This window comes from Vidua macroura, chromosome 19, assembly GCF_024509145.1.
Source record: "Vidua macroura isolate BioBank_ID:100142 chromosome 19, ASM2450914v1, whole genome shotgun sequence".
In the NCBI taxonomy this organism is placed as follows: domain Eukaryota; kingdom Metazoa; phylum Chordata; class Aves; order Passeriformes; family Viduidae; genus Vidua; species Vidua macroura.
Genome location: NC_071589.1, coordinates 4,005,494 through 4,129,710, shown reverse-complemented (window position 1 = coordinate 4,129,710; position 124,217 = coordinate 4,005,494). Strand labels below are relative to the sequence as shown.

Below are 124,217 nucleotides of genomic sequence, written 5' to 3'. Positions count from 1 at the left end.
AGGATGGTACTGGAAGGGACTGGGTTGCTCCTCTCCATGCAATGGGCAGGCTGGAATGGCAGAGTCAGCTCTGGGAAATGAAATCCTGGGGGGTTCTATCTCTTGTATCTGTATTTATTGTGCTCATGGGGTTCTTTCTCCCTGTCCATGCCAAGAAAGTGCTTCCCCAGTGTGAGCCTGCCCCCAGAGCCCCCAGCACAGCCCCTGTTTCTGGAATCACAGGCTGGTTCGGGTGGGAAGGAATCTCAAAGTTCATCTAGATCCAGCCCTCTGCCAAGGGCAGGAACACCTTCTGCAGACCAGGTTTCTCCTGGAATTTGCCTCTCTGATCCTCCCCAAGCTGGAACAGATTTCCCAGAGGTGCCAGTGCTGAGTGTGGACCAGGAAACCAGTACAGAGCTGGTCCAGCAGGTCACCCCTCCTGCCCCCAGCAGGTCTGAGGGATCAGACATCACTGAGGGATGTTGGGGGGCACTGAGGAACATTGAGGGGCAGTGGGGTCCAGCTCCTGGGGACATGTCTCCACTGCAGCCCAGAGAACAGCTAGCATTTTGCAGGTTTGCACTTTTACCTGCAGAGAAGCTGCTTCTGGAGGGGGGGGCACAGCAGTGCTTTGCCCTCCTTGCTTCAGTTTACCTTGTGAAGACAAATCTCAGCTCTGTGCACATGCAGAGGTTTGCCCTTGCTCTCGCAGAGGTTCTTAGCAGCTCCCTGCCCAGCCTGCAGCACTCGGCCAGAGGGATGGAGCTCAGGAACTCGAGCTGTGGATTGATTGTTGATTTTCCCTTCCCACATTCCTGCTGTGAGAGCAGAAGGAACTTGGCCAGCACCAGCACCAGCAGCCACATCCATCAGCACTGGGTAAATACAGCCAATTGTTCCCAGCCCTGCAGGAAGGGACAGGAGGGGAGCACAGGAGCACCCACACGGGTCACTGCACGAGGAAAACACTGCAGCGACATTGGGAGGGCCTGGCTGACCCGTGGCCCTGCTTGGGACATGGGAAGAGGTATCCAGGTCTTGGTGTTAGAGCAGCATCCCCTCCCCTCGTGGTGCAACTTGGGGCCACGCTGGTCTTGACAGAAATGAGACCTGAATTTGAGCATGAAGCAGCTGCACAGGGTAACTCACCCCAGCCAGTTCTCTCTGTTTCACACCACTGCTGCAGAAGGCTGATGGAAGTGCACATCATTCCCATCTTCAGAGCCAGGGAAGAGCCACAGAGCTGTGCTCAGGCACCTAGGAACAGCTCTGATGCAGCTCGCAGCCATTCCCTCCAGCCCTGCAGGGAGGGGACACTGAGCCCCCATTTCCTGCCATGTCCCCAGGCTGGCAATGTCCCCTGCTCTCCAACCCCCTCCTGCAATTTTACTCTGGGTTCTTCATCTTTTAGTCCCAGAACATCACCTGCTCAACCTGATCTAGTGGGTGGCCATGGCAGGAGGTTAGAACGAGATGATCTGTAAGGTTCCTACCCACCCAACCCATTCTGTAACCCCATGGTTCTGTGATTCCGTGGTCCTGTGATTCTGTGGTCACTCCTGGCTCAGCTGACAGCCTGTCCTGCTGGGGACAGTCCCCAATGTCTCTGCTCGCAGAGGGACGCCCTTGCTCAGTTCCCAGTCACGGGAGGGGACTGGAGCAGGTTTACAGGTGACTGCAGTGTCCTGCAAACCTGAGACATGGCACAGCTCATCCTTCAGGGCAGGGAGAGCCCCAGCCCCAGGCAGGCAGGGCAAGGTGCCATTTATGTGCTCACCAGCACCACTTTGATTCCTCCCAAGCAAAAACCTGGGGAAACCAAAAGCTCCAGAGCTGTGTGCATGCCAGAAGTCGGGAGCCAGCTTGGAGCCGGGCTCAGCAGGGTAGTGCCCCTGGGCACGGCCAGGCCTGGCTGCTGCTGATCCTCCCCGACAGGAAATATGTCACAAACATGAGATGTCCTGACAGGCGGCGGCTGCGCCGGAGCCCCCGGCAGAGGCTGCGGAGCCGCGACGGCGCTGCCCGAGCGGGGCTGTCAGGAGCTCTTAGGGTGACAGTGGCTCCACTGAGGGGCTGGTGGGGACTGGGGGTGGGCAGAGACTTCCTCCTCTGAACCCAAAAGAGGAGAGGTTTTGGGGGTGGGCAGAGGTTTCTTCCTCTGAACCCAAAAGAGGAGAGGTTTTGGGGGCAGCCAGACCAAAATGCTGAGACTCCACAGCTGAAGGAGCAGTCAAGGACCTGCCACCCTGTCCCCCACACTGTGGGGCCTGGCACATTCACAGGGAGCATCAAACTTGCTGTAAAATGAATGCAAGCCTCATTTTATTTTAACCTTGCTTTTGGCTAGAGCCGTCCTTTGCTCCTGCCCTGAGAAGGAAGGAGCAGTTTGACCATGAATGTGTCTACGGCAATAATCAGCTCAGATCCAGGACAGACTGAGGTCACTTCTGCCCCATCATGTGAAGTTTATTTGGTTATTTAAGGACAAGAAGTCACTGGGGAAAGAGTTGGGAGCTGTGCATGAAAGCCCAGGGAGTCAAGGCCATGCAGTGAGTGGGGAAGGGCCCCACGGGCAGTGACAGGCAGCCCTGAGCAGGCAGAGCACTGGGGGATGTTTACAAAATGACATTTTCATACACTCTGGAAAGGGAAAAAAAAAAAAAAAAAACAGCAGTTTGTTTTCAGGGTGAGAGCATTGTGTCTGCCTGGCTTTGCATGGCATGGAGCAGTGCTCCCAGCAGGACACGGGCAGGGGAGGCTCAGCTGCCAGCATTGCCCTGGGCAGGGGCACAGCCCGGCTGCTGGGAGCTTGGCTGGGCCGTGGGGATGGGAGCAGTGTCCCTGACAGCCTCGGTGACAGCCTGGCAGAGAGGGATCCTGGCTCAGTCCGGGCTGCAGAGTACCTTGGATGAGTGAAGAACCACTTCTGTGCTCCTGTCTCCCAAATCTGGGGTGCTGGGCATCTCCTGCCAGCACCAGACTCCCCCCCTGCACCTTCTGTTAATGCTGTGGATCTGCTGAAGGTCCCATCTCCATCTGACACTGCCATGAGAAGCCACACACCCACTCCTGGCCCCCAAATCCCTCCCAGCCATCCCTCGAGGGTGCCAGGCTTTCTCTGAGCCTTGGAGTAGCTCCTCTTCTGTCTTCATATTTAAGTTTCTTGGACCCCATAGTGTATGTCAGGGATGTTCTTACCTAATTTGCCATTTTTTTTTCTCCTGGAAATCCCTTGCCTTTAGGACTTGCGTCAGTCATCCAGAGATGCACGGCCAAGTGCGTCCTGCAACCTGGCCCTGGTGAAAGCTGTTACACTTTGCACATTTCTTTTCATGCCTCTCACATTCAGCCCCACTGATCCTTCAGCATCCCTGTTCCCCTGCCTGCTCCTGGCTCTCCTCCCTCCCCTCTCCCCACTGGACAGCAAGGTCTTGATTTGGGGTTTTCATGCCTACAGTAGCACCAGCCAGACAGCCCAGAGCTTCCTGTCCCTGCCTGCACTGATTTAATCTCAGTGGCCAAGGGTGAATGGAGGGGTGCTGCACTGCCTAGGGGCTGCAGCCCCACGAGGAGGAGGCTCAGGTTTAAATCCCCCATGGAGGAGGCTCAATCCCACATGGAGGAGGCTCAGGGTTCAATCCCAAGTGGAGGAGGCTCAGTCTGGCTTGGAGCAGCGTACAGAAAAACAGCTAAAACTGGCTGTCCGTGTACCTGGTAACATCCCATCAGTCTTTACTGGCTCTACTGGCTCTCCGAGCAGATCAGCACTAATATTTAACCTTATCTTGTGCCTGGAGAGGTTAAGGCACCTGTCAGGTCTGGGCTTCCCTCCTCGATGCCGCTGCAGTGGGCAAAGCCAGGCAGAGCCAGGCACTGGGACCAGTGCAGCCTGCTGCAGAGTGGGGTGCTCTGGGGCTCTGCTCCCCCTTGGCACCTCAGGGCTGCAGGAGACCTCGGCATCACACATTTCATCTCCTGATGGCTTGAGAGCTCTCTCTGTCACCCCACGTCACCCAAGGAAAAGCTGTGCTGGTGGCCTGAAGAGAGAGCTCTTTTCTCCAGCCAATAATCCAGCCAGAGCGAGATAAGAGATGTTATAGGAACTCCTCTGAGCCTGAGAACAGCTACACTAAATCCCTTTAGTCCCTGGCAGGATATTTGTTTACGGGGAGACCGGGTTCTGTTACCCGAGGTGGTTCAGTACAGGCTGTCCGTGGTTCCCTGCCCTCCCCCGGGGCTGTGACAGGGGCTGGGGTCAGGGAAGGGTTCCAAACCCCAGATGGCATGGAAGAGGTCATCTGGAGGAGGGAAGAGGGGCAGAGCACCCATGCCAGGGTCAGCTCCCAGTGCCCCTATGCCTAAAAGTGGGTGCCACAGCTGTGACCCCGGGGCCTGAGCTCCTGTGCTGGTGGCAGCACAGGTGACACTGATCTCCATGAGCACACCAGCAGGATGTGCCGTGAGGATTCAGTTCCCCGAAGTGATGAGTGATGCCAGCAGGGATCTCCTCCCACACGTCCCTTCAAGGAGGACCCCAAACCCAGCCCCACTCTCCTCCCTCCCCACTGACACCAAACCTCAGCCCTCACCTCTCCCAACCAGCTGCTCTGAGCCCAGCTGGCACTGGGCTCACCAGGCAGGAGTTTGTGTGGCCCTCTCTAGGGCCGGCAGCCCCGGTGCCCCCCGAGCGGGGCTGTCCCCCCTCGCAGTGGCAGGTGGCCCTTGCTGGGAACAGGAACAGGTCCGCGCTGTTCCAGACAGGAGCGGCACGTATGGCTGGTCCATCCGTGCATCCGGGAGGGCTACCGGCCCCTCCGAGGGGGGGGCAGCCATGGGGCTCGGATTTCTCCTCTCACCTGTCGCTGAATCAAAGGCCATTTGGATTTAATCTCCGGAGAGGCAGGTTTAACCCTCTCGGGTGCAGCTTGTGGCCACGCCGGGGGAGGACCTGCCTCACTGACCCTGTCTCCTCTTCTGCCTCACACAGCCCAGGCTGGCCCTTTGCTCTCCCACACCAGGCAGCAGCTTCTCCTCCTCTCCTGTTTTCACCTGGCTCCCACCCAGGGCTCATTCCAGGCGGGAGAAGCCATGATCCACCCCACGGCTGCTGCTTGGCCACGGCCTGCGGTGAGGGGCAGCAGCTGGGGGCACAGCAGCAGTGCAGGTGGGGTTCCCATTGCTGCCACTTCCTTCCTGGCACCTCAGCTGGGAAACCCAGCTGGAAACACAGCCAGCCTCACGTCCACCATGAATTCATGGCTGCTGAGGGGCTTGGAGCACAAGCCCTGTGAGGAACGACTGAGGGAGCTGGGGGTGCTCAGCCAGGAGAAAAGGAGACTCAGGGGTGACCTCATCACTCTCTGCAGCTCCTGAAAGGTGGCTGTGCTCAGGTGGGGTTGGGCTCTTTCTCCAGGAACTGACAGAACCAGAGGACACAGCCTCAAGCTGCACCAAGGGAAATACAGGTTGGGTATCAGGAAAAAGTTTTTCACAGAAAGGTGATAAAGTTCTGGAATGGCTGTCCGGGGAGGTGGTGCAGTCACCATCCCTGGGTGTGTTTAACACAGACTGGATGTGGCACTGGGTGCCAGGGTTTAGTTGAGGTGTTGGGGCTGGGTTGGACTCGATGATCTTGAAGGTCTCTTCCAACCCAGTGATTCTGTGAATTCTCCAAGGAGAGAAGCAGAGGCAGGGGCACGAGTGGGGTGGGGTGGGAGCATCCACCCAGGCTGTGCTCACTGCCTGTGTGCTGCTGTGGGGTGCAAAGGCTGCTGAGGCACTGCAGCAGGACTCAGCCCTGCAGCAGCTCCAGAAGCTGGCTCAGGCTCCTGGGAACGCCCCACGGTACTGCAGACTGCTCAGCAGCACACTCACAGTGATGCTTCACTGCCTGTGAGCAATGGGCCAGGCCAGGGCTCTGTCACCCCGTGTGTGACCAGCAGTGCTGATCTGGGGCTGGAGCAGTGCCCAGCACCAGCAGCTCTGTGCTGAGAACATCAGAGCTGCTGTTCCCTCTGACCAGGACAGCCGGGCACCAAGGAGGAGCTCCCCAGAGCACATCCAGGCACAGCATGGGCTGTTTCTGAGGGTGCAAATTGTCTGGGAGCAGCAGCAGAGCTGGGGAGCACTTGGCCCGTGGGAAGGGGTGCTGTGCTCTGCTGGCTTTCCCCTCACTCAGTCACTTTCAGGCACCAGACATGAACTGAAAAGTGAGACAAAATGAATGTTTGTAAAAGATGTCGCAAACCTTGTCAGGACATCAGGGTGTTTGTTGGGAGAGCTTCACTCACACCTCTCCAGCTCTGTGGGCTGGTTCAGGGACAGAAGAGGCACCACACTGTTCCACATTCCCGCTGGCAAACAGCCCTGTGAGGGGAGCAGATCCAGGGCTTCTCCTGGACTGAGTGCTGCTGGCTTTTCCCAGGAGCAGGGGTTCAGCCCCTTCCTCTGTGCCTGTGCTCCCCGGCCCCTGCACCAGCTCTCTCCCAGCAGCACACGGTGGGAAGCAGCAGCCCACACGCCATTTCCCAGCGTTCTGACCCAAACTGCCTTCTCCTGACTGCCAAAGGCTGCCCAGCCCACGGGGGCTTCGCTCAGGCAGGAACCATCCAGCACCCCAGGCTTGGCTGACGGCTCTGCCTGAGCCCTGGCACTGACTGGGACCCTGGGGACCATCCCTCTCCTCCCACGGGGTACCCCCCTGCTCCACGGCTGTCAGCCCTGCAGAGGGTTGGCTTTTTTGGGGTAAGGATGACCACAGGCACCCCTTGCTCCAGACCTGCCTGTGAACATTGGGGGTGTGACTCCACCCGCCCCAAACCCACCCCACATCTGACCCCTGCTCCATCCCAGCTCCTGCCCAACTCTGCTGTCATCCCTCCACCCTTCCTCCTGCTGCCTGCCCTCCTCCCTGCCCTGCTCAGGGCTCCTTCCCCCTCTGCTCCCTTGCAGGCAGGTTGCTGCCTCCCTCCCTCATTCCCTCTGTCCCTGGGGCATCACGGTCCCCTCTCCCTTGGGGACAGCCCAGGGCACGCTCTGGCTCAGCACTGGCAGAGGCTTTGCCCCTGGCATGCTCCAGTTCCTGTGGGTGCAGTATGTGCCCTGGCTGCAGGATCCAAACTCCACCTGGATTACAAAATGCCACAGATGGATCCTGGGCACTCCCAGAGCCATCTCAGCCCCACTGGGCAGGATACAGGGCTCTTCTGTGTGCTCATCCATCACTGTCCCCATCTCCAAGTGCCCATAAGTGCCATAAAGTCTTTCCCTGGGGGAAACACAGACTGAAATGATTTTTTTTTGGGGGGGGGGGCAATACCTGACCCAAGCTGGCCAGCCTTGGAAAATTCAGAATTTAGGGACATTTCTGTGAGCACAAAGGGCCACAGTGGAAAACAAGTCACTGTGTTCATCCTTCCCTGCTCAGTCCCCCGTGCTTTGCTTTCCCTGCTGTCAGGGGCCATAAGCTCATAGGGAACGAGCTATCCATGCAAAAGGCCTTTGGAAATATTCATTGCTCATCTCCTAACAAGATTACCCTGAAATCCTCCATTGCTCTGAGGGAGATTTAAAACCTCTCAGGCTCTCGGTAACCATAGCAGCACAGATGTGAGAACCGAGGGGAGACAAGTGATGTGAAAAATCATGGGGGCTGCAGAGCCTGGCTCTGTGTGACTGTGTGTGACTCTGGGTGTGACTCTGTGCCCACAGTGCCACGCTCTTTGTCTCAGAGCCCAGGCTGGCCCTTCACCCTGCCCACACCTGGCAGGACACTTCCACCTCTGCAGGAATGACCCAGACCAAGGACAGCAGTCGTGATGTGACCCAGTCCTGGCTCCCACAGTGCCAGGGTCCCCTTCCCAAGCCCAGCTCTGGAAGCCCTCCATGGACGGCATTGCTGCCTGGCATCCTTCCCTGGATGCCAGCAATAAAGGGGACGGTTTAGAGTCAGGATGGGGTGCTTGGAGCCTGGGGATCCCATTCCCTCCTGCCATGGGTTCCTCCTTTAACCTGGGCATCATTTCTACAGCTGTGAGAGAGATGCTGGATGTTGTGAGATTGAACAGATCTATGTTTTGAGGTCCTTTGGAATGAAATGCTGGGAAAACGAGCAGCAGCAAGGGCACCACAGCCCCCCAGCACACCCTGAGAGCCTGCAGAGTTTTGCTGTAGCAGCTGGGAGGGACTGTGGAAAACCCTTTTCATCTCTCTTGAAAACCAAACACAAAGAGGAATTAACCAAATTCTTTCCTATTAAAAAAAAAATAGGGGTTTGGCTTTAAACAGCTTCGAAGGGCTGGCTTGAGATTACTTGTCCTGCCCTGCTGCCTTCAGTTCAGTTCCTCGTTTCCACTGGCACCAAACCCCCATCACTGCTTCCTTCATGCACCCTCTGCTCCTACTTCTGGTTTTCAGCCTGCCATCAATCCTTCTGCATCCCCAGCTCCTTCCAGCTCCCACAGCTCAGTCCTTGACATTTGGGATCTCCTCATGGCTCAGGAAGTGTCCCCAGAGAGAGCTTCATGTTGGTGAGGGAAGGTGCATCACCAGGGGATGCTGTGGGGCACTGGACACCAATCCCACTGTCAGTCCTGCTGGGGACCCAACCTTTCCCTTCTCCCAGGGCAGGCTGACACAGGGCAGGACTCTGCTCATCCTGATATAATCTCTTGGCTCTCTTGATAATAAGATTAGCTGGGAAAGCTCCTAACATGGCTAAAATGTACAATAACTGGAGAATTAAAAGGCAGGAATAATTCCAGTGAAAAGGGTTTTGGAATCAACAGAACAAATTCATCCAGAACTAAATTCTAGAACTGGTACTTGGCTATGGAAGGAAAACCTGTGTTAAAGCTCCAAAAACCCACAGATCCACAAATTTAGGTTAGAAACTTGTTTGAACTTCTGTGCAAGTTCCCTTTGTGTTTGCACTTTGCATGAATCACCTTCTGAGACAGCTCCAGCATGGGATGGAAGGTGAGTGCTGAGCAAACACACCTGGATGGGGCAGCCTGCACCTCCAGAGCAACCCCGCTCCTGGGTCAGGGCCACTGCTCCCCGTGGCTCCCGGCATCTGCTCCCGGAGAGCGCCGTGCATCGTCTTCATGGAGATTTTATTTCCCCCTGTGGTTAAATATTTCACAAAAATCACTGGTAACTGACAGCTGAATGAGGAGGTTATGACAGACGGGAGAGCTTATTTTCCCCCTCCAGCCAAATATTTCATCGCTTCACTGGAGACTTGGGCACGTTCGCAGTGACCCCGTCTGCAAACGAGTGCCCAGCCCCGGGCAGGCGCAGGAAACGCCGCGGGTGCCACTGTCCAGCCCCTGGCCACGAGCCACGCCACGGGTGGGGATGGCCACTGAGTGTCCCCCTGCCAGCGAGCCCACGCCAAGCAGCTCCCGTGGCTCTGTGGGGAGCTGGCGGTGCCGCACGGCCGCGGTGCCGGCGGCTCCCCGCGCTACCGGCAGCAATGCAGCGCTGCTGCTGCAACTCCAGGGCTGGAGTGGCTTCCCAGGACTGAACTCTGCGGATTGGCCCGGAGCACCCCGCTCTCCTCCCTCCCTGCCCTCCCTCCTCCAGCACCCACAACCCACAGAGATTGGACAGCTTGGTGCCACATGGCAGAGAGGAACCAGGATAAAAAAATGAGCCGGACTTGGGGATTGTAGAGTCCGCGGCAAAGCAGGCGGGAGAAGTTTGTGGAGCGGTGGCACCGGGCTGCAGTCACCCAGGGACACCTGCGGGGTGAGCACCGGCTGCGGAGCATCCTGTCCCCTCCGTGCCAGCCATGTCCCTGGTGGTGAAGGAGAAGAACCACGTCCGGTTGGTTTTCCTGGGAGCTGCCGGCGTGGGCAAGACCTCGCTCATCCGCCGCTTCCTGATGGACACCTTCGAGCCCAAGCACCGGCGCACGGTGGAGGAGCTGCACAGCAAGGAGTACGAGGTGTGCGGGGCCACGGTCAAGGTGGAGATCCTGGACACCAGCGGCAGCTACTCCTTCCCGGCCATGAGGAAGCTCTCGATCCAGAACAGCGACGCCTTCGCCCTGGTCTACGCCGTGGATGACGCCGAGTCCTTTGAGAGCGTCAAGAGCCTGCGGGAGGAGATCCTGGAGGTGAAGGAGGACAAGTTCCCTCCCATCGTGGTGGTCGGCAACAAGGCGGAGAGCGGCGGCGAGCGGCAGGTGCCGGTGGAGGACGCGCTGTCGCTGGTGGAGCTGGACTGGAACAGCCGCTTCGTGGAGACGTCGGCCAAGGACAACGAGAACGTCCTGGAGGTGTTCAGGGAGCTGCTGCAGCAGGTCAACCTGCCCAGCAGGCTCAGCCCCGCGCTCTGCAAGAGGAGGGAGACGCTGCCCAAGGAGCAGGCGCTCAGGCCGCCCATGAACAAGACCAACAGCTGCTCCGTGTGCTGAGCCGGCCGCCCGGGGCCCCGGGGAAGGCACCGGCACCGGCTGGAAACTCAGGTGGGCTGGGTGGGAGAGGCACTGCCTCGGCCAAAACCTCCCCTGCTGCCTCCCACCCCTTCCCTCCTCTTCCCCACCCAGCCCACAGGAGGGTTGACAAGAAGGTGGGATGCTGGAAGGGATGCTGGTTGCTGGATGGGCGTGGGGAATTCCCAAAAAAGCAGGAGGCTCACCTGGGGAGCAGCCGTGGGTCAGCCGGGGCACTGAGGGGGAGCTGGCAGGCACGGGCGGGGGGACAAACGCCAGGGCTCTGACAGATGTGGGCACCAGCCCTGCCAGTGCCGCTGTCCCAGGGCACTCAGGTCCGGTGTCACCTCGTCCCAAGAACCTCCAACCTCCTGGCATGGCTCTGGCACCCACAGCACATCCAGTGTCCGAGCAGTCCTGAGTCTGTACCTGGTGTAGAGCATGTGATGGGGTGGTCTGTGCATCAGTTTGGTTTTCTCTGTTCTCTTTCTGTTTGGGTTTTTTTTAAGCATTCCCAATAAATTGTTGCAAAGTGGAGCTGGAAAATGTCTCGGTTTCTTTCTCCTGTATTTCAGGTGCTGCAGTGCCTGCCATCAGTGTTTTATGCTCTTATCACTGCATTTTGTCTTCCCTCCTTTGTGCTCCAGCCTCATGTGGAGTGTCCTGGCACTGGAGGAGCCTCCCCTGGCAGTGCCAGGACATTCAGGGTTATAATTTTACTAATAATTTACCCACACTGAAGTCTTTACCAAGCAGCAGAGACCAACAATAAAACACCTTCTCACCTCTGAGTACAGAAAATAACACCCAGCCATTAAAAGACAGCTGATCCACTGAAATAAAAACACAAACATGTTAAAAGGAGATAATAAATGGCACAGGGGGAGGCACAGAAGAGCCGTGTTTGCTGTTCCGAGTGTGCCATGAACTGATTTACCCTCCCCTCACACAGCCCAGCCTGGCTGTAATGAGCACTTAACCTCAGCAGCCACACACACACACCAGAAATAAGAGATATCAAAGCTTGATGGATTAAAGAGCCACCCCCCAGATCCAGACCCAAGGGGGATGGGCACTTTGGGGTCTGCAGCTTTCAGAAGCCCAGCCCTACAGGATGGTGGGTCCCTGATCAGCTGGGGAGGCACCTGGGGATTCCAGCCCCTTCCCAGAGGAGCAGGTGCCAGCAGGGAGAGCCCAGCCTCCCCGTGGGCATCACTTGCTGGGACACCCTGCTGCCACCTCTCCCGTGGGCACTGGAGCCACGACAGCGACCTCCAGGCAGGCAAAACCCTCCTCCTGGGGTCTGGCGTGGGACGAGGCTGGGGACAGCCAGTGCAGGGACAGGTCGGGGGGGACAGGCAGCAGAGGGGACAGGCAGGTGCCACCAGGACCTGCTGTGGTGGCTCAGGTTGCCCTCACCTCTGTCTCAGAGCCGTGTACCTCGTGCTGCCACCATGACTCTGCCCAGGTGTGTGGCTGTCCCTGCCCAGTGTCTCAAGGACACGCAGAGCTGCTCAGGATGGAGCCTTTCCTGGGGAAAGGGGGCTCCTGCCTGCGGGAATGAACAGCAGCAGCTCACTCTGGGCAGCTGACCCGGCGTGGTGCCCCCCGCCCGCAGCGGGGCTGGGCGTGACGGATGCACAGGGATGTGCCCACGAGGAGACACCTGCCAGGGCTGTCCCTGCCAGCCCCGGCCAGGGGTGCCACAGCCACGCCGTGAGCCCACCTCTGACTGACCAGCCGGCCCTGCAGCAGTCCCGCACCTCCCAGGCCGGGTTTTGGTTCGGGTGATGCACAATCAGGAGCACAGGGCCCTTCGGTTCACAGCATTGTGCTGAAAACAGAAGGAAAATCTCTCTGCAGGGTGAAAAGAGGAAGCTGGGATGGGCAAGGCTGGCTGCCAGCCCCTCCTGTGAGGTCCATGGTATGGCCTGGAAACTGTTCCTCTTGGGGGTCCCAGCGGCCTCCCCAGGCTCAGGCTGGCAGAGCCCCCCGAGCTTCTCCCCCACGCCCCATCTCTGCCTCCCCTGGGCACAGCAGGAACCCCCGGGGGCTCCAGGACCCCAACTCCCAGCCAGCCCCAGCCCAAGACCTGCGGGGTACAGCAGCCACTGCTCTGCAGATGGGATCCTGACCGAGATGCTGCAGCTGCAACAGATGCAGCAACAGGGACGCTGGAGGTGCGGGAGATGCACAGGGAGGTGCAGGAGGTGCCGGAGCTGCAGGAGGAGGTGGTGGAGCTGCTGCTGAAGGCGCAGGAGCTGCAGAGGGACATGCAGGAGATGCTGGAGGTGCAGAGGGACACGCACGAGGCGCAGGAGCTTCGCACGCAGGTACTGGACCCTCTCCACGGGCCCACCTCCTGCCCCGCAGCGCCGGGCTCCAGCAAAGAGCGGAGCCATTGGAGGAGCTCTCCAGCGCCCATTGCCCCTCGCCCAATGCCTGCCAGCCTTGTACAGCCCCTCCCGCCCGCTCCCGGGCCCCCCAGGGCCGCCCCCAGCCCCATTTCCTCCGGCCGGGCAGGGGCTCGGGGCAGCGCACGGGGACGGTGCAGGGATAAAGAGATGGTGTAGGGGTAGAGGGATGGTGCAGGGATAAAGGGATGGTGTAGGGGTAGAGGGATGGTGCAGGGATAAAGGGACGGTGCAGGGACACAGGGACGGTGCAGGGATGGTGCAGGGACACAGGGATGGTGCAGGGGTATAGAGATGATGCAGGGATGCTGTAGGGGTGCAGGGGGAATGGGGTGCAGGGATCCCCAGCCCTTCAGCCCCCACCTGCACAGCCCCTCTCTGGGCATTGTGGGTTTGGGAGAGGGGGTTTCATCACTCCCATGAAACGCTGTGGCAGGGGTGGCTCTGCTGGGGTTGTGCTCAGCTTGCTTGGACCTTGGGTCAGGCAGCTCTGGCCGTGCAGGGCCATGGTGTGGGGCTGGGGTTGGCCATGGCAGGACAGGAGCCTCGGGATGCCTCATCCCCAAGGCTCTGTGTGAGGTGCAGGGTGAGGCTGGGCTGCAGAGGGCTTGGAGAGCAGCTCCAATATCACAATGCCCCCAGAGCAGTGCCTGGGGCCCATCCCAGAGGATCTGTGCCAGGCTCAGCGAGTGTCAGCCCTGTCCCAGCCTCTGCCTGTGCCCATCGCACTGCTGGGGCTCCTTCTCTTGGCAAGAGGTGGCCCTGCTGAGTGGGGATAAAATCAGGCAGGTCTGATGTCTCCTGGCCCGAGGGGTCTGTGTGTGACCTGTGCTCAGGCTCTGCTTTAGCAGGAAAGTGCAGATGAGGGAGGCCCTGGGGTGACAAGGAGGGTAAATCCCCTCTGGGGTGTGGAGCCAGCTGTGCTGTGTGTCTGTCCTGGAGTGTGCTGAAGGGCTGAACACCTGCAGTTCCTGTTTCCACAAATGGCAACAGGTGAAATGGCTTTTCCTTCCCAGCACAGCTGCAGCCCAGGGCATGGAGGGGTGGCAGCTGAGCCCTGCACTCACAGCTGTCCCTGCTGACATCACACAGCCACAGGCCTAAGAGAGGAGCAATATTTGCCCTTCTGCTTGCCCCAGGAGGAGAGGGCAGCTGGGATTTTGGGGGAAAGCCTGGGGAGAGCAGGATCCATCCAGACACCCAGCCAGGCTCCCCCTGGCTCAGCTCTGCCCTGAAGCACTCGGTTGTCCAGAGGAGTTCTCTGTAACCCTGGGTGCTCAGGGTTACAGATAACCCAGGGGCATTCCCCTGGGGTCTCTCCAAGTTTTGGAGGACGCAGCCTCCTTTTTATCCCAATTTCCTGCATTTCCCTTCTCTCTTTCCCCATTGCCTGAGGTACTTGAGAGGTACAGACTTCCCAGAATGTCTGATACCAAAGATTTCCCTCTAATGTATAACCCTCCCTTTTAATTGTTAATTTTTATGGAATTTAGGGTTTCCCCCATTGTTTCTTTCATTTCACAGTATCCAAATTGGCTTCCCAGAACACCTGATGCCAAAGATTTCCCTCTAATGTATAACCCTCCCTTTAAATTTTTAATTCTTATGGAATTTATGGGTTTTCCCTATTGTTTCTTTCATCTTTCAATATCCAATCCCATTTATCAGCAAACCTACAGTTTGTTTGTAAAGCCAAATATCTTTTTTTCCATTCATCACTCAGTGGAATCCTTCCCGCTGTTTCTTTTATCTCTCCGTGCTGGTTTTATCTACCAGCCTTGTTTGTGGAGACGAATCCCTCATTCCTCTCAACGTCGTGTAGCACATCCCATCGAAGGGCCGCGAGATGCTCGCGCTTCGTTTGTGTGCACAAACAATCGTGGGGACGGGGCCGGGCCCGGCCGAGGCAGGGAGCAGCTGCCGCCCGGGCTCTGCCCGCTGCACTTTGCTCAGCCCCTGATTGATGGGCGGCCTCGGCACCGACACCCACGCCGAGGACACCCGAGGGCAGAGCAAAACATTTTAAAGCCCAAAGCGGCACTTACTCGTTGAGGGGGTGATTAAGGGTGTTTGTCTTTAGGAGATTTGGCCGAGCGAGGCGCAGCGCCGGGGAAACGCTGAGTGCTCTGCAGAGAGCAAACCTCATCACATGAGCCCCATTAGGGCTCTCCCGGCGGGCTGGGATTCGGGGAATTGTGGAGTTGTTTAGGTTGGAAAAGGCCTGGAAGGTCGCCGAGTTCCCTGCGCTGGAGGGGGCAGCGGGAGCATCCCGAGCTGCAGCCCGGACATGCAGCACCTCCCGGCTTCAGCCTGAGGAACGCCCCCGAAGAGGCTGGGGCCGGGGGAATCGGCCTCTTCTGCCAGGTAACAAGTGAAGGATGAGAGGGAACAGCCTCAAGTTTCTCCAGCGGAGGATTGCTCACCTCAATTCTGAATTTTAGGTGGGGTATTGGGGAAAATCTCTCCTCCAAAAGGTTTGTCCAGCCCTGGCACAGCTGCCCAGGGCAGCGGTGGAGTCACCATGGCCGGAGGGATTTAAAGGATGGGTGGATGTGGCACTTGGGGACACGGGTTAGAGGTGGGTTTGGCAGGGCTGGGTTGACCGTTGGACTTCATGGCCTTGGAGGTCTTTTCCAGCTCTGATTCCATGAGTGGATCCAAACACGGCTCACGGCCCGGGCTTGCCCCACTCTCCTCAGCTCGCCCTCTGCTTGCCGTGGAACCAGCCCGGAGCAGCGCGGCCCCAGCACCCCCTGCTCTGCACCCCTGCGGCAGAGCAGCCTCCAGCACACGGAACTCCCCCGACACCAGCCCGGAATCCACCCGGAATTGTGTCCAAGCGAAGAATTTTATAAAGAACCGCCCCAAAAACCGGGCCGGGGCTCGGAGCGGCTCCCTGGCACCACCCTGTGGGCACACCGGGAATTGCAGCCGGGGACAGCGGCGGGGGCGGGACTCGGCGACCCCGCGGGCCTCGCGACAGTGGCTCCTGTGACCACCGAGCCCTGCGACAGTGGCTCCTGTGACCACCGAGCCCTGCGACAGTGGCTCCTGTGACCACCGAGCCCTGCGGCCACCGAGCCCTGCGACAGTGGCTCCTGTGACCACCGAGCCCTGCGGCCACCGAGCCCTGCGACAGTGGCTCCTGTGACCACCGAGCCCTGCGACAGTGGCTCCTGTGACCACCGAGCCCTGCGGCCACCGAGCCCTGCGACAGTGGCTCCTGTGACCACCGAGCCCTGCGGCCACCGAGCCCTGCGACAGTGGGCTTCTGTGACCACCGAGCCTCGCGACAGTGGCTCCTGTGACCACTGAACCCTCTGTGGCCACCAAGCCCTGCGACAGTGGGCTCCTGTGACCACCAAGCCCTGTGACCCCTGACCTCGGTGACCACTGATCCCTGGTACTCCTGACCCTTGCCACCATCAATCCCCTGGGACTGCTGACCCCTGGGACCACTGACCCCTCTCATCAATGACCCCTGCCACCACTGACCACAAGATCATCAATCCCCTATGACCACCGACCCATGTGACCACTAATCCTTGTGGCCCCTCTGACCACCAACCCCTGTGACAATTGGATCCTGTGACCACCAATCCTTGTGGCCTCTCTGACCACCAACCCCTGTGACAATTGGATCCTGTGACCACTGATCCCTGTGACCACTGATCCCTGTGACCACTGATCCCTGTGACCGCTGATCCCTGTGACCGCTGATCCCTGTGAACACTGATCCCGTGAACACCAGCCCCTCTGACTGACTCCTGTGGCTGCCAGCCCCTCTGACCACCAGCCCCTGTGACCACTGAGCCCTGTGACCACTGACCCCTGTGACCACTGAGCCCTGTGACGTGCCTCAGGCCTGGGGCCACTGCAGATTTCTTCCCCAGACAGAACAGATTGCAGGAGCTCAGGGAACCACCCACTGCAGGGCTCGAAGTGTTTGCAAAGAGGATTTACAGTCCTTCGCCTTTTAATTGACAGCTCAAAGCTCAGCATGCTGAGCTTTGCTTGACACAAAGGCTTTTCAAAACCAAGAGGCTCCAGTGAGGAGCCCCAGCTGCTCTGCAAACACCTGTGCTCATGCCCTGCATCCTTCAAAATATCCAGGCAGCCCTCAGGAGAGCTCTGGTCCTGTAGCTCATGGTTGTGCCTTCGTAGAACAGGGCTGCTGCAGAGAAAGAGAGGAAAAGTGAGGTTTGTTCCCCTGGTACAAAGCTGTGCCTTGAGCTGTGGAAGGGCAGTGCCCCTCTGAGCCTCAGTGGGCAGAGTGGCTCCTGGGGCTGGGCAACACCACCAAAACCACAGGAATCTCCACTCCAAGCAGTGACTGCCCAGCTTTTCACTGCAGAGCTGATCATCCCCATTCTGGCTCTGGCCTTAATCCCAGGGCAGCAGAATCCAGCGTTGTCTGCGCTGTAGAAACCCTGATGTCCCTCATGCTGCAGCCTTGGAACCCATGGGACATGCCAAGGTGCTGGTAACCATTTCTTGTTTTGCAGTCCATGAACTTTCAGAGATTTCCATGACAAATATGTAAAAGAAAAAAAAAAAAAAAAGAAAAAAAGTAAAAGACTTGCTAAACTCTCTGATTTAGGACACACAGCTGATCCCTCTGTGGTGACAATGAAACCAGCAGAGCACTTTTAGGAATGCATCAACTCTTGCTATGCCAGGGCAGTGCTGCACTTTAGATGTCTTGTATGGACAAGAACGCTAGGAATAACCCCATTTGAAAAATGTGGTATTTGGCCTCCTAACTTTGTTGAAGGTCCAAATAGAAAAGGAGGCTTCAACCAATTCCCTTTAGACTCACTTCAGAAAGTTTTCCTTTCTCATCTAAAGACAGTGCCCACAGTGGGTTCCAATGTCCTAGAATACCTGAATTCTCTAAAACAGATCAAAAATCAGTGTTTGAGCTGCAAGGGCATAAGGATCACTATCTCTGCCGTGAGATGTCTGTACTTGATGAAACAACCTCTCACCTTTGTACTGGGTCCTGTTATTTTTTAATAACTTTGCTTTTCCTTCTGTCCTGCCCCAATTAAGGACAGAAGCAAAAATTACCTACACTGTGTCTTAAATTTCATATTAGGAGGGTTTGGTGTTTTGTGCTTAACTCCCACTAAATAAAAAAAAAAATAGTTTTGTGCGGCAGACAGAGTTTTAAAGCTTTATTCTCCATTAAACCCAGTTTGAGTCTCTGAATGTCTGTGCTCAAAAGCAGCACCAAGGGGTGTCCAAAGACTTCTCCTAGGCTGCATTCACTGCTGGTCCCAAGTGCCCAACTTTGTGTCTTGTGTTTCAGAAGAGCCCCCAGAAAAGGGATTTTTCCAAGAAAGGTGCTGAAGCAGCCTGGGGAAATGATTTTGAAACTACTCCCAGCTGTGCTCCCAGCCAGGTTACTGTGGAACCCATCATTCACAAACCAAGAGGCACAGAAAGCTGAGGAGCAAGAAATAAAGGATGAGAGTCCAACAGTGAGCTGGACACAGCTCCAGCACCACCTCACTGCATGCTCATGTTTACATTGTGATGCTGTAGGGAAATGCATCACTCAGCCAACAGGGAAACAAATGCTTTTGTTTTCTTGTGGGTTTTGCTGTTTTTTTGTTTTGTTTTTTGTTTTGGTTTTTTTTTTTTTTTTTTTGTTGTTTTTTTTTTGGTTTTTTTTTTTTTTAGTTTTTTTAATTTGAATAATTTTTAATTCTTTCAGAAACGAGACTTCCCTATAAATCAGGCAATCCCTGTGCAGTTCCCTCCAGCCCTGTCCCTGGGCTCTGCATCCCCCTTTGGATGCTGCAGGCTCAGGCAGCTGGGGAAGTGTGCTGGGAAACCCAATCCTGGCAGTTTTTTGGAAAATACTCATCAATAAAGGCATCACAGGGTGATCAGAGCTATTTGCAATCTTTTCCTTCAGGATTTGTGATTATCCCAGCAAAGACCTGAGGGTTGCTGAGCTGTGGGGGCTGATGTCAGTCCCCTCCTCTCTCTTTCAGGTATTTTCTGCTTCTGCTCAATCTCCCACTGGGATTACAGTTCTAATTAGGCAACTTCCAGACTTCACACAGGCAGAAGCTGCCATTCTTTACCTGTGGAATAATCACCTCCTCTGCCTTTATCAGAAGTTCCCTGGCACCTGTAGGTAGGGAAGAGATGGGAGGGAGAGAGACAAGCGACAGGAAAAGGCAGAAAAGTGGGTCCCGCTTGAAATGGGATAAAATAATGAAAAAACGTGAGCTTTTCCTGCCCTTGTGGGGTATTCCTGTGAGTAAAACATAATTGTAAAGCCTGAATATTGCAACCACAACAAGGAGGCCTACTGCAAAAATGGAAAGAGGATCTGCTCTTTTCCAACAGTCACACAAGTCTGCAGCCTGCCTGAATATGTTTTCAGTATAAAGGACGAATAAATTCAGATAAATTAAGAAGTGGACAAAGGATGCAGGAGGTGGAACAACAGAAAAATTACAGAGGAATCTGCCACAGTTGTGAATATTATCAAGACCGTCCCTTGAACAAAATGAACATTTAAAATCATGAAGTATTGACTCAGGACAGACAGACGGGACACACACACCTCTCCCAGGAGTCAGCAGCCCCACAGGTAGGTCAAGGCACACCCCTTTACTAACAACCACATTTATTGAAAGCAAAGCAGCTTATCATGTTTTATACCATTTTAATAACCCTGAAATCATGACTGCACCGGGACCACGTTTCCATTTACAAGCGACTCGTTTCCAACGCATGGGACAGCAAAGAACGAACACGGGGGGCACACACAGGACACAAATCATCTCCTCTCGATGGAGCATCCTCCCGCAGAGCGGGGCCGGTGCGGGCACCGCGGGCTGCCCGTGCTGGGGCCGGGGCTGGCACAGAAACCTGAGCGATCGGTGCCACCGCGGGGAGGGAAAACACCTGGAGCCCGCTGGAACGTGGGCGTGAGTCCGTCCTCCCCCAGCGGAGCTGCGGCGGGTGGTGCTGGGTCTCTCCCGAGCTGCGGGCCACACGGAGGGCGTTCCTGGCAGCGGGCTCGGGCAGGGGGAGCTGAGGGCACAGCACAGCTCCCGCAGGTGAGCGTTCAGGAGGCGACACAAGGACGAGGGGGTGACAGTCCCGGCGCCCGCGGGGAGCTGCCGGTGCCGCGGGAGCCGCGGGCGCTTCCAGCGCTGCCGCAGCCGCGGTGGCCCCGGGCGGGTGACACCGGGTGGGTGACACCGGGTGGGTGACACCGGGCGGGTGACACCGAGAGGTCCTCGAGCTCCGCTCTGCAGAGCTGCCCGGCCCCGGAGCGGACATTCAGAGCAGCACAGCCGCACGGGGCTCGGCAGCAGCTCAGGTGCGACATCGGGGGATGCTCGGCTCACCCCGCCTCCGCTGGCACAGGTGAGCTCCGCGCTGTAGCTGCCCACAACCCAAATCCTAAAATGTTTTCCAATTCCATTTCCAGACTCTTCCAACTCCAGTAATTCTTAACATATACAGATAGCCATATACATTTTTTTTTGTTGTTTTTAATTAAAAAGCTCCTTCACATACACAATCATATATTGAATTAGCAAGAACAATAATATATTTCTTGGAGAATAGCAAAACATCTGCTCTGCCAGTGCCACCCACAAACTAGACAAAGAACTAAGAAATCTGACAGTTTCAGATCACTTAGGAAAGAGAAATTCTCTTGGCCTAAAGACAGGGAGCCATGCGGTGAAGGTGCCATGGAGGGTACAGCAGACGCAATATACAGAAAAGCACAAAGTGTTAAAAATGTTTTCTGGTAAAGATTCTGCAGCCAGAGGGTGAATCCTGATCATCAGGAGCTTTCTTTACAATTTAAATTTAAGAAATACTGGATGGCATTGAAGCAGAAGAATGACACTGAAAAAAATAGAGCTACACAAACACTGAAAGATTGATTTTGGCCAGGAGCTGAAATTTCCTTTAATGTGTCAGGAGGGGGTTTCTGAATTTTAAGAGTGCATCTGGTTTAAAAAAACTTGTTGCTGCCAACCTCATGGAAGAATAAAACATCTGACTCCGTAAGGGACCTAAGTGTCTTGGCAACAAAGCCCAGAGACACCAAAACTGAAAGCCCTCCTTGCCAAGGACAACATGCCCAACAAAACACAAACCCAAGAAAGAATCCGAGAAGGAAAAGAAAAGGCAACTCTCTTTTAAGTTTCATTACAAACACCTGGAAGAGAGGGAAAAAAAAAAAAAAAAAAAAAAAAAAAAAAGGAGGTGGGAGGGGAAGCAGCTTCCAGTAAAAAACAGCTGTGTGATTTTGGGGCCAGATCAATCCAATTGGCAGAGCAGGCTCCAGACTGGGAGTTTTTGCTGTTTCCACAACTGAAGTTACCACCAAAGCTGGATTGGAGTATTTTAACTGTATTATATCAGCCAGCACAACTCAGACCCAACTGCCCACTGGGTCTTTCCTATGGAATTCCAGCTCATGGAGAATCTCAGTAACAGTGTGGGTGGTGCTCCAGGGCTGGAACAACTCTCAGTAACCCAGCTGTTCATGCCAGATTCTCCTTCCCAAATGGATGGGGGGGAATGAGCTCCTCTGGACAACCTCACACCCCTGAGACCTGGGGCCAGCCCTGCTGAGCATCACCCCCAGCACCAGCGGCCCCAGTGCCAGCGAGGGCTCAGGGACTGGTCTGGGGGAGGCAGGAAAACCCAGGGAATGGAGCAAGGCTGGGATCTCTCCATGAACCCCAGATGGTTCTCTGTGCCTCAGCTTGGCATCTCTGGGGTAAAAGAACCTTCTTCCTAAACATCTTCCTAAACTCAAACCCTGCAAGGCCAAACATTAAAACATTTTGCTGTTTCTCTCCTTTTTAAGGGCTATTGCTCACCTCAAAAAGATCAGTGAACTGGCACTTTAGAAACTGGCCAGAAACTGGGGTGGGGCTGGGGGAGCCCCCAGCCTGGCTGGAAGGGGTAACAAACTCACCTACTGTGTTACTGAAGACATGGATAAATGAGAAAAAAAAACAGAATCTGAAGGCAAAAATGGGTTCTGCTGCTCCTGGATGAGATGTGCAAAGCGTTGATGGAAAGCTCATGAGTGTCACCAGCAGAGAGCAGAGGGGTGACCACAACAGGAGGGGTTTGCCTGTCTGTACACGGCAATTCTCATTCAAAATTAAAATCCTTCCATGAAATAGCTTCACAGATTTAACAATATATATATATATTTAGTATCCCCTGCATAAAAGAAAAATACACATTATTTCAACAGCCAAGAAAAAACTGCAATTTATTAAGTTTCAAAGAATCTTCGTACTCTTGAAAGCAACTTTCGGTGCATGTTCTTTTAACAATCACATTCTATGAGGAGAATAAACATTAAAAGCCACAATTGTTGGTTTTCTTTTTAATCTCAGAGTTACAGACATCTTTAATTCAAAAGGAAAGGCAAAAAAAAAAAAAAGCCCCTAAAAACAAAACCCACCCGTTCCCCACCCCCCCAACCCCTCCAACAGAAATTTTCATTCCCAATTTGAAAATATCAGGAGTTTTTCTACAACTCAATGCTAAACTTCAGCATGGAAAATTGTATGTAAACACGCACATACACACATACATATTTTATATAAGTGTGTGTGTGTATATATATGTATATATAAAATATATATGTAGGAGGCGTGTAATGGCAATGAGATGCAATTACTCTGAGGAAAGGTTATTCAGCTAAATACACTACTAAAACTTGAGGAAAAAAAAAAAAAAACAAAAACAAGTCTTGAACCCAGTTTGTGCATAGTTCATGATCCTCTATAAAACCAGCTTTTGTTAATTTGCAATCTTGCAGGACCCTTTAAATCTGATAAAACCATTAAAAAGCTAATCTTCCAAAAAAAAAAAAAAAATGTAATGCACAAGTTTCCTGATCCAAGCAGGCAGGGAGCACAATGTTCATATAATTTTTAAAACATACTTGAAGTGTATGTTATTCCATTGTCTTTCTTCCTTTCAAAACAATCAAAAACATTGATCTTTTTTTAAACATAAAGCGATTTTTTAATATATAAAGCACTCTTCAAACATCTATTTCTTTTGAGTCCATTATTTGGTAAATATGTAACTGCTACACATTAGATTAGGTATTTTCTTCTTTCTTACTGTCTTTTTTTTTTTATTTTATTTTGTTTTTTAATAATATCTTCAGTGCTAGGAGTTGGGTTTTAAAAATACATGAAATGGTGTGGAGTTGCTCCTCGGGAAACCCGGCTTTCCTGAGACATCTTCCACCATGTGCAAGATAGTGATCACAAAGTTTTCGCCACTTTGACGAAGAGGAGGAAAACAACAACAAAAATAGTACACAGCAATGGCCAAAGAAAAGGATAATACAACAACACTGTTCAATCCCAGAGCTCTGAAGTAGCATATCTTCATTCTGAAAATAGTTTTCTTTACGATGGAAGTCTTTTTTTTTTTGTTTTGTTTTTTTTTTCTTTTTTTTTTTTTTTTTTTTAAATTCCTTTTTTTATTTTAAAGTTTGAAGGAGAAAAAAAGGTCTGTAAACAGGTGGGAGCCAAAACTCCTGGCTCCTCCAAAAGCAGTCAAAACTTATGTCCAAGTGCTTGTTTCTGTTCCTGCTTGCAAGGGAACTATCAACTCTTTACAATTATCTATGGCCACAGTTCAACAAGAGTATTTTTTTTTTAAACTTTATATTCCGAATGGAAAAATGGTGCAATACTCCGGTAATAATTTTCTTGCATTAGTCCACAATAAAAAGCCGCTAAAGGTAGATATACATATTATTCTCCAGAGATACACACTGTAATTTTTAAAATGCAATAAGAGTCCTTGAGTAAACATTTACACGTGAATTGTCGCCGGCCCCTTCTATCAGTTTCTTTCCTTTTTTTTTTTTTCTTTTTTTTTTTTTTCTTTTTTTGTTTTTTGTGTGTTTTTACCATTACAGGATTAGCTACAAGAAGGGCTGCGGACACTCAGTGCAAAGTTAGAAGCTAATAACAATTAAACATTTGACCAATGAGCAAATAAAAAGCATATACTGAACCAAAGGAAAAAACTTCACACGTTGAGTTAAACCACACGTGGGCACACGCACGCACACACACACTCACATCTGTCCCAACAAAAACATAGAGTCTGAACTTTTAAAAGACAAAATTCTTAGAGCCTGTTTTTTGTGTACTGATGCTGACCTGGAAGTGTAATAATTCAACTTAGAAAGTGTTCACATTTTGTTATTGGCCTGCTGGATTCAAGTATTTGCATGTTGATATGGTTTGTTGCTTTTTTTTTTTTTTTAAGTATTTTTTTTCTTTCTTTGTTGATTTTTTTATTCTTTTTTTTTTTTTTTACTTTTTATATTTTTTGGGATTAAAAAAATGACATGAAAAAGTAATGAAACAAGGGTAATGTGCATAGGCAGATCCATGGGAGTAGTGGACACAGAGATACCCCAACCCTGCCCTCCCTCCCCCCCTCTCAACCTGTACAGTCCAGAGTTGCCACTCGGAATCGTCACTTTTCTGTACCAATGGTAAAATATCACACTTCACCCTTTCTGATTATTGGGTCCGCCTCTGTAATGTGCATAATAGTCACAGGCTCATTTAAATAGGCTTTCATTTCCCCTTCCCACCCCCCCCAGTTGATAAAATAACCCTTTCCAGCCCAAATTCTGAAAAGTGCCCTTCATGATAGACCTATTCTAAGCAGCTTTTATACTTGGTTTTGAAAAATCACAATACAAACATAAAAAGACGACACAAAACAAAACAAAAAAAAAAAAAGCCATGAAAAAAGTAAAACCTGTCATTAGCATGTGACACTGACCAAAGGAGCCCATACTGTTTCAGGAACAGTTCACAAGGACTTCTGCAGTTTCGGATTCAATATTGGACAGAGGTACTAAGGAGGGCTGCCAGTCTCATGGGTTAAAGCTGGATTCTTCATCAAGCCCGGGACTGGAAAGGGTTACCGTTTGTTTGTTTTTTTGTTTTGTTTTTTTGTTTTTTTTTTTTAATTTTTTTTTTTTTTTTAATTTTTTGTTATCCTTTAGTGCTGATGATTGTTACTTCCACTGTGTCTCCTAGATGGACTCCCCGCTGAGCAGATCCCCCGGCAGGAGGGTGTTGAGGGGCGTGGGGCTCCCGATGACTCTGCCGTCGTCGGCGCTGGGGGGTCCCCAAAGGCTGCTGGAGTACTGGGGCACCCCCCCCCAGAGCAGGTCGCTGCTGCCCTTGCCCCCCAGGCACGGGGGGTTCCAGTGGCCGGCGTCGGGGCGCACCAGCCCGTGGGAGCTGCCCGAGGAGCCCAGGCGGCTCGGGGTGGATCCAGTGTTGGACTGCCAGCTGGAGGTGGGCGGCAGCGCCTGCCCCTGCGCCAGGAAACGGTTCACCTCCTCCTCACCAGCAAACTCCGCCAGGATGGTGGTGTTGCCCAGGACGCACCTGAGGGCACGAGCAAGATGTGAGGTGTGGGGTGTAAAGGGTGGCTTTTGGTGGGTGTTGTGTCAGGGAAGGCTGAGGGAATTGGGATTGGCCAGCCTGACCTAACTGCAGCCTTCCAGTGCCTGAAGGAGCCTCCAGAGAACGTGGACAGAGACTATGGACAAAGGGGGATGGCTTCAGCCTGACACAGAGCAGGGTTAGGTGGGGTATGAGGAAAATATTCTTCACTGTCAGGGTGGGGAGGGCCTGGCACAGGGCGCCCAGAGAAGCTGTGGCTGCCCCTGGATCCCTGGAAGTGTCCAAGGTCAGGCTGGATGGGGCTTGGAGCAGCCTGGGATAGTGGGAGGTGTCCCTGTCCACGGCAGGGGCGGCACTGGATGGGCTTTAGCATCCTTCCCAACACAAGCAATTCTGTGACAGGGATCCACCTCCCCCCAAGCTGCAATCAAGGTGAACATTTCCACCACATCCACTCACTTTGAGCAATCCCCATCTCTTCAACCAAGCCTGCTCTGTCCTGCTGTCTATCCACCTTTCTACATCCACACATGTGGAGACCACCTCCCCTAACTGACACGTCCTGGAGCCTCAATTCTCTTCAGGAATAAGGACAGAAGCTCTCCACCCAAATGATGCCCCCGCTGCCTCAGTACTTTCATTATGCTCATGCTATAACCTCTTGATAAAGGGAATTGCTTTCCAACTCTAAATACCCAAGTAATTCTCCTGAAACATCCCTCTCTGTATTCTTCATCCTGCCCAGTGGCACTGATTTTACCACTTATGCCCTTATGCCAATTAGTTCCACTGATTTTAAAGCTCCTAAAGAGCAGATTTTGTTCTCATACACTTCTCTCATAACTCCTTTAAAAAAAAAGTTGACCACCATGAATGAACACATTCCTTATTTAGCATTTAGCATAGAGTTTTACCCTCTCTGTTTCTCTCTAAAGCTAAAACCTTGTCCTGTGCTCTCCCTGAGCTTTCTTTGGAATCCTTATCAAGTCCTACAACTTCTTTGTGGCCTTACAAGTGACATGTCCTAACTGAGGATATTATTTATGCTGAATAAAGTTTTCTAATGGCCTCTTATTCAATATCTACCCACAGTCAACTTTTTCCTCTCTCATTAGGTAATCTTGAAAATCAAGACTGAAGTAACTAGTGGTCAGTTATGCATAAGAAAATATTTTCTGAGCTAGAACTGGCTTTGTAACAAAAGAAAGAGGGAGCAGGAACGTACATGTGCAGAGACTTCTGGGCCTTGGCTGCTTCCTCCTTGGAACTGTATCGGACCACAGCATTCCCTTGGGTCAGGTTCAAGTGGAATGTGATGAGAGGGCCGTGCTGCAAACACAGTGTCCGCAGTGTGGAACCATCGATCTGCGAGGAGGCAAGGGCAGCAAAGGTTACCTGTGCTGCTGTCATCTTACCTTAAATGCTTCCTTAACAACTGTTCAAAAGCTAAAGAGTGAGCACAAGTGAAAGGAAAAAAGAAGTACTTAATGACACACTTATTGCTGTCTTCATTGAGGGAGATATCCTGTCTTTTTAAGAATTCCCTACAGTCCAGAGCACAAATTTTCTCCATTTAGGTTATACAAATTATATTTATCATTAGACATCCATAGAAATCAAGAAATAAGTCAAAGGGAAAACACACTTCATGAATGTAATTATATTTTCCCCAAGATTAATTTGGATGTCTGCATCCAAGGCTTTGTGGCTAATGCTCTTCCTTTGGAATGACACTGTAGAGGACAAGTAGAGGATGTGACAGACAGATGAGAAGAACCCAAAAAACCCATAGGAAAATCAGATTTTACATCTCTGTCTGTGCTTTACAACATCATTCACCTCCAAACCTCCACACACAGAAATGGTGCCCACCGAATGACTAATTACAGGCTTGAAAGTTCACACTTGATTTGACAGCACTTTGAAAGCTTAGCAAATTCCCTGTAGAAGACAGATACTTGCAATAAATGCAGAATACTTATTCTTCTTTCAAATGAATCAAATGGCCAAGGCTGCTAAATGTTGTTCTCGTCATCTCTTAAATTCAAGTGTTTTTTTCCTGCCCAGTTTTGTACAACTGCAGTTACCTGGGGGGTGAGGTTCCGAAGAACCAGCCAGCTGCTTGTTCTCCCTGAGCTGTCAGTACTCCATGCAGAACCTGCAACACAAATTCCACAACAAAACATTTGATCACAGTCTCTGGAGAGCGCCTTACAGGCAAATTTATCTGGAATCACAACACACTAACAAGCCTCAGTGCTGCTGAAAACAAATCCTACAGCAGTTTCCTCACATCTTGATTTACTGCCTCCCTTGGAAGGAAAGGTTGCTGAATGAAAAGCTGCTCTTGTTACATTTCAAAGATCTGTGGCATTTTTCATACTCCCACAGTAACTATTAGGGGACTGACAGATGCAGGTATGGCACTGCAACAACCTGGATCCTCAGGATGCATTAGAATTAATCTGGAAGAGACATTTTCAAAGCAGTTCTGATGTCCAAGCTCAGACTGCTGCCTGCTAATAAAGATTTTTATAGCACTGCAGCACTCTGCTCTCTTGTCAGTGACAGATTAATGTGTATGACTTATTCAAAACAGGTATTTCTGCACCGACAGTGTCCTGACTGAAGATACAAGGACATAACCAACAAAACCTGCCCTAACAACCTCAGCCTGGTGGTTTACAGTAAGAAGCTGCACAAGCTTGGTATTTGTGAGTGGCATTTGAGAATCACAGTGCATCCTGAGTGCTCCAGAGAGAATCCTGGGAGCAGCTTTATCTGCCCTCCCAGGAGGGGGTTTGGTGAAGAAACATTCAAAATAAATGGCAGGAAGAGGGAAGAACATTTAATTCTCAACTTAGTGTAAGCAGATTATAAAAACAGCTTTGTAAAAAAGCAGTACTATCTGCATATATATATATCTATATTTATATTGATAGAGATATCTAAATATAGATATATATATATTTAGCCAGATCCATGGCTTCTCATATTTGTATTAAAGCGAACAAAAGCATATGAAAAAATGGGCCTGCATGAAAAAATTCAGGCACTCCCTGAGGACCCTGCAATGCCATCACATCCTTAATGCTTCACATCCATGTGTTCCATATTAAATTCCATGGGCTCCTTTTGGAGTCTTAGATCACACCACAGAACAGGACACATGTTTGAAAGACATTTTTAGAAATTAAGGAACTGGGGAAAAAAATCCTAATTGGGAGTTAAAGAAATTGGGAAATTCCTATGTAAAATCACTACCATGACCAGCTGAAAGATGCTTCATTTACAACTTATTCAAAGTGAAATAAAGACACAGGAGATGCATCCCCAGCACAGAACCATTCCAGCTGTGTTAAAGCTCTGGTTTCTGGAGCCTCACAGGCAGAGTGGAAGCAAACAATGCTGAAAAGAAAGCAGAAGAGAGAGCTGTGAGTACCAGAGGAGTAAGAGCTGGTCCAGCCCAGGGGACTGGCACCCCACGTGGAGGATGGCTTGGTGTTGGTTAAGCCTGGAGGAGGTCTGGTCGGAGCTGTAGTGTTTCTGGGTACCTTCCAGAGCTCGTGGGACAGAGAGGCTTGGGTGTGAGAGATCGGGCCAGAGGACCACGTGGACTTGATGTCTGACAGTTTACCTGCAACAGAAAAGCAGTACATTTGGGTGTTCTTCACTAATGGGCATCATGGGCTACATCCCCCCAGCTTCTCAGGAGGAAAAGAACAACTTTCTGTACCACCCAGTGCTATAAATCCTACATTCTTTGAACCTACTTAAACTACTGTTCACAATTTTCAGTACATTTGTGTTTAGTGAACCTCACACTACCTGCTACATACAAGTTCCCTTTTGAAAATCTACTGTTTTGTTTTCTTGTAAAAGATGATACATGGAAAGAAGTCCAGAAAATGGATGTAGGTATTTGAAATCTGATTTCACCAAGATTATAATGAAACACTTCAAGATTGTCTCTCTCAAAGGTTTAACAGGACTTAAACACTTCTTCTTGCACAACTCATTTTACCTAATATAAAGAATTCAGTATATCCATATGTTCTTCTGATGTATTATTAAAATTCTAAAGATCAAAGACCAAGAAAAACTTTATTTCTGAATATTTGAAGTAACCTATATTCTTTTTTCCAAGTATCTTTGAGAAAAACTAAGTCTTCAGAAGATCAGACCACACCACAACCCTTCAGTCTTTATAACTTTCTGCTGTTGCTTGTTCTTTCCCTGATCAGTTTTCAAACTCTTACTGCTGTTCCAGCCAATTCAAAGTTTTATAAAATAACACAAACCCAAGAACAGCAGACATATTACAGCATTCAGAGGGGAAGACTGAATTGATTTAAATAATAAATAAACAAAACAAATCTTCATTCACCTTTAGCCTTTCCCCTTGATACCAACATGTGCTGTGCAATTAGAGCCCAATTTCCCAGTCACAGCTGCTGCTGTTACCAACACTGGCAGCACAGGGAGGGCTGGAATGGACTGAAAGGGATACAGTCCTGCATCTGCTGCCCCAGCAAATGATGCTGTGACTGTGCTGCCCTAATGTTTTAATGCTGATTGCAGAGAATAAGAAAACATTTGGTCTGATAAAGTCCAAGATGCAAAGATCTTGTGAGTTTTTCTAAAACTAGAACTGGCAGATTTAAGTTTATACTGGAGCAGTGCTTTAAGACATCAGGCAGGCACTGAGTGATGAGTCCCAAAGCCAAATTTACCAGTTGCAAAATCCCAGACTCAGTTACATACACACACATTCCCCAAATTGCCTCCATTTATCTAAATCATTTAACTCAATTATTTCATATTGAATCATAGCAATTTATGTGAAAGGGCAACCACTCTCCCATCTTCTGGCAGATTGTAGCAACAAAAATAATTTGACAATGACAATATTAATGAGTGTAAAATGCTGAGAAGAGAGGAGGAAGTCTGAGTTAGAGAGCTCAGAGCAGCCCAGCCTGTGATGGGGCACCCAATGCAGGCACAGCACCACAGGCCAGGTGTTGCTATGTCACTACTTCTCATGGGGGTAACACAAACATTAGATGACACTGCAAAAACAACAACAACAAAAAGGCAGAAAATAAAGCAGAAATGCATGGCAGATAAAGAAAAGCAGGCCACTCCTTTCTTTTCCTTTCACTGGAGGAAAACATCCCAAACAAGTCCTTTTTGTTTTGCATTCTACAGCCTTACCCAGAGGCTGCACCTTCAGAGGAGTGGAGGAGTTTCAGTGGATCAGCATTTTCTTATCTAATCCACCTATACAGCCCAACACAATTTTATAATGGGACAAACTGCATATTTAGGCAACTAGTTTTCAAGCAAAGTTTCCATGTTTTGCAAAAAGAAGCTCCAGAATTTAGAGCTCAGTAAAGAAAATGGGGTAATTATTTAGCTCACCCACAAGCTCAGCCATATAGGGGAGCATGAGGCTTTGGCTTGACTATTAAAAGACACTGAAGAGCCCCAAACCCAAGCCCCAGAGCCATGCAAAAAGTACCCCTTGGAGGTCCTAATGAAGCTTTTTCTGAGCTGAAGGTGTTTCACTTTTAACAGTGAGTACTTTTACACAAATTTCACATCAGCTCTTCCTAGAAGGGTCTGTTCCTGCTGAGGCCCTGGACAGTGTTCCTCCCCCAAAGATCTCGATGCCAGCATTGAGTGACACCAAGTGGAATAAATCCATTTTTCCTCAGCACAATCCCAGGCTCACCATCCACCACTCCCCACCGCAGAGCTGCCAGGAGAGCTGCCACCTAGCACAGGGCTCCAAACGCACTTCTGCCTGGGGCAGCACTCCTGGGAGCACTGGGAGAGCACTCCCTAGGGCCTTTTCCTGGGAATGCAGAAGCTGTGGAAGCAGAAAGGCCGTACCTGCAATGCTAGGTGCAGATGCAATGCTGCTGAAAGAGCTACTGTAGCCGGAGGCACTAAGCGGCCAGGCACTCGATGAAGGCAGCGTGGCATTCTGAGATGATGTTGGGGATGACCCTGCAGAACCAGCAGAGAAGCAACTAAGAAAGATGGGCATAATGATGTTTGGTGTGACATAAGCAAATCTGTTATGTGCAAATACAAACCATGCAAGGCATTCTCCTTAATTAGCCTGGTCTCTGAAGTCTAGGAATGAAATGTTGCTGGAAGAGTGATAAAGTGAGGCAGAAGTCTTTAGAAGGAAAGAGAAGAAAGCTGGCACAGGAACAATTGTAGTGCAGAAGGTAAATTCTGCATTTCCTTTAAGATACATGACTCAAAAAGTCAGTGTTAAAGTGTTTAGTCTCAGAGGAACAGGCTTCATTTATAAAGGTTCTCTGCCAGCTAACTTAGGCAATGGCAACTGTAGATGAGCAGAGATGTGTATGATAAACTAACCTCTTACCACGGGTGATCTGTCCTAAATTACTCAAGGTAAACACTTCCCCTACATCCTAATGCCCACAAGTATCTTTAAATTTTTGCAGACTTTCAGTAAAAGCAAGGATATATTTCAGCAATCTCTTCTCAAACTGATAACATAAATGAAATAGCACAAAACCACCTCAGTAAATCATTTACAATCTGAGCAGCTATCTAAGCACACGTACAATTTCCTTACTGGCAGCAAATGAAAGAAACTGAACATAAAATCAAAAATCTTCATTGCAAAGACCAGGAGAGCTGGAAATATTCTCTCTAGCCACCAACAAAATTAAGCGTGTATCCTGGGTGATTTATCATTCCTGACACACAGCGATGGGCTGTGATACTGAAACATCTTTAACTGACTAATAAAAACAGGTGAGCTCTGTAGCAAAAAGCACTGTGTTGAGCTAGAAGGGAGGAAGTAAAAGGACAATCTCATCCCTCACAGCTCAATAAAAAACACAAGCTTTGTTTTCAACTGGAACAGCAACCAACCAAACTTCACCTTAACCAGACTCCCTGTGCTCCAAGGGACACTGATACTGACATCAGTTTCGAGCAACACAACTCTCTATCAGACCCTGTCTGGAAATAATCTATTCCCCAGGCAGGAACTGTGGAATTATAGCAGATTCAAAAGCCCACAGAACTGAAGATGGTCCTGATTCCTCATGGCTACAGCTCTCAGCTCATAGAAGCTGACCCTCCAAAACTTCATTAGCAAACAGGGTGAAGCAAAAATTGTCCCTAAAGCTTAAGTTTTACCTGCTTTTAAGTGCACAGGGCAATGACAGCACACCCCACAGCCTGACCCTCTACCTGGGGAGCAGCTGTGTCTGTCAGCACAAGCTCTGTGCTTCAGGCTGCAGTTATACAAGCATAAAGAAACAGATTCTGCAACTATAGTTTTTTTTAAATTTTATTATTACCAAGCTAAAAAGCTAATGAGGAAAAGAAGCACACACTGACCCCCACAGGCACTGCTTTTCAGAAGGTCTGACCTCTTGAGAGCCTGTTTACTTAGGCTAAAATCATCTCTGCAGACCTTCTCTAAGGAGAGGAGTTATTCCTTCATTCCACAGGCAGATTATGCACCAACAGAGCTAATGTTCCTTCTCTAAAGCAGCAAGACCTGTAGTGGATATCATCTGATTTTACAGGTAAAGCTCTGGAGGTTTAGGCTCCTGGCCTGAGGAGTATTTATTGTGTGCACTGGATCTGAAGTGTCACTGAACTGCATCTTACAGCTCTTCTTTTTATAACTTCAAACCTGCCTGTCACCTTGGAAGCACTTTGGAGTCACTAGAAGTTAATTCAACCTTACTCATTACCCAAATACTTCATGTTTCAGCTGAAAGAAAAGCTACTTCTTGCTAAGAGACAACTAAAATCACTGCAGGCAATCAGCACTCTGCATTCCTTTCCCTTATGTTTCACATCCCTTACCTGAGGTAACAATCCCAGAGCTGGACCCCCACTTCAAGGATAGCCCTGATTTACAATCTGTGCTGGTATCACAGATGTAACTGTTAAAACAAACCCCACATTTTTAATCCTGACAGGTCCTTCTGAACAGCCTGGTAGTGCTATTCCTGTGCCAACTGCAGTGCTCTGGCAGAGTGCAGATAACTTGGCTATTTTGGCACTCAGATCACAATTAACCAAGCCACCTTTCCCTTGATCCACTTCCAGCACGTGTAGCTAACAAGCAGCACAGTCAGAATGCTTTCTTGTTTTACAGACTTTCCTTTTTGTTCTGAAGTAAGCACTGCCGAGACAAAAGGAATGGAAATAGCACTGGGAAATAGTACTTTACTAGTCAATTCCCAATTTTTTTCTGTTATGGTTTTGGAGATAAACTAGTTCTAATTTATTTTGCTTATTGATCTTCTAACAAAGCTACAATTAATTAGTGTGCCAGAAGCCTGCTGTCTCAGCAACAACTGTGGAACTCTTGTATTCAGTCTTCTGAGAATCTCATGAAGTGTATGGAGGAGGGTGGGCAATGTGGAGAGCAAAATCTTGTTCAAAACCTTGTGATACAGGTCAGAAAAACTTTCAGTGACCGAAGAAGTTTAAATTACATCTCACAGCCTTTTCCAATATAAAAGTATTTACATTCCCATGGAAAACAAGACACTTCTTAATCCCTTCTTTTAAAACAATTATTTCTTGATATTCAGTGACAGTTCTGAGCAGATACATCATTAGATTAGGAGCACATGAAAAAAATATATCTGTAACAAATGAGGTCAACCCTTTTTTGGAAGGGAAAAGAAAGAATGCACAGATGTGGAAGCAGTTTGTGTGTTTACCTCCACTCTTGAGCAGATAGCGATTCACATCCTGGATTGTGGTGTTTATGGTAGGCCCAGTTGGAACACTGCCAGGAGTAACATCGGGGTCATTTTCAGGATCAATATTCTGCAGTCCTTTCCATGGCACTCCTGGGTGAAACTCTGTTTCCAACACAATAAAGAGGGAAGTGTGTGAGGTTGTAATTCTCCAAAGCTCCTGTGCATCAGAAGGACTCAACAATGCTTTTGAGGGACACCAGCCCAACACCCAGGCTTTGAGGGACACCAGCCCAACACCCAGGCTTTGAGGGACACCAGCCCAACACCAAGGCTTTGAGGAACACCAGCCCAACACCCAGGCTTTGAGGAACACCAGCCCAATACCAAGGCTTTGAGGAACACCAGCCCAACACCCAGGCTTTGAGGAACACCAGCCCAACACCAAGGCTTTGAGGGACACCAGCCCAACACCAAGGCTCTGAGGCAACACCAAGGCTTTGAGGAACACCAGCCCAACACCCAGGCTTTGAGGAACACCAGCCCAACACCAAGGCTTTGAGGGACACCAGCCCAACACCAAGGCTTTGCACTGAGTTACCTGGTGGCCAGTTGATGCTGGAGCCATTGGAAATCTTATCACTATCGGATTTGGCACGTGACCAGCTGTGAGGAACAGCTACGGGTGGGCTGGCAGGAGACTCGCTGTTCTGGATCAGATCATAGCGGCCGTAGGAGTCATCGAGGGAGGACTTTCCCGGAGGACCAATACTCAAACCTCCAGGGATAGCACCTGCAAGCAGTGAAATGGGGATTGTGGGGTTGAAATTTCAGCACGATGTATTTTGTTATTATTTGCTTTTTTTTTTTTTTTTCTTTCTGTATTACAAAGATAAAAAGAAAACTAAAATGCAAACACAGTAAGCCAAGCTTCCTGGCATCTGAAGCCTTAGCAGGTATTACAGCTGAGAGACACGTTGCTGGTACAATCTAGACACTCAAGTTAAAGAATTCTGCATTAAATTCCTGCCAAAAAGAGACTGAGTAATTCAAATCATCACACTGTTGGTAAATAGGAACTTGCTGAGACAGCATACCAAGGAGTATCCCTCATCTCATCCTGCCCATGGCATTCAGTGCTGACAGGATGGATGATTTGAAATGACTGCTCTTATGTTCCTACAAACTATCAAACAACAATTTGGCATCAGCAGTGCAGCTACTTGCAGAATAAAAAACTGCTGTAGAAGAAGTAATTCATGCTGCTCAGAATAAAATCCAGGATATAATAAAGTTAACAGAGCCCCATGTTCTAACAGAATAAATTTGATACAGGAGATAAAGGAATAACTGGCTCAGGATACTGGATAGGGATAAAGGTGTTCAAACAGATTAGCAATCACTTCTGGAAAAGTAAGAAGTTTTTGCCCCTAACTCCAGGCTGAGTAACTGTGTAATCCATCATACCTTTGTACAGGGAGAGGTTGATGATACTGGAAAAACTGTGGGAGAAAGCCAATGTAAAGTTTTTTTGGATTGAAGGCATGCAGGTCTGGAATAAGGGGAAGATTGTGGGACTTGTTTTGCCAACACTAAAGGCTTGTTTTACTTGAACTCCATGTTCTCAGCAACAAAATCCAACACATGAAAAAAACATTCCTACACTGCATGCAGGGAGTAACAGCTGCAAGCCCTTCATTGCAGAAATCACCTATAAAATCTCACGGGCTCAGAGGTGCTCGGTACCAACCATTTGTGAGCACTTACACAAAAAAAAGGAACATGAGAGAAATAATTGCAATTGCACTGTGGCTGGAGTCACCAAAAGCCAGGCAGGCAGGGCGTGCCAGGGGACATTACCGTGCTTGCTGGAGTTCTGGTCAAGAGAAGAAGCAGCACTAGACAGATTATCCATTGAGTTGGGGTGTGTCCACTGAGGAAGGCGAGACTGGGACTGAGAAGTGTCCTTCACTGACAAACCACCAGTAATGTCCATGTTATTTACATTCATGTTCGGGTTCAGTCCAGCTGCGGGGGGAAAGAGATTCTTAGATATCCATCATATATTGAGGGATTGAAAAGCTGGGTTTGAAATCCAGCCACAGGAATTACTCAACATTGATTTACAGGTTTCTGTATGCATGTGTGGCATTTTCAATGCACATTTTCAAGAACTTTTGCTTTTATGGAACACCAATAGAACTCCCATGAATTCAGAAAAAGTTAAAACCTTGCTAAAAAAAGGGGGGAAACAAGATATAGGGATAATATTTTAAAGCTGTCAGTGTTTCTACTTGCAGTCTCTTCACTTGTCTCAGAAGAATGCACTGGAATGTTGAGTTTAAACCAGTTTGCACCATTCCATGGCTAAGCCAAAATATTCCTAATGTCTGCCACTTCATTTTGCTAAAAATCCCCCTAAAAAAGAACCAATTAAAGGTCAGACAAACAGCTGCTGTTTATCAGAGCAGGTTCTGCACTAACTGGGCTTCTATTTTGTATACACAGAACACAATCACTCATACTGTTATTAAGGGAATGATTTTGAAATGCTTCTGTGACATGAATCTGGGTTTTTCTTGATATATAATCCCGAATGTTAGCAGATCACAGAAAGCTGAGATATCATAAGAACCTCTCAGACATAGGCCTTTAATTCACAAATTTTTTTGCATTCTAATGCTCCCAGCCACAACAGCTCACCACAGCAGTCAGAATTACCTTCTTAACTGCTGCATGGCAGATAAAGCTTGGCAATACTATTGTATTCAGCATAAAGAGAGTCACAAAGAGATTAAATTAATTCCTTTATGTCAGAAAGGAAGCCTGTAGCATATATCAAACAATCACAGAGCAAACAGGTCTGAAAGGTTGCTCTGTTCACACTGTATCCAGGCCCAATCAATTATTTTGAGTTCAATCATATTTGACAGATCTATGTCTCACCTACCATAAAATGCTGGTGAAGATTTCAGGAACTTCCTAGGTAATTTATTCCAGTACTCTACTCTGCTTAAGCCAAGTGATCCTTAATGCCTAACTAGATCTTTTAATAAACTTAAGTTTATTACCTCTTGCATTAGGAAATGCAAAAAAAGTCTTCCTAGCTCTCCTTTACATTTTTGAAGATTCTTGCATGTGTCTTAAATCTTCTCTTTAGACTACTGAGCAGAGGATTTCACTTCTTCCTTACCAGTTGTGTTTTTGAAACGTTTAATCACCCCTACAATCTTTCTGCATTCCTTCAAACCGATCCACATATTTCTTGAAATACATTGACCAAAACTGATGTCTCACCAGTGCTGATTACAGCAGAAAGATGACTTTGCACAACTTTTACCAGATGATATTCCTGTTTATCAATAGGACATTTGTGAATTTTACAACATGACACTGTTTATATTTCGTTCATAAACAGCAGCATACATAAATAGTTAATGAGGCAAATTTGTTCTGATGTTTGTAGGCAGAACACAGGTGAGTAGGTAGGTACAGCTACCAGATAGGCACGATTTTGTTCTGTGATTTCAGCACTATTTAATACATAAACAAACAAATATATAGATATAAAATAATTATAATTAAATATGTTTCTCTCTCTCGATATCTATATATATATATATATAGAGAGAGAGAGAGAGAGAGAGAGAGAGAGAGATTAGATATATATATACATATATCTGTATTTGTTACACTGTGGAGCAAAATATTGAGGTGTGAATCAAGGAGATGGACTCCCTGTGTGGAGCTGCTGCAGGAGGACACTCACCAAGAGGGTAAGGAGCAAAGGTGTTCGGTGAAGACTGTTGCTCTTTGGTCTGCAGGTCAGGAAGGCCGGGAGCCTGGGGATGGGGTGAAAAGCTATCCATGGCTGATTTGCCTGCAGAGGGGTGCAAAGATAGATGTGGAGGGGGAGGCTGCTGCTTCATAAGCAGGGCCTGGGCCAGCTGGCGCTGGTGCTGCTGGATCTGCTGCTGCATGTTATTGATTGTACGTGCAACCTGCAGGGAGAGAGCCAACACACACCTGTCAGTGGTCAATCCACAGAAACACACTGCATTTCTCTGCCTTTCTCACAGTGAAACAACACACTGCATCTCCTTACAAGTACAAACTGGCTGTGTAAAGGGCTGAAGAGCTTTCCTCCAGCAAGGCTGTGGATCAGCTTTATTTTTTATTTTATTTTTACTCAGCACCTTCCCTGTCCAGACCTCAAGCCATGCACCGCATTCCTGATTTAAGGATGCTTTAGCTGCTTTGCTGTAATTTCACTGAGCCTCTCCAAGCTACTGAAACCAAACCCTAAAGCAGAGATTGAGCTGGCAGGGACACCTACTTGCTGCTCCTGTTGTCTCATGGGTCCGGAAACGTTACGCTGAGCCTGTAACATCTGCTGCTGGATTTGTAAACGTTGGTACGCCTGCGGGGACAGGGACAGGGACAGTCAGACACAGCACACACAGCAAGCTCAACACGCTCCTTCAACTGCTCTGCTGCACCACAACACAGAAAAAGCCAGCACTGCAGTGTTCTGAAAACACTCCACGAAACAACAGTAATAATCCTGTTGCAAATGCACTTTATAATACATTTGCTTAAGTCCCATGTTAATTTAAAAAAAAAAAAAAACAGTACTACCTCCACGTGGCAAAAAGTGGTCATTAATAAAAGATAGGAACCTACTTTTTTTCTGAAATAACTGTAACATAATGCAAAAATTAAAATAGAAGTTTGTGATATCATACAAATACTATAAATACCAATTGTTATTTTTGGTTTGGCCATTTTGAGATCTGCCAACACTTTCTAGTTAAATCACTTGTGCTGCTTTATTCCTGAAAACAAAAATCCACATTTTTCAAGTAGCTGGCTCGACAGCAAATTCTTTTGCAAGGTAAGTTTCTCTGAAACACTTTGATGAATTCATCAACATTTGGATGAATTCAAAATCCAAATACAGGTATTTTTCAAGTAGCTGGGTACCGTTCAATTAGTATGAGAATAATGTTGTGCTCCTCAAAACTAGAGAAAATAATCAGAAATGAGTAATAGTATCAAACACTGAATAAAAAGAGTTTGACTAGCACACTGAGATCAGCAACTGAAATAATCTGTCATCTGTAATTTTATGTTTAACCCTGGCCAATACTGAGTTCACAGTATTTCTTTTTAAAATACTCTTAAAATCCAACTAAGTATTTTCATATACATTAAAATTATAGATGCAAAATTTGCAAGCACAGCAAAAGTACACAGAAGAAAGCAGTTCTTATCACATGATGTGTTTAATATACACCCCATTAATTAAAGGAAATTCACCCTACACTTTATTTTTCAGTGAGGCAAGTGAAGAAGTTCTGTAGGTAACTCAGGTGACCAGCACTGCCAAGATCTCTCTGTTTTTGTTGTGACACGTGTCCAGTTTAATCTTTACTGACATATAACACACAGGCCAGTGCTGTTTGAGAACACCCTGTGTTATTCATACCAGTATGAAGACAGCTGATTTTTAGTTCCACTGATCAGCTGTAAAGGATAATTATTCCACAAATGATTATTTATAAAGCCTGAGGCAAAAAAAAAAAAAAAAAGACTGTGTTTCTTTAAAAAGAAACTTTATCAAAGAAATCAGCGGCTGATTGTTTTGAAGATCTGTCATGTCATTTAAAAATTTAGTCATTCTCCTATTTTATCTTCATGCCTTCAATTCTGATTTAGAGCTTATCTGCCACATCTTTTAACTTACCAGCTGCAGCTGATAGAGCTGGTTCAACATCGTCATATGCTGAGGATTATTAATTGGCGAGGTTAACTGTGCAGGGCTGAGACCAATGTTTTTTGCTGCAAACTGCAAAAGCTGTGCTTGAACCTAAAGAAGAGAAGAGTGTTAAACACTGTACATTTACTTTTAACAATGGCAACTTTGTGAGCCATTAATAAGAGTCACATCAGCTGGAAAATGTTATTATCACCAGAAGTAATACCATGAACTATCAAAAAAATTAGCAAGAGGCTTTAATAAAATCATAATAATACTCAAGTGTTCATTTATAAAAAAAGAGATGAGAACAAACGCCTCAGAAACACCACTGTGCAAAAAGGAGCACGAGAACGTGCTCCCAGAGGTAATTATATGATATGCATGTGAGAACACCTCAGCCATGCCACATCTTCCTGCCTAGGAAACAAACAAATAACACAGACACAGCCAGGCAGCAGCAGCTGCAAAGCCTCAGGAGCATGACAGAGCACATGGGAAGAGTTCCAGGGAAAGGGAAAACGTATGAGTGCGGTGTTGTCTGACCTGAGGGGATAGAAACTGAGGCACTTGAGCACGAAGACTAGGCTGGGATGAATTAAGAGGTTGCACTGGCGGTTGCTGCGGCTGTTGCATGGTCCTGGCTTGTGCTGCTCCGCTATTGCCAAACATACCCAGATTGCCACTCGGTATCTGCAGCAGGACAAGAGTGACACAGGCACTTAGTGACACCCCTCAGCACATAACCTGCGTGTTACCTATCTCTGCAGGCTTTGTTCTTAGTGATTATGACAGGCACAAATCAAGAGACCAGCACATGCAAAGTTTAGAATTGGGCAGGGCAAAGATTGCCGTGTACCCAACATCCCACACCCCCCAAACTTTGTAGAGTTGCCTGAACAAAAGGCAGCTGAAGATGGCTTTTATAAGGATGCAGAACCCTAGAGGGTCACAAGAGGAACAATCAAAAGTACTTGCCAAAAATGTTTGTATTTGTATAGCAAGGGACAGCAGAATGGATGCATTAAACTCCCAGTAACCCCATCCTCCAGCTGGCTAAGCAGTTTTTTTACTTAGTCATTTTACAAAGCTACTGATAATGGACATGCTATTAGTGGAGACTGCTTTGGAAAGATGTGCTTAATGGGCTGTAAGTGCTGGACAAGTATTGCCTTAAGAAAACTGACTTTAAAAGAATATACATAATAAAGAGCCACAACAGAATGATGAAGTTTTTCTGTGTTGTTATTTCGTATCTTTGCTGGGACTTCAGTTTGATGGCAAAAATAACCTTGCCACAATCAACAGTATTTAATGGCTTCTCACTCTCATGGTGGTTATCAGTTATCACCCCCCTTCATCTCTTCTCCTTTTCTTTCCCTCTCAGCCTGTTCTACACAGGGGCCAAAACACCCCCTTAATGGGATGCTCTACCTGACCCAGGTGCTGGAAGCCCAGTTTCTTTCTTGCCACTTGTTAAAACTCTGAGATGCTTTGACACTTGGGGCAGGAATAAAACAGCCCCCATCACTTCTCCTCCATCTCATCACAGAATAATTATACCAGCCAGGAAAGATGAATTAGAGCAATCTCACTGCCTTACAGTCTGGGACAATTAGCAATGCCTCAGAAAAAGAGATTTCTCATCAACGAAGGCAGAGCCACACCAGGGTTCAGGGGTATAAATCCACAACACTACAGTTTCTCTGGATGGATTTGTGTCATCAGCAGGCTAATTACAACTACACAGTTCTTTTATGTCCTGTAAGGTGAAATGTTTACACAGCAGATAGCTCCTCGTCTGATATTTCACATGAACAAAGCTGTTGCACTTCCAGTTTAAACCAGCTTTTCCTGGGGAAGAGGCTGACAGGCACTAGCAGCTACTCCAAGAGAGCCAAATTCCCCTCGGGATCTCCCCCAACAGCCTTACCTGTCTAGAAGAATTCAAGTTTTGCATGCCCAGCCCTGAGGCAATCCCGCCCAGGGTCTGATTAGGGAGTGCACTGTTTGAAAGGGGGAGCTTCAGGCTTGGTGAAGGCAAAAATGGTGAAGTAGTGGGCTCTTCCACTAGGCCGCCATCCTGATTGGAGAAAGAAAGGGTGAGCTGCGTGCGGTGCCAGGAGCCCACAGCCACAACACAGAGTCCCATGGAGACAGAGAAGGGTGTGGATGAGTAAAAAGAGATATATAAAAAAAGGGATGAATAACAGGGAATGGAAAGCATGGAGTGAAGGGAGAAGAAAGAGAGAAACAGGATTAAGGTACTGTTTTTGGCAACTTTGTTGTACTTAATCCCCAAATGCACAATCACCCTCACCCATCTTTCCAGAGGAAAGGAAGGATTTTAGCAGCTGACTGCAGAGCTATCATGTGGCCACTGCCTCCTCCCCACTTAGATTTTCTGCTTTCTTCTCCACCAGACTGAAAGGTGGAAGGGGGAGAGGCCCAGCACATTTCAGGGAAGCCCCTCTGTCTGTCTGGAAAACTCCAGCAGCAGAGCACAGACATAAACCAGCACTTTAACAAACCCAAAACTTGGGAAAGGCCACATCAGCTTATTTGACACCAGTCTGGATTTGGTTCCACATCACAGCTCTGCTCTTAAAAAAGCATTTTTGCATTAATCCCCTTTCCTAACTGAGACACACAAGCCTCTTTTAATATTCACATAGCGCTGAGTTATTAATACCCCGCTCTGAAACATTACACTGCAAGGCAGCCAATGAACACAAACCATCAAAGCCAGTAATGACAATATCAGCTGGGCAGCCTTGCTGAACATCCCCAGGAGGAGGCAGATTTTAGCAAGGCAGGAGGAGCCCTCTCTGCTAACTGGGCTGTGAGGAAGCACAGCTGAGTGTGGATCTGCTGCACAGGAGGCAGCTCCCACGGGGGGCAAACAGCAAGGCAGAAAATAAAATAAATTAGAGAACCCCCAACCAAACAGGTAGATCTCTGCTCATGTTTCAGTGGGGCACTGAGTTCTATCTCAAACTGTGCTTTGATGTCTGGGAAGCCTGTGGTAAGCATGATCAAATAACACTGTGCACAAAGTAGGGCTCCAAAAAAACAGGCAGAGAGAAAAAGCTTTAATTTGCAATGTGCTGGGTTGGTGTTTTTCAGGCAGTATGATCATTGTAAGGAAAGGTTTTTTAAAGAGATGATGAGGAGCTAGGTTATTTCAAGCAATAAATTCAGTACCCCAAAAGACTATGAGATATTGGTGAACCTCCTTTGTTGAAAAAGAAGCCCAGTCTGCTTGCCACATACCCAAACAGATGACCTAATGCAGCAAGCATGCTCAGTGAATTGTAAGTTTTAAGTCAATCCTGAAAAATGCATTTTCTACAGCTCTCCTTTGATTCAAAGGAAAAGTTTCTTTACCATCAGGCAAAGTGACACTTGACATCCTATCTGACTATCCTGAGGGGGACACTGACATTTTCTAATGATATCCCCAAGGCCTTTCAGCTTGAGATATTTTACATTCTACTGGACATCAGTCACACTCCACAAACAACTGCAGCTTGCATGACAGTAACAGGTTCAAGGATTTCTCTTTAGATCACAGACACATGTTTACAATTCTACCCTTCCCCCTTCAAAGTGAAAATAATTTCAAGCTTGGTGCTCGCTCTCCCCTTCAGATGCCATTGTTCCCTATGTGAACAGACCTACTGACCATGAAAGACCCTCCCTGCCCCCAAATTTATTCAAGTCTTGCCTTACAGACACTTTTTTCCCAATTTGGAAATAGGCAGTGCCAAGGATGGTGAAGGACAAGCACACTGGAGACTCAGGCATTTCATTTCCAGACTCCTTCACAAGTGTGTTCCTTGGCTGAATTGCATCAAATGGCTTTGTGTAAGTTTGTAACATTTTATTCATATTCACCTGGTTCTATTTCATTTAATTTGAACTTGTTGCACTGTGCTGCACAAATCCGTGCTCTATAACTGAACTAAAATCAATTCATTTAACATGAAGTATTTTAGTTGGTCAAATTAAAGCACCCTTTAGCCATTTTCAAGCCAGACTAGAGGACAATTTTACTGCTCACAGTGGTTTCTGACCCATTATTTCTCAGGATCTTTTATGTAATAATTGTTTCCTGAAGAACAATCTTTTCTACCTAACCTTCCCTCTTCAGTTATTTTCTTACAAATTTATGCTACACTTCTTCCTCAGGCTACACAATTAAAAATTGAATCATAACATTAATGCTCAATCCAGCACTGCTTTCAACTTTTTTGAAGGGACTTGACACACCCATAAAATCCTACTGGTAACAGTGTTTCCTACTACAGTTATCTTACTCTAAGCACCACACTGGTGTTTTTTAGGATTTTGGGAAGCCTCTCACAATAGTCTCACATATCAAATGTGACAGAATGCAAGTGGAATTACTCAAAGGTTTTTAGTTCTATGAGATATGGACAATTTAGCAGAGGATGCCTGGACACTTTGGCAGTCACCTGCCAACAATTGCCACTTCATGAATCAAAATGTCTCAACGGGCAGATGAGAGGCTGATGAATCTGCCAGATTCTTTGTATAAAGACAAAATCAGTTACAGAACTACCTGGCAGAAAATACACACTGACTTCTTAAAAAAAAGATTGAAAAAAAATCCTTTCCTAAAATAGGAAGTTAAAGTAATAAAATCTCATCTAAAAAAAAAGTTATCTTCAAATCAAACAGGAATTAGGCAAAAGAAACCTGGAGGAAGTGCAATACTCAAAGAAGTGCTCATCATACAAGGGGTGATGAAAATGGTTTCAGTCATTGGATCACAGGTGGCAGAGGTGGAGGAAAGAAGAATTTTAAAGATAACTTTAAAATCCTAGTGATCATTATCTAATTGTGACATCTAAAAAAAAATTCTCCATATTAATACAATATCCTCCTTGTTGTCCCAAAGATGAAAACCAGTCTCAGCCTCCAGAGATTACTGGGCTCAGAATGTGAAGGAAGAGGCTGAAAAAACCCAACACACACTACGTTCAAATCAGGACCAAGGAAAAGTTCTAGTGAGAAGATTTTTGGAAGAACAGGATTGCAGCTAAGAGGAATCAAGGCTTGTAGAGCTGGATTTTGCAGTAGTAGAGAAGAGGAGCTGATCACTGACTATGAGGGTAGGGGGAAAGGACACTCCCTTTGCAAGGTGAGAATTTCAGAATCCCAAGCCAAACTCTATACTTGAATAAAAGATCCCTTCTCTAGGCTTATTTCTGGTATTTTAAGGATGCTTACAGGAAAATCTGACATGTTTTTCTAACAAATCTGATGGCTCCAAAAGGCACCAGGTAACATCTTCAGGCAAACCTGACACCTAAGCACAGCATGTCTGCCACCAAGTGTGACATAATGTGGCTGAGATCACGTATCAGGGCTGCATCTTTATTCCCTCAAGGCCACTGGATATTCTCCCTTGTCCTTTTATGGTGCTACAGGTCAAGATAACATCCTGAGAAATAATAAATTAACAAAGCACCGAGTGCTGAAGATTGACTCAAGAGTGACACGGAATAAAGAGCACCTGCAGCAAGCAGAGAAAGCAAACACTCAAAGGTGATGTTGAATTGCACAGACCATTTCTGATGCAGACAGAACAGGGAGTTCAGTGGGTCCAGAGGCAAATGTCAGGGTTGGGAAATTTCCCTCCTCAAATATATAAAGTTAAAAAAATATTAAGTGCTGGCTTTAGCTGTTTAGAGAAAAATGATGGTGTTTCAATGCAGGCGAGCTGAGAGTGTGGAAACAATGAGCACACCACCTCAAACTACAACTTCATGAAGAGGAACTTTGCAGAACTTATTGAACACTCAGCAAAGCCAGCAAAAGGATGATGACTTGATAAAGCAGTAAGTAAAACAAGGAATGCTGGCTGGAGTGCTCTGTCCAGCCATGTGGAGAGCTTGTTCCTCACTGAGGATGACCTAAGCAGAAACAAGACAGCTCCAGACTCATGCCCTGAAACAGCACCTCAAAGGGCAAAAAGGTTTTGGAAGAATTGCTTAACTAGCATGAGCTGTAAATCTGGAAAGAATTTCTTTGGAGGAATAAAAACTCTCTGTTCTTAGAGTAGAAACTGTATTTATTTAATTCACTTAGCAAGTTGCTCAACACTGTGATAGCTAACAAATACAGTGTGGGATTATTTCCTTTGTTAGAGCCAAGTCACTGTGACAGATTATGCCTAGACTGATAGATTTTACTTACTGTATGAATATTAATGATTTTAGTACTCCCTTCTCAATAGTTGTGTTTAACATATGTTTCCAGAATTATGCATCATGCTGCACATAATGCACCTCTCTCTCTGGCAAGAATTTTACTGCTGAAGGTATTGTTTTCCAAGAAAAGGAAAGGTTAACTGGCATGCATGCATCTTTTGTGGCCTTCAATTAACACATTCTTTAAAGTCTGCCATGGCAAAAAATGAGCTTTATATGAGTGGATATCATTACTGCCTCACAACCTGTACACAGCTCATGTGAAATGAATTGGTTTCAGCACAGTTTCAAAGCACTGATTTCTGTGGTCAGAATCCTCCACCACCCATCTGTATGAACCTTTAAATACCCTGTGAAATACAGAATGACATCTGAGATTCTTCTTTACTTATCAATAATTTTCAGGGGGATTCTTAGGTGATTTGGTAAATTTCTGCAGGATTTTTTGTCAAGGCTGTAAATCTCATTTCCTACTGAAGATTTGGCTGCACTTTTCCATATATTCTTTTCTTTAGTCACATTGAATCCTGAACATCACAAACTTCTGGAGCCTTTTCCTCAGTCATTAAATAGTGCTGGAAAATTTGTCATATGTGATCACAGAAAGGGAAGCTCTTTGGAGAAGCTATTTATGACTGTGCATGTCTGCTCTGAGACTTAACAAAAATACCTGAACTCCTCCTTTGTATTTAGGTACTGAACTTCCACTGAAATTTCTTAGAAGCTCAAAACTAGAAGAAGAGAAATTAAGAGCCTAATTCTTGGAAGATTTTGGCCTTGGGCCTGCCTGATTGTGAATTTGGGCAAGGGTCATTGGCTGCACTCTCACAGATTGCTGTGCTTAATTTTTTTTCTCTTTTTTTTTTTTTTCCATTTCTAGTTCCACTGTGTTACTGATTCCTTAGAAAGTTTTCAAGTGTAAAACTGGGGATGATCATTCTTTATTTCTATGTGAGAATCAAATCATTGCTCCTTTCCACAAGGACTGAAATCCCCACAAGACTGAAAAAAATACAAGCAAAGGAACAAAGCCATATCCATCACATTTCTTTCTACGCTTTCTAAGCAGACAGTGAAAATCATCAGCATTTCTACACTGTGCACACTCTGACTTGTGCACCATGCTCCTGTTGCTGAACTCACCTTGTCAAGGAAGGTGGGGCGGTCCATGGAAGACTCTTTGGAGATTGGTGGTGGGCGGCAGCCAAGGGGTTTGGTGACCATTCCATTATAGTCGGTCACTCCCATTCCACGCTTGTCCATTTCCACCTTCTTTTCCAGCAGAGCACCTGCACAGAAAAGGGAAATATATTGGAAAAGGTGAGGCAGAGGGAGTAAAGTTGCCAACAGCAGTTCAGAGAAATTCATCTTGCTTACAAAAGCAAGGCAAGAAAAGAAATATTATCCAATTGGTCTGAGTATAATCAAATGCTTATAATCATGCAGGGTTCCTGTGTTGCTTTAAAGACAAAAAAGTTACTTACACAGATACTTACTCATGGCCTGATCAAGATTCATACTGTTGCTCTTCAAGGCCTCTTCCGCTGGCTCTCTCTGTCAAAAACAGGAATTATGTTAAGAGGAAAAGTAATCACATTCATGTGATTTCAAAGTAACCTGAGAAAACAGACACATCTCTTAAATCCTGGGTTTAATGTTTACTCAGCAGCCTAAGTAATGTCTTTGTGTGTTTTTTTCTGCTCTCAGCAATCCCCACAATTCAGGTGTTTCAGTTTGTCAAGGAAGTACTGGCTCTACAAGGTGAAACACATTGTTCTGTTTAAACACCTTCCTGTTTTCCATTAACAACTCAAATATCACAATGATAAGACTTTCTCTAAGACACAACCCAGCTATACTCTCATTTCACCTGTTTAATGAAAAAAAGAGGAATGGGAGGGGATTATTACTGCAGTTCAAAGTAATACCTGTTGTTATAAAACTATGAAGGTCAAAATATTATCCCAATTAATCTCAGAGCATTCTATAGGTTTAGAGCAGATTTCTGAAATCACAGTATGTGTTCAAATGCTGGTCAGAGCTACTTCTTGGCCTGGAGACTGAAGATCTTGGTGTAGCTACAGTCTGAAACAGCCACAGTCAGAAATACAAGCTAAAAGCTAAGGCACAGTGTGCTGGCTGAGCACTACTCACAGGGAAGCCCATGTCTGTGAGCTGTTTTATCAGACGGTTCATGATCCAGGCCTCATCCTGCTTGCTAGATGTCTTCATGCCCTTAGTAAATAAATGGGAGATTCCATTAATGGGCTGGTTGCCACGTTCATTGTAGTGAGATGTACATAAAAGAAATGGTAAGTGGTTTTTATTAATAGCACATGCTACTGAAAGATGTATTAGTACATTAATTCAGAAAGTATTGAAGAACCCTCCGAGCAACGCAACTACGATTCTCTTCCCCCAAAAGTGTAAAAATTTATCTCAGCTGAATAGGTGTTCAGTGTACTATTTAGTATTTGATTTGCTGGCCACTGAATTAAAGCCACCTTTGAATTTACGTATTTCATTTTAATCCTTGGCAGAAAAATTATAATGAAATAAAAGCTGAAATAGTACAACACTTCCTGAAAAACATTCCCAAAAACAAGTTTGCAACCTTGAAGTTAAGAATGTTACTCAGTGTATTTTCTTAAAAACAAACAAGAGCGTCTAGATAAACACCTTTAAAAGATCTCTGTGCAGCTTTTCTATCACAAAATCCTTAAGAAGTCTCTTCCTTTCAGTTCTCCAGAAAGTACCAAGGGACAAGCGCGGATTTGTTTTGGGCTGCGGACAGTACAAGAAACAACCATACTTGATCAAATCACCGGCCTAACTGTTGGCTAATGGATTAACAAACAAAGTGGCTAAATGCATTCCCAATTCCTTTAAGTTACAGCCTGGCCTTGTCCTGAAATAAAGACTGTGCAATGGAAAATTTCCTCACACAATTGCCTAGGTTCTTGGTTGAGTGCAGCATTAACACAAGTTCGCTTTGTTCTCACACACACACACACACCGTCCTCATAAATAGAAAACAGCTTTTTGTGTTAAACAACTCCATCACAAACTACTGTTTGCTTTTCCACCACCATGGGAAGTGTCTGAAAGCCCCCTTAACACCTTCTTCTCTTTCTGTTAATACATTATCATTTCTTTAGAGTACATGGAAGCTTATAAAATTTAGAGAAAACAAAGGCAATAACAACAAAACTCCCGAAGCTTCTGACATGCCTAAATTCAAAGATCTCCCATTTTCCCCTGGAAACAAGGTAGGCTGTACTTGAACCACTGTAGTGGCAAGCTGTGCTTGTGTTCAGGCGTCAGAGGTTTAATTTCAGGTGTAATGCACCAGCAAATTTGTGACAACTTATTCTACAAATGTTATGCTAATTCCACTCTTGCTGGAGAGTGTCTTTATTTTTGTATTACCTTTTGAAGTCCTTTCTTCGGGGCATTCCCCCAGGAATTACAGGAGGAGCTGCTCTCTTGTGAAGCAGTATTATTCCACATATCTCCTTCTTCATCTTCCCACTGACTAGTACTGAGATTCACTTCATCCCCACCACTGCCCCAGCCTTCTTGCATAGATTTTGAAGCTGGAGGGAAAGTGGGAGAAGAAAAATCTTACTCAGTTTCCTGCAAATTTTACAGAAATAGCCTTTAGTGCCATATCTAGTATGCTAACATGAGTATTTTCAAGAGATAAAGAGGTTCATCAAATATCTTAATTGGCATTAAAATGGTAAGAATGTCTTCTTTGAAGCTAGTAAAAAAAAAGGCAAGTTCTCTAAATACTCAGAGAAGAAAATATCCAGCAACTTCCAAGTCCTGCTTTTCCCAGAACCAGTAAGATCTGTGGTCATGGCCAATCCACTCTCCCAGGAACAAGGAACCAAAGTATGAGCACACGTTTGTTAAGTGCTTTACCTACCACATTCTTCCATGAACAAACCAAATTTCAAAGTCATTAATGCTCAGACACTCATTCCTATCTTGAAGAATCGAATCTGAAAGGAGCTCGTGGGCTGCAGGGAATGCTTCATATTCAGTGATGAGGTTGTGTCACCTCAGTCTGTTTTACTCTGTTAGCTCTGCTTGAAGCTGGGATTACTCATCTTAAGAGCTCTCACTCCCCCTTGTATGTTTTCTGGGACTTCTAACTACATCTCACAATGGTATTTTGCAGGAGTGAATCTCTAGGCAACCTCCACAGCCAAGAGGAGAGTCTAAAGCAATCACAGTGGCCCTCAGGACATTCAGAGATGGAGGATATTTATTAAATACTATGAGTTAGAAATCACGAAGTGGGAAGTAGTTCAGAATGTTCCTGAACCTGGCAACAGTTTTAATGGCTGAAGAAAACACCCACCCACTCAGTTTAATCCAACATGAGGTTGTTATGTTTATTGGTTCTCAGGTGTTGCTTTTCCCACCAGAATCAATTCTATCTTGACTGTTCTCCACTGCTTCTCATCCCACTACAGGTTTCCTTTAGACACCAAGGGTTGAAGTCCTAGTCACGTTCTTCTGCATTTTCACAGTTTCCTGCACCTCTGCTATGCTGCTTTTCAAACACACAAAACTACTCTCCTTTAAATTTCCAGATGGATGCACTATATTCATATTTTGAATTAACTGGGTATTTGGATTAACGTGGCCTTGTGACAGCTAACACAGTTTTGAGAATGAAATCATGAAGGCCGCCTGTGAGTGAAACGCACGGAAAAGCAGAAGAGGCAGAAGCAAACCCCCTCCCCTGCCAGCACAGTGGCAGCCCTGTGTGTACCTGGTTTGCACAGTGCTGGGGCAGCAGCTGGAGCGTTTGTTCTTCCATAGGTCCCTGCTGGCTCGGCAGGATTCTCTCCCCACCCGGTGCCACTGCTGGGGGGCTTCCCCCAGGCCGAAGTGCCATTATCAACTGCAGCAGAAGGGGAGGAGGGCTCTCCCCAGGAAGCTTCGCTCTTGGTGTGGACAGCAGGCATCTCTCCCCAGCCTGCTGGAGCAAGGCAAGGAGAACAGTGATGAGAGAAAAGGTTTCTTCATCAAATCATTCCAAAAAGCTTTAAATTTTACTCCAGAGTTTCTCTGGAAAGAGCATGAATCAGTAAGTACATACAGTGATTGTAGTTAAGTGTGTTTAAAACAATCCCTTAAATTTGATCTCAAGAGTTTTTCCTTAATTCAGTACTAAAGCCAAGTTGTCAACACAGAAAGAGGGTTTTTCTCCACAGCAGGAGCAACCAGGCTGCCAAGTGAGCACCACTTGTCCCAAGAGCTGCCCAGGACCAGCATTCTGGAGACCAGGACTCCAGTCTGAGTTGGGCCTTGCTTCACTGTAAGATCTTAACCTATTTGAATTCCTTTTCAGTGTTTACAAACTATAAAATCTCTTTTTTCAAGCCCTAGCAGTAAGATGCTGTTTGATTGTTCCCACTTTGAGTGAAGATTATCTGTGCTGAATGTATTCCTTAGAACTTTTATTACAACTCATGGTTACCTACCTATCCCTCATCACTGACCCTCTACATTATAATAAATATTATTTTAAGGGGAATTAATCAAGACTGAAATTAGGATCCATAATCAAACCACGGGGAATGGCAGGTGGAAGCCATTGTTTTCCTACAGAGTATTACATGAACTCACTGGAAGACGTAAGCTACTCCAAAGAAACAGCCTTAGTCTGGCTGGGCTTGAATGTAATGCTCTTAAATCCATCTGACAGGATTTTAGCCCTGCAGCTGAACGTGGCAGCAACAGCCACAGGGCTCCTGAGCCTACAGAGCAACACTGACCAACACAGCAAAAGGGTAAACTGAATTTACAGCCATTGTTACCAGAGATTTTCTGGAGAGAGGACTTGGATCACAGATGGAGTTCAAGGTACTTTGTAAACAAGCACAAAGAGTGGCACAACAGGCAAGGAAACAAAATTCTTACAGACACCTGACACTAACCTATTTTTCTACAATTGTAAAAAAAAATTACATCCCATTACATGACAGCTGAAATCTTCACAAATGTTGTAGAATTTGGTCTGCTTAAAACTTCCACTGGTAATTAGGCTGCTAAATCAGGAACTTGTTCTCTTTTCATTGGAGATGAATGTTATTGAGTATTTTGTAAGTGAATGACCAGATGCTGCTTTGCCACAGCATTATTTCCTTTTTTTGCTCCACAATGGTATCTGTAAAAATACTGTGGAAAGGTTGCAAAAAGCAGGAACAACATTTTCTCCATAAACTGACACCCAGAATAGGTAGGCAATGGCAAGGGAGTGTCTAAAAGTACCTTGAAATGCACTGGAATAACCAAACAATAGTGGTTCACTGAGCAACAAGCCCTTGCAGAACTCACTGAATTCCACAGAATTCTTGTCACCTGAAACTGCAGCAACATCCATTGCCAGTAACAACTCAAACATTGCCTGGCAGAGAGAACAATCAAATAGATGGGCCCAGAGCTGTGCATTGCTCCTGTGTTCCTGCATTATATATTTATTTTAGGCTCTATTCCTTACAGCCACTGCAGCTCTCTCAGACACTGATACAAGTGCAGATGGCACAGTGAGTGTCAAACTCTCCACTGGTGTGTTGCAGCTTCATAAAACTTCTCTACCAGCAAGAGGCACTGAATTTAAAGCAAGCTCCTGCAACAACCCAAAATGTCACTCTTTCGTTCAAGTTATTTCCATTTGAAACAAAAATACCATGGTTTAGGCTCAATCAACGTACCTTACATTTCTGGTTATTTTAAGGTGTGTAAAGAAGATAAACTGGAAGATCCACAGATGTACCTAAATGAACCTGTACTTAACATGACAGCTTCCTTGGTGTTGCACCTGAAATGCTTATTTCAAGGTTCCTGCTTGTATGTTCAAGCCAACTTTATTTAAGGGAGGCTTTATTTGAGTTTCTGCCTCACTGCTCAGGAGGCAACTGGCAGACAACTGCGTGTATTAAATCATATTGGCAGCTGAAAAAGATTAACTGCAGGCAAATGAAACAGAAAACAAAACATCTCCACAGCACCAACCAGACTGCAAACAGGGACAGTGCAGAGTATCAACATGTCCCTGACTTCATGCAACCTCTACTGGAAACTCTATCTAATTCAGTTTATGAAATCACCCTTAAAACATAATTCATGTATTAAAAACCCAAAGTGTGCTACGTTATAGAATAAAAACCTCAAAAAAAACCTGGTTCCTCTGTTGCTCTTAGAAATTCAACAACTTCAACTAAAGGCCACAGATGTGTCATGTCCAAATTATTTTTAAGTGCTTTTAAATGCACTGAGCAGGAAATAATATGGGATTACAAATAATGGGGGAACTGCCTTTACTAATGGAAAATAGTACATGTACATAAAAGCAAACAAAATAAATCAACAAAAAGTTTTCCAAACTATCTTAACAGATAAAATTAAGTGCAGGAAATTAGTAAATAGAACCTGAAGGCTGCTGGAAAAATAAACTTTACACTGCAAAAACTACCCTGTCTGTGAATTCTGGAGCACTTCTCAATTGCAAACCTGTTTCCCCTCTGTGTAAACACTGCTGTCCCAATGCTACTGTCTCTGTAGCATTCCTATGACTCCAAATGATTCTGTTTTAGAAAGTTTAAAGGTGAATAAAGTTACATTTTTGAATTAATGATGCAAAACTCCCCATGGCTGTTGGGAAGGCAAACCAAGATGTTTGAGTAGTCTCAAAACTTGAACCTGCCAAACATTTTCAAAAGTTCTGCTTGAAGAAAACTTCCTATTTTCTGATGAAAATGATACAGATTTAGGCTCTCCTGGTAAAAAGCTCCTTAAAACCCACCCAGATCTACACAAATGTTGTTTCACAACAGAACATGCTTCATTTAAAGGCTTCTTTGGCAAGAAAGAGAGGTTTTAGTACTGAAGTTTTTAAACATTGTTAGAATTGCAAGAAATTAAAAGATCACAGTGAGTAATAAACATGGACACATTGGCAGAGCTTTGTTTTATAGAAATAAAAACATAATTAACATTGGGCCAGAGCCAACAGGAAATCCTCAAGGGAAAGTGAAATGTTAACTAAGCTGTGGCAGGATGCAGTTGTTTTCCCTCAAAATAACCCTATAGCTATTTGGATGGCAGAAATTGTTTTCCTTCAAGTTGTCGGTCTGTGATAAATACCAGAGCACATGAGCACAATACAGGCAAACCAAAAGTTAGAACCTAGATTAAAAAAAGAAGATATTAGGCAGAAAGAGCTTGTTTACTAATTACACACTAGTTATTCTGGGTTTTATATATACATTTAACAGCCACCTACAAGCCTCAGTCTTTCAAATCCTCATTTTCTGAAAGAGATTCCAGTTCATCACTGAGCATTCAGACAGCTCAAGTCTGGGTTTCAGCAGTGGCATCACCTTTGTGTGAAAATTGAGAGCATCACTTGGCTGTCCCCAAAAGCTGGCTGTTCATGGGCTGAGCACCCACCAGAGGGTTTTAGGTTTTCACATGAGCACCCTAAAGGAGCCCAAAGCTGAGTTGCTTTCAAATCCATTCTGATGGAAGTTCAAAGGAAGAAAAACACTGCCATGTGAGCTGCCAGTTAGTGGCACAGGATTATAAAAGGAACAGAGATGTTTAGAGCTTTCAGAACTTAGACCCAGTTCAGGTTTTTCAAACTTAAGCTCCTCATTCTCTAGTAACCAAAGACTTTAATTTGTGACCTACAATCCCCACAGGGAAACCTGTGTTATCTTCTGTTGTTTCTTTTCTCAGCTGGAGGATGCTGGAACCCTGCCAGGCTCTCCTGATGTAACAAGAACAGCAAGGCATTAAACCCACTCCTCAGCACTTAGAGGGAGGATCTGATGCTGTTTGGGAACCAAAAATCTCTTTAAATCATTTCTGTTTGCAAAACCTTTTCTCACTTCTTATTCCTCTCATATCAAAGCTGCATGAGTTAGAAATGCTAGGAAGAATTATGCACAAGTAATTTAGACTAAACCCCAAGCTAACTCAAACCCACCAGCTTTCTGCTCCTCTTTCTAAGTAATTCACCAGTGCCTTGAGAACAAGCTCCTATAACCAGCAAGGACTGTATCTATCACATTATCTATCCCATTCCCCACTCTTTTTTCCCCCTTCTTTTCCAATGGAAAATGAAACTCCTTAGAGCATTCTTCATTTTCATCAAGTGTTTACCAACATCTGCTTCCCATCAATGGCTTTTAAGTTCTGCCTTCAAAGGATCTGGAGAACTTCTGGGGATGGGTGACAACTTGAATAACAAGACTGTAACTTGGCCTCTATTTCCAAACTAATAAAGCATACACTTCAATCCCAAAAGGAACTGTTAATCCTTTGTGAACCCCTAACTAGGGCTGTGCAGCAAAATTAAAATCCACTTCTTTGCTTGCAGGACGTGTGACTGTGACAACTTCAATTTGCACCACTCCTCCCTACTTACATAGGAATGGAATCCATGATTCCTGATTAATTGTATTCCCTGAAAGTGACTGGCAGAGCCCATCATGACCCACGCAGGTGACAAAATGCCCATGGTTACTACAGAGTTCAAGAGTTGCAGGTTTTTAGATGAGCACTAACTGTGCCCTGTGGCACAGGCTCTAATAACACAATCATGCTTTGCATGGAAAAGAACTGCTGCTGGATGAACTTTTGGTTGTGGATTGCAGAAGTCTCCTGGTTGCAGGACTCTCTGCAGAGGCTGGAAATGCACAGCCGAGTGGAGAGGGAATTGGAGTAGGGAAAAGAGTTAAACAGCACAACTCCAAAGTGCAGGGCCCTGTCTGCGTGGGAGGCAGGTCACTCACTGCTTGCTTCCCATGTTTTGGCTGTCCCAGATGGGAGATATCTGTAGATGTCTCAGGTCTGTGTACATTTCCACCCAGAGCACGAGGACGCTGCTGTGCAGCTGCCACGTGCTGCCTGCGCTGGGAAAAGGGGGCTCCTGCACTCCTGCCTGCAGGGAAGGCACTGGGATCCCTTGGAAGTGCACTGCTGCTCTGTGTGTGAGAGAAGCACAGCAATGGTCCCTCTCTGGCACGGCCACAAGTAAACACAGCAGAGCTCAAGACACAAGGGACTGCTCCTCGTTTCCATTTAGACAAAAATCCTTCAAAGTATTTCCATGTTTGACCTTTATACTTGTACTGTACTAAGTGTATGGAGCGAAAATACAAAACATAAGGCTTAATTTATGCCTGATACAACTTGATCTAAATTTTAATGGCAGAACTGTATTTTAAATTGTCTTCACTGTTACTCATTTTGTACTTTCTTGCACACTGACTTAAGTATATTCTGAGAGCTGGCTTTAGTTATCTTGGAAAATTAAAAAAAGAGAGATGATCAAAGATTTGCTTATCTTAAAAGATCTTAGAATCTTTCTAGCTGACATTTTTCAAGCAGCCCAACACTCACTTTAACCTGGTCGGGGGCAGCATGAGCAGGTTGGTTACGTGTTCATAGGCAGCTTTCTGAATACGTAAAGATGCTGCTTCAAAGAAACCCTTCCTTTGCTGCTATCCATGCTCCAAAGGAATCACTGCAGATTAACACCAGCTTTTAAATTCCATTTCCAAAATCTGAAGGGCTCAGGACTGTTAAGTTTTCCTCTATAAGGTGTTAATTATGTGAATAACATTAACAATGCATTGCTGTGTATGAACAATTTCACAAGCACCAATGTAATCACCCAAAAATCACCTTAATGAAAAACAAAACCTCACCCAAACCCAACCAAAAATCCACTTTCATGATACTTTTATTACAATTCAGGAATCTGAATTCTTGTTTCATGGGTAAAGTTTTAAATATGGATTAAATAAGTTAGTCACATATGTTGGGCTGACCATATGCAAAGCCATTTAAAGATTTCTCCTTCTGAAGCATGTTATTTTATTAAAATAGGTACCCTCTACTGTTAACATATTTGACCAGAGTGGGGAACGTAAGACTATTTTTATACAGACATTAAAGCAAATTTGAATCATTCTGAAACATCAAAGAGAAAAAATGGGAATGGGAGAACAAATCCCACTTGGAGAAAAATGTGGTTAAAAAGTCAGTATTTAGCCATGACCATGATGAAACAAAAACTTGCAAACAAAACTCAGATGGAGGATTTGAAAGAGAACTGCATGATTAGATTTATTTTGGAGAGGTCAGTGGTCATGATATAGCTATAGGCTGCTAGTGTAGCTCTTATTTAAATATCTCTCTTTTAAGCATTTTTCCCATTTTTCATGCATTTTCATTCCTTGCTGCTTGTCTACAACAGCACCTTGCCTTTGATTAGAAAAATTCCTAAATGCCTAAAACCTTGTCTTTGAAACACAGCTGAAGTTAGGATAACCTAACTTCAGCCACCCTGAATATTAACACCTTGAATCAGTCCTGCTTTTTGAGAACCACATAAAATCCAGGATGCTGCCTGTGCCCGACCCCTGAGAAGAGAACCATTTCTTCATAAAAGACAACAAACTGGACAGAGAAACAGCAGCTGCCTAAATTCATTCAATTGTTAACAAACATCTGTTGCCAAGAGATGCTTTGCAGAAAAGAAACAGATGCAGACCGTCTAAGCACACCGAGCCTGCGCAGTGGGGACAGCAGACAAATAACAGAAGAAAGGTTTGCCAAAAGCCCCCAGCCTCTCAAATGGCTGAATTAAAAGGTGTTAAATAACTGTGGAAGAGATGGTAAAGTGAACATGGATCCACAATCTAAGAACCTACCACGCTATTGACCAAATATTGTTTCAAGCCTTTCTTACATTCATTTCAATCATGGAAATTTGTGTCAGGTTCCATGGATTCCTCCCTCAAGACAAGACAGCTTCAGAGTAAAGGAATAAACCTCTTCTGGACATAAACACAGGATTTCTACCCAACACACCGAGAGAACAGACAGCATTCAGCAATTGGTACTGGTATAACGTATCTCTTAAACCTGTTTTATGAAGTATTTCACAAAACTGTTGTCATACCTGGGCCAAGCAGCGGGGACCGGTTCGGCTGGGCACTTGACTGGTGCGATGGCTGAGGTTCAACCATGTTGGTGTTGATAATGGTGCTAGTGGTGGTGGTGTTGGTTGTGGTACTGCTCTGAATTATAGGATTATTTCTATCCCACATGTTTACAGTCTTGTTGTTGTTGTAATTTGGGTCGCCCCAAGCTGAGGTACCATCATCAATTTCCATCTTGCGGCGAATGGACGGTGGAGATGGCTCTTCCCAGCCAGTTGCCTCACAGTTCTCTTTTTGTTTGGCTGGCACTGGCCCACCAACCCACCCTGACCCCGTCTGTTTTACAGAAGCAGCTCCTCCCCAGTTACTCACATTGTTGTCCTGGGGTTTATTAGCCCAATTTTGTTGGGGGCCTGGCTTTAAAGATTCCCCCCAACTTGTACCTGTATTAGCCTTGCTGTTTGTGCCATTCCCCCACCCACTGGTCCCAGACTTTGTGGAATCATTCCAGCCAGACCCCGATCTATTATCAGAATCCCATCCAGATCCATTCTTCTTCCCATCACCCAAGTGTCCAGGAACAGATGATGAATCTGTCCAGTCTCCACCTCCTGAAGTCCAGCTTGGATTTGATTTCTGTCCATCTCCCCAGTTTTGAGATTTGGGTTTCTGAGGTTCACCCCAGGTAGGTGATTTGTCCTCCTGATTTGCGGTCCCACTCCAAGCGTGGCCGCTTTTGGCAGCAGCAGCATTATTAACAGTAGTAGAGCTTGCTGACTCTCCCCACCCCCCTGGGCCATTTGGTGCTTTGTTGTTATTGTCTCCCCAACCTGTATTTGTTGGAACAGCTGCCGGTGGAGAGTTGACCCACCCAGATACTGAAGAGGTATTTGTACTGTTCATGATGGACCCATCGTTCTTCCCCCCTGAGTTTGAAGATTGAGTAGCTGCACAACCCCAGGCCTCAGTTCCATTGTCATTCTTCCGTTCAGACCTTGGGGACTCTTCAAATTCCCAGGCAGTGTTTTGCTTCACAGGGGTCTGTCCCCACCCCGTATTGGACAGGACCCTGGGGTCAAGGTCATTTCTTGGCAACTGAACTTGCCCTTGGTCTATCATCCCTTTGTCTCTCCTCCTGCCCTCTCCAGCCCCCTCCCTCCCAGTACTGCCTTCATTTTGACTCCCACCGCTGTCGTTGCTTCCTTCACTAGCCGTGGTGCCAGATGCTGCAGCTTTGGCCCAAGAGTTCATTTGTTCATTGCCCTGCTGCATGGCAGGATTCGGACTGGCAACACTCGAGCTATCCCACCCTGTTGATCCTTTCCCATTGATGTCACTATTGGAATGCTGGTTTGGGGGTTTGCCCCACTCCCCGTTGACACCGTTGCTGGCGCTGCGGTTGGGGTGGCCCCAGGCTCCAGAATGCACACTGCCAACCCCACCGCCACCCCTGCCCCATGCCAGGACCCCGGGGCCGGAGGGAGGCCCCGAGTCCCACGCGTTCGCTCCGTTTCCTTCCTTTTGCACAGCACTGCTGGATCCGTTTTGTTTAGCACTTAATGCTGAGTTCACAGTGTCTCCATTCCCCTGACTGAACCCAGAATTGCTGTTTCCTGCGGCAGGATTACCTGGGGACATGCCCCATACTGAACTGCCCATTCCTTCACCACTGCCCCCGCTGACTTGAGAAACCGCTGTTCCGTTAGCACCAGGAAGGCCTTGCAGGTGGGGCGGGATGATGGCCCCCATGCCCACGGCCATCCCCCAGTTCGGCAGTCCGTTTGTCTGCATTGCATTGATAGGGTTTGGTGAAGAGTTCATGGGGTTAGTGTTATTTGGTCCATCAGTGTTAAGGTTCTGAGGTTGTACGCTGAAAGACACATTCTGAGAAGTGGACGTTTGTGGTTCTGTGCTCTCTTGCGGCAGCAAGTTTCCCCAAGCACCTAAGGTGCCTGTTGGGTTCCCATTCTGGTTGCCCATGTTCTGACCTATGGCACTGACTGGACTGCAAATACTGGAAGGGTTGCCTGCTCCCACAGTTCCTTCATGTCCAAGTACAGGCCAGGCAGCTGGATTGGCATTAGGGTTAAGGTTAAGATTAATGCCAGCATTCGAGTTGGAAGCACCCCAGCAGTTCTGACTTCTACCGTCTCCCATCATGTTGTCCATCTTTCCATCCCCACCACTGGCAGAGCAGTGAGCTAGGCCAGAGCTGGAGCCCGCAGCCACCCCCCACACCCTGGCCGAGCCGCCGTTGCCGTTTGCTCCACCAGCTCCAAGGGCACTCTGGTTAGAAGTGCTTTGGACGAGTGCTCCGTTGGCGCCATTATTGCCATTAGTTTTCTTTGTATGTCCAGTGAAGTTGCCTTGGGCACTCCCTGTAGCCATGCTACTGTTCTCTGAGCCACAGTTGGAGGCAGAGTCAGTGTCTGTAGTACATTCTGAGGCAGACTCAGTCTCAGCTCCGGTAATGGAAGGCCACGCTTCCTTGTCAGTCCTGTCTATTATCACTTTATCCCAGCTGCAGTTGCCTTCACTCCTGAAAGCGGGCTGCTGTCCCCAGTGGGAATTCTCATAATGGTCTCCCAATCCACTGTGGCTGAGATCTGAAAGGATCCAAGGTTAAAAATGAGTCCACTTGTTCAAGCACTGCAAAAGTCCTCTATTAAAAGCACTGTTTTACATCACTAGTTACAACACTACATTCTGCTAAAATTTAGAGTACATTCTCTAACATAATACAGCAATTTTCCTCACTACAATGGAGCACAATGCTCGTATTAACTTGTTTGGTTGCTTTTTTTTTTTTTTTTTAGTCTGGCAAAACTCTCAATTAAAATAACTGAACAATTTCATTTTAGAACACAGCAAGTGTTTTGTAGCCCCCAGTGTACCAGTAAAAATAATAAGCAGGCAATAAATAAGAAGAGCAAATATACTAATCTCTGTGAAAAGTCTAAAAAGCAAATTTGGAAAAAACACAGAAGAGTACCTAGCAGACTTTTACCATTTATTTTGACTCAATTTTCATTCTTCAGAGAAACACAATGAAAGAGCATCCAATAAAAAAATGTAAAATGTCAGCCTGCCCTGAGATATTACATACACACACATATCACAACACACTGAATTCATACTGCATTTAGGTTTGCAACCCTTCCTGGAAACAAAGAAACAAATACAGACAGCAACCTTTACTGTTAGGTGCCAATTATAAACACCACCAATGTATATTTTAGCAGAGAACTTGGGCTCTTGAAAAAACTGACAGTTTTGTCAGGAAACTTACCTCTCACAAGCTTTACTTGTGGTTTATACATCATTTTGCATTTGTACACACAATCCCCTGTGTCCCCAGGCCAATGAAAAGTGATGCTGTGCCTTTTCAGCACTGTCACATCCTCAAGCACAAACACTAACCCAAAAAATTAACCAAAAGCTCTTGAGCACCTGCTTGCTCACCAGGGTATGACAATAAACTGGAAAGCACAACACGTCTCATGTTAAGAACTCAAGCTTTGGTCAAGGTTTTGCTTTTCCCTTCCATCCCAAATGCTCTGTACAAGATTATTTATCTTTCTTTTGATAGGAATTGGATAACAAGCATTTCAGTCTGATGCAAGAGGTCTGTATGGGAGACAATCTGCAGAAGAACTCCTCTTAGCTGCTTGCACATATCAAAGTAACCAATTTTGGATGTCAATTATTTTTACTTGCTTTAAATCTGCTGAAACATGGCTTCTACTCCTTGTGATTTGTGAATAAAATGAATATTTTTGTGGGGAAGATGGATGCAACAAATCCCCCAAACAAGTTGTTAACAACAAATGCCTACTATGAATTAATTTAAATCACAGATATGTTGGTGTGATTAGCTCCTCTAATTAGAGGTGTTCTGATACTGCCAGAATTACTCCCAAGATTAGAAAAAGCTCTCTCTCTCTGACAAAGTCTTGTTCACACATTTTACCTGTAGCTTTTTAAGGTGATGACTTGGTTGCCTTATGAAGATTTTGCAAGATGAAGAAATAACATGCTAAACCAACCCAAATTGCTTTTTTAAAAAAATTAAATTAATTGAAGTAGAAGAAAGGATTTTAGAGAAAGGAAAAACACTCTTAGTTCATCACCTATCTTCTCATGATACCAGGAAAAAGCCTGTATCAGAGAAAGACTATTAAATAATCAAAGAAAATAGAATTGCTTGGGTTTGAAGGGACCTTAAAAATCATCTCATTCCACCCTCTGCCATGGGCAGGGACACCTCCCACTGTCCCAGGCTGCTCCAAGCCCTGTCCAACCTGGCCTGGGACACTTCCAGGGATCCAGGGGCAGCCACAGCTTCTCTGGGCACCCTGTGCCTTTCCACCCTCACAGGGAAGAATTTCCTCCATAACTGACAAGCACATGACAAATGTGAAAGAATGTGAACAGAACCACTTGGATTTACCTGGATTCCTTCCTCTACATGCAATGGCTGGAAAGGAAGAAAGCATCCTGTTATTCCTGGGTACAGCCACTGCTACAGCACAGAGCTGGGGGAGCACATTGAACATTTACCTGATCTAGATTTGCTACACAGGTGTTAAACAGAGACCAGAATCCCAGATAAGACACTGAAGGGGAAGGCAGGCTGTGCAAGGACTTAATAAGGGTCAGCAGGGTCAGAGAAATGAGCCGAGGAACATTCTTAGCAGAGCAGGAATGAACAAAGGGAAAAAAGCAGCAGCAGGCCAGGCCAGAAGATAAGAAGTTGAGGCAACCAAGGAATCAGATAAGAGGAGTTATAAGAGATTTTTTTCAACCCTGTGGGTGGTGCGACTCGGGGCTGCATTTGAGCCTTGACAGAAGGATTTGAAAGTGGCTGGAAATACAATTTTCCAATGAAAGGTCTCCTCAAGGCTGAAAACTCAGCTCTGTGTGTGGGTGCTGCCTGAGCAGAGCCCGGCAGGGCAGGCTGGGGAAGGAGGATCAGGAGAGCGCCCAGGATGTCTCCACACTCACAGCAACAGCACCACGGCTCACAAGATGAGATGAAAGGGAGCTGCTTGTTTAATCAGTTCCCTTCTCCTCTCCCCCAAAGATGGTGGTTAAAGCAGTGCTCAAATTTGAGAGCACTTAGGAGACAAAATAAAGGGAAGGGGTGGGATTGAAGATGAAAAAATAGCTTAGAATGATTGCTGAGAGTAGGGAGCAAAACAATTTGTTAAATAAGAGACCAGATCCTCAGGAGCAGTAAGAGAAGCCAAGAAGAAAAGAAAATTATGATGGAGAAGAACTGTAAAACCCAACAGATGTCCATATTAAGAGTAGAAAATGGCCAAGTCCCTGGGCTTGGCCAAACACAGCTTGGCAGGATCCCACCAGGAATGTGCAGCTCCAACCCCTGGGCTTCCCAAGGCTTTGCAAATCCAAGTGCTCCCTTTCCTGTCTCATCAGCACAGTCGTTCTTCCTGAGGTTCAGATGATTCCCTCAACAGTAACCAGTGGCTAATCTGGAAGTGGTGACTTTGGTGGGGTTGCAGTAATTCCATGGAGGGGATGTGAACTCAGCGATCCCCTGCGGAGCAGCAGCTCCTGGTGCTGCGCCTTCCCTGCTCCGCAGGGAGCAGGATCCCACTGGCACCTTCCACAAGCCATGGTTCAAAAATCAGAGATGAAACTATGCAGTAACCTCAGTGTCCAACAACACCCACTGGAACAATCGGTCGTAACACCAAGGCTGCTGTCATAAAGCTCGCAAGAAAAAGGACAGATGAAGAAAATGGGGAAAAAAAATTTCACAGCATGAACAGAAACCCACAAAAAATGGGGCTTAGCTGTCAGACCAACCAAGAGTTTGAATACAGATCTTGAAGAGAGTAAGTTTTATATTCTTGCCTCTAGAAGCAATAACAAATAGGTGTCTTTCCATTTTCTTTTAACTAAAAGGGGCTTGTTGCTATGAAATAAATAATGAGTAGCACAGTCTCACTTAATCTGTAACCACCTTAAACATTTGGTAAAAATAATGAATGCAAAATATTTTATATGATTAAAGCCAGAGAACTTTTCTGTTTGTTTGGGTTTTTTTTTTTTTTTTTTTTGAAAATGCAGATTTCCTCCAACTTTCTAGGAAACTAACTCTTCACAGAAATTCACAATATTTTCTTTTCAAAGTTGTTAAGATTTAAATGGGAAACCCGTTTCAATCTTAAGAATCGGTTCCTCTTTATATATGCAAAGATGTGAAATAAAAGCACCGAGTCCACCAGAAGCATTTCTATCCCTACTCTGTGAGCTGAGCAAAGACTGTAAACAAGGCACAAGGAACAGGAACCACAGGTATTCCATGTTAGCAAATCCTAGTGCTGAGACACCACAAAGTGAAAACTATTCTTAAATTAATATTTTGTGTTTCAATATCTTAATTATGCATCTTTTATAAAATATCGTTCCCCTGATCAACAACATTTCCTTAGCCATCAGGAAGGAAATATTAACTTGAGGATAATTGCTCAAATTTGTTTTTAACAAGCACAGAACTTCTGTCCAACTGCAACCATACACATGCCCTGGAAAATGCACAGCTCTGAGCAGTATAACCAATAGCACGAGGGGGTTGTTTTGTTTTGGATTGCTGTGTTTTTACATAATATCCTTAATGGGGTGGGAGGAGATTGCTGGTGTTATTACGTACTGTAGCCAACATACTTGACCAGCTTCAATTCAGTACTTATTAAAAACAGAAAACATTTTTGGCTGTGTTGGGTAATGAATAATTAGTTGCAAAATCAGTTTAATATTTACATAGATTACAAATGCAAAATATGAGTAGAGTGAAATGGGAGAAGCTGTTGCATGCATTTCTTAGAAAAGCAAAATAATTTGCCTGCACAAGCAGTGGACCCCAAACTTTCCTCCTCCTCTGAAAATCTCATTTACAATCATTCAATTTTTTTTTATTCAGGTGAGTTGAAAGTAACTGTGTCTTCATAGCTTCCATTGCAATAATTAGCTCAAGTGCTGTGCAGTAAAACCCTGTCTCCCCAACTATAACACAACATTCAGCTGACTTGGGAACCAAAGTATGGACAGGGTACGAAATGGCAAAGCCTGGGATAAACTTTTAATGGAACATTACTAATAAATTGTGCTCACCCCATTTTAAATCAGATCTAACAGCGACTCTTCTCTTATTACTCGTTTTATTTTTCAGTCCACGTTCGTCACGTAACAACAACCAGACCCCCTGGCCCGCCCTGTGCTGCCCAAAGGACAGATGACAGACGGTGCTCCCTGCTCTGACATGCAGAACACAGAAAAATCCCAAGGGCCACTGACAGTCCCACTGGGGATTTTCCTTGGCTCACAAAGGTTAGTGATCCTGAGTCAGAATATGAGGAAAAAACGGGCAAATTACTTTCTCTCCCCCCATCAAAATATAGTTTTCAATTCAACATGAGCAGATCTTTAAAATACTATAAATGAGTTTTTCCAAATCTGAATTAAATAGGAATTGCCAGGAACATTTTAAGTGCTAAATCAAATGTAGCCTAATTTCATAAGGAAAACATGACATAAGCATCTGTTCTGAAGCACAAAATATAATAAAGCAGAAAATTTGGGCATTGTAGTGCTACCATTTCAGGTTACCTGCTATGTCTCTAGGCATAGAGACAGATTCGAAAACTGGCATCTATCTGAAACCTCTAAAAAGCTCACTCACAAGTCTCATGGATTGAGGAAGCTGAAATCTTGCACAGCACACGTAATGTGGAAAGGCAGAAAAGAGATGGAAGCATTGAATAAAGCAGCTTTATTTATTTTAAAACTAAACCATAGCTAAGCCCACACGGGGGAAAGCCTGTTATCCCCTTTTCATTTTCTGCACTACGACATTCAAACGTAGCTCCTTCCCTCTGATGCTGAAAGCTTTCAAATGCATTAAGAAAACAAGCAAAAATAAACAAGATTTTTCATTATTAGTAGAGATTCCACTAAATGCTACCTCTCTGACACAAAAGCAGCAGTAGAAAACACCAAATCATTGCATTTTTCTGCTCAGTGCAACATATCTTTACAAGCAGCTCGCTGCAAAGACGCCATTTTATCAAACCTGAAACGCAGCCAAAAGCTCAGGACGCTGTGCTGCTGCTCTCTCGCTGAAATGTTATGTAATAAATTGATTTAACAGAAGCAGATGCTATTTTCTCAGGGTTAGGGTTACTTTCTCTCTTTTTTTGGCTCTAAAAAGGGCTGATGGGTAATAAAATACCTGAAGAAAGGAGCCGCCCAACCATCCTAGGAGACGCTACATTGTGTGCAGAGCTGTTTCTACTCCTGCCTCTACGTTCTCCAGGGCTCCCGGCTTCAATATGTCGGCTGTGTACAGTGTAAGCCTCATCCTGTAGAGCTGCCAAGAAAATCTCTCTGTGCGAGCGCGCGCCCAGACAACCTGCGAGCTCGGCCGGGCCTCGGCTGCACTGGCTATGGAAATGCCCTTTCCACGCACAGCCCTCCTCCCCCTTCGCCGAGCTCCGCTCCCCGGCTCTAGGTGAAGGTATCAACAGAGCAGGATTTTTAAGCTTTGATTATCTAATTGCAGCTGACACTAAACCGATCTTCCTTCCTCTTTAAATTCTTTCAACTGTCACAAAACATTTTCACTTCGGGACCCAGCTACAATTAGCGCCCGTAGCCGCTTTTCTGCCGCTTTTGAAAGTCAGCCAAGAGAAGACGCGGGCGCTGCCGAACGCCTGCCCCGGCTCCTGCCTCCTGCCCAGTGTCCTCCTCCTTCCTCCTGCCCCAGCTCCTGCCCAGTGTCCTCCTCCTTCCTCCTGCCCCAGCTCCTGCCCAGTGTCCTCCTCCTTCCTCCTGCCCCAGCTCCTGCCCAGTGTCCTCCTCCTGCCCAGTGCCTTCCTCCCTCTGCCAGCCCCATCTCTCCTGCCTCTTGCCTTCCTCCTTTTCCCAGCCCTATCTGTGCCTCCTGTCCATTGCCTTCCTCCCTCTCCCAGTTCCATCTCCTGCCTCTTGCCCAGTGCCTTCCTCCCTCTCCCAGCCCCATCTGTGCTTCCTGCCCAGTGCCTTCCTCCCTCTCCCAGCTCCATCTCCTGCCCATCACCCTCCTCCCTGCTCCAGTACCAGCTCCTGCCTCATCGTTCTCCTCCCTGCCCTGGCTCTTTCCTGTGCCAAGCGTCCTCTCCCCTGCCCCAGCTCCCGCCAGCCGCCCTCCTCCCTGCCCCAGCGGCAGCTCCCAAGTCCCAGATGTACCCTGGACTGCTGCCAAGCCCTTAATGACTTCCCTGCCTCTATCTAAACCAGCTCTAAGTGGCAAATGCGAGCGCATTAATCAGCAGCGCAGTTGTTTATAGAGGCAGGGAAGAGCTGCCCGAACAATGCGGCAGCAGCGGGCGCTGGCTGCGCTTGCACAGCGGCACCGACCATCTTGGAACACCCTGGGCTGGGAGCCTCGGCTCCCTCCAAGGCACGGGAACACACAGAGTGAGCAGAATGGGGTCAGCCTTACATTTTTAGGGCCTAGAGATCATCATAAATGCTGAGATTGCACGTAGAGGGCTGTTATCAGTGCCCACATGCAAATCTCGAAGGCTAATTCACACAAACTTCCCAGCATGTCCAATACACTCCTTTATGATTATCTCCCCTCCTACCTGCCCCAAATACATATTAATGATGTGGTAAATGGGGCACGTTTCAACTTTGCTGTTTCAGCTCCTGCCAGGGGCTCATCGGAGCGGTGTTGCCCCTCTGTCCTGGACCTCACCACGATGGCTCTTTAAAGCTCTGGCCACACTCTCAGGGTCGCTGCCACTTCACCACCGAGGCACAATCGCTGCTGCTATTCTTGGCTCGAGAACTTCTCCACTGAAGGACTCCTGAAAATAGTTGGTTTCCTCCTGAAGACATTTATTTTCTGTTTCTCTGCAATAGTCTCTGAATACTGGTCGGGTTCAACCTCATTTCAGAAACAACAGATAAATGGAAACCAAATCTGTTTGGTTTTGTTTCTATTCAGAAAATGATTTCAAATGCACCCAGGAACTAGGCTTGAGAGCCAATTTCGCAAGAACAGTTTTAAGTGGAACTATTGTTGTGGTATATTACATTCCTTTAAACTAACTATACATGATGGAAATTTCCATTAGTTAAAATGATACATCAAAACTGGGCTCCTTGTATTTTTCCTATAAATAACACAAACTTCCTATAATCAACTTCAATTTATGAAGACAAGTACTTACATAAGGCACCTATTGAAGGGGACTGTTTTTGCCAGTCAGGGTACACAGAAAGGCAAAGAACCCCAAGAAATTAGTCAGAGCCTACTAAAAAGCTTGGGAGCAAAATGAAGTGCAGCTTCCAACTAACTGTGCTGGCAGAGCTCATCCTTTCCCTTCCTGTCTTGGACCAACTTTGATGGGGAGTGTGCCTCATAAATTTGAAATTCGTAATTATTAATACCTGAAGATTAAAAATGGGGATTTGAGAGGTGATGCAGCCTGCTCACCTGGTCTAAGGAACTATTCCCGATGCACACAAGGTGATGTTATCCCAACCTAGCAAGGAAGGCCTCCAGCAATGGAGCCTGCACATTCCCAAATGCTCTATCTCACTTCTCAAGATCACTTTCATACCAGCATGATTTTCCTAATGTCCACCCTCAATCTTCCTTGTTGAAATTTTAGCCCATAATTTCTTATCTGATCCATCACAGGCACACAGAAGGCATCATTTCCTTCCCTGCAGCAGCCATTTAGGTATCTCTGCGTCTATAATTCCAATCTTTTCACTGAGGAGCTCTGATTCCTTCCCTCTTTGCAAGGCTTTTCTCAAAGATCTCTACCCATTCCTGTTGCATTCCTCTGCTTCTTCCAAGTGGTTCCTTCTGAAGCACAGTACCTCCAGCTGCAATGTTCAGAGGTCCCTCTGGAAGCAGTGCTGCCTCTATCCCTCAGTGACTGTTCTTTTTTTAACACATTAATCAAGTTTACCCTGTGACCAGCCCCGTTTTTGCATTGTGAGATCCACACGTGTATTTGGGTACAGAGCTGCTCTGGCCAAAATAAAGAAACTTTCATATTTTTTTATTTCTTACCCAATTACACAGTAGTGTCACCACTATTCCATACTGTAATTTTGCCTTTCTATTCCCTAGCACTCCTCTCCAGTTGGTCTCGATCTAAAATTTATGGAAGGTTGTTGTTTAACTAACCCCTTTGGCATAACCTGCTCTCCACAAACCCCAGTGACTCTGCATTTCTCTCCTGAAAAGTTCAACATGCACAGAAATGGCTGCTTTGGGGTTTTTTTCCCTAGGATCATTCTAACAGTTACTCTGACTGATTTACAATTCCTTAGTTCTAACTTTCTCACCTCTTAACATTGTTTGGCTTTTTTCTCTTTTGTAGTTTTCATACTCTTAAAGTGACCACATTGCTCCAATCCATCCTCTGCTTAGTCTGCTACATGCTGAAGGATGCACATGATGCCATGACATTATTTCCAGACAACTGGAAACTCTTATTTCCTGAAGTCTCTAACTCACTGCAGCTTTAGTTCTAAGTTTACAGATGAAAGGGAAAGGTATTTAAAGTATTCCTCATGCGACCCATCAGTGGTTGCCTCTGTCCCACTGACCTTGCTTTTACTACTGACTCACTTATGAAAGAGTTAGCTTTTTGTTCTTTGGGGCTTCCTTTCCTCAAAACTGCTACTAATGTCTTTATTTCTTTCTAGTAGCATTGTATATAATTCCTGAGCTGTAAAAATTCAGCTTTCCTGTAATTTTCACTGACCTTAGCATCTGGGACTTTCTCCTCTTCCCCAGGACTGAACTCCCACCTATCCCTGGTCACTTTGACCATAGTTTTGTTGTACCTTTTATTTCTCCACCATCAGGACAGGTCCTGCTACTTGGTCATACTTTGTCAGAAACTGCCACCTGCACATTTGACCACCTTGCCAGGCTGTTTCCTGACCTTTCCTTCCTCACAGACACCTGGGCAGTTCCTGTCCCTGGCTGTCCCTGCAGCACAGCCATCCACAGTGAAGCTGTGAGATGCAGCTCTGCAGCTCCTGAAGCAAAAGCAGCCACTTTTGAGCCATCAAGCTTTTGCACAGCCCCACTCTTTGAAACTGAGGACAGCAAAAAACACCTCAGTTATTTATCCTTCACAGATTTCTATTTTTTCTTTCTCCCTGTGCAATACTCTAATCACTGTCAAAGAGATTTGAAGCAGCAGATTTATTTTTCATGCGCTGCTGCCTGATGTCAGATAACATCCACAATACAGAAAAATTCGTTCCAAAGATTAGTTTACTGATGAGTTTTTACCATAATTTTCATTCCTAATGCCTGTATTTGGGCTACACAGAGATTGCCACTTCCTTGTTTTCAAAGCATTATAAGGAGTTTTTGAAGTTTTTGATGGGAGACAAAACTCTAAACTAGCTGAGACTCATTTCCCACAACTTTCCTGTCACTGCAGTTCAGAAAATGTTCCTCACCCAGGAGAAAGAACCATAGGTGAGATCCCTTCTCTGTGTTATCTGCTACATTTATGGCCCTGTGTGATGTTTTAACTTCCTTTTGTCTAAACCTACACCTGGCACCAGTGACCTTTGGGAACACTGGAAATCCCAGGGCCACAGATCACACATCAAGTGCTACCAAATGCTGAACAAAGCCCTGAGAAACAACATGAGAAGACAGAAACACAATCACCTCCTACACCTGAATATCCCCTTACAGCACTAATTGAGTGAGACTAGTGCCAAAAAACGTAAACAAGCCAAATTCTTGATGCTGGTAGTTTTTCAAATTTCTGGTAATTTTTCAAATAACCAGAATTTGCCAAATTCTGCTAATTTTCCCCATGATTTGATCCCAGTAGTAGAAAACTTTCCCACAGCCACGTTACAGAAATGTGTGTACAGTGATGTACAGTGGACTGCTCTGCAAATCATGGCCAACAGAGGAGTGTAAGGATGGAAGCTGTCAGGAGTTTCTTGCAGGATGGAATTGTGTTTGTCATACACAGTCACCTTCCACTGAAGCAGCATGAAGAGCCAATTCCTGTGTTTCCAAAGGAACATCTCCATGCTGCTTTCTTCATCCGAGATCAACAGCCATGACACCGTGAAGCACAGAATCCAGGTTATTATGGAGAATTTTTTTTAAGTGTATTTTCTATATAAAGTATGAAATTATATACATGGGAAGTGGGCAAACACAATGAACGATTACCTAATTTCTACTTTAAAGCTTTTAGTGTTTTAACTACTACATATTAAAAACTCTGCTCTGGGAGATCCAGAATAAATCCATTTTAAAAGTCTCTGGTTTTAATTGTGTAACTTTCCAACTAAAAGCAAAAACACAGTAATGTTTTGCCAGCAAGGATATACTGCTAATGGAATTGCAGAATATGAGCCCAAAGAGGTGAAGTTCAGCAAATCATTTCCATAAAAGCACTTTTCACATGGGCTTTGTTTGTCAAAGCTCAGCCTGTTTGCAATGCCTCCAGGAGATCTAGCTAAATCTTATTTCAGACTTTTGAAATTAAACTTTATTAATACATTTCAGAACTGCTTTGGCACGTGCATGCCTCACCTACAGCCATCACAAATCACAATGAGCTGAACTGCTCAAGCTGAATTCTTCAAGCATGGCTTTAGCAGAAAGGTCTCCATTACTTTGCTGGATCTGATGAACAACTGTATGTCAAAGCTTAGCAGTGTTTTCCAACTATATTGACTGAAGGCATGATAATCCTCTCTCTAAAACTTTTCTCCAAATTTGACTTAACAACCATATAAAATTCTGAGGGAATTCTAAAGTAACTGCACTTAAAAGATCGGATGTTTGGAATGCGTATTGTCAGGCATGATTTTAACAGTAATCAGCATATTGTAATCTTGCTTGCTAAAAAAATATCAAAATGGAAGTTAATACAAAGAGATTATAAGAAGAGTTATCCTGTCACAGAAGAGCACTCAGCAACTTCCAGCTGCCCACTTCAGGGTGCACACCACACCATGCCATGAGCATGAATCTCTCAACTGCAGCTAAAGAAATCATCAAACACAAAATAAACCTTCCAGCTCCAGAGAGAAGAAGAATAAAGTTCAGCACAAAATCTGGCATCAGCCCACACATGGAAAATAAATCTCTGTTTCTAACTGCTGTCAAATTTTCACTTCACAACAAACAACAGATAGAACAAATTAAGAGTGTAACTCGAGTTCCCACAACACTTGTGTGTTTACTCTTTCTGATTTACTGCAGGAGTTACTTGCTCTCATTTCTTTCTGGACTTTGGAAGCAGATAATATGGATACGTTCTGCAAAATACTCTACTTGCCAATAAAAAGATGGGCACGAGTTCCACCCTGACTCCTGCAGGATGTGGTAGGTTGCTTTTGAGTTGACAAATGCTGGTTTCACATTGCTGAATTTCAGGAAAGTCAAAAGCATCTTGGAGGAGAACTGATTACTGCTTTTGATCTCTGTTCTAATAATCATCAAACACACTGGTTGCCTAGAGACTCCTATATAAAATTCACCATTTGTAAAGAAACTAAGGAATCTCTAGTACTTGTTATTTTTAATCTCCCATGGTAGCTTCCAGAAATTATCCAAATGCTTTTAGATAATGTGGCAAAGGCTCATTGCAATAATTCAATTAATAGGAAAATGCCTCACACCTTAATGAGGGAAGTTAACTACTCACCTGTTCAGTGGAGTTAGATGACAAAGTGGGGAGGGAACAGATAAAGAGTCACAACTTTTAAAATAACAAACTAGACTAGATAATAGAATATTGCTCATAAATTAGAGATACAGCTTTCCATCAGTGTAATCCTGGAAAGGATCACAGAGGGGGCAGGTCAAGAACAAGCTCTGTAGCTCAAGACAGACATTCCAGACAAGTAACTATTCTACTCCAAAGTGCTTCAGAAAACAGTTCCATAATTGTTAACAATGAATAAAAGACTGTTTTCAAGGTGTAAGATTTCGAAAATATTCTATGCAATTAGAAATGTTTTCATTTCATAACAGTTTGTCTGGTTAATGTTTTATAGATTACCTTAGGAGAGAAACAAAACATCCCTACTCCCATCCACTTCACTGATACTTCCAGGTGATAAACCTGACAAAGAATATATTAGTGGCCATTAATTCCCACTTGCCTTACATTGGCACAGCATCCTTTTTAATTCATGACATTGCAGTTAAAGTTCTGATAAGTGTTTTGGATAGGCTGAGGCAGTAGATAACAGAGGCTGCTGATAAGAGAATAAAGAGATAAAATAGTGTGATTTTTAGAGTGGAGAGACTGGCAGTGACTCTCTAACAGTATTCCTTGTACCTGGGTAGTTATAAATAAGGTCTGAAAGGAGCGTGGAGGCATAATTACAAATTAACTATGAAGGGATATGATGCTGTAAGAAGAAATGCTACAGACATGAACTCACACCAAGGTGCTCATGTAGGGCAATCCTGACTCTTTGATTACACCAGATCAGCAATAAAATGTGTTGCTGTGGTTCATGATGAGCCTAAAGAAGCCAGCCCAAGTCTGAGGGGCTCTGGGCAGGGCAGGACAGGGAGGGAGCCCTGAGCACAGCTGCATCACTGCCTTTACACCCTGAGCATGTCCAATAATGCTCCTGGCAGGGATCTCTCTCCCACACTTCAGGTGCTGCTCAGGCAGACAAAATTCCTCTTCCCATGTGGCTCAGGTACCTACACCAACTCTTCTGGACCAGTTTGATTTTTTTATTCCTTCCCATCATTTCCCCAGACAACTTTTACCTGCAAAGACTCTTCAGTAAGTGAAATACCCAGGGAACCAGAGACAGACATTTAAAGGAAAACAGTTCCTACTGATGCTAAGAGGAGGATGACAAAAAAACTTCCTTTCAATAAAATATTTCTTAGTGAGAATTCTCCTGTTTAAAATTCTTCATTTTCATATTCACAAAAACATACCAGCATACCAGTTTGAGTAAGATTTCTGGGAAAATTCTCATATGTACAGGATATAAAATTCCCTATTTTTTCCTAAATCTAATAGTCACTCAAATCCCAACAGCTGAGATGAAAAGGCTTCATCTTCCCTGGGTACTCTTCCTACTTCTTTGCTCTTTATGCTCAACAAGATGAAAACAAAAGCCTGTATGAGAGGCTGAGTAAGAATGTGGATATGTGCAATTCATGGCTACAGAGGTCTCTCAGGAGAGAGATACTCCTCCCTTGGCCTCCCAGGGCAGCCAGGCACAGAGCTGCTGTCCTTATAAGCTGAGCTGGACATTTATTTTTTTCCTCCTGTGCCTGCAGTCAGTAAATGAGCTGATGCTCCACCTGCTGGAAAGAACTACGCGAGCTCCAGAATTCAGCAAGTTCCTTCTGTGTGGAAAAGGCCATCACTGAAATCCCCAAACACCACCTTGTGTCAGCAGACAAAAAGGTAGCCAAGATCTAGCTTGTTTAAGATCCTGTTCCAAGGGGTCTGCTCAGTGTGCAGATCCCGTGGTGCCTTTGAAACCTTTTGTTTTGACTTTTACAGACTAAAGAGCAACAGGACAGTTGTGGCACTATGGACAAACTGCTACTGAGCAATTAAAACTGCAGTTTTAGATTTGAAGCGAGGAAGAAATTATTTACTCAGAGAGTAGTAAGGCCAGAGGAGGCCATGGAAGTGCTCCAAGGGCTGAAGCCCCTCTGCTCTAGAGCCAGGCTGGGAGAGCTGGGAACATTCACCTGGAGAAGGGAAGGCTCCAGGGAGACCTCAGAGCCCCTTCCAGAGCCTGAAGGGGCTCCAGGAGAGCGGGAGGGGGACTTGGGACAAGGGATGGAGGGACAGGACACAGGGAATGGCTGTAAGCTGAAGAAGGGTAGCTTTAGATGAAATATTAGGAAGAAATTTTCCACTCTAAAGGTGGCGAGTGCCAGATTGGAGCAACCTGGTCTGGTGGAAGGTGTCCCAGCCTGTGGCAGGGGGTGGAATGAGATGAGCTTTAAGGTTACTTCAGCCCAAACCTTTCCATGATTATGATGCTAAGTAACACCTTCACAAAGAGTTTGAGCTGGGTTAACTTGTTTGGGGCAATAATATAAAATGAAGCTGAAAAGCTGCTACATTGTTTCTTTCCCTCTCATTTCTACTAACCTTTACTGTCCTCTGAATTTTTCCAATGGTAACATAAAAGAAGCAAAAAAAAAAATAAATAAAAACCCCTGAATGAATTCAACAGTGTAAAACATCTGCTGAGGGTTGCCAATACTACATATATAGCAAGTTAAAATAGGAATTGGGAACAAAATAAAGCCTCAAGGTAGAAATGCATCTGGCAAGATCAAAGTCAGACAGCTCGTACTACACTCTTACAAGGAAAGTTCTTTTATGAGTTATGTTATGATTTACAGTGGCCTTTGTTTCATTAAACTCAAACACAGATGCTTCGTATACATCTACAAGGATGCCTGGAAGAAAGCTCCTGACCCTCAGGCAGCCTGAGCCACTGCAGTTGGCTGCTCTGTGTGTCTCACATAAATGATGATGAGAGGGGCAGCTCCAATCTCTGCTCTCCAGGACCTGAGGGAACGGCTGGAGCTGGGCCAGGGGAGGTTTGGGCTGGATTTAGGGAAAGGTTCTTCCCCCAGAGGGTGCTGGCACTGCCCAGGCTCCCCAGGGAATGGGCACAGCCCCGAGGCTGCCAGGGATGCCCAGGTGGGGCTGTTGGGGGGTCTGTGCAGGGCCAGGGGCTGCACTGGGTGACCCCTGTGGGACCTTCCAGCTCAGAATATGCTATGATTTCTATGCTTCCAGAGGTCTGAAAATAAAATAATAAACATATCTTTGACATAGAATGTTGGTCTGACAGTTAACAAACATTTCCCAATCCAGAAGAAGCCAAGAATGTCAGAACCATCCCTGATGAATTGGGATTTGCAAGGAAGATTGCTGTCAGAAAAGTTAGACAACTGCTGGGAAATGATTACTTTCCATCTCACTAAAGCCAAATACTTGAGAATACAGAAGCAGAACTTCTTCCCTTCCTAAAAAAGAACCACTTTAATAAATAATAAATTATTTCATTTTGTCTGTTCAGTTTTAGGTTTCTGGGGAGTAGCTGAGTGAGATTTTCAAATGTATTTCAATAACCATAGAAGCTGTAGTTTCAGAGACAGATTATTCTCTTATCTAACTAAAACTTCTAAGGACAACACCAAAGAATCTTCTCTGTTGTAGTTCTGCTCAGCAGCAAAAATAGTGAAAAATTCACAAATGCCCAAAGCGAAAAACTGCAGACAGTTCAGATCCAAATTTTGTGATGTTTGACAGTGCTAATGAGTGATAATGAGCAACACTTGAGATCACACAGAAATGACTAATATTCAAGATATCAAACCCTTCCTTTATGATTTAGTCCAGATCACTTTTTTAAGCTATGGATAACTGCATGCCAGAACAGCCCCTGCTTTGCCTGACATCCACACAAAGCAGAGATGGAAAAGGGGATGTGCACCACTGAGCCCATCTCCACTGCAAAGCTCACACCACCTCTAGCACAGAAGGGCAAATAAGAAGCTTCAGGAAAATGAAGTTAGCTAAGAGACATTCCTCAACATCCTAAATCCACCAGCCAAAGAAAGGCCCGTGTGTCTGTCTGAGAGCCCACCTCCAGCACTGTGTCCAGCTCTAGGGCTCCCAACATCAGAAGGATGGAGAGCAGGAGAGAGGCCAGAGGAGGCCAGGAGATGCCCCAGGGCTGGAGCCCCTCTGCTCTGGGGCCAGGCTGGGAGAGGGACTGGGGATGGAGGCAATGGCTTCTCACTGGCACAGGGCAGCATTAAATGAGATATTTGGATTAAATTCTTCCCTGTGAGGGTGGTGAGGCCCTGGCACAGGGTGCCCAGAGAAGCTGTGGCTGCCCCTGGATCCCTGGAAGTGTCCAAGGCCAGGCTGGATGGGGCTTGGAGCAACCTGGGACAGTGGAAGGTGTCCCTGCCATGGCAGGGGGCTGGAAATAGGTATTCCCTAATGTCCCTTCCAACTCAGACCATTCCGTGACCTGCAAAGGACAGAATAAAGTGCTAGAAAGGCCTAAGACACTCAACTACTTTTCCCAAAGTATTCTTTTCCTAAGGTTAAAATAATAATGGAGAGCATAAACAAGCAAAGGCATAAAATTATTATAACAGAACATAAGTGAAGTTACTATTCCTTATTTACAAACTTGCAAACCACTGTTCAAGGAGCATCAAAATTATCAGAATGATAGATATAACTTGTAAATACCCAAATTAGCAATGCTTCTGTAAGAATCACCACTAAATATTTACACTTTCTGAAGATCCATTATAGCTACCAGAGAGACACAAGGGGATAAAAAGAAACAGGAGAAAGACCCCACAGCAACAATAAAATCTTTTACAAGTGGATGCCAGAAATGGCACATTGTGCCAGAATGAGTATATAGCCAAGGATTAGGAGTAATCCTCAAATATGAGGATATATGAGTAAGACTGAGTAATAGGTGAGGATTGGAATTTGAAAATGGAATTTGAAAATGGCATTTGAAACCGGAATTTGAAAATGGCATTTGAAACCGGAATTTGAAAATGGCATTTGGAAACGAATTTTAAAATGGCATTTGAAAATATCATTTTAAAATGGCATTTTAAACAGAATTTTAAAGTGGCATTTGAAAATGGAATTTGAAAATGGCATTTGAAAATAGAATTTTAAAATGCATTTTAAACAGAATTTTAAAGTGGCATTTGAAAATGGTATTTTAAAATGGCATTTGAAAACAGAATTTGAAAATGGAATTTGAAACCGGAATTTGAAAATGGCATTTGAAAACAGAATTTTAAAATGGCATTTGAAACCGGAATTTTAGAATGGCATTTGAAAACAGAATTTGAAAATGGCATTTGAAACGGGAATTTCAGAACGGCATTTGAAAACCATCCTAGCAGTGAGGGGGGCAGCTCCGCACGGCAGCAGCAGCAGCTGCTCCCCCGCCGCGCTCTTACCTGGCTGCGCCTTGCCGGGATGCTGCTGTCCTGCTGCTCCCTGCTGAGGAGGAGGAGGGCTGGCTCCCGCTGCTGCTGCCGTGCCCGGCGCCGGGCCGGGGGCGCTCAGAGCCCCGGCGGGCAGTGGCTGCCCCCGCTTTAGGAGCTGCTTCTGTTCCTGCTGGCGGAAGCGGGGAGGCACCTCTCGGGGCAGGTATCGGGACGCCGCAGGCTGCTGCCCGTTGGCAGACGCGCGCTTGCCATTGCTGCTGTTGGTGAGAGTGCTGGTGGAAGTACTGGTACCGGTACCGGCAGGTTGGGGCTGGCTTAAACTGGTCTTAATAGGTTCTGGCACTAGGACAAAAGAAAATAATCATCATTGGTTTAGGATCTGAAAAGCTATCAGGTTGGTTTTTTTTATTGTAATTGGTAAACCGACGTTTTGCAGCCACCGAAAAGTTGGCGGAGTGTGTTAGTTTTTGCGTAGGTTTACTTTCTGTGGTGGTACTGGAAGCTTTTATGCCCTACTGAAACAAATCATCTGTATGGTTTAAAACAGGAGGGAGGACAAAAGAAAGATTTGACAATTCAGTATGGAAGAGAATGCTATTTTCTGCTGCATCCACCTTGAGCCTCCACTGCCTTTTTAGTTCAGCAGTTTTGGGGGCGACCCGGCCAATATTAACATCAAATCCCAGGGCCTACAGCCATGAAAACAAACACTTTCAGTCTTCTAATAAGCTCCCAAAAAAACAAGCTAAAACACCTGATCCACCAGCTTATTCAGCACTCACACAAACTTTGGGTTTCTTGTGGTCTTTATCCAAACCTTTGCATCAAACACTTAGGACATCTCAGCCACCAACATCTGCACTCCAGGCATACATCTGATACCTCCCACGCTAACCCAGCCTGCAACGAGCCAGCCAGGCCACCCTGGAACATGCCTGCACGCCTGGCACGAGTGACCAGCAGTGCCAGGTCCCAGGGACAGGCAGGAGGGAGTGGGCACGGTGCTGGAGGATGGCAGCCCTGGCTCAGCTCACCTGGCAGCAACTGCCAGAGCTCTTTGGCCACCCAGAGAAACTCTTTGAGCTTCTGGGATGAACAGAACCAAGCACTGCTCCAGCTCATCACAAGCCAGGTCCAACAAGTGCAAAATTCCAGCTCATTCAGTCACAGAATATGCTGAGTGGGAAGGGACACACAAGGATCATCCCCCAAGGGCTGGCCCCACACAGGACCTCCCCAGGGGTCACACCTTGTGCCCAAGAACGCTGTTCAAATGTAGCCTGAACTCTGTCACAGCCACCACAAACCCACACTCTGCCTCTCTCCAGGCTCTGACACACCTAGAAAACAGAACAACTTCTACAGCTGCAGCAGTGAACAGCACCAAGGGAATGCCGAGGGTGGGTTCAAAACAAGCTGGGACTTGACCAAGCAAAAATAGGCCAAAAAGTCTGGCACAACCATCAGCACTTCACTTCTCCAAGCTATTTGTTTTGGAAGCCTAAATAATTTCACCTGTGATTCCATCTGAACAAAAAAGGAACTCTAAATATATTTAAAATTTTGAAGTACTACTAATACCTGAAGAGCAGAGAACAAACCTTCCTTAGCTTTTCAAAATACACAATCACCTTTGGAAACAAACAGTCTATCCTTACTTTGAAATTTAAAAAGCAGATATAAAGTATTGTGGAATACAGAATAATTATTTTCGAATACCAAATCTGCACATTCAACATGCATGTGAAAACTATTCTATTTCCACAATACAAATAGATCATTCACCTGATAGAAAATAAGTCTGACTTCATTGTAAAGGGTTTATTTTAGCTCCTACTGCTTCTGCTACTACTGTTACAGCAATGTAAGCATTTACTTCTACTACCACTAGCACCACAGAGATGCAAACATTTACAAACAGTGAGAGCTGAAGGACTCAGGATTTCTGCAAAGTCATTTACCACAAGGTTCACCCAGAGCACTGCAGACACAGGCTGATCAACCAAAAATAACCCACCATGGCAGCCAGGGAGCTTCTCCAGCTCGGCTGACAGACCAGGCACACACCCCCTGGTGCCAGCAGATGAGAGGGAATGCCAGGGAAGAGGAGGAAAAGGACAAGAGAATGGAAACCACTCGCTGGCACGATGCCAGCAGAGCTGGGATTTGTCTGGCCCCAAGATTTTCATGAGGAATATTAATTAATTGGAAGCATATTTTAGAGAACAAGACAGGCCGCTTTTTAAAAAGCATTATAATCTCAATATTGTGTATATATAAATCATATCTGATATTTCCAAAGAGGTGTGCATATAGATATATTCATTTTTTAAAAATCACTAATCACTATTCTATCACTAAGTCATAGAATAGACAACACTTTTCACTTTAATGTAAACTAACAAAGGTGTTTCATCCCAAAGGTGAGGCCAGAGAAACCCAGTGATAGAGGCAATGTTCCCTCTACATATCTGAATCACAGATGAGAGAAAAGAACAAAGAAAATCAAAATATCGCTGTACTTTAGAATTAAAATATTTCTGCATATTCATGCTACTGTTTTTTCTCTAATCAACACAGCAAAGTAATGTTTATTTTGTACATCAAAATCTCTTTAAAGAGCACTTAAATGGAAGCTCTTGCAAGAATACTATGTCTACAAACCATGGTAGCTGGAAAAGAACTGTTTAATTACACCAATGACAGGGAATAAAGCAAGAAGAGTGAACAACATCACACGAATGGGATTGAGCCCTAAATTCCAGCTTCCTACCAGACTGGAATTTAGACTTCAAACACAGCAAGAATATTTAGAGAATATATATTACAAAGACAATACGACTGTGTTCTGAAAGCCATCCTCAGCAATGTTTAACCAGCAATTTTCACTTGATATGCACTGTGAGAAATACCAAATGTTCCGAGTGTCTGCCCCGGCTGTCCTAATTCTGAACTGCCGTGCGACATTGGCAATAACAGCATCTTTACAAAGCCTCCAGCCATTCCCCTGCCTGCAGGGCTGCACCCTGCCACCGTGGGTGTCCCTTGCAGAACCCACAAAGGGCTTTCTTTCCCCACTGTGGGCACAGGGGCAGAGCAGCAGGAGCCTCTCCCACTGGGAGCTCTGCTTTAATCAGCCCCAAGGGCAGAGCTGCCAGCCCACGGAGAGCCCTGGCAGCCCCAGGAGCAGCCTGCCCACCCTTCCACCTGCAAGGAATCCACTGTCACTGCTAATGGCATGTGGGCAGCTGCTGGAAAGCCAGGGATTAAAACACAGAATTTAGCCATTTTATGGCTAAATTTGCCTGCATGCGAAAAATATTGTTTAAATCGTGTGGGGGAAAGGATTTAACACCCAGTGGTTTTCATAACCGGCACGTGATTAAAGAGCTAAAGCAAAAAAACATTTAAGTGGAAAGGCTCTTGCAAAAATACAATTAAAGGCGTAAAATGAAAGCCTTGAGATTGCTTGCTCTTAAGATGTTTGTGATGGGTATCTGCTTACTCTCCATTCCGAGCTGTACACACACTAAACAATGAGCTTGCTTGTAATAATTATCAGTACTTAATGGTATCTAAACTTCTTAATCCAATTTTACCCAAACAAATCCAATAATTACTCCATATGCTTTTTGATGATTACAATCTCGGGAATCCCAACTGCATAAAAAAAGTGTTACAAGCAATTGTAGGTGGATTTTATTAATATAATGAATAGGATCAGTCTAACAGATTTCAATTACAACAATAGCTTTTAAGTACATTTCTATGACATAAGGAAAGAACATGCATAAATGAAAGAAACTGGTTAAGCCACATAATACTGATTTATGGCAGCTTTTTCCTTTCATTCACCTCATTAACATTTCTCTGTATTTCAGAATCCCGCACTCCAGCTCTGTAAAACTTGCATTTCTAAAGCCTTCGAGGACCAGACATTCCAGAAGAGAAACAGTTAAGCCCAGAAATGCATTCTTGGCTGCTACTGTGACAGGATTTATTTACAGCTTCTATTAAACACAGCAGCTCCATTACAAAGTGCTGGATGTGAGGAGAATTTTTGATTATACAATGCCAATGCCTCACTGCGTTAAACATATCATGCCAGTGTATTATTTTTTTCCTTCAGCAATTCGTTCAGGTCATTGTTTGATGGGTTTATGAATTCATTACAGGAAACAGATGGATCCCATAATTCAGAGCTATTCTCCCAGCCAATCATTTGGGCAGTTTTTTTTCTCATCTTGCTCCCCCCTCCAAATCAACCTTAATGAAGCCACTTCCTCCACGGCCAGTTCCCTGCACACACACACACTGCAGCACATCACTGCTGCTTAAAGCTCCCTCCAAACGCTAAAGGCTTGCCAAATAAAGCTGAGCAGGAGCACAATCCCACACACACCCCCTCCGAGGTCACACAGAGCACCAGGAACTTACCCAAGTCGGGTGAAGACAGCCACCAAACACAGCATTAGAGTGGGCAAAACCACAAGTCTCATTAGTGAGAAACCCATTTTTATTTGCTCACAGAAGTCTGTTGCAGGGAAAATATTCTTGCCTCCCCCCCCTCCCCCCCAATCTACTTTCAAAGGCTGAATTTTCATTTAGCAAATTACCTCCTTTGTCTCCTAAGTGCTGGGATTTGCTATCCACAGTGACATCTGCTGGCAACAGCAAAGGTGCTCAGAACTACTGCATAAAACCCACTCCTAATGTTTTTACACATAGAATGCCAAATTTTCTGCCTGGATCATCCCTTCCCCCAAAATCACGAACTTCTGGGGAGAAAAAAAACTGCAGTCTAATGGCAAGATAATCCCAAAACTGATAATAGCTTTAATAATGTAACCAGAAGCTGCTGTTTGACATCAAAGCCCACACTGAGAGATATAAGTAAAAATACACGAGTTATTGTGGCTTTAGAAAATTGTCACCATTTATTTAAAGAAATGCCTTGACCTTGGGCTAATTCCTGATGATAACATTTATCTAATACTCAGGACAAATAAAGTCTTTTCCTGGTTTAACTTCATTTCCCCCCTCACAGTTGACCATGGTGCAGCTTCTTCTGCTTCCTCTTCCGGACATTTCCTCTCCACTTTCTTCTCTTGTCCTTTACAACATTTCCTTCCTTAGTCTTTCACCACCCCAGTTCAAAAATCTCATCTATAATCCACTTCTCCTGACAGACTTCTCACTTCTACCAACGTGGACCTTCTACACAGAACTTGAGTAGGAATTAACAGAAAGCTGCAAAGTTCATGGAAAACTTCTAGATCAGTTATTGGAATTTCTTACGTTCTTAACTGCTGGCTTTATGCAAAGGTATGAAATAGAGAAGCATTGAGGACTTCATTCCCCACCTCTTAAAGTAATGTATCCACAAATCCAGCTGACCTCAGGCGCTCCTTTGTTCCCCCCTCCCCTCAGACCCTGTCGTTCACCTCAGTTCAAACAAGTTCTGTTTGCCCACATTTCCCACCCATGTCCCACCAGCCAAAGCTCTGTGTATCTTAACTATGTCATGGCTGCTGAAATGACACTCTTACTTGATAGTGTCATAAGCAAAGTGGGGAAATGGGAGCAAAATGTGAAATTGGTTGAAATGTTCTCTGGGAGAATCAATGGCTTGCTGTCAAAACAGAATATGTTTCAGGAGAGATTCCACGGGGACTTGATCCGAGCCTACGCTGTTCAATATTTCCTTAACAGCTGGATGATGGACTAGAGAATATCCTTATTAAATCTGCAAATGACACCAAGATGGGAGAAGGAAGATGGGGGTGGTCAGATCGCTGTGTGACAGGATCAGAGCTCAGCAGTGAGGAACTGGAGAAGCAATGTGACAAAACTACAATTCAATAAGGAAAATCACGTCATTAGCAGGAGGAATTAAATGAAGAATAGCAAACATCTCGCCCCACAGCACTTCTGCAGAAAAAGAAGCAATGTTTTAGCAGATCATAAACCAAAGAGGAGGAAAAGATAATAAGAAGATTGTAAAAAGCCAGTTGGTGGAATGGGATAAACACCCAGCAACCCATCCACTCCAGCCTGGCATCACAAAGCCTGCCCTGTCTGTTCCCACACCTGAGCATCTCTCTTCCAGAAGGAGCTGCACCACCTGGAAAGGGCACAAAGGAAATGGGAATCTGGAAAAGGGAACCACCACAGCAGGCAGAGGTAAGGGAGTAGTCAGGCTACAAGACACTGGGTACACAAATTTTTAAAAATACAAAGAAAGAAGACTAAATAATTTGCTCCACTCCACAGTGAATAAGACAAGACTTGCTGGTTTAAATGGCAGTCAGGGAGATTTAGACTTACATTTCCAGCAATAAGGATGATCAAGGGTTATCTGCAGACACGATACAGGTTTGGTCATCTTGTCTCAGGGCAAGAGGATGGAATAAATGACCTCTCAAGAACCTTTAGAGCACATTTTCTACCACTCTACATGTAAAACAGAGCTCCAAATCCATCTTACTCAGTTCTCCCATTTCACTCAGCCATGACAAAGAAATCCTTTTTCTCTCAGGCTGATAGTCCCAGCACTCTCCCCAGCTTCTGCTGGATTTTAAATAAGTTTCAGATGTGGCCTTTCTTCACCAGCCCTACTTGCAGATCCTCTCCATTTTGTTCTTGATTAATGTAAATTTGAAATTGTATCAATCCCGAGTGACATTTTATCCCTTCACCACCACAGTGAATGCTCTGTGTCAGCCCAGCACAGCCCACCCTGAGGCAGAACGTCTGTGCAGCAAAGGGTCACAGCACAACTCTATTCACAAACTGAACTTTTCTTAAGAGCTGGAGCAGTTCCTAACAAAAACATAGATTCTTGAGTACTTCAGAGCTCAGACACAGGATTTTGTTTCCCTTTCTGGAACAGCATCTACATTTTTTCTTTCAGATCTGTCAGCAGAGATGGTGACAAATACTTCTTTTGACAGAAAGATACAAAACCTGTTTTGGGTGACTCAACATGTATTTTTAAGTTTTTTTCAATCCTATTCTACATTATTCAGGTCGGTGTCACATGCAGCAATCTTGTGAAGAATACTTATACTTTTAACAGTTTTAATATTTTCCTCACTGCTTTCCTCCATGTTAACACTGATTATAATTTTAATTTTAAATTCACAATTAATTAGCTGTGCCATTAAAAATGGTACAGCTAATTAGGTTGATAGGTTGTCATCAACAATAGATTGATAATCCAAAGTAAATATGATGCTCTCCCACTGCAAGCCAAACTCTCTCATGTTTATTGAAAGCTCTGAGTGCACACACATGGGGTTTGCCATCAGCTAATTGACGAGCAGAAATTGGACTGTACACATCAGACCTCAAACTCAGCAGCCCAAGCGAGGAACCAGGGCTGTGGAGTGGGCAATGGAACAGTTAAATTCACAGAGCAGCATTCCTGCAGGATAACAGATGGTAACTTTCAAGACTTAACAATTCATCTGTTTCCTTTCAAGCGAGAGTTCTCCAACAGGCAGGCGCTGGGAACTCCAATACCAGCACTAATCATGGACACCTCTGCACACAGACTGCCCAAATGCTACCCCCTGAAAAGATAAATAAATGAATGAATTCACCTGACTAGAAGCTGCTCTCTGTCCTGAAGCCTCTGACATCTCAGCACAGAAGTATTTCCTTTAACATATCACACATTCAACTTGGAATTCAGACTCCTGCAAACCCAACTCCCACTTCCAGAGCAGGGCAACAGACTGGCCTTAGAAAAGAGAACTTGGCTATTCTAAAGGAAAATAATGAAGCTATTAGAAGTTTTTAATCACTCATATTAATAATGTCAAGAAACAACAGCATTAACAACTGTCTGAAAAGGACAGGAGGGAGATAAGAGTCATTGCTGAGATGAATTAACTGGTGCAGGAAATACTACTGTGAAATTTAAGTGAGAGGGCAGCTGAGAATTAAGAGAGGGATTCTCAGCAAGTGGTTAGAAATGCTGGCAGCATCTTTTCAGGTTTCGTAAGACTTTCCTATAGAGTGTTCACAACTCTTCACCAAGAATTCACATCTTGTATTCCTTCCCAGAGTATTTAGGAACATCTGAACTCCACCAACTATAAAGACCCACTAGAGAAAACCAGTAAGTTCTATCCCACCAAGAGCACATGAGAGCATCACAAACACAATCCAAACAATTCAGGAACACAGCAAAGGATGTCAGGAGCCAGCCACGGGCATGTGCTCCCCCTTCACTCCGAACCCTCCTCAGTGATGCTCCAGGCAAGGTACCCCCAGCAGGAACTACACAATAAAAGAGTCAGAGAAGACAGGAAACAGCTGAAAGTTAAATCACACAAAACCAACACTATCATCACTGCAAGTGCCAGTGGGAAAATTCAAGCATATAATAACAGATTAAATAACTTCATACAGAGCCACATAAGAAGTCTGGGCAGATCTAGGAAGTGAATCCTTCCATTTTAAACTGACTGTGTGCATTTAATCTCATTAGACAATGTTTTACAGTTTTCATATGCAAAAGAATTTTTTAAAAACAAATTTACAAATGGCACAGCCATCACACCAGACATGTTCTTCCTCCTTTCCACAGAGCACTTCCAGGCACAGACTGAGGAGTAAATATTCTTTACAGCAGAAACCCAATTGTTAAACCACACACACAAACAGATAAATATGCAAATTCCCAGTAAATAGTACATTCTTAAGAAATTGAAAATGAGGATAGCCTCAGTATCCACTGATTTACTGGATACAAGAGCCTGAAATTTCCTTCGCCTTGAACAGTGATGATCTACATGCACAGCCCACTCTTCAGCTGGGGCTTGAAGAGTGAATCCCAGTGTAAAGGGGGATTCCAGTTTCATACAGATGTGGCTGGGTACTGTCAAGATACCCCATATCCCATATCCCCATCATTTCTGCCTGGGGCTGCCTCTGCAGAGACCACTCAGCACTGGCACACAGTGCACAGATTCTGTCACCCTTGGAATGTGTGCTGTCCATGCAGGGTGGGTGTTCCTGCAGTTTCCAGGGGTCCCAGGGCACAGTCAGTGCTGGCATCCCACCCAGGACAACAGGGAATACTAAACACTCATGCTACAGCAGGTACAACACCTCTTTTTCCACTTTGACTTTTGAGCTGGAAAGAAGGTAAGGAGTCCCTGGGTGTTTTCTGGAATGCCTGGAAATTGCCAGTGTGTATTTATGGATCAATATCCTAACGTGGATAGAGAGATCAATGAGTGCAGGACACCTCTGGGCTGCCAGGTGTGCAGGCAGCCTGTGTGACTTTTTGTGCCCCAAATCAGTGTCCAGGGAGCCCCAGGCTGGGGAGTATGGACACAGCCTGGGCCCAACAGCCCAGACACATCACATCACTACACACAGGCACGTTTTTCTCCTGGAACCCAGAAATACAGCTCCTCCAGGTATTTCATTTCTGTTTTGGGGGAGCAGGAGCTGCCTGCACTGATATTTAATTCCTTCCAGACATGCCCATGGAAGCAAGCTGTGACTGCCTGCAGATGACAGGGCTGCTGCTCAGATGGGAAGTGTAATGTTGCCTGACACTGCCTGTGCTGCTGGAACCATGGGACTGGGCACACATGTCACACTGACTAAAGGCCTGTGCAAACACAAAGCTTCAGCCCTCCTGCCATGGACTTTTATGGTACCAAATGAATATTTTATGTGTGACACTAAAATAGCAGCAATTCTGTGAGCAACCAGAAACAGGCCTCTGTAATTTTGGCATAACCCTTCCAGTTCACATTCTATCTCAAAAGAAGACTTAATATGTTTATACTACAGCTCTAAAGATAGTGTAGAGCTATCTGAGCCATCAATTTAAATCAATCAGCAGGAAAAACTGAAGCAGAGCCAACAGAGTGTCCAGCATGGACCAGCTTCCTCCTCTCCTGGGCAGTGTGGATTTATTCCAAGTTTCAGGTAGCATCACCCTGAGAAATTGTGCATGGAGCCAACTCAATGAAAGGTAAACCTGAAATATTTTGGCCTTACATATTAGAATCTTGTGCCCTTATTAGGATAACTGAAGATGCGTTCATTTATATTTCATAGAATTATTTTGAAAATCATTGCTTTGAGCAAGTGGATCTTTAACATACAGAACCCGTAGGGACATCATTATCACTTTAGGGGACTGTAATAATACAATTTCACACATTTTCTATCATAAAAACCTGTTTGGGGTTCTACATCCTTCCCTTGCCTTCAGAAAGGAGCAGTGAGAAGAACTTGAAGCCCAAAATGAAGAGTGATCCCTTATTCAGCTAAACCAAATTAAATTAAAATCGTGCTCTAGAGATGAAACAAACAAATGAGTGTTTAAGTCTGCATACAGATCTGCAGTGGGGGGAGAGGAAGAAAATGCACTGAACTTAAAAATTATATTTCAGTTTTTTTAAAACTTCCTTTTAAACCTAAACATGACATTTCATATTCAACAGTGTTTTTCTGAATGAGCTTCTCAATGCTGGCCTCTTTCCTGGAAGGTTTTTGTTTGGAACTCTGAGCTCATCTACCTGACAGTCAAACCTGGAGAGTCAAAAACAAACTCTTCATTTCTGATTCAACATCAAATCTGAAGCAAACTCTTCATTCATTCAGTTATAGCTGAACAGATTTTTTTATAACTCCAGCGCCATTGTGCATTAATGCCACATATGAAAAACAGGATTAAATTGTTCAGAAATGTGAAGAAAGCACTTCCAGCAGTTTACACACGTTCTGTTCAGGTTCCTCGGGAAAATTTCTTAAAGAAAAGCAGACTAAAACCTGATGGGGGGCTCAGCAATCATTTCCCTGCAGATAAGGTGGAACCAGAGGAAACTCCAAGTGAGTTCATGCACTGAGCCCAGCCTGCAGGCCAGCCCTTCAGCGAGCAGTGCCCAGGGAAGCTCTTCCCAAGACTGCACACCCACACTGAGCAGGAAGAACAAGGCCAGGGGAAGCCCAAGGATCCATCCCATGTTTCCAGCGGGGTTGTTGTCCCAGTGACAGCCCTGTGTCACCACAGCAACCTTCACCAAGAACTCACAATGCACCCAAACGAACCCCGAGCTAAATTAACTTATTGCATGTCACCAGTGAGAAATGACTGTTCAGAGGTAATTTTCTGTACTAATATGTAATAGAGTTAACTCTCTAAATTGAATTAAATTAATTAAATGCCACTCCCAGTAAATCAGATTCTATTACATGAATGTTAAAAGAAATTAAAGATGTTTTAATAAAGATTACTAATAATAACTTAATATTATTACTTCATTTTAATTCAAAAATTCTGCTCAGTTTATTTTAGACACATGTCTTCCCCTCACTAGGAAGGAATACCTAATTACTCCACATGCATTACACACAGTTCTTCCATAGAAATGGGCTTAGACTTAGCTAAAAGAAGTAACACCAGCACTTAAGGAAGAAATACAGCTTGTTTTAATAAGCGACATCCTAAGATTCTTCCTCCCCCCTCACACTTTGGGTTAACTCCACACTTTCAATGAGTGTGTCCAGTTTCCAAAGGGTTTCGTTTCTGCTTTTTTCAGAAAAAAAATGAAAATGTCTTGCAGTAAAGCCAATTGCAAACAAAGAGGAAAACAGCACGTCTGCCTAGGCAGGGTACAAAAATAACAGCTCTTTAATGGCTTTGCAGATCTATCTAACAACGCATTACTAAGTTTATTTTTTAAAGTAGATTCTTGACTTTGGAGGACAGACAGCTGTGAGACAAATCTATAATTCTCCCAGTTTCTCATGTAAATAAAAAGTGAAAATTGCCAGCTGATGGTGTTTGTGCTGTCCCACCACCCTGACTTTAACTCAGAACACACCAAGACACTTTGGCAAAAGCAGGGGCTATGTAACAATAATCACTTCTCAGAATTATGAGAAGTGATTCCGTTTTATCCATTATTTAGGTTTCAGGAAGAAGCTGTGCTTGTGCTGAGAAGGCAGCTGGTGACAGCAGAGGGAGCACACCGAGCTGTCACTTCTGCCACTGGCCACAGGGTGACAATGACATCAGCCCAATCACCAGCTCAGCTCAACACCCTGAGGACAGGCAGCACTGCCACTAAAAGAATATGGTAAATATGGTAGAAAGGATTAAAACATTCCCTGAATCTCCAGCAAATGTGAGTTAAGGCAGTGACAACCCTGTGGGGTGGAACAAGATGAGTTTCAACGTCCCACCTACATTCCAGGTATCAGTAAAATGGGATTATAGATTTAAGTGTTCAGTGTTACTATGCATCTAAGTTATTATCCACAGATTTTAAGCTAGAATTTTATCTTTTTTTAAAAAAGTCTTAGTAGCTGTAATAAGGCAGCAAATCACAAAGTTTTCCACAGATCTTTTCTGGGAAGGAATAGCTGAACAACTGAGGAGGCTGAAGACAACTTCTCGCCTGATTTCTCACAGTGATCACTGGACAAGATTAGAGATAACTATACAACAAAGAAAAAAAATTAAATTATTACTCTTGGAAACGGGCAGGAAGATATGGAAGCTGTAGCAAGACATGAATTACGATGGAGCCTATGTCAGAAAGGTGGCACTGAACACATTATTTTCTTCCTGTTTCACTCTGAAGACTTTCTCCTGTTGAAAAAGGAAATGCTAGGTGCTCACATGTACAGCAGGAAAGAGCTGCCAGTGCAGGACAGGACAGCCTGACACCCCCAGCACCTGCAGGAAGGGTTCTCATGGTTTGTCAATCAAGCCTAAACTACTGCAGTGGAAACTTTGGGGAAATTAAAGCAAGGAATATATTTAAATGTATATTTCAGGGAACTACCTGCAGGGGGAAAATGGGTAGTGATTAAACAGGAGAAATGGGGAGTGAAAAAGAAAGTGCACTTTATGGAATAAGGCATCTGAAACTTGGGAGTTTTTCATAGCAAACCGAGTTTAGGGACAGAAAAGTAAAAGAGAAGAATTAGCACTGCCCTGGACAGCCTGGATTACACAGAGCTATGCAATGGGGTGAGCCTGAAAGGCACAGAAAAATCAGTTTTATTTGTAAACAGCAGCAGGTTACTGTCCACACGCTGACTCAAGGGCTTCTTAGTAACTCTCCAATGACAGTGCACAGGTTTTGGCTGGGACAAAGTTAATTTTCTTACAGTAGCTGGTGTGGGGCTGTGGTTTGGATCTGTGCTGAAAACCCAGGGTGTTTTCATTACTGCTGAGTGGTGCTCACAGAGAGCCGCTCTGCTCTGCTCCTCAGCCCACGCTGCTGGGGGGACTCCAGGAGCTGGGAGGGGACACAGCCAGGACAGCTGACCCCAGCTGAGCCGAGGGAATATTCCACACCAGATGGTGCCATGAGCACCACATAAAGCTGGGGAGAAGGAGGAAGATGGGGGTGTTTGGAGTGGTGGTGTTTGTCTGCCCCAGGCACTGCTCCTCTGATGGAGCCCTGCTGTCAGGGATGGCTGAACACCTGCCTGCCATGGGAAGTGGGGAATCAACTCCCTCTTCTGCTTTGCCCGTGTGCGTGACTTTTGCTTTACTTATTAAACTGTTTTTTCATCTCAACCCACGAGTCTTCTCACTTTTACTCCTCCAATTCTCCCCACATCCTGCCAGGGGGGAGTGAGCCCCAGCTCCTGCCTGGGGTTAAACCACGATATACAGATACTGCATTTTAAAAAAATAATTCTCCACTAACTGGAAGGATTTGCAAGGAAGAAAAACATAAATTATCATGGTTTGAAAAACAGTCTGAAAACAGTAGCACCAGGGAAAACTGGATGGGCTGTTAAGTGAAAAAAGGAGACACAAAAAGGCCTCTGCAGTGGAGGGGAAGATCCACTCTCCTGGGCCAAGCAGTCAACAAAGAGGGGCTTATGTTATAGGAAAGACAGACTGAATATGAAGGAGCCTTTCAAAGAATAATCAAAACATCTTTCAAGAATGTCTGCTGGGCCTGTGTGAGAGAGGGGAGAGGGTTAAGACCATCCCTTTTTGCTCATCTAAAGGGATATATCTAGTGCTGTGGTAGTAAGACCTCAAGGTGGCATTTGAATTCTTAACAGAGTTGAAGAATCATCAGTTCTCTCAGTTAGTAACTCATGTGCTTCAAAACAGAAGTTCATGAGAGCCTGTCTGGCCTCCTAAAGGTGAAAAGGTCTGGCTTATAAAAAAAAGACAGTAACAGTAGCCAGATCAGAAATTATGCCTGAAATGTTAAAGAGTATCCTGGTAACAGGAGGACAGGTCTTCAGGAGACTCTGCCAAAACAGAGAACAACCTCTGTTCACATGGGAAGAGGCCACCAGGAGCCTGAGTCACACCAAGTTCAGCTGTTCCCATGGGGCAAGTGACAATAGCAGTGGCTGCCACGCCCAGGGCAGGATTCGGTGCTGCTGTTAAAGACAGGTCCCACGAGAGAGCTGAGTGTGAGCCACTGCTGCCACCCCACAGGGGCAGGATGCCTGCAGGGAAAATCACCTCCTCTCCGGATGCTAATGCACACTGCAGTGCCTGAACCAGTTCAGGAAGAACCTGAAGGATCAGGTGCACCACGCACACCTGAGCAGAAGCTTTGGAGCATTTACCAGAGTGTCAGCTGGTTAAAAAGACATTTTAAACAATCCTGTAGGATTTGTAAAGTATGGGCTACCACCTTTAACAACTCGGGAGAAACAATGAAATAATCTAGCAAAACACAGGAAGCCAAGGGTTCTCAGAGTAGAGGAATGTCAACACCAGATAGTCAACAAGAGAACACCAAGGTCCCTCAGGCCAAACGCTTCACACACAGTGTAAAAGAATCAAAAACACGTTTTCATTCCCTTCCTTTTCCCAAGATAACCCTCTGCAGCATTTGTACAGTAACTATTCCAGGAGCACCTACTAGTGTTACAGTTCAAAGTGGATTTCATCCTTCCCAAGGAAGGGATCAGGTAACTTTAGAAACCCAGCGTGTATCTCAAAACAATCATTATCAAAGAGAGCTAATGCATTTCCTGATGAACCTCTCCTCCAGCTCACAGTTTGCAGATCTTATCGACATTATATTTATATGCCTTACAAGCCTCCTCCAGGTAGCAAGATGATAATCTAATAATGGAAAGTGGTCAGCACGTTGCAGATAAATCAAAGCTGATGGGTCATTTTTTCATGGGGAACTGTTAGCTGCCTTCTCCATGAAAACACGTGTGAGCCAGGCCTCAAGACAGAGAAAAAACTGACTTCGTGGACATGTTTCTCTAAAAGAAGAATAGAAGTGAAGAACAGACTACAGTTCAGAAAGTAATGGGAGAAAGAAGCACACTGATGAACAGTGTACTTATATTTTTGCTATAAAATCACTTCCAAGGAAACAAATCTCAGACTCTGCAGGGTGGGGAGATGTCGGATGGGTGCTTGTTACTATCAGTAGATACAAAAGTGGCATCTTACAAAGGAAATACTGGGGCATGTATGCTCTGATGGGGGGCAAATATCAGACAACATTCTATTTATAATTGGAAAACAGTTATTTTACAAGCAGACTGACAGAAGAATAGAACATTTGCCAATGCCTGAGCTGCTGCAATGCCAAAAGAGCAGCAGTTTGACTATTTCACAGCCCACATGCTCCACACACTGCACTGGGGAACAGCAGCAGGGAGCAAAGTACTCACTGTGGGCAGATAAATACCCATAACCCAGCGTGCAGCTTGATCATAACCAACACCATTATCACTGTGCAGCTGGGTTAAAATTTATCTATTAAAATACCCGGTTGTCCACAACTGTATTGGCAGCTTTGCTGCTGGGAAAGCAAACTGGGATTTATCTGAGAGCACTTCCCACCAAGGGCCACCCTGACAATTCGTCAAGGCTAGAAAAGCCTAGCTGGTGTTACCCAGGCTGTGCTTGCTCTCTCTTCAAAGGGTATTCTTGGAGAGATGATGTCCTAGGCTAGAAATGCATCTGACAAAGGACCATGTAAAGAGAAATCTGATGATGTACATGTTGTCCTGCTGCCTTCAAGCAGGGTTATCAACCCTTACAACCTAGAGCATTTGAAAAGTGCTTTTAACCAACTGTGTCTAGTGCTGGAGAACTCCCATTTTTATCTAATTCTAGAACTAATTACTTGCAGGTCAGGTTCTTGCCATCTTCAACCTGATAAATCCATATCATTCCTAACTGAGGAACCAGAAAAAAGCAATATTCTGCCTGTATTTATATTATGAGCACATGCCTAAATTTGCATAACAGCAAACTACAACAGACAATCCCTAAGGAGAATAAAACTACCTGAGGAGCACTAGGAGTACCTACTTGAGCCCTTACCTGCTTTTCCATTCTCAGATGAGGAATCTGCAAAGCTCACAAGGCAAGCACTGACCAGTGATGCCTTAAGTTTTAGCTCTCACATTTTTCAGATTCTGTACTGCCTCAGTGTGTGACTCTGAACTTCACATAAAGTGTTAGCAAGTTCTCCTCATAGTTTAGTCAGACAAAACAATCCTTTTCCAGCCAGAGAACACCGTTGGAGCTTTTGTGCTGTTTCAGGCCCAAAAAGTATAAACAGCAAACTGAGGAGAGCAATCTGGGAGGATGGGACTTCATAACCTGAAGCTGTAATTGGACAATTAACGCCAACATGGAAATGAACCAAAACTTATAAAAGTGTGAAAACTCGTGACACGCTGTCCATCTTGGGTAGAGCCATGGCTGGGCTCTTGTACTGCCCCAGGTGTATCCTCTGAAGGCCTTTTAATAAATCCCTGTTTTATTCCTTTAACTCTGTCCAGCCTCTGTTCCAGGGAGCTTCTCAAGGCATCACCAGGACTGGAGGTACAACTCCAGGCAAGGACATCAAAGCCCCTCTGAGGGGGCAGCTGTCCTGTAAATCCAGCCCAAGCTTGGTGTAAATTAGGAAGAATGTATTTCATGGTTACCTCTTTTATTTTCAAATAACCCCAGAGTTATATGTTTGTTTGTTTTTCTTTAAGAGATAAATATTTTTTTCCCAAAAACCTGTATAAATTGCTTTGGTGTGGTGTTGTCTGAAAAGAGCATTTCTTTGAAAGCTGGGCAATCTATAGCTTCCCAGGAGCTACAGAAGATTTAAACCTTCAGAAGTGTCAGTGCTTGCTTGCAGGGCTCAGGCTGTCGAGCCCTGACAAACCCTCTCTCCTGCAAAAATTCCCAATGCAAATCTCTCCTTGGGCACCTTTGACTTGCAAACCAGCAAGACACACAGAGAAAAAGCTACAAACCCAAATAAAGTTCAGCAAAGATTATTCATACATTTACTGTTTACCTTGTTCTCCTTCACTTCACAATGGCAATGCTGAAGATACTCGTAATATTTCTTGTGTGAGAGCAAAAAAGCTTATTAAATACCACTGAACTACTGCCTGTCACAGTCACTCCAGCTGAAAGAAAAGCAGGTAGGAAACCAAAGTTTTTTCTTTAGTATTTTAACTGCAATTCTCCCAGCTCATCCTTCTTGCTTTGTCTCCTTGACTATGCAAATTGCTCCTCCTGTTTGCTTCGATCTTTTTGCATTTTCTACTCCTCTTCACCCAGTACTGGACTCACAAATTACCTCCATCCTCTATTCTTTGCAGGCTGTAAAATGGTAATTATTCCTCTGTCAGAGAAGTGATATCTCAGTGGGTTTTATGAACAAATTCATGTTTGTTTAAAGATACTTATAGTAGCAGAACACCCCCATGCTAACATTTATCAAAAAGAAAACATTTTTGTGTTACAAAGCCCTAATGTATGGCCACAGGTTATCATTAAGTTATCAAGTGACTGCATATTAAGATCTAATTGAAGAACTTATTGCAGGGCTCCCCCTCCTTCTGCAATGATGATTTATGGCACATTTTGTCACTACAATGTGCAGCAGTTCAGTACAAACACAGCACTTAACTAACAAGATGACAGAGGCAGATATTCAAGCACAAGCTATAAATACTCAAATGAGTCAGAGGTTGTAAATCTGTTGTAAATCATACCTGATTTGTAGGCTGGAACACATTTTCTAATCTTATGGAAAAAGCCTCTGCTGGTTCCTACAATAATATGACACGAACCAGAAAAACTCAAGACTTCTTTTTAAAAAATACTGATTGTGTCACATACTGTCATAATTCTATTTAAAATCCTGATGAGATTCTCTAAAAAAGTTTCATTTCCCCTTTTTTCCCTATGGAACTACCACTAAACATCAGTGACATCTACCACAGCCAGAAGGAGCACATTATCAATAAACACAAACTTCATTTCTGTATGAGCAGAATGGAGGTTACACACACACAGGCAGAGAACATTGTAACAGTCCAATTGGGCAGGATAAGTAAAGAATCAATTTAAAAATATGCAATAATCTGCATGGCTGATTTGGAAATGAAAATAACCCAGCTTTGGAAACAGGTATGCTGCAACTCCTGCCATCCCAACAGAAATGCCAGCGCAGGGGATGGGATCTCAGATATTTTCATCCATTCTTTTTTTTTTTCCTTTTAACTCCCTTTTCTACTAGAGCAAACCATGTTCCTCCAGGTAAAATATACAGCTCTGCCTGTGGGATAACAGATAACCTGAAGGAACTGTGTCAACATTTGTGACACCACAATGGTTTACCCAGCACACTGTTAAATGTTTTCTGTTCAGTCCCCCAAAATAAAATGTATGAAAGCATAAACGTTGGCAGAATAATCTCCCAGTCTGCAGACAACCTCCCTGACTCTGCGAGCTGCATGTTAAAATCATCACACACTGAGGAGTCCCAAGGCACACAGCCCAGACAGCCTGGGGGAGGGGACAGCTCCTCACCAGACCACAGATGGAAGGGAATGATGCTCAGCTCAGGAGCCACTGCAGCACTGGGACAGAGGACAGGCAGTGCTGGACAGGCTGCTGAATCCCAGGATCACTGCAGCCACTCCAGCTTCTGCAATCCTGCTTCATCATTCCCCAGCAGTGAGCTGAAATTCCCATTTTCCCCTTGGAAAGCCCACCTCTCCCTTCTTGGTCCCTTGCCATGAACATGCCAGACAGACCTACAAGGATCATGGAGGTCCAAGAGGCACAGATTGACCAGCTCTGATTTACAGTAAAGGGATAAAAATATTTTCCAGCTAACATTTCTAATCAAAATATTTACCAAAATACTTTCTATGTTAGACTAACTGCAGTATATAGACTTAACTGTTTTTACTTCTGTTTGCAGATTTAGCACTTACCTTTATTTCATATAATGCTGGAGGGTTGTATGGATACTTTGCCTTTCAATTACCAGGGTGGATGTTTGAGTAACAAACCACTTAAGCTATTTTATATCAGCTTTAGACAAATACATTCAGCAGAGGTGGGAGTGAAGCAGACAAGGAACTGATCACCTGTGCTGACTAAAGCTGCTGGAGGATGGCTAGAAGAGAAGCAGGCAGCAAAACCCACCCTGATAGTATTTATGACAAGCACAGCTCCCTTAAAGCCCCTGTAGTTATTAAATAACAGCCATTCCCATACTAGTGACCCTTTACCATACAGAACACAGCTCACAATCACAGCTGAATGTTTGCATTAGAAAAGCCCTTATACACAAAGTTTCTTGATCAAGTGCAAATAAACTGGCAAGAGTTTATACATGTAAAATAAACACTAATAGCCTGTGCTCAATAGTCCTGCTCTAAAAAAAAAAAAAAAACAAACCATAAAAGAACAACAACTTGAATGTGCAATAAAAACCTGCTCATTTCCCACCTCATCTAATTCTGCAGTGCTTCTCTCCAGCTGAACAGGAAGACTACTTTCATTTGTTTTTAAGTAATTCAGAAACATTTCAGGTCTTTACCAGCTCTCCAATCTTTCTTCTTTTCACATTCCCTAGAATTGTTGCCAACAGGGTATTTATAAAAGATCCAGCCTCATAAAAATACTCAGGCAAACAACATTGCAGGGGAAAAAAATAGAAACTAAAGGAGCTGTTATGTAGAGAAGATTTAAAGGGTTGGATCATTGTTAAAAAAGAGAAAATAATTTGTTTCAGTGGATGCAAGAGCTGTGTGAGGGAGCATTCCCAGCCCTGGACTCCAGCAGCAGCCACATACCTTTCCCCTAAGGGTGGAAATACGTGTTTATTTTGGAAGGGTTTGTGCTCCACATCACAAATGGAAACATTCAGCTGGGGCTGAGGCCTCGGAGCAAGACTGAACTGACAACACACCACAAACACACCCCCACAGGAAACCTCCTTCCTCTTACTTCCCTTCTCTGTCCTGAGGCCTCACCAGCGACTGAGCCTGCAGCAGCCCAGATCAGCTCAGAGCTACACGTACAAAACACACGAGCTCATTACTGGCCAGGACAGCAACTCCACACCTCTGTCACAGACACATCCATGAAAAACTAGCTATTAATCAAAAAGAATTAGACCTTGGTCACAGGTTTCTAGCACAGAAGAAGCCAACCCACAAGACAACCCCTCCCTCCCTCTCAAGCCTCACCACCTGGCCCTTCCTACCCACTTCAGCAAAGTGCCTTCTCCTCCACAAACACTGCTGAGAGCAAAGGGCTGTACAAACACCCTGCCCCAGTCAGCTGAGAAACAAACTGAAAAACCCTTCCAGATCCCACCTGCACTTGTATGATTTCTTTTTCTCCACTAGGACCCAACTAGTGCAAGCACCTCTCACTGCCATGGCAACCCAGTTGCAGAATTCAGTGGCACACACATAATTTTTTTTTTAAGTTACCACAAAGAGCTCCATTAAGGCATATTTATAAAGATCTCACCTACCAAAATCTACATTTTGCAGAATGTGCAGTTTCAGTCCAGCTTTAATCTCTGATTTAATACATCCTGCCCACTGGCATGCTGCAGTCCATTCACTCAGTTTTACTGTGCCATCCTGTCATCACAACTAATTTAATTCCTGTGTCCCAGATCGGAAATAAATTGACTAAATTCAATGATAATCCCTGTGTTGCTTTTTAGTTCTAGTAGCACATGTCCCTTATCCTTGAAAATGTATCCAAATAAAGCACTTGGTGCAGCACTGCAATAAAGTTTACAGTCAAGTCTGAATATCGTAGGAAAAAAGTTCAGATTTTTCCTCTCATTAATTTTGTACTAAAATTTTCTGTATTTTAAGAAATTCTTGCTACCTCTCATAAGCTCATGCACATCCCTCCTAAAGATAAATGTAAGGAACTGCACTATAAAGTGGAAATAAAACATTTCCACAGAGCAACCTGAAAAGCAATGAGCATTTGCCAGACAAAGGAAATTCAAAGAAGGGTCACTTACAGGACTGTAAACAACCCCTGACCCTTGTCCTGAGCATGAGCAGAAGGTTTGGGCTCTCTGCAGGACAGGTCCCCCCTTCCTCCGATGCTGAACCACAAAAAGCTGCACCACTGCTTCTGACAGATGAAACAATAAACACCAAAGCTGCTTAATCTCTAACATAACTATCCTTATCCACTGCTGTCTTCTTCCTGATCCACATTCTATAGCAATAGAAGATGTTTAAATACATGGATAATGAACAAAAAAAAAAAAAAATCAACAGATGGAGAAATGCAGTCCCTAAATTTCAAAGAAACAAACTCACAAGCATACCTGAAAAACTGAAGTTATTAACTAGAAACTTAACCGTGGCAGTTTCCAGCAATTAAAAGCAAAGCTGTCACAACACAGACAGAAATAGTAACATCCCACAGAGGGAAAGCAGAAGGCTCTGTGTCTCACTCGTAACAGAAATGAAGAGCCACTGCATTACCACGTGAAAATGAATTTAGTTACCCTGACAGCAAAAACATCTGCTGCTGAATTGTGATATTAAAAAGTCATTATAATCCATTATAGAACAGTGGAACCTTTTCACACAGAAATGAGCTGATACAGAGAACAAAATAAGCAATACTGTGAAAACAGAAATATTCCATTTAGATAGAAATTGTTCTTATGTATCATAATTCCAATGTTTTTTATGTAAATAAGTTTTGGTGGGACTCACATACCTCTGCTCCCTTCTCCTGAAAGTAAAATTGAGTGTTAGAAACATGAGATGTCACAGTGCAGATGCTACAGAATTCAAACTAAAAACATTCTGACCTCTCCCTTTCTACATAGGAAAATCTTAGAAAGAAAAGGACAGAGTTTCAATAAATTAGTGTTACAGAATCTTCATCATGCAGCTATTACTTTATTTTCCTGAATTCATATTACTGAAGTAATATTTAATTTCTGCTGTATAAATCATAAGAAGTGTTTGAAATATAAGTTGTTTAGTCCAGCCCTTATGTTAGTCTTGGCTCTTCTCTAATTCAGATTCTTTGGGACTCTGGGAAGCTCCATTTGCCTGTCTGTCACCTAATTACCCACCAGTAAATGACAATGCATTTGAGCTGGCTCAGAAGTGAGACACAAAAACATCTGTAAGCCATCAGTTGCAGTAGAAAGACATTACCTTGCCTCTCTTCCTCACCCTTCTGAAAGCTACAGCTTCATTAATTTTTCTCCCAGGGAACCTGGCAGCCCACTGGCCCCGAAGGGGAGGGCATTCCTTACCTCTGCTGCTTCCTGACCCTGCTGCAAAGCAGCTCCACTCACTTCCCAGGCAGAAAACCCACACAGAAAGAAAAACAGGCAGTGGTGGCAGCGGGGGAAATAGTTTCTCCTAAGCTCCATGAATTGAGTTTACACATTGAATTGAGTTGAATTGTGCAAGGGGAAAGGGGCAATTACTTGTCTTTGAAACAGATAAATAACTACTAACAACTAAATGGAAAACTGCATCTGTCTTGACAAAAGAGATGACACATGCTGTGTTATGGTTCACAGAAAATTAATCCATATATTCTTGTCAAAAGGCTGCCATAGAATACCCAGCAAGATAAGCCAAAGCTTATGCTGAGAATCCCAACAAAACTTTAGGAACATAACAATCCTAGTAAGATATACTCCCCTCATTAAACAGACACAATGAATAAAAAGTACAAGCACATTTTTTAAACAAGCTCATAAAAATAGCAAACATTTCAGAAAGAATAAACATGAATTTACCTTTGGTTTTTTGTTCAGCAGCCTGAAAGAAGAGAAGAACAAAACAAATCAACTACTTGTCAATACTGCAAATTATACCTAGTAATTATAGGGCCAACTTTTTGCAGAAGCTGCTACCATAAATCAGGCACTGGTTTCATTTAAGGACTAGAGAATGTTAGTTTAACTCCATGTGATAGGAATGTGGGAATGGCAACCTCTGTCTGCCTGAAGCCAGAAGCAGATGCCAAAGAGGAAGTGTAAAGAATGACAAGAGAGGGCAGCAGCCCATCCACCCTCCTGAGGGGCAGAGGCTTTCTGGACCCCACTGTGTGAGTGAACCCTTAAGCACCCAGCAGAATTAACTTCTGTGACTTTGTCCAGCATCCCGTTGAATCCACCCACGCTATCAGCTTTCTCAGAAGACCTGTTTATTTTTTAATCTGTTTGGAATATATGGGTTTTTTTTTTTTATGATGCCTGATTTTTATACCACAAAAGACGATCAATTCTTATTTCAAATTAAAACTAACTGTGCAATCCAGAAAATGAGGGAGGAGAATGCCCAGCAGTGGAAATGAGCCTGGGATCCCAGAGTGCCTCCAGCACCTGCTGGGACTGATCCAGGCACTTCTGGCTGAGGAGTGGCCACGGGAGCCAGGCGTGGGAGCAGCCCCTTCCCAGCAGGGCACGGTGGGCACGGGCAGTGCCAAAGCCCTGGCACAGCTGCTTGGGCAAGGATTCTGTGACCACAGCCTCTCCCCAAGCCAGTGGCAGTGGTCCAGTGCCAGGCTCACTCCCAGAAGTGAAGCTGCAGCATCAGTACCCACACTCACATTTAAAAGTGAAGGGATCAATTACAACAGGAACACGAACAAACCTTTTTCTGAGCACCTTCCTTCTTTTTCTTTTCTTCCTGCTTTTTCTTTTTCTTTTCTTCCATCAAATGTTCCTCTTCTTGTGTTTCTTGTTCTTTCTCCCTGATAAAAACAAATGTTAGGAAGAGCTTTTCAGTAAGATGAAGTTTCTCTAGGAAGGTGAATAATCCATATTTGCATTGCTAACTTTCTACATCTCGTGTCTAAAAAAGGCTGCTTCTAATGCTGCAATAAAAGCACTAAAAAAGAGCTGTTCCAAAATTGAAACTCACAACAAATAAAATAGCAGGCAGTGAGAATTCAGAAAGGATAGATTTTATTTGGAACCTCTTTCCACAATCACTCATAAGTGTTGCTTAATATTAGCATATTCTAGGGAAAGAAAGTTTGAAAGTGGAAAAAAAAGGAACAAACCCAAGTAATTAATGCAAGTTCTGCTGGCTTTCAGCAGCTGTGATTCACAATATACCTTGAAGATCATGAGCAAGTACATTACTTTGCAACTATTTTTCTCTTTTTGATCAAACACATGCTGCATTAATTTTCCATACGCATCAATTTTGTTCTCAAGAGTTGTAAACTAAGGCCCAGATGAATTCCAATAATCATATTTTGTGCTCATCCTATAAATTCTAGCTGAAGAATTTGCATTAATGCAAAACAAGACTGTTCCAGTATCATCTTGATTAAAAATTAACCTGAATCGTTCCAAATCAAGAAGAAAACCTATCTGAAACCTTCTTTTCTCTGCTTCCTGTGTCCATCACTGAAATAAATGGTTAGAGCAATGACCCTCCCCAACATCCTTTTCAATAAATACCAATGCAAATAATTCATTTACTTCTCTACAACTGCTTTATCTTCCTTGACAGCTCTTCAGGTCCTGATCATTTATCAGCCTTACAGATCTTCTGAGAAGGCTGTTTCTGATGGGCTGAAGCCATTACCATCACTATTATTAGATTCAAGGTCTTCCAATTACTCCTCAAGACCACTTTTAGCCTAATTTACTATTGCTTTACATTTAACTTGCCAAAGCCTGCAGCCCCCCTCCCCTTTCTTTGTTTGGATCTTTGTTGTTGTTTTAAAAAGTGTTTTTTAGTTACAAAACTCTTTATTTTTGGTCACAGTCTGTCAGACTGCTCTTTACCTAAAGGAGAAACCATTCTTCAGATTTTGCACATTGTGTCTTCAAACATTCCCCATGAAACATTTTGCCTCTTAACAAGTTTGCATTTTTCTACATAGTTTCCCTTTGTTATAAAAAAGGGAACATTGTAGCCTTCTGATATTTTTGGTGCTGAAGGGCACTCTGGGATTTGGCTTTTTCGCTTGCCTGAAAATACCGATCCTGGCCACTGCAGATGCTTTAATGCTTACACAGATCCTGTGTGGAACTCCAGACTAAATTAAAAGCAGATTCCCTTCCCTTGTGTCACCCCAAACTATAAACACTACAGAATGCAATTCACAGCTCTCAACTTAGGTGTTAGTGCCTTTTTAAGGCACTTTACAGCACTCAGACTATTTACAGAAGTGAGAGATATGGCAAGACCCAGGGTCTGGAATAGCAGCCAGAGGTTGGGCACATCTGGGAGCTCTTGGTGCACCACTGGAGGTCCAGACAGCTGAAATGGCATGAAGTATCTGTTTTTTAAATACTGATTCACCTTCTGTCATGGCCAAAAATTCACCACCTGCTCAGCTTATGCCAGTTCCAAAGGGCCACCTTTTAAACCCTGTACTGTAAACTGAGGTTTGGGAAACACCTGCCCTTAGGAACTGCAGGTGGGGATTTGCACTACACTAAAAAAAAGTTAAATCACACTTAAGACAAAGGTGCTTGAAATTGTACTTTTAAAAGGCTTCTTGTAGGACTTTGCAAAAAGTGATGACTTAGGTTGCCAAAAGAAACAGAGTTGAAACTGTGATAGATTTGCCTTTATCCCTGTTAGCTCAGTGGAGAACAGAAGTCCCCAGGACCTCAGAAACTACAAAGAAACAACATCCAGTCCCTTCATTTGCTGTGCTCCCTACCCAAGTCACAGCAGACTCTACAAAGGCCCTGTTCCAGTGAACTCCCCCAAGCTCTCACACTATTGCCAGAGGAAGTTCAGCTTTTTCTGGTTTTTGAAAGCAGGTGAATGAAACAAGTCCATGTAAAATGAGAAACTTCTTGGTTTCCTCTTGTTAGTACTTAAGAAACCCCACGCCATTACAGCAATTCCAGAACACCACAGTTACATTTAAATCCCCTTCAATACTCAGGGCAGTATTTAAAAACAAAAACAGAAAACCACACACAAAAACAAACCACCACCACCACTTTGCCTAACATGCAGAGTTTTCTTTAAGCTATAAAAGTATATATTACCCAACTTCCTAACAAGGAAGTTTCTAAACTTCCTAACAAGGAAGTTGGGTAATATAAGATCAAGTTCTGATCTTATATTTTAAGATCAAGGTTTTTTTCCTAAAATACCAGGTTGAAAGGGATCTTAAGAATCATCTGGTCCAACCTTTCTTGGTCCAGCCAAGCCTTTAAAGTGTCCAGTCCTAGAGATCAACTTTCTGCCAAAATTGTTCCTTACACTGGACTCCACTGTCAATTTTTGTTTCCAGGCAATGCAGTGGAATTTCCAAATATTCCAAATTTCAGGTCAGTGGATTTTCCAAATGGAAGAAGAGCAAACATTTTGCTCCTCTATGAATACAACATACTTTATTACCATATTAGCACAGCAATTACAACATCAGAGGTAGAAGTGCCACTCCTCACAAAAACATGAGGTTTGGTTGTGGGGTTATTTTTTCATTTCTGAGATTAAAATAGCCTTGGATTAGCTCAGAAAATGATACTGTAATTTTTAATGGAGCTCCATTTTCAAAACTGATTTACATAATGACACTTCTGAATACGTGCGCTTTAAATATGCTTAAAATAGAAATAAAGCTCCAAGCAGCCTCTCAGATGGCAACTCTTGCTGTCACTTTTAGGCAGAAATTAGTCATCTAAGAGCAAAACAAAAGGAAAACAATAAAAACATGGCTATATAAAGTTTGATTACGTTGTCAAAGGCACATGTTGCAGCTTTACTTCCTGAGCGACAATTTAATCTTTATTGCAGGAAACAGGCTAAAACATTTATGAATACAAAGCTCATGTTCAAAAGCAGGAGTGTCTCAGAATATCCCTGTAGGAGTTTGCCTTGTTCTTACATATGGATCTGAATGGGGAGGGGTTTTTATGAGCAAGGAGTTTTACTACAGAATGAAGTCGTGTTTTCACAGATTGCAAATCACTTATGAAATCCAAGCCTAACCCGAGGTTATCTTTAAAGTGCATGTGCTTGAGAGCTCTCTCAGAACAGGAAAGCAAGAGGAGCTGCAGGTCATGGCCACAACAACTCCAGCACTGTGGCTCTGGCCTGTCAGTGCCTGCTGCTGGTTTATTAATCCCTTTAAAAAATTAACAAATCTAGGCTGATTTTTTTTTTAAGCTAAGTAGGAACTTGAGTTTTCTAGTTGGATTGCTTCCACAGCTTAAGGCACAGCTGGTATTGTGGATCAGTGCTGAGGGGACATTCTGGATGCATTTTGCAATATTCCTTTTGGGAATAGTGTTCTTCAACAACCTTCAGGTAGAGTCTATTTGTATAATTGCCCATCCAGTGTTTTAGAGTTCAGAAGTTCCTGCAGTAATTGAGGGCTAAACACAGACCTATCTCTCTTGTCATTCTATGTCACACTGCTCCTAACCTCAACAACCTCATTAATTTTGTTGTATAAGCAAAAAACTGAAGGTTTATTTAATAACGTAGGAAAACTGCCTTTTCAGCACAGCATTCCTAATCTTTGCCTGCAGATGCCTTTGTCTGGTTTAGCAACCAGATTTCAATTCCAAGATACCTCTTGCACCTTAAATCCTACTTTATGCTGGAATAAACTCCCTTGACAGTTGTGGAAGTTGCTCTTACTGACAGAAATCCTACAACTTGCACACAGCTGCTCAAGCACTGCTCTGGTTTTGACTTCCCTCACCATACAAGAAGCCATCATGCATTCCTGCACAGGCATTTTTCCTAACAGTGATGATAGGAAAGGAAAAAAATGGAAAAAAAGAAAATCTTGTAACTAGAATTGTAAGGAACTGGCAAATATGCACCCAAATGCAGGCTGTGCAGGTTTTATGGAAGGAATTAATAGATCCATGCATTGTTACAGGTGATAACAGAGGGTTTGGACAGCACAGACATGAGCTCTCAAAGACAAGTTCTCCAAATCTGGTATCATACAGTTTCAAACAGAAAGGAAGAAAATGACTACTGAGGAAATTCTTCAAGATCTGATTGTAAGAAAGAAGTGGCTGAAATCTTGAAGGCGGAAAAGAGCTTGAAGGGTGGTGATGAAATGGGATCAAAAATAAACATCAAAATAAGAGCATCAAACTCTGGAAAGGCAGGCTTTGATTCCTTCAGGGCACCTGAAATACAGACCCATATGAAGAGGCAGGTGCTGTTTCTTGGAAATCACCAGGAATCTAAACAACAGTGCAGATACCCACACGTACAGCAGGAATCCTACACCGAGCAAGAGTCACCAGAGCATCTGCAATCCTTGTTTTCACAAGTGCTGGAACAGATAAACTAAAATTCTGTATTTGCCTATTGCTAATTTTCTTTCCTGCTTTGTCTTTACACAGTCCAGCTCTGTGACCTTTCCAGAGTAAATATGGGTGAAGGGAAGGAGCTGGTGTGACTGTTAAAGTGCCAGCTTTGTTCCCTTGATATCCAGGCTCAGTCATTAATCAAAAAGAGTCAAGCTGGTCCCTAATTACAAGCTCTCCAATCACCTCAAAAAAGAAAACAGCATGCAAAACTAGGTCAAATAAATAGGAAGGAAATATGAAAAAAAAACAGCGCAAACACACGGGGACAAACTGAGAGAAGCCAGAAAAATATGAGCACTGTGAGTGTAAAAAGCAACAACAAATCAACCTTTAAGTGCTTCATTAATATGCAAGAGGAAATATTAGTTTTGATTCTTGGTGGGAAGGGGGAGCAGTGACAGATGACCCTGGGAGGGCTGAAGTGACAGTACTTTTCTTCCTGCTTCAGCCCTCCCTAAAGAGGTCAGCAGGGAACAGATGGCCAACAACCGCCGGCCCTGGTGCGAGCCGCAGATGACGACACTTCTTTCTCCCAGGGATTTCTCCCCGGGATTTCATGGGGCTCTGGCCAAGCTGGTGCCAGGGGCAGCAAAGCACTCACAGCCAGGCTGCTCCTGCCCCACCTCCACCCCTGCAATGGTCCATTCTGGCTTCCTTCCCAAAGAGCTGCTGAATACAGCTCCAGGCAAGACCCTCAAGATGTGCTTAAAAGTCCCTTTGCCCAAAATTTGAGATGATCTGGCTTCTCAGAAAAAATCACATGAAATGGCAGGGAAGAAAAGGAGATGGAGCTAAACATTTTGCTACCACTCCAAAGAGGAAATCAGGCCAGCAAAGGTAAGAACAGCTTATAAATTCCTGAGAGAAATGGGATGTTCCCCCACTGGCTGGGCTTGCTGTCATTTTACCGTGTCTAAGTCATTGCAGGTTACCTCAAAGCACGAGCAGGTGGATGGATGGCACTCTGGAAGAGCAGCAGATGGCAAAGACTGTGCATATAACTTACAAAGGAAGAGAGAAAAACATCAACAAGAGCTAACATGGATTTGTGGAGGAAAAAAAAAGCCTGATTTTTTTTTTCCCCCTACAGCACAGTCCCATGTATTTTTGGAAAAGATGAAAGAAAAGCAACCAAAGTACATCATTGACTTTTCAATCCACATGGAGATTTTTGTTAGTAAGAATATGATTGCTTTATTATTTAATAGTATTAAGAACTATTATTTGATAATTTTAAGATATATAACAAAATTACAATAAAAATCCACAAAGCCCCTCCCACCTGATGAATTTATGTTGCAGTGTGCCACATGTCCAGCAGCAAAATTTTTATTAACCACCTGACTGCTGGAAAAATGTTACTTACTTAGTTTCCAGAATATATCAAGTCACGGGGCTGGAAAAAATTAAGGAGGGATAATATTCAGAGCATCCTGATGAACTCAAAATGCAGAAAAAAAACAGAGAATCAGTGAGAAAAAGCACAGGGTACCATGTTTGGCAGGAAAAATCCTATATAAATACAGCATAGGGAACAAGTGGCAGAACATCAGTTTTGGGGAGACAAAAAAGCAGGTTCTCCTGTGGATTTCACTCCAAAGGCAAACAGTGTCACAGATGGTCAAAAGCTCTTTAGCTGATGTGCTGGGTCCAGTTTGGGACCATCTACAGCAAGAGAGACACAAGTCAGCTGGAGAGAGCCCAGAAAACAGCACCAAGGAAATCAAAAAAGCACAGGCCCTTGGAAAAAACTTCACTTAATCTGAAGAGATGGCAACCCTGTTATTCAAAAAGGTGTTAAAGACAGAGGTAGAGAAGCAGGGAGTAAAATCTTTCTCCTTTAGCTGTAGTAAGTAGCACTGAATTTAAATTGCAACAAAGAAGATTTGGATTAGGTAAAGAAAAATCCTCCACACTGAAACATTTTTAAAACTCCCAACATTAAAATGTATACCAAGTCTTTATAAATATACATTTGGAGAAGAGGAAAAACATAAAAAGAAAAGAAGATTTATGTTTTATGAAGCAACGTTGATATAAAGCCACACCAACCCCTAGATACAAAAACAATTAGAGAACTGGAAGCCTCTACCCATTTACAAAGTGAAATCCTACAATCTCCTTTCCAGGGAATTAGTGGGGGAAAAGCCCCCAGTCACACCACTGTGGACAAGATAAGTCTATGGAGGAGTTACATGTACAGTTGTGAGCACACAGCTTGAAACTACACCCTGTAAAATTTGAAAGTCTGGGCATAAAATTTGTTCCTGTGGGGAGTCATAAATGAAGTTCAATGAGAGTTTTTGTTTGACCTCAATTTATGATTTCTTGATCCCATGTTTTGGGGTTTCTCACTGTCCAATTATGTCCCTGTCCTGCAATTAAGCCTCATTAATAGACGATTTGCCTTGACAGGAGATTCCTTCCTCTGAAATATCAAGATATCATCCATTCTAACAGATGTGGGCTGGGACTTTGATACCTCCAGTTTCTAGTGAACTTATCTTGAAATGTCTAAGACAAAACTGATCTCCTGAACAGGGGCAGCAGCCAGATTCCTGCAGGCCACTTAGAAATTCCACCAAATCTGGAGTCTCTGCAGGAGCAGAGTCTAGCTGCCATTTAAAACCAACCAAGAACATCTCTGCATTAGCTGATGTAAAAAGCTGATGAAAAGCAACACATTCAATTGAAATTGGTGAAAACTAGAGGCAGATTTTAGGTTGTCCAAGAGATTAAATTGATAATCCTGCTCCTACAAAGTATAAAATAGAAATTCCAGGATCAAAAAGAGTTCCTGTGTTCCATGCTCTGGAACACAGTCTCAAGGCCGTGTTTCCAGCAGTAGCACACGGTGTTTCAAAGATGCCACTTTGGAATATTGGCTGAAGAGCAATAAAATCCTGGCAGGACCCCAAAGAGTGAAAAGGAGAATTCCAGCTGGTGTGTGCTGCAGGAGCTGGGCTCCCACTGGAAGTTTCCAGCTCACCCAGTGTTAACTTACAGCGACCCTCCTTTGTGTACACATAAGGTAAATAACCACTCAAGCAGATTAGATTAGAACAAAAATAAAGCAGAACAGGTAGTTACTATAATTCAATTCAAGATATTTTTCAAAAGCACACCGACCTGCCCTTGTTTTAGCTTCTACTGGTTATTACCAATGACTGGAAGAAGGGAGAAATTCCAGAGAAGAAAAAGTTTTATAAACTAAAGATGCAGATGAACTATGACTGATAAATCAGAAGTCTGAAGAGCACATATCTGAGCACTGCCAAGTCCCAGTAAATGTTTGCAGGGCTTGGAGTTGTTTATTTTTCATCTAGAGAGTTCCTTTTGGTTTTGTTATCCACTCCCGTTTCTCCTGGTGTGTTAGCTGAGAGGGATGGGTACTGATGAGAGCACTGGAGTAAAACCAGGGATATTGCAGATGTGTTACCCCTTCATTACTAAGTAGTGCACACTAGAGTGGATCTGCAGAGCAAAACTGTCACTGCAGATCCTGCAGTGTCACTGTCCCTGCTTCAGGTGGAGCCTGGCTCCAGTCTGCTCCCATGCAGCAGGAAAGCATTAACTGCACCCTTGGAACTCATCATCCAGTGACATTTTATTTAAAAGGAATCTGATAACTGCACTCCAAGACACATGACGCCAATCAAAGCACAGCAAGTGGGGACAATCACCTGATCAATCATGGAAGTTCCAATCCAAGTGAAGAGATTCATGTAGATAATCCCACAGGTTCGCCCCCTCTCCTGTGGAGGTGTTGCTCTCCACAGTGCAGGGTTATTAGTGTACATACAAGCTCCAATATGGGGCAGCTCAAGGAGTCAGTAGGTAAATCTGGGCATGAGCTAGAACTGTACACCAAACCTCAGCCATTTATGCATTTCAGGCATGAACCAAAACAGAATTTGCTCCCTCAATCTGCTGACAACACCCCAGGTGCTCCACCATGGGCACCACTCAGGCTACGCAAGGACCAAAAGTAAAAAAGCCCCACAACCCCCCAAGAAAAAGCTTGCATTAAATTCATCACTCAAAGCAGGCTACAAACAGCAAGAAACATGCTATGAAAAACAACTCTCCTCCCCAGCAAACATGGACTGATGGAAAAATTAAGCTACACACTGTGAAGGGTGCAGATAACCAGATTTACATTCCCAGCACTGCCTCCCTCCCAGGCCTGATGATAATTACCAGCAGTTGATCTGGCATCTGCTCCACAGCTCGTCCCCAATCTTCCTGGGGACGTCCCCAATTTCCTGGAGCACAAAGGAAAACAGCTTTGGAATCCAGCAGCTCAGCAAGAGCACAGCATGTTTGTCTCTCCAGATACTGTTGGCTATTTTGGTTTCTGTGAATACTTCAGAAGATGAGAGCCCTGTGCCAGTCCCCCTCACTGACCAAGTGTCACCCTTTAGCTGACCCAGGAGCAGAAACAACCCACAGACAAGCTGCTGGCTCTATTTAGCTGAACTCCAAGAACACTTTAGAGGAGCACTGCTTCCTGGGGCAGCTGCACAGGGATACTGCAAGGTAGGAGGCCAGGAAATAGGAACAGGAGCAGCAGCTCCACAGGATGTTTTGCCACGCAGGCTCAGAGCTGACCACTCCCAGGGACGGAGGCTGGTGGAGCCAGTCAGTCACCTGTCATCCTGAAGGGACAACGGGGTCAGGAGGGACAGGCCACAGCTGGGAGCACTGTGCAGCAAACCTTCAGAGCCCTCCAGCAAGCACAGACAAGCCTTTATGCTCCTCTGTTGATAAAAACTGAAAAGCAAGTTTGTGTAACTACAATGATGCCTGTAGGGATTTCCAACACGCCTAATCCTCCTTTCCCCTTCCATCACAGTTAGGTGCCAGTACTCAATTACTTCTGAGCCCAGTCACTTTGTCAGCAGCAGGTGAAAGCATAGTGAACTTATTTATTGCCAGAGCTGAAGACCAGGTTGGTGCTTTCACACAAGTGGGGCTGGACAACAAAACCTACAGCACCAAAAAAAGGAAACCGAATTTACCCTGAAGACAGTGTTTATGGTGCTGCCCTTTTGCTTATTCTAGGAATAAGGTGGTGCAAATATCTTCAGCAAAAGATCCCCAGCTTACAGCAGCCACAGGCACACAGGTCCATTGTTGGTGTCCACATTCATGAGTGGTTCCAGTGTGATTACACAGGCCCAGGAAGGTGAGCAACACCTCCCCGTAGGCAGAGGTGCCACAGGCACAGTGGAAAAATGCACACACACCGCCCTCATTCCTAGCCACAGGCAGGGAAGCTGCAGCAGGCATGTCCAAGAATAACACCAGCACACCAGCAGGACAGCGAGGAGCAGCAGAGACCTGACACACACATGTGGCACCCGACCTGAACACTCATCTGCCCATCTGAGATGACCCAAGGTCCCCTCCAGCCTGGGCTTTCCTGTGATACTAAAATCATTTCCTAATGTGTGGGAGAAGCTGGAGAAGCCAGTCTCTAGGAAGACAGGGGGTGGGCCTCAGCTACCCCAGCACTGAGATCTCCAGGTGCCACCCTGGAGGCACAAGTGGTGTGAGGTGCAGGACAGGGCTGCAGCCCCCACTGCAGGAAGCTCCTGGAGAGAGCTGGGCAGAGGAGTCGAAGGACAGCAGCCTCACAGGGCAGGGCTGTCTCGAGAGCTACAGTCAGGAAAAAATAAGGACACTGTTCCTCATGCTGTAGAGCCCAGGGTGGGAAGGATGAGCTGCTCTGTCTCCACACTGCCTTGGGAAGCTCAAGTCCCTCTGTGCTGTGTCACCTCATCATACCTGCTCCCACGTGGACAGGTAAGCTGAACACACAGCTCCTGACACAACAAGGCAAAACAAGATGAAAAAGGGAAAAGAGATGTCAAAAGAACTCCTTGTCTTAGAAACCAAATGGGAAATACACTTAAAGCAAATATGATGACAAGGATCTAAGTTTTTGTAAGATGTTTATTCTTTTAGAAGATGTCAGAATACACAAACCCATAATTTCCTTCTTCTGCATTTTTAAATTTGCTGAGTGAGCTCATTGAACATTCAAGCTGTTGTCTTCAAGTTTTCCAAATACCATTCTATTTAAAGGCACTGTGAATAGGGAATTCAATTTATCAAATGAATGAAAGAAGAATTCTTAGCAGGAACCCTGGTGAGCTAATCAAGAGTCACAATAAAATGTCAGGGGTCCTGGAATTCTCGGCAGGAGGTTAACACCAAATTTGATCCAGTCAAGGAAGACAAAACACACTATAGACTAATAAACTGTACTAAAAGTTGTGCATTGCAAATTTCTGAAAGTTTAAACACAAATGAAGAAAATCTACTTGGTTTGTGCACTTTATACACTCCGAATATTTCACTACAAAAATCAAAACACACTGTTCACCATAATCATGTCATTTAACTTCAAGAAAATATACTTCTTGAAGCTTTTAATACATTTTGACACTTTTAAATTTTTGTTCCACTGCATCTTCAGCTGCAAGACTGTTTTGAAAATTAAGATGGCAGCATAATTTGAGTAAAATAAGAAACAATTACTCTGTACCTATCTTTAGGCTGGAAACTGGATTCAGTTAAAGGTTTATCCTATCATCCAAAATCCAAAAAGGAAACAGCATAATCCACCCACCTTTCCTTCCACAAACCTACCAGAGTTTAAAAGATTAGCTCTGCAGTGCTGAAAGGGCAATCCTTAAAACTGGATGAACTTAATGGAAATAAACTTCTCTGTTCCTCTCTTCACTTTCCACTGTAAAAGCATAAATTAAAATATCAGACCCAGCATCAGAATGGGCCATGATCCATTTTTCAACTTAGCAAATGAATAGCAGCTCCGTGGGGGAGGAGAGACAGGGTAGGGGAGAGATGGGGAAAGGAAATAGCCATAAATGATCTTCCAGGACAGGAAAACTAGTTGCAGTAAATACCACTTTGGAAATCAATTTATGGTCAATTATGATCTTAGTAATAACTATTTTATGCCTTCATTTAGTGCATGAAATGCCCAGGGGAGCAAATATTCTCAGAAATATATCCAATATGTCTCCACGTTATCTGATCAGTAGATGCAGACAGAATTCCAGAAAGATCAGCTCTTGCTTGTCTGGATGCTGACTGAGGAATTGGGGATGGGGCAGGATGGAAGCACAATTTCAGTGCAGTTGGACTATCAGTGTTGCAATATCACCCAGATAAAAAAAGATTGTATCTATCAGTCTGGGTTGTTGGCTTCAAAAGCAATGAGTTTTGTCATCACTGCAGTATTTCACCTAGAAACTGGTGAAGTACATTTCATTCTCACAAATGTAAGAAGAAATTAAAGGTGAGGGTCTTTTTTTTTTAGGCAAATCATTATGTAAACATCCATCCACTAAGCCAACCATTGCTTCATTCAATTATTACATGTAAATGTGGTAGCAGAGTATAAAGACTGACATCTCTAATGCACTGTTGGTGTAATGAGATTACTCGGACCATTCTTTTTTCAAGTGAAGGAGTTGAGTTCTAGGAGATTGATTAGAAGAACAGAAATAGTAAAAATTACATATTCACCAAGCTCCAGCAAGTCCCAGATAATAAATCTTTCACCTGAAACAGTGCTATTTATACAGAGACTCTGCTCCTTAACAGCAGCAGTTCTATTACTGTGAGACACCAAATTTAGCTGCACACCTGGATCAGACATATATTTTATTATGATTAGAAAACATTAAACATTAAATAGCATTTAGTTTGCTACTAGTCTCTCCTCCCTCCTTATCAGAGGATGCTCCATCTCCCATATTAATTCATTTTTGAGAGATTCAAGATTAACATACACTTCATTATAGTTTACATCAGCAAAGAGAAACCAAATCATTTCATAGACAGGAAGATGTGAACAACACACGTAAGCCAACAGGTTATTTTTAACTAAAAGCATTTTTTTCTGCATCACAAAACAGGAATGAGTACTGGGCACTTAACAGCATTCCACCATAAGGAGATAAGGATGATTACATTTGCAGAGATGGAGCACCTTTTGTAAGAGAAAGAATTTCAAGGCAGCACCCATTTCAAAGCTGACAAAATTCAGACAACACAAACACTGGAAGCAATTCTCCTCTGTTAAGTAAGTTTGTGCACTTGGTAAGCGCAATTAAAAACACTGAGGGAAGAGGAAAGTTGTGCCCTGCAGATGGACAGAATGATGTTAGCAGAGGGACAGTGAGGAATCCTGCTCCTGCCTTTGGCAACACACTCGTGTAAAGAGACTTACTTGATTTACACACACACCCCATTAGGTTACGCCTGCAGTGCTACTAAAGATTTTAGTTTCATATTTCATGTGCAGGATCACCCTCAAGACTACTGTGAACATACACTGAGTTCAAGCAAAAACATTACAAACACCACCAAGACCACCTTCTATGATCTATTAATGACCTTGTAGGAACACAGGAAAACGGCAGTCAGCACTTTATGCATGTGTACAGCTGATTTTTTTTTTTCCCTTGGCATTCTCCCTGAACTGCTCCTTTTTTCTAGAATGGTTTGTGTTAAAGCACTGGGCTGATGCTCTTTTGTTTACCAGTAACCAGCTACTGTTTAAAAACAAGGATCTCCATTGTCAGCACCAATGAATGACGTGAGCATCAGCCATGAAAACACTTTGGAATTCTGAAGAACTAAAAGACCTGAGAGTCGGAGGCTTGAGCAGGACTGAAATGACACTGACACAACACAGATATCTGGCTCAGCTCAAAATAGATTTGGCAGAGGTCACCCTGGACTAACAATCGATCCGTGGACACACTGACCACCCAGAACGTGTTCAAGCCATGGATAAGCACTCCCTATCCCTCCACCAAAACAAACAGCTCTCCCACTTCCCATCAGGAAGCTTTGGAAATGTGGCATGAGAGAGAAAACTGTAAACTCTGTGTAAACAGAATACAGGAAGGGAAGAAAGGAATAGGAAGGAAAACAGCACATTGAGAAAAATCAGGTAATGCCATTCTAAGAGACTCCTCTTGGGCAAGACCATAACAAAGGCACCATCCCTTCAGAAAATCAGCATGAGAAAACATGCACAGACCCCAGGAACAAGAAGCTGGAGGAGAGAAGTAGAGCGAAGAATGGATCTCCCCCTGAAAACACCCATGGGCAGCAACTAAACATAGCCCAGGGTGGTTGTTTTCCTTGCGGTGGAAAGGGGGTGGCTGTTATCTTTTCCTAAATGAGCCTATAGCTGGTAGCTGCATGATAACTATTTTGAGATATATAAACATATTTTTCTCTGGGGCTTAATTACCACAAAGGACGCCAACCAATTTGACAAGTCAATTTTTCTCTCAAATAAAATAAAATAAAAAAAAAAAAAAAAAAAAAACAAAAAAAAAAAAAAAAAAACAAAAACACCTGAAAAATCTCATTGTCTACCCATGCAGAGCTTAAAAAACAGTCCAAACATCCAAGGGATAAATATTAGGCATTTTCAATACAAAGCAATAAGCAATTGTTACCATTTCTCATCACCGAGTTCCTAAAACGTAGAAGTTCCAGACTGAAATCTAAGTAAATGTACATCTAGTTTGCAATTTCTTAAATGGCTGTACATTTCAAACCCCAGAAAAAGCAGGCTGCAGATAGCTGTTTATTACAAATGACTTCCACCTCCTCCACAGCCCTCAAAGGCAAACTATAAAGCTGTGTGCAAAGCCAGACAATCTGGGCACCCAGCCATAAACCATCACTGCTGCAGCACAGATAACTGTTCTCCCTCTCAGCCATCCTTGGCTGCAAACCCACGGGGAAGAGCTCCAGAAACCAGACCTCAGGACCGTCAGAGCTTCTAATATTTTATGAACTTGAATTACAACTACGTTCGAGACCTCAGCGCTGAAAAATTACAGCACTGATTCACACCTGGGTAGAGACCAAAACTCACTCGGATTTGCCTGGTACCCTGAACCTCGAGATGCAAGAACAGCCAGTTATTTTACAGCTGCCTTCAGTGACAGAAGCCTTTTTACTGGAAGAAAGAGAGAGACATGCTACTCTCTTCAAAAAAACAGACAAAAGAATCAGATGCATATTTTAGAGTAGGGCTGCATTTTCCACCATCTTTGACATGACCTCAAAGAGCACAGTGACTGTTCTGTGCCAGAGCAGGCAGTTTGTTTATGCTCAAATCCAGACATTTGTATCTTGGGCGGGAGATTTTAAAACATGTTAGTGACAAGGTAGGAAGGAGCACAAATGAAGTTTTGGAAAACACAGTTGTAACTGCATTTGGGAATCCACAGTGAAGTTAACCATGATTAAGTAATGACAAAATAAGCCTAAGTACATCTCCTTCTGGCATTTAAGATGTACAACTTAGCCATGCTTTCAGTTGACAATTTTCCTAACTAGCACAGATTCCTAAAGGGAGATCAAATAATACTTTGATTCCTCTGCTTTCATACATTAAGAATAACCATCCTTCATTTTACCAACAGCATTTGCCAGTGAAGAGACAGCACAGAGCACATAGATCATTTAGTAATGCAATTTACTGTCACTTCTAGATCATCTCCCCATTCAATAAAGTATACTTCTCTTCTAAACACTATTTGCCCTGGCTGATATCTTCTTAATACAGCTGAAAACCTCAAGCCATTATCACTAGAAGGCATCAGCTGATCCTAAATTGGCTAGACTGCAGCGTCACAGGCATTTAAGAGGTTTCCTTATCATTCATCTTTAATACTGAGGGATCGACACACTCCTACCTGCAGCTTCTAGGCCAAGGGGAAACCTTCTAATGGTATTACCATTATCTTGTAATCTGAATTTTAAACAATTAAAACAATAGCACTTTTGTGTTGCAGATCTCTACTGTTACAAAGATGATACATTTTTTATCAGTTGTCATGTTCAAAGGCCTACATAGAACACTGATTTTTTTTTAAAAAAGCAGAAATATGCACTCTGCATTGAAACTGATGAACCTTCTAAGAGAAGCAGCACTGTAACAAAGCACACTTAAATATCAGTCATCAAGAGAGGCCATTTGGTTTACTCAGGAAAGGTTTGGTCATTTTATTTTAAATCTGCAGTTCTTTTAGTCAATACGATCTGGCAATTCTTTCCAAATGAAAGCCTCTTTTTACTGAAGCAGGGGATGGCTCCACCCCTGACCTCCTCCTTCAGCTTGTTTTGGAAAGGGGCCAGATGACAGCATTTGGAAAAGCGCATGTTTATCTCGGCGAGGCCAGCTGCTAAGTTAACATATTACCCGTTCCCACATCCCCCGCTCTTGGTTAAGTCTTCACAGCTAAAACTGAAAGTAAACGCTGCCATTGGGCTTTTAATAAATGTAACACGAAAGAGAAAAGGAGTCTCCATGGCATGGAGCATCTGAGGGGCTGCAGAGGTCTAGGTCATTTTGAGTGAACAGCAGGCAGTAACTCTGTCAATAAAATTCCTGGCCTTTCTGAATGAAGTGAATGAAAAACTGAAAAATAAGCGGTTTTATTTCTAGATTAATTTAAGGATATGCTCTCTTATAAGACTGCCACTCAGCAACAGTTTGCTCCACTACACAAGGAGATTATAAACCCTTAACAAAACCTTTCACTTTATCTTGTTTTATTGTTGGTCCATACTTGGCAAGGTATGGGACATGGGAGCTTTGAGAACTTCAACAAAGAATCTTCAGATTAAAAGTAGTCTTATGGCCAATTATATTTTTCTCATTTTTAGGAAATTCCATCTCATTATTTTCAAAGTCTTAAAAACCTCTTTCAAGCAAAAAGAGTACAGAATTACCTGACTTCCCTCAAACATTAGTGAAAGATCTCAACTTATCAAAAGCAGAGTGTGTTATCTTATCAGAAAAGACAATTCCTGGAGAAGAAACCAGAAATTCAGGCGGAGGTGGGGTTTTCATTGATCCCAGCAAGGTCCAGCAGGCTTTGCAATGGGCAAACCCATCCACCCACAGGTGGTCAGAGACAGATTTTGGAGGAAGCCAAGATGCCAAGGCTGAGGGCTGAACCCCCAAGTCCCCAAATGGTTTTTAGCCCGAGGGGAGTGTCCCAGAGCAAAGTCCACTCTGCTGTGGCCAGCGGGGAAATGGCACAGCCCAAGGCTGCCCACAAGGACAGTCCCAGGCACTGCGACTGACACCCTGCACCACTGACAGCTCCAAAATAACCCATGTGCTGCAAAGCTGATGTACAGCACACACAAACCACCCGTGTGTAACACAACAGCTCTTAGTCTGATGGATACCAGACTTAAATCTGTCAATATGGGAATCCACACATAGAACAGGAACATTAATGTATGTTAAATACATCCTGCTGCAATCCAGATGAGCTCTCAATAAAAAGGTTCATTGCTACAAACGAAACCTTTAGACAAAAGTACAAAACACTGCCTAAAATACAGCCCCGACTAATAGCCATCCCTCTCGCCCTGGAGCAAGTCCTGGCTGCAGCAGTTTTCCCTACGGCAGCACCTGTTCTCCGGGGGCTGGACTGTAACCAACCTTCCTCATCTCGGGAAGCCAGGCAGAAATGATCCGCTCCCCTTTGAAGATAAGGACAAAGCCACACAAGGCATTATTACACTGCTGCTGCTGCCCTTAAGCACTCATTTTCCCTAAAAAAAGTTGAAATTAATCTGATTTACTACAGCTTTTTGTTTTCACAGACTGTGAGTCCCGGGCTCGGAAGCAGCCAGGTTAGGTTATCCACCAGCCGGGCTTCTGCAATCCCAGCCAAAAAGCACCACAGTGCTCCCCAGAGCGGCCCGAGCCTCCAGAGGCTGGAGCAGCTTCCTCATGGGGTATCCAGGGCTGACACTGATGTTTTCACGTCTGGAAAGAATTCCAGAAGCCACAGCAGGGACGCCAGCGCATCCGGGGGCTGTTGCTCAGCACACCATTTTGAGCTCACAAACAACACACAGGAGCAGGCAGCCAGACATCCCAGGGATTCCTGAACCCCAGGAACCGCGGCTGCGGGAAGGAAACTCCGTGATATGCTAAGCACAGGTTGCACCCACTGCAAGTCACCTCCTATTTCCTTGGAAAACACCAGGGGAAGCAGTGAGAACCCGTGTGCACCTTCCCACTACCTTCTCGAAATTATTATTTTGTAAAAAAAAAATGTAATATCCGAGAGGAAACTCGTTTTAAATTCTCAGTCGTCGGGGAGTCCAAAAAAAAAAAAAAAAAACACCAAAAAAAAAAACCCCACCCACCGCCGGGAACGAGGGCAGGATTTGGAAGCCATGCCAGGCTCTCCCAGCGCATCCAGCAGCAGTGCAGATGTTCTCCTGCTCCTCCGCTCTGGCATTGTCCTCAGGTCCACAGCACCACCGACACCCACCTGATTTAAAGCTCTGCACCACCGGCCAGCCCACTAACAGCGGGATTTATTGGAATTTTAATTACCTTAACCGGCCTAATGTCCACAGCAAATTTCTGTACATAAATTAGCATAATTCGCCAGATACATACATATGCAAACGAGAGGGAAAAATATGCAACAGACACGGGTATGACGTCCCAAAGATTATTTCTAAATTTAAACTGGCTGTTAGAATAATCGAATAAATATCGTCTCGCAGATACACTCGAGTTGTAACAGAAAATAAACTACTCACAAAGACCTGCAGCATTATTTTTAATGGGAAAAGAGGGGGGGAAACCCAATTGAGTTCAATAAATCCCATAATTGAACCTTCAACTAATTACATATTAAGAAGATTAACCTTTGACACAAACTTGTGATACAAACAAAGAAGCCTCGAACAATTAATAAACTTCCAGTGTTTCAAGATTTCTCAGGTTAACAACTGAGCCCTCCCCATTTTCCTCCCCTTCTGCGTCGCAGTTAAAGGAATAAACTCTGTTTAATATTCTCTCTCCCCCTGGACATTCCAGGTTTAGACGAAGATCTCTCTGTGAATACTCAGGAGAAAATTACCGCGGATCCTCACAATCTCATTACGCGGGGGGAAAAGAGAAAAAATAACCCAAAGCTAAATATTTTAACTTTTAAGAGAAAGCAGCCATGAAGGACAAAGCTGGAGCTCATGTGCTCGCCCACAGGGCAGCACTGCTGGCCATGCCCACGATTTCCCAGCCCTGGGACCATTTCCAAGCCGCTCTGCGATAATTTTCACACGTGTTAAGTTTTAAAGCAAGAGCACACGGTCATGCCTTGCAGCAGAAGCTGCCTTCGTGTCATGTCTGAATGGCACAACATGCTCACAAATGGCACTTTCTGCTCGCTGTTCGTGGCGAAACAGCGATTCCGGACAGAGAAAAAATACCGAATTAATTCTACCATTAAAAAAAAAAAAAAAAAAGGAGGTTGTTCACATTTTTAAAAAATCGTATAAAAATAAAAGGGATTTCGAAATATTTGGGGGTGTTTCTTGCTTCGCTGACTAATAAGCAGTTTAAAAATAATAATAATCTAGTTTAGAGTTGTGAAAAAGGAGGAATGCACCGGCTCTGCAGGTCTCTTCCCCTGCTAACTTCTACCGTGCCCGGATTAAGAGAGGCTCTTACCCCTTCTTACCTTTTAGTCTTTTCTTTATGGGGCTCTTTGGCAGCTTTCGATTCAGTCGTGCTGTAAGGAAACAAGTGAGTATTTTGTCTACTGTGTAGGGGTCTTTCTGACGTGTTCCTTTCTTATTTTTAATGCTTCTTCTTTTTTTTTTTTTTAATTTTTTGTAAATGTACCCGTAATTTCACGAATATGAATACGAAAAAAATCTCACACGGCCAAAAAAATCAAGTTTTTTGTTGTTGTTGTCGTCGTTTGTTTACCCCCCTCAGGGAAAAAAAAAAAAAGAAGTCTGCCACACAGGAGATGAAAAAAAACCCAACAGATCAACAGGAAAACACTATCCAAGTAGAAAAGCAAAGAGCTTCAGTGTTATCCAGCCCAGAGGAGAAGTGCAGCAAAAGCAGGTCCAATTCCAAAACAAGCTTTTGATTTCCAGTGAAGCAAAATAAAATAAAAAAAGAAAAAAAAAAAACAACAACAAAAAATAACCAAGACCAAGAAACCAAGACAAAATACACGTTCAAGTCCCCAGCTAAATTTCTGCACGAGTGTGTCTTAAATACAAGTTTGCTTTCATGTGTTGCAGCAAAACCCACGGAAAGCCAGGATTTGGAGTTGATCGGGATGAGTTCTGGTGTGTGTGTCTTGATGGGTTCTCAGTCCACATGGAGGAGCATCTGAGGGGTTTTTCAAAAAGTGCAAATCAAAAAAAAAGAGAAACTGGGATCCAGAAAAGAGAGTTTTAAGATGGATCCCCCCTTCAAAATAAAAGGAGGAGGGGGGTGGAAAAAAACCTAAACCACCACGGCGGAGGCACGGGGGGGATGCGGAGTCTCACATGGGGCTGCGGGCAGGAGGAGGATCCCGCCGGGAGCTCCGGGGGGGCGGAGGATCCAGCGGCGTCTCTGCCAGGGGAGGAGGGTCCGCGGCTCCGCAGGGACCCCGCGGGCGATCCGGGGCGGGAGGAGGATCCAGCGGCCGCTCCCGCAGGAAGGAGCGAGCGCGGGGAGGGGATCCGGGGAGGAGGATCCAGCAAAGTCTTTCACGGAGGGAGGAGGGAGCGGGGAAACCCGACGGTCGGCGTGCCTGGCTCGCAGCGGGATCCGCGGGCAGGCGGGAGGGGGGCGATCCCGCGGCTCTCTCCGTGTCCTCCGCGGGGATCCGGCAGGGACCCGCGTGGGCGGCGGGGAGCGGGGCAGCCGAGGCGGCGGCGCGTCCCCGGGGAGCCGCAGCAGCGCCTCGGGCAGGGTCGGTCGGTCCGCCGGGGTGCAGAGGGGGAGGGGGGGGGGGGGAAGAACGCAGCGCCGCTCGCCGTCTCTCCCGCTCGCTCTCGCCTCGTCCGCTCGCAGGGCAGGCGGTGCCGGGCTCAGTGCTGCCGGGCCGGTCCCCCGCTCCTCCGCGCCGCCGCCGCCGCTGCCGCCGGTGCCGCCCTGGGGAGCCGAGGAGCCGCTGCCGCCGCTGCCGCCGCCGCGGCCATTTTGTCGCTGACTGACAGAGCCCCGCCAGGCAGCGCGAGACCGCGGGGCGGCTCCGCGCGCGCGCCCCCTCCCGCGCCCGCCGCCAACAGGAAGTGCCGCGCTGCCCCCTCCCCCCCCCACCCAACCCCGGCCCTCCGGCCACGTGACGCGGGCGGGGAGGCGGGAGAGGGGGGAGCCCCCGCCGATATGCAAATGAGCGCGGCGAGGCCGCGGCCGAACGGCGGCGAGGCCGCGCGCGCGCGCGCGCCCCGCGGGCCACGCCCCCTCCCCCGCCGAGGCGCGCGCGCGCCCTCCCGCCAGCGCCGCGCGCCGAGCCCGCGCCCCGCGGGGGGAGGGGGCAGAGCGCTGTGCACCCCCCCCCCCCCAAATCGAAGGGGTACAGGGGGGTCACCCCCACCCGAAAAATGAGTGTCAGTGCTTTCACACACACACACACACACACACACACACACACAACAACCCCCCTGTGCCAACGGCGGCGAACGGCAACGCACCCCTCCCTCGCACACCCCCCCCCGTGGGTGGGGGGAGAGAGGACGGGAGAGATGTGTCCCCCCCAAAGGGCTGTAGAGGGGCTGTGTCCCCCCGGAAGGGGTGCACAAGGGCTCCACATGCACGCACACACGCTCCCGTGCGTATGGGCGTCGCAGCATTCACCCCTCCGTCGCACACCCCCGCGGAGGAGTGGGGGGGACGCGAGAGCTGTGCCCCCCACCCCCAGGAGGTACAGAGGGGCTTCACCCCCACCCCCGTGCAAATGGGTGTCGGTGCACTCACACACACCCCCGCACACCGGCAAACGGCGCTAGGTGCGCCCACCCCCTCCTCACAACCGCTGGGAGGAGGGCTGTACCCCCCAAAGGGGTATAAAGGGGTGCAGGGGGCTCCCCCCCACCCCGGGCTAATGGGGGTCGGTGCCTCAGCCCCCCTCACACACCCTCGTGGGTGGGGGCTCTGCGGGGGCTGGTCCAGGAGTGGAAAGAGGGGTTAAACACATTCCTGCTGCACCCCGAGTTGCCGAGAGCCCCCCCGTCTTTCTGCCAGCTGTGAGCACACACCTGCAGGGACACACCTGGCTTACACTCCCGGGGTACCCATGGAGGGCTCTGGGCCATCACTGGAGGGGATCCCCGTCCTACCCAGGTACCTCCAAAAATAATCCCGGTATTTTAAATGCACCCGTGGCTGAGCAAGCCCGGGGAGTTGTGCACGTCAGGCAGGGAGATGGAAATGTCACATTTCAGAGTGGCAGCGGCTGACTTGTCCCCCACAACAACCACATTAACTCTTTCTGTCAGGAGAAAGTCAGGATCTGGTCTCCAAATACCGCGGGAAGAGTGGAATGCAAAAAATGAGTCCTTTTTTTTTTTTTTTGCTAAAAATTGTTGTGTCTGGGTCTTTGAGCAGATCTTCTCCGGTTCTCTCTCCTCTCCTGTTTCCTCTCCCCTTTCTGCAGCGAACGTTTTGGGAACTGCAAGGAAATCCAGAGCCTGAATGTTTATCTGCTCGGGCTGTTCCTCTGAAATCTATGTGGAGCTCACAGAGCAGGGCTGTCACT

General features: G+C 45.1%; 2 protein-coding genes across 11 annotated transcripts; one reads left to right on the top strand and one right to left on the bottom strand.

Annotated features, from left to right (window-relative positions):
- The first annotated feature begins 9,708 nt into the window (after positions 1-9,708).
- On the top strand, positions 9,709-10,648 carry LOC128816735 (GTP-binding protein Rhes-like). The gene has a single exon (XM_053994631.1). The coding sequence runs from the start codon at positions 9,776-9,778 to the stop codon at positions 10,400-10,402; it is 627 nt and encodes a 208-aa protein (XP_053850606.1). The 5' UTR covers positions 9,709-9,775; the 3' UTR covers positions 10,403-10,648.
- Positions 10,649-22,981: 12,333 nt separating this feature from the next.
- TNRC6C (trinucleotide repeat containing adaptor 6C) lies at positions 22,982-122,406 on the bottom strand. 10 transcript variants are annotated; one of them, XM_053994617.1, is made up of 24 exons: positions 121,191-122,405; positions 101,954-102,053; positions 101,095-101,116; positions 78,047-78,379; positions 58,017-60,602; positions 50,808-51,017; positions 49,451-49,617; positions 48,701-48,805; positions 48,176-48,256; positions 47,518-47,575; positions 47,165-47,310; positions 41,716-41,889; positions 40,329-40,475; positions 39,771-39,893; positions 38,361-38,444; positions 37,794-38,025; positions 35,885-36,052; positions 34,626-34,817; positions 34,046-34,189; positions 31,203-31,319; positions 28,750-28,944; positions 27,395-27,465; positions 26,533-26,672; positions 22,982-25,289 (listed from the first exon to the last, which is right to left on the bottom strand). In XM_053994617.1, exons 2-24 carry the CDS (start codon positions 102,014-102,016, stop codon positions 24,929-24,931), a joined length of 5,919 nt encoding a protein of 1,972 aa, XP_053850592.1. In that variant the 5' UTR covers positions 102,017-102,053; positions 121,191-122,405; the 3' UTR covers positions 22,982-24,928. The 10 variants fall into 10 exon arrangements, with proteins under 10 accessions (XP_053850592.1, XP_053850594.1, XP_053850593.1 ...); XM_053994619.1 differs by having other exon boundaries at positions 41,716-41,865; XM_053994618.1 differs by having other exon boundaries at positions 50,808-51,014.
- Between the last annotated feature and the right edge of the window lie 1,811 nt (positions 122,407-124,217).

What these genes read in the sequence shown, in the direction of transcription:
- LOC128816735 (XM_053994631.1), top strand. Translation starts at nt 9,776, where the DNA reads ATGTCCCTGGTGGTGAAGGAGAAGAACCACGTCCGGTTGGTTTTCCTG.
- TNRC6C (XM_053994617.1), bottom strand. Translation starts at nt 102,016, where the DNA reads ATGGAAGAAAAGAAAAAGAAAAAGCAGGAAGAAAAGAAAAAGAAGGAA. An exon ending in TGCACAGAGATCTTTTAAAG is followed by an intron (nt 48,257 to 48,700) that starts GTGTTTATCTAG and finishes TTATTTACTAAG; the next exon opens with GGCATGAAGACATCTAGCAA. An exon ending in GACCAGCTCTTACTCCTCTG is followed by an intron (nt 27,466 to 28,749) that starts GTACTCACAGCT and finishes TTTGTGTTGCAG; the next exon opens with GTTCTGCATGGAGTACTGAC.